Raw genomic sequence first — 144,179 nt, 5'->3', positions numbered from 1 at the left:
AAAGAGAAGAAGAGGATGACCAGCAGCAAGGTGGAGGGACGCAGTTACAGGGGCAATTTGTGGCGCCCCTAGAAGGGCGCATATAACACCGTTGCTGCGCGAGCTGCACTGGGTACCAGTTTGCTTCCGGGTCCAATTCAAGGTGTTGGTTATCGCCTTTAAAGCCCTACATGGCATGGGGCCAGGCTACCTGAGGGACCGCCTCTTCCCCGTTACATCTACCCGCCCCACCCGATCTGGCAGAGAGGGCATGCTGAGGACCCCGTCGGTAAGAGAATTCCATCTGGCGGGGTCCAGCAGGCGGGCCTCCTCTGCAATGGCGCCCACCGTTTGGAACATCTTGCCCCCGGCGGTGAGGCTTGCCCCATCGCTCCTGGCCTTTCGGAGAGACTTGAAGAGCTGGCTCGGCCAGCTGGCCTGGGGCGGGGAGGAGAGGAGTCACGCCTGAGGTTGGCTACTGCCTTGAAGCACCCCTTCCATGTCAAGAGGGAATGAGACATAGCCATCTGGACTTTATTTTTATCTATATTATTAACAATTTGTAATTTTATAATGTATTTGATATATTTATTGTTTTATTGAGGATTTTGTTGTAAACTGCCCAGAGTCCCTCCAGTGGGAGGAGATGGGCGGTGACAAATCTGATAAATAAAATAAAATAAATAAAATAAAATGCAGGCACTATTGGAAAACCTGAAAAGACCAGGTTAGGGACAGATCGACATGGAGTAAATCTACTTATTTGGTCACTAAGAGTCAACTCCCACAATCAATTAATCAGTGCTCCCTCCAATTAAAAATAAAAGTTATACTGCAGAGTTGTTTTTTGGAGCTAGAATATGCAATTTCATGCAATTATATTTAAGACTCTTAGCATGGGTTGAATTTTGAAAAGGTGGAATTGGAATTTATTGCATACCAACAAAGCACAAGTTGTATTTAATTTCTCAAGTTGTGTTTGCAGCTGAAATGAGATACAGGTTTGGGCAGATTTAGAGAAAATAAGTAGTAAATGGAGCTTTTTATTAATTTATTTTTCCTCCTATCAGTTTTGTTTCATAATGGACTCTTCATCTCAATGGTATTCCTCTATGATGGGTTTCCAAAATGTCTTTCTTGGGGGGAAAAAAATCAAATCAAATCCAGTGCTGTAGGTGAGAAAGGGATTAATAGTTCTTTAGCAGAAAAGGTTAAGCAGTGACATTTTCTCCACAAGTATTTACCAAAAAATGTTTATATTGGGAGAGCTGGGCATGAAATTACAAATCTTCGTGTGTGTGTGTGTGTGTGTGTGTGTGTAATGCCTCCTGATTTTACAAACTGAAATGGAAGCAGACCAAAATGAACTCTATGATCTGAAAGGGGAGAAATAACCTGAATCCAACACTGACATACTTGCATGTCGTTGTTGTTTTCTGTTCAGTCGTGTCCAATTCAGAGACTCCCTGGAGAAGTCCCTGCAGTTTTCTTGGCAAGATTTTTCAGAAGTGGTTTGCCATTGCCTCCTTCCTAGGGCTTAGAGAGAGTGGCTGGCCCAAAGTCACCCGGCTGGCTTTGTGCCTAATGTGGGACTAGAACTCAATGGTCTTCTGGTTTCTATCCTGCTGCCTTCAACACTACACCAAACTGGTTCTCTACTTGCATGTACTGTATACAAATTAAAGAAAGCACTTAGTTTTCTGGGATTGTGTGCTTTGATTTAAATATACCCAGGCTTCGATGGGCTATTTAAGAGCCCATATATTCACTGTTTTCTCTCATCTTCCATTGATTTGTCTTGTTTACACAAATATTTCACTCACCTTATCACTGAGTAGCAAGCCCTGTAGTACAAGGGCTTCATAAACCAACTCTTCAGTCTGAGAACAGAAATAGCTGTAGTAGTTTATGGACAGGGCTGCAGAAGGGGATGTGAAGAAATCTATGAAGTGCATGGCTGACATTTGAAGCAAGGAATTGGATGCTATTTTGTTAACCTTTAGAGCAGCATATTGCATACATGGTGACAGTGTTCCCAGATTTAATGGGATAGCATTCAGGCATTAGAGAGCTCCAATTCTGCTTTTTCAATCCAGCAAATGAATTCCCCTCTAAAATATGGCTATATATTCTCCAAAGATTGACATTTATTTCATTTGGATAACCAGGCGTTTAGACACTACAGGGCATGGACATTTGTCTATATTGTCAATTCAAATGTGTTAAACGGGTGATAGAACCAAACGGTGTTGGAGATTCATCAACTTCTTAAGATGATGGCATGTTGTCCTGGGATAAACATCCAATTAAATTTAACAGATTCCCAGTAGTGTTTTGTAGTTGCTGTTGTCATACAGGGGTAGTGAACCATTTTTTTTTTTTTCAAGTTTCACCTTCTGTCCAAAGAATGTTAAAATGGGTATTACCAATACGGCGGTAATGTTAATGATATGCAAATAGCATTTGCAAAGATCCTAATGAGGAGCTTGTACTAATTGCATTTTGGCTGGAAAGCACTGACGTGGTTCCAACAAGTATATCAAAAAGGAGAAAGTTTTCAGGGGGGAAAAATTGCTGCATTGGCACATGCAGTTGAGCTGGGTTAAGAGGAAATATGGAAAGTTTCTTGAACCAGACCTCTGTTTCTCAATCAGTACTCTGGATACTGCAGCCCATTAGCTTAGAGATCCTGCAGCATTAAATGGGACTTAATAGCTAGTCCGCGTTTCCCCGAACTTCATACCCACTGTGAAGAGAGGTCTTTGCAGGTAATGATCAAGAGAAAGAGGACTAAGTTCTTAAGGTACCTGCCAAGTCTGCACTGCAAATCCTATTCTTCCAGTTCTGTTTTACAAAGTTTTCCTGGGGTCACACTCAAAAATGGACCACAGCCATGAAGTCACAGCAAAGGAACCTTGGGGGACATCCCAGCTTTCTCTTGAGCAGCCTCTCCATAGACATCCACTAACTACCTTCCTCTTCATCTCTGCTTAAGCTGAGTTGCTACTCTACAGTGACTTTGATTCTGAAGGATGTAACAGCAGGAAATTCACGGAAGAGAAATCTGAAGGTTGCCCAGACTCTACCTCTTAAAAACATTGCACCTGACTCCTATACCTCTTTAAAAGCCTGAAAAAAGTAATAGGGGCTGACCGAGCACTTCTGGAAAATGAGGCAAAAGCTGTAAATCTAGCAAAAACAGCAGCCCCTTTATCTGAACCCCCATTGATTAGGGGGCTCTGTAACTTTCTAGAATAATGTTTCAGGGGAGAGGAATGCATAACTTTCTATATATAAACTTACTCCCTTTATTCCCTACTCCCAGTGTCTGTAGGATCCGTACTAGCATGGTTTTGTTTTATCTCTTTCGCAGATCACACAAGCTGACTGCATATTATGCCTTCTCATGAGAATGTCCTTCTGTTCTAACCTTATTTTTAAGAAGACACTGTGCTGAAATATTCCTCTCCTTTGAGAAAACAAAACAAAAACAACTCCAAACCAGAAGAAATTTCTTTTCCAGGAGAGTGGTTGAACAAAGGCAGAAAGACTTTCAGTATAGCATTCATTGAATAGATTGGATGAGGACAGGCTTTTGATGGGCAGGAGCCACACTACTGTTCCAGGTGAAGACTACTGTGAATGGAACCAAGATGCATCATGCAGGTCAACGGTGCCTGGATATTTTGTGATTTAGTTTTTAGGATTTCTTGCATGTTTTTAAACTATTATAATTTTGTTCTTGGCGTCTTTCCTCCCTAAAAATTGTGGAAACAATACTGTCAATTTATGGGGAACCAACAGGTTCCAATCTGGGATGGTCAATTAAATTTCAATTCAATTTATTACGCTTGTAGACCATAATAAATTTGGGATATAGTCAGAGGCACCCCAGCAGGTGGGATGGAGTTAGACTGATTTTGGCAGCCTAGAACATTCATTTTAACAATCAAACATGGTTTGATTGATTTTAACATTGATTTTTTATTTTATTTTAACATTCATTTCTCTTTGTGTGCTCAGAACTGTATTAAGAAATATCTAAAAATGACTCCTTGGTGCCCAAAATATCTTCACATTTCAAAAGAAAATTGGACAGAGGATTTAATTCAACTTGGAAATTGTTTTGGATTTTAATCCCATATATATGCTTGTATCACATACAAAAGTGGGATTTCTTTTAATATTCTAACTTTCACTGATCTGTGAAATAAGGATAGATTGTTTACTCTTCAGACAGAAATTACTCTAATTGTTTATTTTGTTCTGTAATTTATGCTGTGCTGATCATTGCCACAGATATTTACATATTACTTGGATTTTAACAATGACCTGAAGCTTTTAAAATAATATATAGTTAGGTAAAACTAATTAACAAAATATTGAAAATTCTTCTTTAACAAATTTAGTCCTGTTTATGATGCTTGGAAAGTGACTTGATAAAATTCATTTTATGCTTTTTCTTTTGTAAAATTCAGTTTGCATTTGATTTTTCTTTTCTTGACTCTTTTCTTGTTTTTTTTTTCTTTTTTCCTTCCCTTCTCAAAAATGTTTAAAGAAATGCAAAAAGAAAAAAAAATGAAACTGCGGTCCTATGCTTCCCTTAATGACTAGAACATCAAGTCCTTTTGAATAAGTTGTGGCTTATTTCACTCTAAACAAGACTGGATTACAACTAAATACAGAATCTTATAAATCCAAGGCAGTGGAGTTTTGTGTAATTTTATGGCATAGTTTTTACTGATTTAGGAAATAATCTATAATACTCTGGTTGTGTTAAGCTACAGATTCAATGAGGTGCATCATGTATGGTTAGAACACAAAGGTCTATGATGAGTGATGGGACACCTGTGATTGATGGATATTTGTTTATTACACTATCTGGTTTCATGGGCTTGCTTTAGTCTTATCATGGATGTTTTAATTGGCTTCTCTTGTCCATTTTTTTATGGCCTCAGTTACCATAAACCACCATGAGTCTTGTTGATTGTGGTAGATTTAATTTAGATCAACAATTACAAATAAAATTAATGACATTTCCATTTTATTAAATGTTAGAAAACATCTGACCTGATCTGCTGACTAATGGCTATCCATAAATTTTCTGCTTTTTAAAATTATCGTATTTCATTGACTCCATCCATCACAATACTAAATGTTACTACCCATAAATAAAACTAGCTCTCATTTCCAATCCCCATTATTAGTTTCTTTTCATACTGAAACAAATTTAAGATCTTTTCTGCTTTTTTGTCTCTCAATTGATCTTTACCTGTGTAGGAATAATACTAGGTATTGAAAAGCTGCTCTCTGTACTTAAAGGGGAAGCTACTGCTATGAAAAGTTGGCTTAGCAACTGAAGAAATTCTGGTTTACACTATGTGACTAATGAATTTCACCTGTTTGTCTTTGTATGTAATTATGTTCCAAGCAACATTAGTAAACATGAAGTGTTTCAATGATTCTTTCTGGTCCTAAAATGTAGTATGATTAAAAAAGTGAAATGAATGTCCATGTTTGATGGATGGTATCTTAACCTGTGTGATCCATTGATTCATTTCTATAAGAATGTAAATACAGACTTAGCATGCTTGTTGTTAACTTTAAGAGGAAAAAAACATGAACTTCTCATTTGTGTTTTAGGAAAAAAATAGTAAAAATAGCTATTGTTAAACAAAATAAGTATTAATTACCTTCACCAATCCTATGAGAGAAACAGAAGCATGACAATATTATGCTAGTGAGTTATCCCTTAAATTTTGATTTAAAAAACTGGGAAAAAGTGTGAGTTTCAGATGTCTGTTCCAATGCTTTGATTTAAAAGTTAACAGTAATCAATTTCAGCTAAATAACAGTTTGATACAATCAATGTGTTGTGAATTTGTCTTCTCTAGTTCAGTATATTATACAAATTTATAATTTTAAGATAAAGATTTGTAACTATCAATTTTGGGGCACCATTTTGGCACTTTTGGGTCACTTTATCAATTTTGGGGCACCATCTATTGGTCCAGTCCCCCCTATCCTGGAAAGAAAAATGAAACATTAACATTAAAAAAAAAACTCAACCCAAATAGATTAATTCTCCCAAAATTTCAGAGATTTTGTTCTGAACACTTTTGTCTTTAAACCACTGAATAGCATGAGATACAATGGTTTCATAAACTGTTTTAATTATGCTGCTATTTTAAGACACAACAGGTATGCTGATGTTTTCAGATTCTGCAGGGCTGAACCCCCCTCCACCACAACATAAAACTTTCAAAAAGTTGTAAGGGTGTCAGTCAAAATTCTCCTACTTTATTTGTGTAGTTGATTTTCTTTTTTGTTTTAGATACATAGTTGTTTATTCTTTGGTAAAGACCAACTGGTAAAAATCAGCATGATGATTAGTATGTGAAAAAGTTATGATGCTCTTCGATTATGTTGGAATCTTTCCATTTATATACTTTTGCTGGCAATCTTTAAAGCAGCCTTTCTCAACTTTTTTGACCCTGGAGGAACCCTTGAAATATTTTTCAGGCCTCAGGAAACCCCTGCACATTCAGGCTCAGATATAGGCCAGAAGTTACAAAAGTATTATATCTGTTCCGTGGGTAAGGTAAAGGTAAAGGTTTCCCTTGACATTAAGTCCAGCCGTGTCTGACTCTAGGGGGCGGTGCTCATCTCCGTTTCAAAGCTGAAGAGCCGGCGTTTGTCCGTAGACACTTCCGTGGTCATGTGGCCGGCATGACTACACGGAACACCGTTACCTGCCTGCCGAAGCGGTACCTATTAATCGACTCACATTGGCATGTTTTCGAACTGCTAGGTTGGCAGGAGGTTTCACGGGTAGGCCTCTATATATGCATTAACAGTGTTCTTAAACTAAAAATAAAGAATGAAACTTACCTCTTGAATGTGAAGTGGCCCAAACTTGAAATATTTTTTTAAATAAATCGTGATCTCCCAAGGAACCCCTAGGGACCTCTCGCAGAACCCTGGGGTTCCACGGAACCCTGTTTGAGAAACCCTGTTCTAGACTGTCTTCAAAGTTAGTCTCACATAGAATTAGTTATGCTGGTCTATGAACCCTGGTTGAGACACCCTGCTTTAAAGCATCATTTCATGAACAACAAATATTATCCTGACATTGGAGGGAATGTTTGCATATAAAGTCTCATTAACCTGAACACTGCTAGGTCCTTAGAACTAGAGTAAGAATACCAACTTGGTGACCTGTTCATCCTTATTGTGTGTCCCTTCTTTAGTCTTTATTTATATTTATTGCCCAAAGGTGCTTTGATGATACTGACTAATAACAGATCATTAGGCCAGGCTGACCTTTCAAAGCCCCAAATCATTACTTTGGGCAGTTTAGCCTGATGTCAACAGATGAGACTGTGTTTGGAACTGGTTGGTATATATCAGTTTGCAGAGACATTGTGAAAACAGTTGTGAAAGCTGCAGTCCTGGACTCATTCCGCTGAAAACAGTTTTTGATGAAAGGAGACCTGTGTTTTCTAGTTGAGCTGGAAAATGGAATGACGACGACAACAAAAGTCTCTCTAGATTGTGAATGTGTGAAATCACATCAGTATTTCTGATGCCTTTTTCTCTTTTCTTATTTCAGTTGTGTTTCTGCTTGAACATTCCAGTTTAATTGCATAAAAGCACTTTTCCTGTTACCTGTTTATCCAGCATATTATTCACTACTACAAGAATGTACCACATGTTACTATAAAAACCCTAACCCAGGATTTGTGGTGGGGAGGGGTGTATACAAACATCCATTCATCTTAGAAAGAAGCTTAGAAAGAAGTTGTTTAACTAATTTGATGCAGATGGGACCTAACCTTATGGTATATTATGGTGACATACTCTGTAAGATGAACTCAATTCTTACCATACATCCTTCTAATAGAAGGAGGAACTGCATTACTATGACTTATGTCTTCAGATGACATGTGGGCTGAGTCACAGACTGAAAGGGGAAGTGACTTATCCCTGCTGTTTTATCAGATCATGTGTTGGGTTTCAGATATTGACACTCTGAATTCATTTGCTTGACTTTATGAGCAACTCAACTGCAGTGTCCCAAGGTATTGGCTGAGTAGCATCTATGGCTAGTCATACAACCCTAGCATTTCAATGCACGCACACACACAAACATGAACATAACATATCTCTCCATCTGTGTATGTGTTATGTACGTGTCTTGTCTGTCTGTCTCAGGCTGACAAGATGCAACTACAGTTTATACAACTAATAAAGCTATCATATCTTGGCTGCAAATATACAGAAGACCATTAGATGGCAGTACAGAGATACAGAAAATCTTAATTCTTTACTACCATCTAGTGGTCTTTAAGGTGTTGCAGTTTGGATATGGTAACCCTATTACTTAATACCCTAGGAAATGATGAAAGATACTGAAATTATGTGGTCTGACTAAGCACCAACTGATGCAACTAGCTGGAAGATGATAAAATATGTGTAATTTGCTGCTGCAGACAAAATTGGATCCTACTAGAATTAAAGACTTGTGGTGCTGGCAGGCTTAATATTCTGCAAAATGCATATGTTAATATATATTCCATTCCAAAAACATACAGTGACAATTGTTATACGCGTTGGATAAGTTTATCACTCCAGTCTAATAGATCTGATATATAATGGAGAAATCTACAAATCTAAGCATTGGGGTGGGCAAGAAAAAACATAACTGTATGGCAATGATTATTTTCTTTTCAGTGGTTTGTTACCTTGTTGTTTTATATACATGAGACTTAAGGGTGATGTCTTACGGTGCGTGGAAGCGTATCCTAAGAGCCTTTGCAGATATTCTAGTCAACTGTCTGTGACTGGAAGAAAACTACCAACCCTGGTGCAGATATTCCAACAATGGTGTCTGTCTTTTGAGAGCCAATTCTTTTTGATAATGAAATCCTTGGGGTGTGATAGAGATAAGGTGGGACCCCACTGGAAGAGGCTAAGTCTCTGAAGGATCCTTAGTACCTTCTGAGATATAATTGTTCTTTGTCACAGGAGTATTGTGAAAGCTTTGTGTTTCCATGAAAAGACATTCCTAAGACTGGCCACTTAAAATGACATAAAATGACAAGGCCTAACATTTGTCACTGACTATGCCATCTGGAACTGCTGAGAGGACTAGAGATTCCCCACTCTTGACATAAAATACTGATCTGACAGGACATAGCAAGACTAATCAAATAAACACATCTAAGTAATGGAAACTCTGAGTGTATTTATAATGGAAAAAGCTGGTTGTTTTGAGTTTGGGATAATACCATCTTATCTGGAACATTCTATCAAAGAATCTTCTTTCTAAGTTAGTGATGTTCTGGCAGAATAAAACTTGGAAAGCCTTGGATGTCCATCTGAAACAAAACTCAAAATGTCTTAATCCTACTGCCACGGGGGGAAAATGGAAGTTGAAACAAACTTTTCCTTTCTTGTTCTTTTGTAGGTTAGGACACACATACACACACCCATCCATCCATCCATGGCTATCTTCCACCCAACTTTTATTTTAAAAAATAAAAGTCTCTCCTCTCCTCTCCTCTCCTCTCTTTCCCATAGGAAACATGGAAGCAGTAATTTAGGCAGATTTCTTTCTTCCTCTTTTTTTTGCCTGGGTTGCCTACACAAATATCACAGAAGCTCTGCCAAAAGCAATTACAGCATGATTCACTTCAGCACCAGCCTATGAACAACCACAGCAACAAATGGTCTTCTTTTGGTTATTGGCCTGGAGCTTTTTTCTTTTCCTGATGCGTAAGTACAGGACATACTTTCGCAATTGGCCAACTACCAGGAACACTCAACAAACAAACAAATGCAACAGTCTTTGCATTTTACAACTTAAACTAGGAAAACCTCAACAGGTTATTAGCAACACCTATGGACACACGCATTAACATTTGCCAAATGCAGGTGTGAACAAGAGTTGTGCTTAATATCTAGGGGAAAATGGGGGCTGCAGAGTGTATGGAGCCATTTCACACCTGGGAGGGGGCTTGACTTTTTTAGCAGACATTATGATTTTACCCATGTTATGTTTATTTTAGGACTTATGGTACTATTTTCAAGCACTTCCCACTTGAAAACATCAGGACACTATGGCATTGATTTAAGCAATCATGGCTGCAGCTACAAAGGGATTTGAAGGCTGCAGTCTGGGACCACAGGTTGCCCACTTCTGGCCTAATGGCTACCTGCCAAATAAAATACAATGCAGAGTACAAAGAAAACACAATTCACTACATTTATTTTTTCTATAGCAAAGGTTTTGTTTTGCTTTGCTTTGTTTGTTTTGTTTTAAGCAGTAAGCATATCTGCTAGACAAGCAGACAATTGGTAGCAGTCTTCAACTACTTATGTTTCAGACTGATGGTGCAAAACCATCTGTGAACAGTGCTGGAACAGTCAATCCAATCCAGTTGAGTTGGTGAATGAATCCAGGTAGCATCTGCCTTTAAGCATACACTTAAAAACACCCTCTCCTCATTTAGTGACCACATTCCATTCCAAAGACTTGGTCATTAAGTAAAATGGTCACTAAGTGAACACGTGACAGAGAGAGAGAGAGAAAGCGACACTGTGACAGTCACTGGTTACTGCCATCTCACTCAGGTAAAGTTATCTCATACAGTGTCCTGTGCCTGACTGTTTTTTCCCCCTTTTTTTCCCCTTCACAGCATGGAGAGATTGCCTAAACAAGCTATCTTGACCTGAGCTGCTTTTCTCTGCAGTGCAGCGTCTCCCTAAAAAGTGCTAACCACAAGTTAACAAGCTCAGCTTTATGACCTTAATTAGTTGATTAGAACCCTCCAGCTGGCTGGCAGTGCTGCCTGAAACCCACCAGACCTTAATCAGTTTCACACTGAAGGCTTTTGTTGTCAGGTGCAGGAAATTTGGTCGTAAATTGTCGGTCTCACAGGGGTAAACCAGATAGAAATCACAACCAGATGAACTAATTCTACTTTATCGTAAAGCTGCATTCCCAGAATCTTGCAAGTAGGAAAGTACAATTCTCTCCCCGTGCCCTCTTCTTTACAGCCCAAGAAACAAAGGAGGGTCCCTTCTTAGCTTCTTTCCCCATCCACTGTCCAGCTGGGGGCTATGCTGTCTCTTATCTGACCATTCCCTTGGCAGTGTCTCTTCTCTCTGTCTCCCAAGGTCTTTCCCACAGACCATTACATAAATGAGTGCATTGGTTGGAAAATCAATGTTTAAATTACCATTTATAACTGTTGTATTTGCAAATGGTTGCTAACAGAGGTAGTCACTAACTGAGGGGTGGTTGTAAGTGTGCCTTCTGCCATACCCTCATCCTATTCTCCCCTCATGGAATCTTGGCCAATAGCAAGAGGGTACGGAAATACTCCCTACTGTTTCGTTAGCTACTCTGATTTTTTTTTTTAACCACCAAGCCAATTACAACTTAAGAAACAAGCTAAACACAGAACTCAAGACTCATGGACCACTCAAGGCAATATTGCTCAAAATATTCCATTTCATCTCAACTTTTTTTGGTGGGGGGAGGGGGGAGAAGCTCAGCACACAGATGTTTTCTTCCAAGGTTAAAACACTCAGAACAGCCATTTCAACTTCGAAATATTTCAGGTATGGAACATTTTGCACATCCCCAGTGGATAACCTATAAGAGACATTTAAAACAACAACAACAACAACAACAATGTTTTAGCTTGTGTATATACTTACCTGAAGGCAGATACCACTTAACTCAATAAGGCTATCTGCTGAGTAGGAATCCATCACCTTACCCTTTTGGCTATTTTGCAATCCATGTAGATCTGGATGGAAAGCAGTAACCACATAATATAATTGCAAGAGGCAATCATGATCATGGTTTAACCCCTGATTTTCTGAATATTGCTTGTGAATCTCGGAAAGGAATATTTGATTTGTAAACTGGACTGACCAGATTTGCACATCTTGAACAAATCCATAGATGATGAAGATGATGATGATGATATAAAAACCTGATCTGTGGTACAGTTTTTTACTCCAAAAACAAACAAACACAGACCACCAAAGTGCATATAAAATTTATCTTACAATGAGTTCTTCTTTTATTCATGCTTTAAAAAAATATTCTAAATATGTGTGTTTTAGGGTAAAATGTTATATAGAGAGAATCAGAATTTATTATGGCCCTAGACCAGTACAAACAGAGTGCTTAGTGAATATATGTAAATCTTTCTTAATAGAAATAAATGAAAGAAAAATTACGACAAAGTTAAAATACATTTATAGAACAACCTAGCTAACATCTATGATTGAGGTCTAGGGTGCAGTCTTATTTAATTAAGTAATTAAGTAATTAATTAAACAATCAATTTAGTAGGGAAAAGAGTTAATAAGATTTTTTTTCCCCCCTCAGGTTTTTGTTAATCATGGAAATGGAATACAGTAGCTAAGGATGATAAAACTGGAAACAGACTTATTGGTGAATAATGTAATATAGAATATACATTCACAATTTTGGAAATGATTTTTTTCAGGAGAAAAATGAGTAAAAATAGTTTTATGAAAAAAGCTATGACAAAAATATGCTTGTTGATGAGAGGTGGTAAATAACCATTGCCATTTAAAATCTCTGTAATTTGTAAATCTCTAGAGAAATTAAATATAGCTGTGAAAAATAGATAAGTACATTTAATAACCTATCTTCTGGTCTTAGTACACTACTTACTTTTTTTAACACTACATTACCAAAAAATTTTAAAGAAAACTTTTGTGGAGTGATTTTATTTGTAATAGCAATTTACTGATTTCACCAACAAATTGGGAAATGCAAGTGAAGAATTAGAGAATTGTTCAGGGAATCCAAACAAATCCATGTAAAGTTAGGAACTTTCTAGAGTTGTGGTGACGGTGACAATATGCTCTGCATTTTGCTAAATGTTCAGCATGTATATAGAGAGAGGAAGATGACCTTGAAAGGGATAGGCCCAATCCATTAACAAAGCCACAAGAGGAGAAACATAACTTAAGTCCAAAACAAGAAGAAGATATGCACAAGTGACTTAGGCAGATGCTTTAATTCACATGAGGAAATGGGGTGGGTGCTACAGCAAAGCACAGTCAGACTTGCAAGGTTCTGTTTACAGCCAATATTAATAAAAGTAGTTTTAGCCTTTGTGAGGAGTTGATTTCTTGGTTTGGCCTACACAGATGCCATGTTTTATATTTTATATTTTATGGCACATTCACAGGCTCCTACAGACTAACTGAAGGAAGTCCAAAGATGACACTAGAAAATGTTCTCACTGAGGTTCTTGGTCTTCACAGTTTGTCGGTGACACTTATAAAGTAAGACTCTGTTCTTATAGCTGTCCATATCTTATGAAATCATCTGAAATGAAGTTCCCAGGAGATGTTATTCCTGTGAACACTGATGTGCTGGCATCATGAATCAGCACATCCAAGAAAGACCTTCAACAATGTATTAAGTCATGCTGTGGTGAGTATCACCTTGTTACACAATAAGTAACTGTTGCTGAATCTGTATACCTATTGAAAAAGCATTTGGAACAGAGGAGCAGAATTCTGAAGCAATCTGTGAGCATTTATTAAACGAACCAATGCAAAAAACCCTAGATGCTGGCTGTCACATTTAAAGTTGAAGATGGATGAAGTCCTGGGATGTATCACTGGGTTCTCCACATCCCATAAGATTGAGTGGGGATGTCCCTTCTCTTAGGGACTGTCATCCACAAGGACAAAGATTTGAACCTTCCCTGTTCCAGCCTTTCTTCTTTGGAGTAGTTTTCTTCCAGAGATAAGAAAGAACATTAGTATGGCTTGCGTAAGAGGGGAGCTACCTCCCTGACCTCCTGAGTTGTGTATGGATGTTTATGGTTCTTTGATGGCCATAGTCTTCTCTAAAATTTTCATTGTTAGCTTGCTATTTTACTACTTAAATCTTCTTACTGTAAAAAGGGAACTGCTCACAGTCCCTCTGGATTGGAGTAACTTATAAGCCTTGATCAATAGATGATAGATAAATAGATAGAACATTTCTTCTTGTACTTTTCTTACTATTTTGGGATGAAACAGTGCTAGACAGACAAGATATATGTATTCTGAAAGTCAGTAATATTGCTACTATAATTTGATCATGGCATCTTAATAGTTGTAACATGTTTACAAGGCAGAGAGTACAATTAAAATGGAAATCACATGAGCAAACTAGTTTCCAGAAATGATTTGTTTCCCATTCTTCAGTGTTTCAAACAATAAATGACTATTTCAAGGGGTTTCTTACAGCTTAATTGAACAGGGTGTACTTTATATTTATGGGGACCTAAATGACCAATCTATTTTTTACCTGCATCTCAGAAGGTGGCAGCACAAAGCTGACCTTGTCAGGATTCTGAAGCTATGCAAGTTCAGGCATGGTTAGGATTTGTATGGGAAACTGGTAGGTTGTCCCTGGGCTGTAGGCTTGACTGAGAATCTGGAAAACATATTGGAAGATGGAAATGCCCAACCATTTCTATACTCTTGCTAAGAAAATTGCTTGGGGGTGTCCAGGTCATCAGTGGTACTTAAACTTATCTTGACTAAGGCTTAACACCTTAATTTTATCTCTGCATTGTAAAATTGGCCATAAACTTAATATTCTACAATAAATATATTTATTTATTGATTTGAATGTTACGATATTTTCAAATTGGTGTAAGCCACTTTGGAGTAGGGTTCAGGTGAGAGTGTAATCCTCCAGGAAAAAGAAAAGGGGAAGAGGAAGAAGAAGAAGAACAATTTATATTTTATGTCCTTTCTGTGGTTTTTCAGTTGAGTAGTGAGACTTAAATTGGTTTTTGAAGAAATGGCAACTCCCATTGCACCACACAACTCTGGAACAGATGAATCCTATTTACACTGTCTTATTTATTTTATTTGTTTATTTACACTCCAAGACCAGGTCACAGAATTTAAAAACAGAGCACACCATTCATACATGCATAAGTAACAGTGCATACATACTGTATATAAAAGGAAGAAATCCTATAATGTTAACAATTCACTGAGGGCATCGAACGCTTATCTCTAGTCAACTAGACAAGTACCCTGGTCTTGTACTACTATGAGAAGAGAGGAAGATATCACAAAAGTGTACCCACTTTCCTCCACAAAGACTCAGTAAAAGAATGGTCCAAATTCACAACTTATTTTTTCTAGATTGTGAAGGAGCAGTTGGTGTTCAGTCTTAGAATCCAATTATTTCTCCGATCTCAATTCAGTCACACTTAGAGATGTCTTCTAGAAATCAATGGGAACTTAAATTAATCATGGTTCATCTGTCTCACTGATTTCAGTGGGTCTTCTTTAAGCTTGAAAAATGTTACATCACTTTGATTCATTCTTAATAAAACCTGGATCCAGCTCTAGGATTTTTTTTTTAAATCTGCTTGTTCTTAAACCAGATAAATTCCAGATGTCAAACTATAAACTGAAGCCTAAAAAGAAAAAGCACGAAAGGTCAAATTGTTTACATAATACTTTAGTTCCCCTATATTAGTCACATTTCCAGCTAAGCTTTGTGTCAACATTTCATTTTGCATGAAGAGATAGCTAAAATTTGTTGGTTATGAAATCTAATATTTAAAATGCCTTCTTAATGATTAAATGCTCTCTACATAACAATCTACATCTTAAATGTCATAGGAATAATTGCTGATTCCATCTCAGAAGGTTTGAAGGGTTGTGTGCTTTTCAATCACTATAAAGCACAAAATCCACAAAGCAATGCCTTTATTAAGCCCAGTGAAATTAATAGTTGCAAACACTGGAGTTTCTTAGAACTCTTTATAAACTTAGTTTTTTTTAAAAAAAAGAAGTTCGGGGGGGGGGGACTAGTTGATATTTGAGCCAAGACTGTACAAATGTACTTTCTTAGACAGATATGAAAATTGGCTGTTATCATGATCTAGCTGTATATCTATCTCCTTAGAGCCCCACAAAGTTTTCTGGGAGGACGCATCAAGTAAATGATTACAGGTCCCCCATTACCGTAAATATAAATTCCAGCTGTTAAAGTCCATCATGTAGACTATTCCCAGATCTTCCAATGCTCTGATTTGATGTAAACCCTGAACCAAATGTAGAATAGGGAAATATGCTTGTGGGTTTTTAACATTCACTTCAAAAGGTATACAAGTGTCTGATATGTCCTGTCGCTGACTTAAAATTCCACTAAAGATGGCCTCTGCTGTATTGTTTTTTGCTGTACACCAAAAAAAGTTGGCCCAGGAGTTAATGCTATACAATATATATGATACAATACGATACAAAAAATATAAATAAAATAGGGAGGGGATGTAAAAGGTAAAATCTTGTTTAAATCAAGTTAGACGCCCAGTGACTTCATGGACACATCCATGTATGTTTCTTTGTCACAATGCAGAGGTGATTTCCCTTTACTTTCTTCTGGGGTGTCCTTCCCTCTCCCATTTCCCTTGGATTTCCTGCTGTCCCCATTAAAGTTCTAATTAGGGCTGGCCTTGCTTCTCCCTGTGAGATCAGGCAAGGTTGGCTAAATATTTCCACCTACTTGGCATAAATGTAAAACTTTCTTGAATTGAGTCTTGGGGATGGTGACATGTCCATGGTGGGTTTTGGGGTGGCAATGTGGAAGTGGTCTGCCAGTGCCTTCTTTGGAGATATACAGGAACAGCAGTAGATTTGCAACTTTTGTTGTTCACTTTCTGAACTAAAAGTGCCACTCATTCATGAACCCCACTCATTCATACCTCTGCGTATGTATCTAACTCAAAGCCAGCTAGAAGGTAGAAAAAATTGAGGTTGGTAGCCAGAGTGCATAGTATTGTATACTTGGTGATGTCTCCAAAGTGTTGCAATTCTCATCCATATTTGTACCTTCCAACATGGCCCAACTTTGACTTGTCCATCAAAGTTGGGCCAGCTTCACCTTGGTACTTCTTCACATCTTCTTTCTGCCAAAGTGCCATTGCCTCATCGAGTTCCCATGGAGATCCAGTTTATTGTGAGAACAGTATCTCTTGTATCTTACTAGATCTTCAGAGTTATCACTCCTCACTTGCTGATTAAATTGAAATGTTTCTGAGCAAAACTTTCTGTACTTTTGGCCTGCTTTAAATGGGTATCACATTCTCCATCTTTTATGTACGTATCCATTCCCCCCAAAAAGTGGTGTAAAGCTGCCAATTATCACTATAGCATGATTTTATATAATGTGTAGCTTTATGTATTAGTGACATTATATTAGTATTAATATATTGATAGTTCATTAAATACTCTGCTCTTATACATAATTAAAATGTTCTGACATATCATTTCCCATCCCATCTGTTCCTTCCTTCCTTTCAAAACATATTCCAATCTTTCATTATGTTTAAATACAATAATTTTTTCAAGTGTACTAGATCTTTTAGCTTAGTCCTCTTCTGTTCTTTATTTATCCCTTCTGCAGATTGTTCACTGCTTATTGCTAGCTTTTCCTGAATAATTATTCAGAACTGGGAATAAATCCAACCAAAGTACTCCCTGGGCTAACACACAGTGCATTCTGAGGGGCTACATTCTAAGCTGAAAATCTGGTCAAACAGCTAATAGGGCATTGCCCTATGAATGAGAGTTCAGGTCCATTTAAGGTGCTGATTATGATATAAACCCTTTTTGATTGGCTTTGATTCCTGTTTGATCTACTGCCACACCTGGTCAAGATAATTTTGAGAGTCTTGCTCCACAAAGCATTCCAGATAGAGGCAACCATGGGGAGATTCAAAAAAGTCAAGATGTTGGCCACAGCCACATGTAAAAAAGGATGGGACTTCGACTGTGTGGTCATGGCTGATATCTAGACATTTTGATCTCCCTGGAGATGTCTCTGATTCCAAACTTTTTTATCAGTCAACCAGCAGAATAGATGGTCTGATAGTTTCATGATACATTCACCTTTCTCTATCTGATTTGGCTGAATATTCTTCCTTCCATTAATATCTTCCCAAACAATGAAAACCCAGCTTTTCTGTTGAATTTTGCTGTGTTGTTGTCATTGTTATTATATAGGGAAGACCTGCTGTGCTCCTAAAAAAACGTGATTTCCATGAGAAGACAGCTTAGCTCCACCATCATTTCTTTTGAACGCCATAATTTATTTTGAACTTTGCTGTGCTGCCACTACATAATTGCTGTTACTCAGGAGGTCCTCAGGCTTATTACCATATTACCGTGCCCATATATTTGCTAAATCAGTGGGATTCATGCCTGAATGCAGGTTTACTTCTATGTCAAGGGAACATTCATTTACATCATTTACAGTCTATGTTCCCTTACCACCATTTTTCTGAAAGCAGCCTCTAATATGTTTTGTGTGTTTGACAAACATTTGGATTCATGTAAACAAATACATATAAACATCATGGATTGTGGAAAGGAGAGATGCTAATAATTTATTTTATTTTATTTTATTTTATTATTTTATTATATTTTATTTTAGTGTGAGGAATAAAGGGATTTTGTTAACATATTGGAGGGCAAGACTTTCAGATGGGCACAAAGGACAGTCAGTTACTGGACAATGGAGAAGCCAATAAATACAATGAATAGTTGGAATAAATGCAGAATAGTTGACATACTCTGCAATCTCTAAACTTACAAAAATGTTCTCACACCTATGATTATAAGAGTCTTAATTTACATATAGGGCTGTAAAAACTAAAATTAGTTAAGTTCTGTAAAGGTATGGACAACTTGGAAGTATTTTGAATTCATTTCAACCTGCTTGGACAATCAGTGGTTTGGTGGTATGGAAAACCCCCATGTTTCTGACTCTATCTACTTCCTGGATGACATTTCAGATGGGGCTTCTTCAGAATGGCTCCATGTTTGTAGAAGCTCTTTTCTGAGAAGTCCTCCTGAGTGAAGGTTCTTCAGAGTTATGGAATTGTTTCTAATGTTTTGGCTTAACCTCTAACTGCACTAATTGTTTAAAAGCCTTTTCACTATAATTTGAGTAAAACCAATGGGATCAAATTATACCTTATGTTAATCATAATCCTGTGGATTTTGCTTGCTGTAAATTTTCAAAAGCAGCCCTTGAAATCCATGAATGTGGCCCAAGAGCTCTTCAATTAGTTGCCATCAAATAAATAAGTTTTAATGTGATGTCACATATCTGTATTCATTTCTTTCTTCTAGCTCCACTCGCTTTTTAAAATATGGAGGTCATCATTCTGTCCAAAAGCTAAGGATGGCCATTAGCCTTCAACACAAACAAACTGTTCTAGATTAAATGATACTTTTTAAAAAAAAAATCTTGCACAGGGTGAATTAATAAATGAAACATTTCAAAGGAGGAGTAACCCACCCCACCTTATGGATCAGGATGGAAAGTTTCGGCAGGGGGAGGGAATGACAGCTCCTGTGTTAGTAGAAAAAGTAGCAGATGCAAAGCAGATGGGCAGGAGGGAGTTACACGAGGAAGCAGAAAGACGGAGCAATTGGGGACATGGAAAGAAGAAGTGGAGAAGGAAAGACAACATCTGGAGAGGTGAAAAATTGCAGTGAGAGAAGCAGCAATGGGTGAGCCTGGGGGAAGAGAAAATTGAAGGGTGGGAGCAATGGGGTGTCATGGGCCACACCCATCCCATTCATTCCAGATGTCTTTCTGTCTTTCTGTCTTTCTGTCTGTCTTTTTCTTTCTTTCTTTCTTTCTTTCTTTCTTTCTTTCTTTCTTTCTTTCTTTCTTTCTTTCTTTCTTTCTTTCTTTCTTTCTCTTGCTTGCTTGCTTGCTTGCTTGCTTGCTTGCTTGCTTGCTTGCTTGCATCCAGGCTCCCACAGGGTCAATTGCACACCATGTAATTCATATAATGTGCTGTTTGACTCTCTAGTTAAAGGTAAAGAATGCAGAAATGTTTTTAATCAGAGTCTCTTCAATCAAATCACATTAAGAAAATGAACAGAGCAATGACAAATCAGATCATTAAATTGATTGATTGATTAATTGATTAATTAATTAATGAAGACAGAGTTGTGCAAATGAAGTTCAAAGATTAACACAATGAGAAATGAGTACAGAAAAACAAGAGGAAATAGCTATTGCATTAGACTAACTGGAAAGCTCCTATAAAGGGTGGGTGTGGGGACTTGCAGTGAGAGGAGAACTGGAAAATGAAGCCATGGCAGAAAGCTGCAGAGGCCTCCCACTTGCCCCAGAGTTACCTAACACTATGGCCTTCACTGCATGCAACCTCAATCCAATCTAAGAAGTGGAGGATGAGATTTGTGACAACCAATACTGAAGCAAATAATGAAAACATGATCAGTATAGCCATTCCTTTTGTTCTTCTACCTAGCCCATGTGCATGAGACCTGGTGTACAGATTACAAGCTCTTTCTTGCTACCAAGAAAACTGATGTTCTAAGTCATGGGGTTTTCTGGATCCAGTGGGTCCTTCTTCCAGCCTTTGGGATCTGCTTGGGCAGACACAGAAAAGTGTATGATCTCATTATAAAACAAAACTAATTGATGACAAAGCTGTGGAATGTTCCCAATGAACTCCATCCTGGCCTACTCATGGACTAGTTCCTTCGTTTTGTTTTGCTTCCCACTCTTCATATGACAGCAACAGGGGCTTCCCAAAAAACTGCCTTAAGTGTCAAGCTGACATGGAAAGACTTTCCTATATTTATGTACAGGATGTAAAAACCATATAAACAAAGCTTTGGTGACGTGTATGGAAGTTGCACAAGCCTCGCACTGCCAGTTTCACCTTAAGTGAAATTTTGAGATGGATTTGGAAGTGTGCTCTCCAGATTCACATCAAACTCTTTTTCCTTCCCATAAATGTTTGGCTAAGAGAGGAACCTCAACGTTGGCCTCAAAATTTCACTTAAGGTGAAGTTGACAGGCAATGTTTGGAGATATGCAGAACATTTCAGAATTGGTTTTACTTCCCAGAAGAAGTTACAATGGTAAGATGACCTTGGAGTTATGCAGAAGAAGGGGGAAGGGGAGTGAGGAGGAGCAGGAGAAAAGTTAGACGAAGGCAGAAATTCCCTTCAAACTCCAATCAACTTAAACCTCAGTTCCAAGCAGATTGGCTCTGGTTAAATCCAGTGACTTTGAACAAAAAAGGAGTACCTATTTCCTCTGCATTCCAGGATCCACACTTTATTAGCTGGTGATACCATAATTAATTATTGGGGCTGTGCAATAATTTAGATTCAAAACCAAAAAGGTATTTTGGAGCCTCCAGAGGTACCCAAGAAGCGCTTTTCAGCAACTTCCTAAATTAGATGTGTCTTTTCCTAGAATCCTGGGGAAAGAGGCAGAGCCCCCACAATGCTTTGAAGCACCTTGTGAATCTGAAGAATCTGAATCATGAATTGCCTGCTTAATGAGAAGCCACATTAATGCACAGATAAAAGGCTTGTTCAGATGTTCGCTTGAATAACCAGGGCTTCCCTCCTCCTCAGCCTGTTTATGGAAATTCTTCTCTCAGTATGAGCAGCCAGGAAACATAATGAAAGCTGTTATGCATGCAGATATTAAAGGAGAAGGTAGACATTGCATTTTGAATTTCACAGGTGCTCTGCTTCTTTTTGAAGGTGTTCCATCCATCAGTATTCCATCAAATGTTGGATAAAAATGCATATTTCCCCTACATTTAGATTAAAGCTGGAAGCATATGTTGCTCTTACACCTCAAAACTCAGAAGGTAGCCTCCCCTCTTGAGAACTACCAGTTCTGTTGTGCCTCTAAAGTTGTGACTTATAGATTAAATAGGTCAGACACAAAGTTACTGGAAATTCCTACCCGCCATGCATTATTCTATGCTTACCTGCTGTCAGGTAAGTGTGCTGGAAACTAAATCCTGGATGACTCCTAGAACATCCCTACTTCTCCAATGAAGAAACCCGACTTCTTCACAGCAAGGTGAAGAATAACACCTCTAGCTTTTAAACCACAAAGGCTGTCTTTCCCAAATAGTCCAAAGCAATATAATATTTGAAACAATTTATATATAAAATAACTCCTGGCCAGCTGGGTGGCAAAGGATGATCTTAGCTGATCTCACAGACCTAAGTATAGGTAAAGGTAAAGGTTTCCCTTGACATGAAGTCCAGTCGTGTCCGACTCTAGGGTGTGGTGCTCATCTCCGTTTCAAAGCCAAGAGCCGGCGTTTGTCCATAGATACTTCCGTGATCATGTGGCCGGCATGACTACACGGAACGCTGTTACCTGCCCACCGAAGCGGTACCTATTAATCTATTCACATTGGCATGTTTTCGAACTGCTAGGTTGGCAGGAACTGGACCTAGCAACGGGAGCTCACCCCGTCATGCGGATTCGAACCGCCGACCTTCCGACCTTCTGACCTTCCGACCTTCCGATTGGTAGGCTCAGCAGCTCAGAGGTTTAACCCACAGCGCCACCGCGTCCCCTTGACCTAAGTATGGTCAGAACTAAATAATAGTTGCATCAGAGATAGTGATGAAACTGGGTTTATTTGTGCAGAAGTAGCATAATTTTATCTGTGCTTATTTTGTGGATAAATCTTGTTGCCCATCAGCTCCAAATGATGAACGTAGAGTTTTTCTACTAAGATTAGCTTTTATTGTTGGTTCTTCTCATAGTAGAACAGTATCTCAGGACTGGAAAAGTCATTTTTCTGTGGGTTCTTATTTATTCAGGGGACCAAATGTTTATATGCTATTAAAATTTTATTTAATACCATTGTATGAACAAAGAACATGGATAGGTTTCTGTTCAGAAATACAAAACTCCATATTTGTTTAGAGAACAATAGCCTTCCCTTTCCTCCCCTCCTTTTACAGTCAGTTCTATATTTCTTCTCCTTCCCAACTTGTCCTAGCTTTCTGTCCCATCTTCCTTATAAGAAATGGCTTTAGTAGTACTGAGGTAACCTACTATTTCATCATAAAAACTATCAGGAAATCCCAGGATTGTTGGCTAAACTGAGAAACCAGAAAAAATAACATCCTGGAAGAAACCACTGTGTTACCATTGCCAAAAAAAATGGACATGTCCCCAAAGTCACCAGCAGCTGAGCTTGACTCAAGAGAGACTTTACCTTTTTTTCATATGGATTCCATGTGTGTAAAATTACAGACATATGGTTTGAAGCCTGAATTCAGCCAGTGTGGGGTAGGGAATAAAATGACTACGTAAAGATGTGAAGGCATAAATTGTTTCTCTTCTAGGCAATACTGGTAGATCACAAGTTAGAATATACATTCATCAGAATTTACTAGATTGAAATGAAGAAAAAAACTCTTATACAAAGGATAACAATCTATTATTACATACATAAATGGCAAATTCAGCATGGCTGCGAAACAAGGGTGTCCACTGGATGTGCGTGTGTTCAGAAAGACCTAGATGGTGGCCACAACTGTATGACTGAATCACTGCCCCCTTTAATGTGTGTCACACGCTAAAAGGGGCAGAACTTCAAATGCATAGTTGTGACTGCCATCTTGACTCTTTAGAACACCTCTGAAACTATGGTGTGCTCCCTCAGAAATTCTGTTCAGCTCTTTCCTCATTCAGGAAAGGAGTCAAAATTAAGCAAGCTGTATGAGCATGAGTGATAATGAAGTTACTTGTTTGCATTGCATATTTTAAATATTAGCTTCCTTGAATGCACTGTGGGTGAAGAGACATGGTACAAACCGAAACCCTAAAATAGAAACATGATAAAATCTGGACATGGAAAATGACTGTCTCTCAAATCTTGGCACAGTTTCCTAGCTGAAGTTGCTTCTTTAATGTAGTTTTGAAAAATAGGGAGTGAGGAGAAGCAAAACATGTTTTCTATATAATGGTAAAAAGGTGCCTTGAGTTATCATTCTGATAGAGACCCAATGAATTAGAAATTTGGGGTGGTTTAATAGCTAGGCTTTGTGTCTGGTGCACAGCATTCTTTCCTAACACTTAGATTCAACTTATGCTGGAGTTTGGTATGGTAAAATCAGTGGAAAAACCCTTCCTTCCTTCCTTCCTTCCTTCCTTCCTTCCAGAGGTGTCTGCAGGATGTGGTAAAAAAAAAAAGTCAAAATGGTGGCCATAAAGGTGCAGTTGATGCGCTTTCTGTTTGATATGTGTGTCAAAAGTGCCCCTTGAAGAAAGCATATTATGATAGCTCCTTCTTGAAGTGATGTCCATCTTGTCTCTGGAGTTTTCTACACATGTGTAAGAGAAGAGGATTTTCTTTTCTGCATGGCGCAAGTAACTGCTTCTCTTCTCCATCCCTTGCAGTCCAATGAGAAAATGGAGGGAATGAAGAGAACGAAAGAACTCTCATGCTCAACAGCTAAATCATGATTTGCAAATACAGAGGAGATTTGGTATAGCTGATTATGTAGAATGATTTATGGATATCTGCGAAAAACTGGTGGTTTTCCTGAACCCCAATCCTTCCAGATAGTACTAACCCTCTGTAACATTCTGGTATTCTTTACAAGAAAATGGATCTTCTCAGAGGCTATTTCTGAAATAGTCTGGATTTGGATAAAGTGATGCTACTTAGCTAAGCAACTCCATTCTCTTAATTTCATTGCCTTCACAGAAATCACCTTTTACTTACACATAGGATGAGTTCTCCCTTTCATTTCTTTTTGTGTCTTATGGCAATTCAGTTTAGCATATTGAAACAAGAATTGGGTCACCTACCTCTTTGAACATAGCAATGGCACAAGCATGTCCTGGCAACATCTTTTTTTCAGCCATGCTAAGTTGGGCCGCAACTAGGGTCTGTGTCACCCGGGGCAAACATGGATTCCATGCCCATTTTGGCACCCCCCAGAGCTCATTTTGGTGCCCCCTCCAGCGCAGCACCTGGGGCACATGCCCCGCTTGCCCCCCCCCCCAGTTGTGGCCCTGCTCCCACGCCCCGTTAACTTAACAGCATCAAAGGTATGTATGTATCAACATAGGTAACGCTTGTCAGGCTTTGCAACCTGTTAAGTTCGGTGACCAGTAGTGGGTGGGATCCAGTGGCATCTGAGGGGAGGGGGTGTCCACATCATAACACTCTTTCAGCCACCTTGCTGACTTTGACACACACACACACAGCCCAGACTCTGTTGAGATCAAAGAAGGCTGCTCAGCTGTTTCAAGCTGTGGGAGCAGGCCCATCTGGTCCAATTATCAACCTTGCCTACCACTAATCTGCTCTTAATTTCCTAAAGAGCTGGCCATAACAATGCTGAGCCAGTGATTTGGACATGAGCAGTAAGCAGTGCCTTTTAGCCCAGGGTTGTGCTCCTCTGGCAATACAACTCTAGCTTTCTGCCTTAAGCACATGCCAGCCTGTACAGTATAGCACAACATGAGACATCAATATTGCCATTTTACATCCTCTTTGAACAGTGGAGGGAATTATCAGCCTATACATCTAAATGCAATAAGGACAGACTGTTCAACCAGCAGGACTGTAAATGACTTTTACATGCTTAGTGCAAAGCTGAAATAGCAGAATTGTGGGGTGAAACTGGGGGAGGGAGTATCTAAGCAGTTTTCTTGGCAATTGTATCAAAGTGTTTTGTTACTGCCTTCTTCCAAGATATTCTTTTGACTTCCCAGATGGACTCTGGTATTTCCTAAAAGTCTTCCATCCACATACAGCAAAGCATTGATTTACCAGACCTGAATGCACCAAACTTTGCATGCAATGGAATTTCCCTGGCAATTTGGGTCATTTGCATTAATTAATATACTGTGTGTAATGCCATCATCATGCAAATGATACAAAATGCTGCAAATGAAGTAATTTGCATCATTTTTGTAATGGCGTTATTCCAGAAATGACATAAATTGGCAATAAAATGATATACAATTGCATTTAATGGACATTTGTGAATTAAGGATACCTATGCCTGCTATTAGTCAATGAAGTTTCATTGCCTAAGACCACTTTCTCACTCAGACAAGTTGGATCAGGTGCTGTGGTCTGCTAAGACTCAAGAAAAGGTAGGGAATGAATGAATGAATGAATGAATGAATGAATGAATGAATATGTCATTAGCCTTCCATGTGAGTAGCATATGTGGTCAATACAAAAACAAGAGCTGGGATGGTAAACACAGAGATTTAACATTAATATTGGTAATTAAAGTAAAGGAACAGCTCAGGAAAGAAGTTTTAACCCTTTACCTAAAAACAGCATGAGCCGAAATTATTTTAAATGTCAACGGAAAAAAAGTTACTAACACTAAAGAATTGTCTTCTATTAGAATGTGGACAATGGCTCTGAAAACAATCAGCCTTATGAAATGTTCCTCCCAAAATACACAACCTTTCCATACATACTTTTAAATTGATCCCTGCTTTTGCCAGTGCTTATTTTATTTGGTTATTTTATTGGAAAATAGAAGAGTTTGATTGAATGACACCTGCTGTTAATTTCCACAATGAGCCAGGCCAACTTTCATTTTGTCATTAAGCTTTTTATCCCAATGAACTTACTGAAAGTTTTGTCCTTTTTTTCTTTCCTTCTCATTAAAAAAAAAACTCTTTAAAAACTAGTCCAAGTAAAGAACAGCTGTTTACCATATGGATTAAATATAAAAATTGGCTTCATCACACCCATTTGATTTAAATGTACAAGTCTGTACTGGCAATGCCTCAGTCAACTTTGTGAAAGCAGCATGTAGAAGTGTTTATTTTTGTCATTTCTATTCCTTCTAATTCCTTTAGTGTGGGACAATTAAAAATGGAGAGTTTAGGTACGTTAATGTTCTTTATGGGTGCAAATGGATATGAACAATACAGAATGCCAAGGCCTTCATAACTGGGTGAATAACCCAAATAACTAGGTTATTCACCCAGTTTTTAGAAGTGGTACAATTCTACATATACAGAATGATGCACAAATCTGGGAAATTAGCTATTTCTTAAAATGTTACTACACTCTGTTATGTTGTATCACATTGTACCCATCAGTTGCATAAAGTAATGTTGGCCATGGACATAAAGAAGGATAACAATGTGTTCAGGCTATCTGGGGACAAACAAGTCCTAATGTATCTGCCTGCCAACAGCCATCTCCTGTTTACTGTGTCATAATGAACCAGAAAGAAACCAGAATACCTGGTTTGTAGGTCAGTATAAACAAAGAATGGTGGAGTCAGCTGGCAAAGCCAGTACAAACAGTTAAAGAAGTGTTGCCCCAGTGCATTGCTCATTCAATAGTAATCCAGAATTGTAAAGCATTCTGACTTACTATTCAATGTCAAAAGTAATTATTTTTCTTCCTCCACAGTCTTCTAGTAAGTAGTGCATTTTCTGGAGGCCCATGTGAAGATGTTAATGTGCTAGGTATAAGTGTGTTAGGCAGGGGATAAAGATTTTTTTTATAAAACAATAGAGAGCATCATTAAAAAGAACAACCCCACTTCTTAGCCACTTTCTACTGTTAACTATTCAAATACTTCACCCCAATAACTTAATAATACATAATAAGTTAACATATAATAATTTCAGTTAATTTTTTCCACTTCTCCCAGGTTGGAGTTGGTTTATTTTCCTCTCACCTTACTGCAAATGGCTGTGGGAAACATTCAGCTCAAGTTATTGGAGCTTTTATGCCCGCTCTATCCACCGCAAAATCTCCACTGCTGAATGGGGAAGAGGTGTCCATGCATCAGAGCAGCTGTGGATAGAGAAGCACCAGCCACAGTGAACTGGAACATTGTCTTGTGGATTCTAACTCATGATAGATGTCAGCAGATGTTGGAATAGGACCATAGCAACAGGCAACTAGTACTTTGAGTCAGAAATCAGCTTTTTTTTTTGTTTTCCTGGCAGAAGATGGGAGCCTAGAAGTCTTCCAGATTGATGACTCTTTTAACTAAAGATTTAGCTGTATATATTTATAGCAAACTTGGCTGCAGTACTAATACTAGAGCATAACTAGCTTTAGGACTGGTTTCCTGGTTGTGACTATAAAGCAAGTCTGGACTTGTCCAGCTGTTGTAAGTTCAGTACTTTGAATGAAAGGAAAAAAAAAAAACAAGGATACAATCTACAAGCAAACTTGCCCTTTAGAAATGCAGGCATGTTAGTCCATTGAGATGCAACTTGAGGATTACTTTTACAGTTTAACATATATTTCACATTTCCATGAGAAAATACGACCTGGTTAGGCTGATCTGTACCCATCACATATTTTCTAGGACCATTCACATTTAAATTTTCTATCTGTTTGCATAATAGACTGAGCATTTCATTGTTCTAATGTGACCCTGACTTTGCCAACTATGGATAATAATGTTCAGTTCTGGGTCCACCAGAAGGTGGAGATGGAGCAATTTTCAACACTGAGTAAAAGCAACTCTGGATTATAGATGTCACCAGGATATCCAGAAGCAAAGCAGAGTCCATAAGTCAACTCATACTACAAAACTAATGCTTTAGATAGCATTGCATCTTGAAAACATTTTCCCTTTTTCTCTGTTGATGCTTACTATCTTCTCTGGATTGAATTCTAATTTATTCAACCTCATCTAGGGAAATATCTATCATTAGTTCAGGAACATTGTTTATTTAGTCTGACTGGATGAAAAATAGAGTTGTGTATCATTCACAATTTAATGGTGCTGTGACTTAGAATACTTTCTCCCAATGGATTCAAATGGATATTAAATACTTGAGACAAAACTACACTCCAATAGCAACAAATAAAATTATGGCAGTACTATCTTTTGGGGCCTACCTTTTTGGTAAAGAATGGGGTCTTTGCAAAGTAAGGCCATCTGAGAGGTGGTCCCAAAAGAAAATATGACTGGTTTTATGAAAAGCTGCTGACAGGTTCATGGGAACAATAAGATCACATTCTTATGACTGTTGGGGTATCAAATTTGGCCTGCAAATATCTTGAAAACCTGTAGACAGCAACAAGGAGACATAGAAAACCCTTTACTACCGTCTAGTGGTTCTCTGGATTTTTACAGCCTAGATCTGGTAATAATAAATTATTACTACTACTACTACTACTAATAATAGATTGGGTAGTTCTACATGACTCTGTTGACACGGGTCATCTAAAAGGGCAATTAAAGAAGTTTCTTCACCAAACCTGATCTGAAATCACAGAAAAGTTGATATAGACAATTATGTCATCTTTTTGTTTTAATCTCGGCAAATGGCAGCCTTCCCTGAGCTCAGAGGCTAAATGGGGATGAACCTGGTCATTATTTCAATAGGAAATCCCAAGGCTGTAGGCTACACTGGGGAATTAAAAAATATACATATCCCACAAGAAAGCAGTGGCAAACCACTTCCATATCATTGCCAAGAAAGCTGCATGTTAAATATATCCATGAAGTCACCAGAAGTTGAACTTGACTTAACTTTTCAAATTATTTTAATATAACATTATGGATGCTTCCATGTCTGGCCATTTCAAAAACCACCCTGCATTTCACCTCTTTGTTCTGCAATTTTCCCTCCCATTTTTCTTCCTCTAAACTACAGCTGTGACATAAGTATATGAACTTCTCAGTGCTATAAAACTCATGTGATAAGGAAATTCTGGTCTTCGAGAGGCCATAAGATTCTCTGCTGATTGTGCTGCACAGGACTTACAAGTAGAGATCTCCCTACATTATTTACGACTGCTATCTAAGCAATTTTGTTTCTGTGTCTCCCAGTCCCCAACACAAACTTGCCTATTCTTAGTCCCCTCCTCCAATTTTTCCTCTCGACCTTCTCTCCCTCCACCCTTCTGACCCTATAAAAATTCTCTTCCAGGAATTCAGTCCATTATCTGAAGACATGGTCATTTTCCACAAAAGCTTGTGTGATAATAGCATCTTTAAGGACTTTAAGGTGCCATAAAAAGGTGGATTTTGTTGTATTTTACTGCAGCAGGCTAACATGGCTATCTCTTGGGAAAGTGTTTTCATCTATTTTCCCAAGCACACAGAAGTGTAAAATTAGGCATCAGTACCAACATTATTGAGGTGAATGAGCTCTAATAAAGATTTTGTAAAGGAAAGATCTAATAAACCCCTGCTGAAGGTGAGCAGCAAGTAATCCTCCTGCAGAAATGTATTCATCATCTGATTCAGACATGAAGGAAAAGTAAATTAGAACTTTTGACTGAATTTTCAAGCAGATCCTGATTTCAGCCAGATTAGCTAGAAAGCAATATAGAAGTCCACTGCTGTCAGCAGTTATTGGAGATAGATTATTTTAATCACATTGCCAAGCGATCTTCACCAGTTACTTTTTTGTCCATGGTAAAGATGACATTGAAGTCATATCCCCCCATATGTCTCTATCATATCTACAGAATAAAAAGCTAATTCAAAAACATGACTTCCAGAACAGATCTCCAGAAACAGATCTTCAGCACAATCAGCCTTATGGTTTTCAAGGCAGCCATAGATGCTGAGCATCATCAAATGAATGGGCTCACTGTTAATGCAGACATCCTCCAGGAACAGGCTCAAGATTATCTCAGACAGGGAATCCTGATCCAGAGTCAGGACATCTGCATTTTCTATTCTGACCAACTATAAAGTAAAACAAAACCATTAATTGTAATGGTTACCTGACCCTTTTTACTAGTGTAGTAAGATGACTATAAAAGTGTATAGTCTTGGTGTTCTGAACAATTCTTTTGAATTTTTATAAAAGCACCCCAGGATTTCATTTCAGAAATCCAATCTGATGGAAAATACACTGGTTTGGCAAAGGTACAATTTATATACAGCAGATCTGGGATATCATCCATGATACCCACGTTTCAAATCACAAATGGATGTTTCATAGCAGATCCTTCCTCAACCTGGTGCTCTCCAGATGTGCAGGCCTTCAACTCCCATAATTTCCCAGCATGGTTTCTATGCTAGATATTATGGAAACTGGAATCCAACATGTCTGGAAGAAAGCATATTGGAAAGTTAACCTAGGGAACAACTAAAACTCTTATGATTGTAAGATACAAAGAGGAACTGCTACCATATCTAACTTTTCTCAGATAATTGAGCAAGACTGTGTGGCAGTTGCTTTGATGGACCTGTCCAGCCAGAGTCCAAAACCAAGTGGATCTGAATTATTCTATCTGTCAGATTCTTGCTAATATTCTTCCCAGGGGCCCAATATGTTTTAGTAACCTATCTTTCCCTAGCTGGGAACAGGTTGCCTTGAAAAGAGCCACTGGCTAGATACTTACAGATATGAGAAGAGTGGAAAAATAGATATATGTTGTTGCCATGGAATAATGCCTAATGCAGGCTCTTATATGTGCTAAGTCAGATTCACTCATTTTCTTTCTCTTACAGCACCTCAGAAAACCAGGGAGCCCCCTGGGGTTCACCAACAGGGAAAGGCCACAAAGGAGTAATCTGGTCCAAGACCCCTGTTACCCACCCATTCCAGGCAGAGACTAGATCAGTGTTCCTCAACCTTGGGAACTTTAAGATGTGTGGACTTCAATTCCCAGAATTCCCCAGCCAGGTTTGCTATTCCCAGTAATACAGGATCACCTGAGGCTTGCATAAATTGGTGAATGCATTTTTACTGCTCCATGTCCAGAGGTCTTATTGTGCAGGAAAAGCACTACCAGATCCTGCTTCTCCAGCACATCTAGAGGTAAGAAGAGAGGAAAAATATTTAGGAGAACCACAAAGCAATCTGAGATTTTTTTTTCCACCTTAATCCAGGCTGTGATGAACAAACAAAGCATAGTCTACTTTTTGACAGTGGTCTGTGGGTGAGACAACTAGCTACGGATTAAATAGAATTGACTGAAATTATGCTGAGGCATCATGGATTCTTTTGATCTTGAGCCAAGAGTATGGCCCTATGGATTACAGATTCGAAATATGGAACTATGGGCATCTAGAAACGCACAAAAAGGATGTTTTCTTCAAGCAGAACCTGGAAGAGCTAGAAATGACTGAATCAATAGCTAAGAAGGGATCACTTTGATATGTTAAAGCCTGAACTCTCACAGACTTTAGCTGGTACAGAGGTTTTATTAAGCTACTTTTGACAACCTCTTCTGATGTAGGGTACTCTCTGTGAAATTATTTTTTGACATTGTTTTGCATGTTAAAGTAATCCGGTTCTATTACGCACAAGTGGCAAAACCAGACCAAAATTAAGCAATATTAAGGGGAGGCCTAATGCTTTGAAATATATAAGCAATAACAATTACTTTGTGACCAACTAATTGAGAGCGCTGGAGTCTGTATGAAGATTGTTGGAGAGTTAAGTGAGAAGAACTTTTCTAACTATGAAATAATCAAACCATGGGTGTCGACTGCACATTCCATAACAAACATCATGTGTAGTTTGATGCTTTGTTCCAGAGTCACCCAGGGGGTAAGCAAAATCAAGATGGTAACTACAACCACGCAATCAAAGCCCCACCCCTTTCTGATATGCATGGCAACAAATAAAAAGAGAGTACCTCTGCTTTGAACTCCTTTAAAAACTTAAAATTTATTGGAACATTGTGATCATGTTCCAAACATCCCCTTTTCCTGTCATCTGATTCACTCCTCTGCATGGCCAACATATGAGACAAGATGGACATTTCTTACATTTGTCCTAGCCAGTGCAAAGGAAGCTATCGGTTCTACCCCACTTCCCCCTTTCCCCACTGGAATTATAATATAAACAAGAACAAGAAACTCCAATGGGGTTGCAGTTGGAATAAGCTTCACGTGGCCAAGTTTGAGGGCTCCTACTCCCCCAGCTCTGCCTATTTCCCAACCCACCATATGGCTGCAAAAACAACATTACAGCTGCTGTTATTAGAGATGACCCATTACAGCAAGGCCTCTGTAGGATGTTTTTTAGACTTTAAAATAGGCATGGACTAGTTAACCTTCCCAGATAGCAGTTCATACAACACAATGAACAGGTGGAGTTATTTTAGCCTCCCAAAACACTAAGTCTGTTTGGGCCTCAATTTAATCTCTGCAGGATTAATTGGCTGTGTCAGCCCCATGTTCCTGTTTTCATGACACACTAACCCACCCCTATTATGCTGTTAAATGTATGCCAACAAGACTTCTTTGCACCATATTCAAGTTGATTGAGTGTTGTTCTTGGTCAAGAAAATCAGTATAGCTTTTTATACATAAAGGCTGTCAAAAATACTTTAAATGTGTACTGTAGACCCATCAATTAGTTCTCATTCTGCTTTGGGTTCAATGCACTTCCCACAAATGTTTACAATGTCGTCAATGCACATCGCCTGAAAAGCTCCCCATAAAATTTACAATATTGGTCACTGGCCTGCTTCTGTTAGTTATTATCAACTTATGGATCAATCTGGAGCCACTTTTCTGCACCCTTGCTTCCTCTGGGATGACAGATCCGTCCTCTTTGGAAACACGTTGTAGCTTAATTGCAGGTCATCCACAATTTAGTTTAATCCTGGGGATCAAAACCCAGATGTATTTGTGCTGAAGGTAGCTTTGAGCAAGCTCAACTTGGAGCATGGGTCAAATTCTAGAGAGAAGAGGTCCTTGATTCTTTGGAGCAGGTGAGGACATAATAAGCAAAAGAGAGATTGTGAATGTACAGGACTCATTATCAGAAGATGTCTTCCTGATGATTAGCAAAAAGCAAGAGAGAGAGAGAGAGAGAGAGAAGATGGATGCTAAGTCTATGTAGTACTTCCAGTTTACTTGGAGGCATCGGGCTGGCTACTGTTAGAAATAGTATGCTTGGCTAAATGGTCCCTTAGCCTACTCCATGTGTACTCTTTTTATTGTATTTCTCCTTCCTGGCAGACCAAGTGGCACAGGAATATATAAGTGGTCCTCATGACACAGACTTGGAGAGATATGTATCCCTTTGCATTCTGATGCACTTTATGCAGTAGGATTATACTGACATATCAAAATATGTACTTTTTTGAACTTTGTTAGGCAGTTTATAGACAGAGCGAGAGAGATCATAGAGATAGAGATGAGATAGAGATAGAGAGATATATGAACTTAATGTAGCAAGTCTGCATTAAGGAAAGGTATATTCATGTTATATACTAGGACTTGTATATGCAAAACTGCATTGCATTAGGAGAAATTACAATAAAAAAGAGTATGCCAAGAAATGTGGATAGAAACATATAGCTATTGGGAGAACAAACACAAAAACATATTTTGCATGATGGCATTTTATAGAAAAACCACAAAGAATTCAACTTCGGGCTAAAATACGAGAAAGAGAAATGGAAGAAACCCAACTTGAACTGTTTTCCATCACTGATAATATATCGGGTTGGCTGCCAGCTTCTTTAATTGTAATGTGGAATTTATCTGTCTGCATTTATTATATTTTCATTCTGTGTTGTCAAGGATCTCTCAGAAGCTCCCACCAATTAACTCTCACAATAACTCTGGTACATTTGGCTGAGAAAATAATTACTACAAGATTTATATGAAGAACACTAACTCTCATGTAAAGGTGCCATTTAGCTATGTTGAGCCTTTTTTTCAAGGTTCCAACTCTAGTCTTGTGTCCCTCATTAAGGACTTTGTCAACTTCTATTTATTTAATTGCCAAGCACAGTTAAATGAGACAATTACATTACAGTTAATGTTTATTTAATTGCAAACCTTGTATGTACAGCACTCTGGGGAAAATTTCTCATTGATTCTAATAAAATGAGTGCATCGTAGGGAAAAAGGTTCTTACGTTTGAATTAAAAACTGGGGGGCAGGTATCCTTTCACATCAGTGATTGGTAGCAGGTAGAATGATGGAAAGTTTTTATGGCAACTTAAAGATCAATATATGTGGGCTCAGCTTAAACTGTAATGTGTTGTATTAAGCACTAGGATACTTTTTTTCTTCTGCAGTCCTGGAATGACACTTCATATGAACACAGCATCTGGAAAAAAGGTACCGTGTCTTAAACTCAGTTGGAATATGAAAGAACAAGACTGTGTGTTTCCCTAATAGAAGGCAACCAGAGTTTAAGATGATCACCTCCCCACCCCACCCCATGGAACATTTGGACAGAATAACCCTCTCATTTTAAAGATCCATTTGGAAAAGATGAATAGTCTTCCTTTTAGATAAACACACTAACCAACATCTTCTTAATTCAATCTGACAAACCTTGAATGTATTTTTTCCATTACTACATTTCAAATGTTTGTTCTAGGTATGGCTGGGAAGCAAGGCCTGGTTGAGTTTCCAAGTCCAATTTTTTTGAAGACCTTCAAATTAGGAACTTTTAGTGGACCCTTGAACCTGGAAGAGATGGGGTGCAGAGATTCCTTCCCCCCCCCTTTCTTTCCCTTGGTGTTTTATGTCAAGTGAGAATGGGTTGCTCAATCTTATCACAATTTGTAGATGATTTAGACCAGTGTTTCTCAACCTTGGTGACTTTAAGATGTGTGGACTTCAACTCCCATGCTGGCTGGGGAATTCTGGGAGTTAAAGTCCATACATCTTAAAGTTGCCAAGGTTGAGAAACATTGGTTTAGGCAGTGGGGGACAAAGCAGAAGGGTAATGAGAAGCATGAATCAACAGCAAAAGTATTAGGCAAAAATCATCCAGTAGAACTGTTTTGATGGCAACATTTAACTGCACACAGTGGACTGCCTTCTATTTTGTGAGCTAAGATAATGATTATGTGCCATCACATTGGTGTTGACTCTTAGCAACTGCATAGATTTTCTCAGGATGCTTTGTCTCCAACCTGACCACTTAGGTCTACCAACTGTGCTCTATGGCCTCTGTAATCAACTTCATTTACCTTGCTGCTGATGATCCACTTTTTATCTTTCCTTCCCTCTTTCCTAGCATTATGGACTTCTCAAGAGAGAATGTGTCCAAAATATGATAATTTAAACCTGGTCATTTCTGCTTTGGGTGGCAGCTTTCGACTGATCTGTTTGATAATCCATTTGCTGGTTTCCTGTTCAGAAGTGTGGATATTTTTTCTATCCTGCTTCCTCAGAGTCTAACTTGCTTCCATAAAGTGCCCCAGGGGAAACCACTGCCTACACAATTCTGATCCTTGATATGGTCATAAGACTAATCAGTTAATAATCTTTGTAGGTGTAGACACATCAAGGCATATGAATATCTTTTCCAAGGCTTTCACTGATATTCTACCAAGTCTAGTCTGGGGCATATTTCTTGACTACTGGTGACCTAAGATAGTGGTTGGATAATGCTAAGGACCCTCTGCAATAGAAAAATTCCATCATTCCTACCAGCGAAAGCTCCCCTTTTTTGTGCCATTGAAGTTAGAAACTGTCTCACTTTCACTGTCTACATGTTAGCCATTCTGGACTTTCTTGGCTAAAGAGCAGGGGAAAATGTTTAAAATAAATAGAATTGAAAATCATGTGAGATCTGCCCTGATTGTATAAACACAATCTGTCTTCAACCAAACTGGACCCAAGATTTTTCCCATTACTGACTCTAGCCACCTTCCCAGAATTTAGAATTTCTAAAAAAAATATTTATTCTTGCACTCAGAGAAGAAGAAAATGTTCACCAAAAAATTAACTACATGAGTTATATTTTTCATTTCAGAGGCTGATTAAATTTTCATTAGGTAGTGATGGAAAATTTCAGCAAGACCAATCAGAGAAAACATTTGGATCCATCAGTGTCTTTCAATGAATGAATCCTTCTGTAAAATTACAGTGCCTTGTTTTTCACCAAGACTTGCCAACCATAATAAACTGGAACATTTTTGCACCCACAAGGCATCCTTAGTTATTCAACCTGCATAGAAGTAAAGAAAGCAATGGAATATGGTAAGACAAAATGCTTCAAAACATTTAGGATGGTCTTGTTCTTTTGAATCAGAAAAGCTCAAACTTCCCATGTTCATGGCAGAAAGGTTTGGTTAACTCTGGATCTATATCAGTTACATATAATTAGAAATAGGAGTCCAATTTTAGAGTAAAAGTGTAGATGAAATGTCTCTTTCTTAAACCTAAGGTACCTTCTTCTGCCAAAATTTCACATGGGAAGAGGAGTCATTTGAGGTGAAAGCAATTGTAAGATTGAATCTTCTCACACACTTCTTTTATTTTGAAACTTGGAATTCTGATCTCCATTCTGTGTAGTGTCTACATGATATTATATTGAACTGTGGACAGGCTGCCTGCAAGCCTAAATTCTATGTAAGTATTAGAAGATCTGAGGGTGGCGGGGAGGGGACCTCACCTGGTTATGTATGAATGCATAATTGAATACCCAGATTTTTTTTTTTGAGATCTTATATTGAATAGTCTGGAATGTATAATTTTGTTTCTATCTCCAAAAGTAAATTGTTAATGTGATTAAGAATATGGGCTTAAACAAAGATCTATGTCATCAATTTTAAAGCACAGCTTTTTATGTGATTTAATTTTCTTTACCTCTGAAAACTGTACACTATATCATAGTTCAACAGGGAGAAAAAGGGATGTCTGCAGGGAGGGGGAGATCAAAAAGTCAAGATGATGGTTGCAACCATGTGATCAAAGCTCTGCCCCTTTTTAAATGGGTGAGCAGTTAGGCAGGGATGCTCCTGCACAACAGGGATGTTGGTAAAGCAGTAACAAACTCAATCGCTCCCTAGAGCTTCCTCTGAAACATAAGTTTATACCATTCATTACCTCTTTCTCATGAAGCTCCCCATCCTGTGCACAAGCAGTTGTCTTCTCCCCATTATCTGGACTTTTTGAGGGGTTTTCAGTATTACTTACATGGAACTGGAGATTTCTCAAGATTTTAACTTCTGAAAACTCTTTGTTAAGTTTCTAGGAAAGTTCTATGATGCTAGCCTTGTTTCCTAGACCTTGCTTCTCCTTTGGATCCCAGTTCTAGTCTTTTCTGCTATCCAGCATTCTTTGTTCTAGCATCCTGGGCTGCATTTCTCTTGTCTTCCCAACCACCAAGATTCTTCTGCCTTTCCAGAAAAAAAAGAGTCTCCAATTCATCTGCACCACTTGTCCTCCAATGGCATGTCAGCTTCTTTAGCTTGTATGCAAAGGTTACAGTTCAGTAGCTTCACTGTGTCCAGTATTCAGTGTGGTGTCTTACCTCTCTCTGTATTTCAGTATAACACAGATGCAACACTTCAACACAGCATTTCATCTTACTGCAATTTTCATAAATGCTATACTTGAGATAGCCTTGTTAACTTGTTCCAACACACACATCTGACCTTTGATCATCTCTGACTCCTGGACATATCACAGAGAGACGGGGATACAACATGCAGTGTAAGTGCTTCAGATAGGAGACAGAGAAAGCAAAAAGTTCATGGGAAACAACAGACTTATATTAGGTATCAGAACATACTAATTTCTTCCTCTTTGCTGTATTGCCAGTATGTAAGTAATCCAAATATCAGTGAAGGAACTTCTCTGCTCCACATGCAAGGGTCCTGTTGAATTGCATATTTTTAGGTTAATTTTTACAGATACTCCATTTATTTCTTCAATTCATAACTTGTTGCCTGCTTCAAAAAATGCAGGATGGCTTGGTTCTATCCATAATCTTACCTCCAGGTTCCCTTCCAACTCTGTGATTCTGTAATAGGACTGTGTTCCAAGTCTGGCCGATTTGTAAAGCTCACCAGTTGCTGAAATTTCATCCAGTCTCAAGTGACAGGGAAATTAAGTCCCTCATTCAAGAATGACCAAGTCATACACAGACACTGATAATTTCCTGTCTGTAAAATCACAGTTACTAGCATATATAAAGGGTCATCAAAATACCTCATCCTATATCATCTAAGCTTACACATTCACACTGAATGAGCAAATTATAATGATTAAACCTGGAACATCACAAAATGTACTTGTATGCTAAAAATGCTTCATCATTAGCACCTTTAAATATAGTCACAATTCACTGAAAGGTTTTGTGTTGGGTAGGTGGGTAAACATAATATTGAACAGAAATACCAAGCTTCTCACAGCTTTCCAGAGTGCCTGAAAGTTACTCAAAACCATACTTAGACAAGTTCAGGTTAGTAGCATTAGGTCTAAGAGGTCACCAACTTGATTAATGAGCACTGTCAAAGAGGCTATTAGAGAAAGCTCACTTCCTTCAGAAAATGGAAGTCTTGCCTAAATAAAGAGAACAAAAATGAACACTAACTTGCATAAAAGTGCGCAGATGACAAGCCCCCTCTGCCTAGATTTTGAGGAACATGTTGTTAATAACATTAAGACCACCAATAAAATGCTATTTAAATTCATCATAGCAGGAACGTAGTTTAAATGAGCATGAGGGGGAATAAGGAGGGGGGATGAACGGCGTCATGTAAACACGTGATGAAGTCATCAGGAAACATCATGACTTGTGCATTGCATCCTATGTCATTACATTGTTAGATAAGCACGCAGTTTGTACAACAAGGTGATGATGTACATGTCACATTGAAACCATTGTGGTTTGTTTTGGATGGGGGCTCATAGTTAAGATTGATGTCTAGGAAATTAAGAGAGTGCAAATAAATGGCAGAGATTGTAGAGGCTGAAGGAATGCTCTACAGAAGATGAAAGGCAGAGACCGATGTCTCACCTGACATTTTCAGGACTGCTGTCTGGGCAAACAGTGCTGAGAATCGATAAAGTTCTACTTTTTATTGCCAAGAGGAAAATAAGCCAACTATAACATACAGCATACATTTCAGGGCTTTTGAAGAATTCTTATGTGAACTTGCTTAGCTAACAAAAATACGTATGTGTACGCACAATTGTCTTTTCCATCAGCAGCCTTTAAAAAAAGAGAATTGTGAAAATAAAGGCCAATGAGCTGATTGTGTCCTAACAGCCAGGAACCACGTTGAGACAAGGAACAGGTCTCTAGTGTTTTATTGCTGCTACATAACAGGAAAATCCTAACAAACTGAAGAAGCGTGGGAAAAACCCAGCCATATAAACCCCAAAGGCTAAGGCGGGCCCGATCTGTGTCTCTTGGAATGGCTACCCAATTCCTCAGTGCTACGCATGCACTTAACAGCCTGGATGGGAGCCCCCTGCTCACCATCCTTACTCATGACAGATTGTCTCCTTTGGATAAATGAGTACAAAGCATTATTTGAGACAGAGACAGACTGAGGAGAGAACATGTTCTTGAAGAAGGAACATCTCCAGAACAGACAGTTCAGCTACAATTCTAAAATGCTTTTGGAGATTGGCATGGCTCGAAAATACTACCAAAGAAATAAATAAAAATGTATAGCTAAAGGATCTGGTAGTTGGACTTCCAACAGAAATTCGAAGTGCCTGATCAGAGTCTTTTAAGAAAGCTAAACATTCATCGGAAATTCCCTACAATATGGTAACTATTCACAGAAGAGGAAGCAAACGTATGAATAAACGTTACAATGGAGGAATAGAAATAATTGGGTTCCCAAGGATTTATTTTGAAATTAATGCTTTTTAGCATTAAAAAGAATTCAATAAATTGAAAGTAAAGGTAATTTGTGGGACAACCACCTCTGATGACGACACAAAATTTTGAATGACATTAACGCAAGGAAATTTGTTTATTTATTTATGAGACATATACGGCCACCCATCTCACATACTATAAACCTGGGTGGCCCACAGCATAACAATAAAAAATAAAAGGAAAACAATAATACTAATAATTAAACCATTCCTCATGGCACCCCAAAAATAACACTTGTCCATACATTTGCTATCCTCCAGCGTCACCCTAGCCCAACACTTGGGGGAACATCTAGCTCTTCAGGGCCTTCTCCAATGACACATAATAACCAAATGATCTCTTAAATTGTCATTGCCGCAGGAAATAAAAATGGCAGGTGGGAATTCCCATGGGCAGTAAAATGCATGCTTCAAAAAGCATATTATTAAGCAATGCAGACTGGCATATACTGTGAAAACAATCCTACTACCACATAATTTGAGAATCTGAACTGTAAGTAACTCACCAAGAATGGAGGGACTGGACTGAATAATTCAGTAAAAATGACAAAACTACTTCAAAAAGAGATTATACCATGGAGAAGGGCAATCAGACATTGAGAAAAGCTTGTATTTGGAACCTTGGGGATAAGCGGAAAAAAAAAGGAGAAACATATGCACACAAAATTGTATGTGTGTGAAGAAAATAAACAGTGGAAGACTTCAAGATACCTTCACATAATACCTAATGGAATTAACTGCCACAAGACCTTTTAATCCAGCCTCCACCATGAAAGCTTGCTGGTGGCTTTGGGGACAGTCACTCTCACAAACCACAGGATTGTTGGTTTGAGGAAAAAATCAAGAGTTTGGAGTCGTGCGTACACTGAAGGGATGGCAGGCTATAAATCGAATACATCAATAGATACATTAATAAGACCTTGGGATGATCGTGAACATACAGTAGATGGCTTTCAGAAGCTGGGAGAGCAACTCCAGGTATCACAACAGAACTTCATTCCTCTTCAATGTAATGTCAGTCAATGCCTAAATGGAATTAAATTAATTAAAAAATGTCCAATATTCCTGGTTTAACAGCTCCTCCTGTGTCAGGGGTACCTTTGGAATATTGAGAGCATGTGATGAGCATGTTCACACGACAGAGACGTCTTTATTCCCCAAATGGCTTCCAAAGGGTGTGCATAGCTGATCAGCAGACATCTATTCTCCAGAAGTTAAATTAGCAAGCCAGGATAGTCCCAGCTGAAATCTTTGTGGCCCCCAAACTGCCCTGCAACTAAACTTGGCACTTTGTACTGTGGCTTGCCAACTTAAAGAATTCTTGAAAATGTCATGGAAAACAGGGAGATGTTGAACATCAAAGAAATGCTTAACCTTTAAGATTTAACCTGGTGGGATAATTTAGTTTATGCCAACAATGACCACATGATTTCCAAAATATATAAAATGTTATTACAAATAAGAATGGCAAATGTACAAATTAAACAATGTATGGGAGAGAAATCTTGGACATCACATAGACTATGATGTTTGGGAAAGAATGTGGACCAAAGGGCTGAAATTTACTTTAAATTATAATTTAAAATAAAATTTTTACAAAATGATGTACATGTGGTACATTACTCCATACAAAATATCCAAATGTTTCAGAATATTTCAAATGTCTGCTGGAAGTGTGAAAAAGAAACAGGAACATTTTATCATATGTGGTGGACTTGTAAGAAGGCGAAAAAAATTTGGACATCTATACACAATATAATTTGTAAAATGTTGACTAAAGAAATTAATAGAACACCGGAATTCTATTTATTGGGCATCATGGACAAGGATTTGGAACATGAACATGGAAAACTTTTACGATATTTGATCACCGCAGCTAGAATTACATATGCATCAAAGTGGAAGGAAGAACTGACCCCCTCAATGGAAGAATGGACATTTAAATCCCTGGATCTGGCATAGATGGCAAAATTTACGGACCAGCTAAATGATAAAACTGTGGAAGATTTTCAAAATGACTGGACACCCTTCTTCAACTATGTAGAATTGACCAAAAATTAACGTAAATGTGTAAAACATATGAATATAATACAAGATGTAAATATTATGTATTTGACTTATATAATCTCAATAGAACTGTAGAATTATTGTAAGCAAATTAGTGAATTGTGAAAAGAAATTATTTGGTTAAGGTATAAAATTGTATTACTTAGGGAGTTGGAAATCCATTTCCTTTCTTTTAAACCTCTTCTTCTCTTTCTTCTTTCTCCTTTCCTTTTTTCTTTCTCTTGTTTTTGCATTTTATGTTTATTGCTGATTCATCATTTGATGTTTGTATTATTTGTGTAAATAATTTAATAAAGACTATTTTTTTTTAAAAAGGAAATGCTTAACCTTTGCCTCCCTTTTTTTAGGGACCCTGCTTTGACTGACAGTCGAGGTTGAGATGCTGAATTGTATCAATAATTCTCTGGAGACTGCTGGTTTGGCTGGATGTCTTTTGGGGAAAAAAAACACATGATTTTAAATTTAGAATTAAGCATTTAAATCAACTCTCCAAGTGAGTTACTTTTTTTCACTAGTTAATAGGCCCTTTATCATATATCTGGTCTACTTCAGATATGTTCTGTGTTGCCTATACAGTACTTCTCAAGATGATTAGCTTTCCTTTTTTAATAAGGATTTTCAGATATGTAAAAAACTTGCATTTTTTTTTAAGACATTAACAAAGACTCCTGTGAAGTTTACCAAAGACACAGAAACTGCCAGCTGCTGATGTTTATTTTGATGGATTAGTTTGCTTTTCAAATTCTGTACTGCCAATGGTGCAATAACAAAAAGGCTGATATTAAGGAAATAAGTGATCCAACATAAAGGCATCCGCATTTGTCTTCTTGTTTTTAACTTCCTTGCCAGCTACAGTGTGGGGTGGAACTAGAAAGAAATCTGAGACTGTTCTAAATGAAAACAATGAACATTATCCATTCTAGCCAATTCTACTATTACAGTACAAGTTTCACTTCCATTTAATTTTCTGTTTTGGCTCACAGTTTGTGCATGGGAGGATGTTCTTCTCTGAGGCTGCTTGCAACACAGATTGAAGAAGAGCAGTGAAAGAAAAAAATAGATGACTTATTGAAGGAAGACAAATTGATGCAGGCTTTCCCACCATCTCATCCCCACTGGGTCTTGGAGGAAAATGTACCAAAGGAAAGAGATTAACAAAAAGGTCACAGGTAAAGTCAGCCAGCTAGAGGCAGTGGCACTGAGGAAAGGTGGTTAGGAGCAGCCACATTTTTCACATTAGGTTGTAATTTAAAAGAGATTTTTTACAAAATGATGTACCATTGGTATATGACACCAGAAAAAAACTTTCTAGAATGTATAAAGGCACTTCAGATTTATGTTGGAAATGTGGAAAACATGAAGGGTTGTTTTATCAGGCTTGGTGGACTTGTAAAAAAGCTAGGAAGTTTTGGGTTCAAATACACACAGTGACACAAAGAATTTTAAAAAATTAATATTCAACTGAAAGCAGAACTTTTCCTGCTGGGACTAATGGACAGACAACTTGAAAGACTTATGGACAGTTGTTTTTGTACTGGTAACTGCAGCGAGGTTATTATATGGACAAAGATGGAAAGATTCTGAAATACCCACAATGGAGGAAGGGTTGGTGAAGGTGACAGGATTTGCAGAGATGGCAGAATTGACTTGTTTGATTAGGGGAAAGACAATCATTTCATTTGTTGGTGACTGGAAACCCTTTATGGAATTTTTTTCTGAAAATAGAAAAAAAAACAACTTGTGATTTATGGGTTTGATGATAACAAAGGGTAGAATATGGAAAGAAGGAAGCCACGATGTAACCTCAGAGAGAGAGGGTAAAATATAAATGCATTTATAACTGCTGTAAAGAAGATCAGAAACCCTTCCTTCCTTCCTTCCTTCCTTCGTTCCTTCCTTCTTTTCTTTTTTCTTTTCTTTCTTTTTTCTTTAAATTTGTATTGTTCTTACTTTGTAAAAAAAAAAACTTCTTTAATAAAAATCAATTAAAAGGAGCAACCACCCTCAGAATATTTCCTGCCAAGATAAAAAGTCAGATGTTATACAGGGATGAGGTTTGTGTGTGGGATGAGAAGATCCCTGCCCAGTTGGGACAAAGCTAGTAGAACAGTTTCCTAAAGAAGATTCAGGGCCTCCTTTTAGGGCACTCTTTCTGCCTGTCTGAGGATGGAAGTAGAGCTAATTTTCAGTAAGAATTCATCTTACACCATTTATTTTATTAGACAATTTGTTTGGCCGCTCATCTCATCACAATGGCTCTGGATGGTATAGAGCAAGTTCAAACCAAACCACAATAAAATAATCCACCTCTCATCCACATCACCATGGTTCTGGGTCAGAAACAATCACACACACAGAGCAGTAAACCTCACCAACCAGCAGAACTTCTTAACTTTTCAGCCCCAGTGCCTGTGAGAGCAACCAGGTTTTAAGGGCCTTATGGAAGGCTGAGAGTGGGGGCCTTGCGAATCTCCAGGTGGCCAGGATGCTGCTCCAGAGGGCAAATGCTGCAGAAGAGAAGCCATGATTCCGGAATCCAGGAAGTTGATGTTACACAATTGAGGAGATCTGGAGCGTGCCCTCCCTATTAGATCTGGTGGTGTGAGCAGAAGCCATCAGAGACAGGCGGTCCTGAAAATAGCCTACCACTGTTAAGGTGCTACAAGAAATTAGAGGTCTTTACTTAGTTTATATTTGTATCACGTGGGTAGAACCAATGCAGCAAATTCCGGTTTCCTGTCCTACATCTATATTCCATGTTTTATTTAGAGGATCTTAGTTCCTGGAACAGTGAAAACATCAGAGGGAAACTTTGCAGATGGGATGCTTGTAGAGATGCTAAGGTATAATCTTCAAAGTCTTCATCTTGGTACCACCTTATAAGAAACAAAGAAGCCTGTCCCAAAATCTGGTCAATATCACTAATGTTTCCTTAAGGAAAGTTTCTATATTTCTTTGTTTTCAGACCATGCCTTTCAAGTACCCCAACGGAGATTTTGTAAACATCCAATGGAACAGTACCTCTGGCCCTGTAGTGCCAGCCAAGCAGAAGACATTCATTATGTCCTCTCCTGCCCTATCTATGATGAAATCAAGGGAAAACATTTTTTTAAAAAATAAAGTTTATTTATTTTACTACAAGCTTGAAAAAAAAGTAACCAAATTACACAAAAAAAACCCGAAGTACAAGAACAAACTATAAATAAAAATAAACAAAGTTCAAACAATAACAAATGAAATGAGAGGAAAAAAAGAGAACATTATAAACAGTATTACCTAAACAGTATATGAAGATTTCAAATTTAAAAGAACAGAAGACTCAGTGATTGTAAAATAGCATAAAATCTGTGCCAAGGGGAAGATACCACATCATTTTTTGATTTGTAGACAAGATCATCTTTTTAAAAATTGATAAATTGCACATAAGTTATACAGTACATACCTGGAAGGGGAGATATCTTTTATGACATTGCATAAAAGAAGAATTAAATACAACGAAGAAAAAAAACAGCAAGCAGGTGGAACTAGTGCTGCAAATAAAATTATGGACTGGCAGCACCAGCCAACATTAGTGGATCTCAGAAAACTAAGAAGGATTGGATCTGGTTAGTAACTGGATGGGAGACCTCAAGGAAATCTAAGTTTATAGGTTAGCCTGGGAAGTTGGAAAAAAAAAATCTGAGAAGATGATGTTGCCAAGATAATTAGACATATACGCAGCAGAAGACAAGGTTGACTCAAGGGAAACTTAATATTTTTAGGTAGAATTCAGGTGTGGGCTTTGGAGTAAGCAGTTAATCTTTACAGATGGTGAAGAAATACATTTGAGGGTTTGGGTTATCATTTACTCATAACAATTATTTAGCTGCTGATTTTCAGAAGAACAATTATTTGAAAGTGGCTGATAATCAGTACAAACTGCCGTCAATAAAAATGAATAGATATTTATACATTACTCTAGCTTTCTGTCCCTTCCTAATGTATGTACTGTAATGCAGACAAGACTCCTGGCACTAGGACAATCAAACCCCCAGCAGCCATATTTGAACGATATGCTAAGCTTGGTTATTCATAAGCTTTTCCTTGGGTGGCATTTCATAAATTGTGTGAATCAAAGAACTGGGTTAATTCTGTACTGAGAGTGAGCCAGTTGTGCGAATGGTTGCTATTCATTTGGTTGATGTGGAGTCTACCTGAGGCTGCAGAACTTTGGACCAACAGACCTGGGTGAGTCTCATATTCTCTCTTCCCTACAAAGAAATAGCAAAGAGACCTCTGTTAGGAAATACCCCTTCCAGCACCTTTATTAGAACTTATCCAGGTATGGCAAGGGATCTTCTTGTGATATCTGGACTTTTGATCCAACTGGGTACCAAGTAAACCTCAAATCTTCAACATCAACCAACTTTCTCAATAGAGGGGAGAGCATGATAGAAGAAATGCCACATCAACCCCTTCGGGCTAACGTGCTAGCTTTCTACAAGCAGGGAGTTCTTTAAAAAAAAAAAAAACAACACAAGAATCCTCCAAAGCTGTGATCCCGGATCGGTGAAGCTGATGCAAAACCGGAGATCCCGGCCGTCCCCGGGCAGGCGCGACTTCTCCACGTCGCCTGGACGGCTCGGACGCGGGTCCCCCCTGCGCCAGCCCCCTGTGGAAACGTGGGTTCTCGCCGGCCGGCTGGCTGTGCTGCGTTGGTCCCTGTGCCCCTCGGTTCTCCCTCCCCGCCTGGGCTGGTTCGGAGGAAAGGCGGGGAGAGAGCGGCGGCGGGGGTTGGGGGGGGGGGACGCGCTGTTGAAGCGCTTTCTTACCGTAAGAGGGAGTTGGGACCCAGCGCTTTCCAGTTAATCACACACCAAAAACTGGGCTCCTCGCAATAAATAGCAGCTCGCCGCTCTCGGGCTTCTCTGTTGCCGTCTCCTCCACCTTGGGGTCCTGTGGATAGCGCCCCCCAACAGGGAAGAGGTCCCCCTCCCCTCCACAACAAGCCAGGTAGCCAGTTCCCCGCCCCCCACCCACACATGTGGACCCACCAGCTTTTACCTCTCGGACTCGTCCTGCACTCCGTTCTGGCCATCCCTTTGGCAGGTTAGTTTGCTCTTCGCCGGGGCGCCGCTCTCGCGGTCCGACGGTCGCGGATCTCGGCCCGCCGAGGTAAAGCCTGCGGGGGTTGGTCGTGGAGACGTGCACACGCGTGTACGCGGGGAGGGAGGGGAAGTCTGAGGGTTCGCGGGCTTCTAGAGGAAAATGCGAGAGGTGCGTCGGGCGGAGAGCAATCATCTGTCCGACCAGTCTGGGTTGGGTGATGAGGTTGTTCTCTGACCCTTTGCGGTCGTGGGGACGCGCAGGCACATGTATGTGGGGGGCACGTGTATGTGGGGGGTTGTGCGCGCGCGGGCATTTAGAAGAAACCGTGTCAGGGTTTGTGGTTGGGCGAGGTCGGGGTCCAACAAGTGCGCTGGGGTCCTCTGGTGGGGTTGCTGACCGCCGAACTTTTGTGGAATAATCGAGGGAGCCGGAGACAGGAGAAGCGAGGAGAAGAAATCTGGCGGCGCAGGGGTTAAGTGTGTGGTGGGACGCCTCTTAAAGCGACCGGTTTAAAGCGAGTCCCTCTAAAGCGGCGGCGGCGGCGGCTGGAGGAAGCAGCTGAACCGGACCCAAGAAGCGGATCTGGGCCAGCAGACCTCCTCCGAGTGCCCAGACCAAACTTTGACCCGTTGGGATAGCAAAGAAGGGCGCAGTGTGCTCTTCCCGCGCTACGGAGAGGCTGGATGGCTGGGAAAAGATCCAGCCGGAGTGTGTTTTGTCTCTCCTGCAGAGTTCGAGTGTCTCTGTGTGTGTACAAAAAGAAATACGCGTGTGTTCTATAATGCGCGCCTGGGTATACACATGTGCGTGCCTCTGTGTATGTGTGTGCAGCCCGCAAGTAATTTGAAAAAGGCGCACGGCTCTAACGCCGCCGTTGGTCTTCCCTTCGGCTACCCGCCATACACGTGCAAACGCAAGCGAGTTCCTTCAGCTGTTTGACGAACCGCTTCTGCCTGCGCTGGGGTATATATATCTCCGCGTTCGCTCTGGGGCGTGATTGATTCGGCCGTTCGAGAAGGAAGCGAAGGATTCCCTTGCTTGTTCTGACCCCGTCCGTAGGGATCTGTCCGCTGGCTCAGGCTGAATTACTCCGTGTTAAGCGGAGCTTAGGACAGTGACCCTTCTAACTTTACGGGTCCAACTTCCAGCGGTTGGCAGGAACGGGCCGGCGCGTCCTTGTGCGCGCCCGGCGCTGTCTATTTTTGGAGCCAATTAATTGACATTTCATCTTTGGGCCAATCACATTCTTCAGGAAAGTAGGAAGAAGCAATACGAAGCCGGGAGCGATGTGCAAACGATCGATAGATTTTCTGGGGGTCTTCAGGGGAACTGTAACTGTGTGCCTTTTCAAAAAAGTTTGATTCTTTGTCTCTCTTTTTTTCACTGGGCTGAGTTAAGACAAGACATGACCAGAAGCACAGGGAAAGGTCTGCCGATAGGAGTTTGAAAAGCAAAAAAACAGGAAGCCTGTAAGGGACGCATAAATGCTGTTGATGAAATCTTGCTGTTGCAGCTAGACTAGGAAGGCATTTTTTTGCGGGGTGGGACTCCTGGTCAAAAGCAGTAGCAACATGTCCATGTGGAGTAGCCATCAGGAGTTGGCTTTGTCTCAAGAGAGACTTTACTCCAACTGGATGGAAACATCTCACCAACCTTGATCAATCTCAATAAGCAAAACAAGGTTGGATCTAGTTAGCTGGGGATACTTGCAGGGGATGGTCAAAAAATGTCACGGTGGTGTGACCGAAACTCTGCCTGGTTCTCACATGTAAAAACCAGGTGGAGCTTCATTGTACCATTGTGGCTTCCATCTTGACTTTTTTGACCATACCTTGTGATCAATCCTGCACTTGGGAGTTAGATGGGAGACTGCTGGATGGGAGATCCCAGGCTTGTGGTCTTGACTGGGAAGCTGAACAACTTCCCAGAAGGCAAAAGAAACCACTTCCATATTGTTGACCCAAAGGGTACATGGCTGCATCCATGAAAGTACCAGGAGCTGTGGTTGACTCTACTTTTACCCTTGAAACCATTATATAAAATATAATTTATGCACTGTGAAAACTGTGCTGCTATTTTTATGCGGTTTCAATAATCTTCTCCATCAAACTCTATATTCTTTCAAAATATTAGTGGATGCTTGTCCATGTAGCCCTGAACTCTTGTGGCATGGATATGGATATATGAGGTTAGTGATGGGGTTTCCTCTATTTTCATTCTGTCCTGTTTTCTTCCAAATAACTTCACCAGCTAAGCCATGCCCTTAATAACATTATCTAAAAGAAATGAAAGTCTCAATATTTTCTTTTGGATCACTTGGATGTTATTTCAGTCTTAGTTCCTCATTTCTTTAACATGTCGGTGGAGATAATAACGTTTAACAATAAGTAGAGGTGTGTACAGTATAAGCCCACTCTTACACCTAACTGATTTTCTTATTTTTATATTATGGATGATAAGACCTTACCAAAAAATTTCAGAGGTGCATTATTCACATCAGTTAGAACTGAGTCAATAAGTACTTTAAGGACTGGGAGTAGAAGAATGTTACTAGTTCATTTAGAAGCTTCCCGCTGCTGGGGGATGATTCTATTTGGTATTGGCTTTGTAAAAAGCAGTAATTTCATATTTCCAAAGTGGTTTTGATTTACTACAGCTGAAAGCAAGATTTGTATGTAGGGGTGGGGTTGGGGGGGGGGAACTGAACCAAATGAATGCTCACCATTTTCCTTAAGTCTTAATTAGTGGTTTCCCAAACTCCTTTTAATATGGTAAACTAAATGAAGTAGGGCTGTCAGATCTGGGTTGCAAAACCCTGAAAGTTTCCAAGGTGGCAGCAGGCAGTTTTCTATATCTCTTCATTGCCATTGTGTGGACATCTGGATTTTTGCAGCCCAAATCTGGTATCCTCAGGTTGTTAGAATATATATGCAAATTGGCCTCAATATTTTTCCTTTTTTTTTCCTTTTGCAATCTGTTCTCTCTATATTTTTCCATATGGCAAAAATCTGCAGCTTAGGAGAAATTTTTGTGATTGCCTACGGTATTGGAACACTTCCCTATTTCTAACTAAATATCTCTGATCAGTTAAATAATAAGGGTCAAACTTCCTGCCTTCTAATATACTGGATTAACACTATAGCCTTATTTGAACTTTCTGAGGTAAATTAGGGTTAGAAAACAATTTAGCCAAGGCCATCTTGGAAATTAAACATCTGACCAGGAATCTGAACCTAAAGGCATTCAAAAGGGTGTAAAAAAGTGCTACAGTTTAGTGTGCTCATGAAAACTTTCAGCAGGTACAAAGAACAACATGACATGTTTGCTTTCAAAAGCCTGACTTTTGGAATTGTTGGGAGAAATTTATTTCTGTGCAAGAGTCAAAGGACAGATTGTATGGCCACAATCTTACACACATTTATCTGGGAATAAGTCTTTTTGAACTCAGAAGTACTTATTTCCTGGGGGCATAGGACTGCACTCAAAAATAAACTTTTGTATCAGTTTAACCATCAAAGCAAAAAATCCTGAGAACTGCTGATGATGCTAACTCTAACTCTAACCCTGCTAGGAACTCTGTATGGAATTACAGTTCATAATAACCCTGGATAGAAGTAATTAGTCTTAAGTCTTTAGTTTTCTAATCCTTAGTTTTGTTTTTTCTACTACAACTTTTTTTTTTAGTGAAAGAACAGAGATCCAAGCAGTCATTCCACATATAAAGTGCTTAAATTATTCTAAGTGCCAACCTCACAACCTTAAGCAGCTCAGTTTTTCTTTTGGGTCATACCTGAGTAGTGAAAGAGTGAGCTTGCTAGCTCACTTTTGCTAAGTTGCTGGCATTGATGCTGATGAAAATAGTTTGCACTCTGCAGCTGTTTACCTTTGTCCTCCTTAATAGATTGCACAGTGGAAAGGGAAAAAGGAAAGGTGTAAGAATCAATGGGAGGACACAGGGAAAACAAGGTCATCTGATCTTTCCTCCATAAATATGACAAAGTTGATGGCCCCAGAAAGGTCAGAGGAAAATACTCTTATATGCATTACCTGAGTTTCCTGTAACATGCTGAGATCAAATCCCTTTTTTGCGGCATTTCCTTGTTATTCTTTCCAATCCAACGGAATGCTGGAAATAAATTATGGAAAGAGACTCAGGACTCTCTCTGCCTCTCGCCAACTTAACCATTTTCCAAATGCTGAACAGAATGGAACCAAAATTGGTGTCAGGGGAAAAGGTGGCAAAAGAAAGATTGAGCAAAAATGGGCTGGATCTGGCCACAGGCTGCAGGGAAGAACATTCAGAAAAGAAATGCCCTCATATGTCCCTATGGGTTGTGGCTGGAAACGCTGCCAGCTTCTCCATGCTAAGCCCCCTCCCTCCCCCTTCCTGGTCATGTGACCCACTGGAGAGTTTTATTAAGGGGTAGGAAAGCATAACAGAAGCCAGATCCCATTATGATTCATGGACAAGGACAATCTGAATTTGGTGAATGCCGAAGAACCTAATCAAATGTTCCTAATTTTTGTAAGTCCCTCTCTCTTGCAGCACTGCTCATGTGACCACGTGTATTTTTTTTTTAGATTTTTTTATCCTGCCTTTATTATTTTTTGTAAATATTTGTTGCCCTACTGTGACTTATCTCAGTTTTAGATTACTGATTACTCAGTTTTAGATTACTGATACGCTGTCAGCAGTGAAAATGATATTTTCAATACTCCACCTCACTAATGGAGCCCATCTCATATGCTTAATCAAGAGCAGCTAGTTATCCTCTACTGCAAAGCATAATGACCAATTAATTCACTTTCACACAACCTCTTTGCTCTTTTCCTGTTCTTTGGGAGCAAAGAAACATGAGCGTCCTAGGGTTGCAGGGGTCAATATTTGTACATCACATAAAAATGCACTGACATTATTATTATTTTAAAGAAAGCTTCTTAGTGGGGGAAGCATATCTCCTTCTATAGCACAATCCAAAGCAGGAATAGACACTCAAAGCCTTCAATATAAAAAAATAAAAATAGAAGGGAAGGGAAGAGATTTCTCATGGATCTTTTTGTACCCAGATAGACTGCAGTTACTCGTGGCAAAAAAGCAAGATGAAGGCTTACTTCATAAAGTTGGCATGTTTTCACTATTCACCATTAAGATCAACCAAAGTTCAGAGTCTGGATGACATTCAGCTGTGGTTGCAACGCATGAACAGCAGACCTTCTGTTAACCCTTGTGCAGGCCTAGCAGCTATGAACTGCAGTTTCTTTAATAAAGTCTAGTTTACCATAACGTGTGAACCAGGTATATGTTTAACTTGAAACTGGTGAAAGATCTGTATTACTTTCTTCTGATTTTCCTGGAATTAGATGAAGAAGTTAGGGAGAAAAGACCTTCATTCTCCCAATCCATAGCTTGACGTCTGAATGTGGCCAATCATGTCTGCAGGGTGACAGATTTTAAAGACAGGGGAATGTAAATTTTATGTTCATCTGTGTGCGTGTGTGTGTGCACGGGCGCGTGCATTTCTCAGATTTCCACCAATTTAAGGGAGAGAACCAGTTAGATTTGTTGTTGTTAAGGGCTGAAACCGTTCTGAGATACAGTAGCATATGAAGTATATGACCAGAAAGCTACAGTAGTTGCATGTACTGTAAATATGCATACTAGGAAAGATGAAAAATATACTTGGTTATTCCTGATCTTGCAGAGAGGAAGGATTGTACTGATTCATCCCCTTTCCTCCATTCTCTCCTCCCCTGGGGCTTAATTTGGTATGCATGATTGTGGGTGGTACTGTTTGAATAAGGTAGTTGGGGAAACTGTTCCGGTGAGCTAACGTTTTTATTAAGTCCTTCTGTGGTGGTAATAGAAAATGGAACTCATCTTGTATATTTAGATGCCCCCCCCCTTTTTTTTAAATCTTGCCAGCCTTCATTTTTCCATGCAAAAAGAAAATAAAAAAATCTTCACTCAACAAAGATGAGTGGGTGATGGGAAGGGGAGTGGGAAAAAGCATCTGGGAAGAATTCATCTTTTCAGATTCTGAAAGACTGAATTAACCCTTGGTCCTTTTTGCAGGAGTACTGTAGAATCACTTGAGCACAATGGGAAAGGGTGTTTGCAGTTTCTTGTCAACTCGGAATGCCTTGGCTGCTTAGTCCCTTTCATCAGGGATGTCTGTAGGGTATGGGCAAAAAAGTCAAGATGGCAGCCATGATGGTGTAATCGAAGTTCCTCCCATTGTTGTATCAGCAGGGTTTTTCCTGCAGTGTCACAGCCACTATATTGACTTTTTTGCCCATGCTCTGCAAACACCCCTTCGCCAAGGTGTCCAGGTTAGGTTCAGATGGAGATATGGCCTTGGACAGCAGAGGAGTCAACTGCCAGAAATCTTTCTTTATTAGGACTGCCTTTCCCCATTAGAAACCCCCACTTATGAAAAGATAAAAGCACACTGAGGGATTGCAGCTATTCATGCTGCGGCAAGCGTTTTTCTTTTTTAGCAATTGTTTTAATTTCATGGGTCTGGAACAATACGCCTGGCATGTGTTATCTGGAAGTTTGAGATGCTACAAAGTAATACAATCATAACAAACTTTTCTGCCAAGATCTGATTATCCCTCTGCACAGATAACTCTTTCCAGGAAGGAGAAAAGGATCTGGCTTTTAATGCAGGCACATCCAGCTGCAGAACTCGATATCATGCATCAGTGCCTTCTTTGCTGGCAATCTTGAAGAAAAATGTAAAGCAAGCATTTGCTGGGTGAGAAAGCAGACTTGAGCTAAAAATCTATTTCCAGGGTGCATCTAGCAGCATGAATCTGGTCAGAGACACATCACCAAAAATGCAGGGTTGCTCAACTGCTAAAAGCAGGGTTTTATTATGGTTTTTTTTTAAAAAGTCAGCCTGATAAACTGACAAAATAAGATTTTTTCCCCAATTGCATTCTATAAATACTAGGCAATATCTGTTTCCTGGATGTAAAAAGGTAACATTTTTTAAAGTGCAAACGCTTGGACAGACTTCATGCATCTCCCGCATTTTCACCCTGGTGTTTTCATGACTGTTTCCAGGAAAACAAACTTAGCTGGGATTCAGGTTTGGTAGCTGTGGGGCTGCATTTAAATTTATGTTATAAATCTATGCTGTAGCTGTGCTGGGACTGAATGATTCATTTTACTTCAGGTCATTGGATTTTGAATTATCCATCTGGTAGCCGCCTGAAGATCGGCTGGGTCAACATGGATCAGTCTTCTCGTTTGACAAAGAATGATCCAAAGCACCAACTGACATTCTTTTCTTAATTAAAAAAAGAAAGTACTTTTGATGAAGGTTCATTAACTGATGGCTATTGGCTAGGCAGTAACTGTCCCGGTAGATAAATATCTATTGGAATTCCAGCCACTAATGTGAAAGACGCAATCTTTTGCTCTGGTATGCCTTCAGTTTTACTTAATTTCAAGAAAAATCTGGAAGCTGTGTACAATTACCACTTCTATATTTCTGTTATAGTTGCTCATAGGTTGAGGAATTTGGGAGAGCTTGCATCTCCTCTGCTGTACTCCTCAGTCTCCTCAGGATGCTGGTTTCACTTACCTGAACTCAGCCATAAAACTTTTAAGCTGATCCTGACACCATCCATTATGATGTAATACAAGGTTGAAAAAACTAATGGAACCCCCTCGATAGTGAAGCCAATTCAGCAGCCTGCTAGGACCACTGAAATGGAGCAGAGCTTAACACAGCTTAGAAGCTGGACAGAAAAAGAAAATTATCTTATATAGCTTCAATGAGCATGCCAGAGAAACACAGGTTATTGCTCTTACACATTCAGCCCTCCCAACCATAAAGAATCACACGCTTAGACACATTAGGTTAAGAAGTAAAAAGAAGCTTACTGACTTTATTTGTTGTTGCTTCTGCTACATCCATCAGTGGAAAAGATGAAGTTCCTTTGTTCTTCTTTTCTTTCTAATTACACAGTTTGGCCTAAACTCTCAGCCCTACAGCTGCCAAGAGTTGTGTGAAAGAAAGGGGCAGAATCCCTCATCAAGGCCCAAGCAGATGGCCCTGCTGAAGAGAGCAGCATCCATGCTGCCTCCCCCTGGGTGGAGAAGAGGAAGAGAGAGAGAGAGGGAAAGAGGAAGTGGGAGTGGCAACAAACAGCTTCCTCTGAGTTGCATTGTGGAGCAACTTACATGGTGGATTTGCCAATACTTCCAACAGATAGCAGTTCTAAGAGGTCAAATGACCGGAAGGGAGGAGCTTAAGAATGGAGCAGTCAGCAGCATTCTGAGTCACTACCAACTTACATCTTGCATAGGGATTCATTGAAGAAACTTTTGGTTTTTTTCATGCCTTGCAAAAATATGACAAGGAAGGATGGGAACGAGTGGATAACATCATAATTCTGTGCATGTTTATTCAGAAGTTTATCTCTTGAGCCCTGATATATCTCAGAAACATTGACACAGGATTGTGCACTTAGTGATATAAATAGTAATTTCCTGACATACTAAAATATGGGGCATATGGATGCCTAGATCCTCCCAGACCTATGTGGTGCCCCAAATGCCCCTCTGAAAGCAATACATAGTCCATTTTAACATGAGAAAAGGAAAATAAATACATTCATAAGGGACAGAAAAGTCCTGTTAAATACATCATCTTAATTTAAGTTAAATGTAAAATAAACTCTCCTATATAAATATATGGGTACATTCATGTAGGTTTCAGGTAATGAACTAGAAAAGTTGTCATTGTTTTCTTTTAGGATATATTTGACTTCCCAGAGTAACCTACCATTCTGGGTCTTCTATACAAACACTAAGTCTCAGCCTGCTTAGCTTTTTTGAGATCAGCTGAGGTCAGCCTTGTACTGAAAATTAAATTTAACTTAAATCAAGCTTGGCTTCTGCTCCATCCACACCAATGTCTATATTTCCCCTCTGCCCACTTTCTAGAGTGTACATTTTCAAAGATAAAGAACAGCACTTAGACCAAAAATGCTTCTGGATCTTTGCTGCATTTGGCCAAAAGAGGTCTGTGGGCTCCTGGAAGTACAGATTGTTTCACTAAACAGGTCTGCTTAGCAGACTTATTTTCATAATTTTCACTGTTTCGTGAAATATATTTGCTGCTAAGGGAGGAAGAGATGGAAGTTAAGGGTAGTACAATCACTTATTTTTAATTATGATTATGTGCCATCAAGTCAATGCTGACTCTTAACAACCACACAGATAGACCTTTTCTAGAGTGATCTGTCCCCAACCTGGCCCTTCAGGACTTCCAATGATGCACCCATCACCACTATAATTGAGTCCCTCCACCTTGCTGCTGGTTGTCCTCTTTCCTTCCACGTTTACCAGCATTATAGACTTCTCAGGTAAACTAGAACTTCACATAACGTGTCCAAAATATCATAATTTGAGCCTGCCATTTGTGCTTTGAGTGAGAACTCTGGATTGATTTGTTCTTTGATCCATTTGTTCATCTTCTTGGCTGTCCAGGGTATTCTCAGGAGTCGTCTCCAACACCAACGTTCAAAAGCATCCATACTCTTTTTCTCCTGGTTCTTCAAAGACCAACTTTCACTTTTGTAGGGTTCACTTGTTTTTACAAGGTTTTAAGGCCCTTGCTGTGTGCCATTCTTTTTTTTTAAAAAAAAAAATCTTTTCATGAAAATAATTAATGCACAGGAAATGGGTATTTTGCTAAGCAAAGTACCAGCCTTCAGTAACATCCTGATTTCCAAGAATATCTCTGAGCCCTTAAAGCTTTCTCATAAAATTAAAATAATGACACTGTTTGGAAGGGTAGCTCTTGTGAGATGGGTGGCCATATAAAATATAAGCAAGTAAGTAAGTAAATATACAAATAAATATCCATCTCCCTGGAAAAAAGATTAACAGAAGCAGTTCTTGATAGGGAGAATCCTAGATGGTGAGACTGTGTTTTGTGATTTGTTCCACCTACTGTGACAACTGCTATGTGAGTGATCATGATGTGCTTTCCAAATTTCATACCCAAATTGGTGCACAAATCTTGAGGGGCTTAGGTATAGATGGTAAAGATTAAAGCAATGGGCTAGAAACCAGGAGACCGAGTGTTCTAGTCCTGCCTTAGGCACAAAAGCTGGCTGGGTGACCTTGGGCCAGTCCCTCTCTCTCAGCCCAAGAGCCAATCAGGCGTGGTAGGAGAGTTCTAATCCCGCCTTAGGCATGAAGGCCGGCTGGGTGACCCTGGGCCAGTCGCTCTCTCTCAGCCCAACTCACCTCTCAGAGTTGCTGTTGTGGGGAAAAGAGGAGGAGGGGGGAGAATTAGGTATTAGTTGTTTTAAAAAATCATAAAGGCAGAATAGAAAATAAAATAAAAAATTAATTAATTAATTAATTAAATTTTGATGGTTCCTCTGGAAATTTCTAGCAACATCCACTGCTGTGTTGGATAATGACTGCACTGGAATTTTTCAGGCCTGGAGTCTTGGCTCAGCCTTTTCCATTGCCCTGAGTGCTTTGAAAGGAGGCTAGTAAAGGTAAAGGTTTCCCTTGACGTAAAGTCCAGTCGTGTCCGACTCTAGGGGGCGGTGCTCATCTCCGTTTCTAAGCCGTTAGAGCCGGCGTTGTCCATAGGACACTTCCGGGTCATGTGGCCAGCATGACTCATGGAATGCCGTTACCTTCCGCCGAAGCGGTACCTATTGATCTACTCACATTTGCATGTTTTCGAACTGCTAGGTGAGCAGGAGCTGGGACGAGCAACGGGAGCTCACCCCGCCGCGCGGTTTCGAACCGCCAACCTTCCGATCGACAGCTCAGCGGTTTAACCTGCAGCGCCACCGCGTCCCTATTGAAAGGAGGCTAATGCAGGGTTATTATGGGAAATAATATGGTGGCACCAATAGTACAGTAGTGTCTATAGTTAAACCAAGCCAACCCAGGCACTTTCCAACCATGGAACCCCAGGCCCAGTGCCGAATCTGAAACCTGTTGCAACTTCTGGTATACTATGGAAGGTTCCTTGTGAGCCCTGAGTTGTGATTTAGTGTTACCTTTCAGCTTCTGCGGATATAATGCTTCCTTGGTATAGTCAGACACAATAGGCAATGATATGAGCAATTCAATGGCTTGTTGCTTTATTAAAAAAAATCCTTCTAGGAAACTTCTGTTGAAATCTGATTACTTCTGACACACACTTGGCTTATTACTGGTGCAACCTCTTTAGAGGAAGGAAGGAACGATTGCAAAAGGAGAATCAAGGGTATGTTTTATGAGCAGCAATGTGACTTTTTTTTTTTGGCACAGAGCTCTTTTTAAGTTGCTTCTAGATTAACATCTTATGTAGCTTCTTTGCTTCGATGAAATCAGCTTGATCTTCCAAAGATCCTAATGCAAACCAGATAATAGAAGTAAGAAACCGCTCCATTTGGGTGCCTGTGCCTGCTTTTCCCCATTTGTAATTGTTGCTAGTTCTTGGTTGTGTTTATTTCTTACACTAGCATGAATTCCACCCTTGAGAACCTAGGAGTGGAGTTTTGTCCTTGCAATAATCCTGCAAAAATAAATTAGGCTGTGAGGGGTCTTGGCCACCCAGTGAGTTTAATATCACAACTAAGGAAAGATGTGAATCTGGAGTTTCCATATGCAAATCTCTGCCCTCCCTGGTTATTTAATTTTTAAAAATACTTGTGTGTACAAGGCCTTTAGGAATCCTTTTCTAGTCTGGAATTTGGTGTTTGAACCGAGCTTCAGAAGGATGCCATATTCAAGGAAAAACTATTCATTTACAAATTCAGAAATTCAGGTAGACAAGAAGAGATATGAAATGGGAACATAGAGTTTTTCCATGCTGTCATACTGAAGTGATCTCCACCCATCCTTCAATCAGTGGGCATGACATTTGCTGTCTCCATTAGAATTAGGAAAAAAAGGCTAACACTAGTGCAGCTAAGGGATCATCCTCAAGGCCACATCCTCTGGGCTTTGAAGTGGCAGGAAATTATGGCAGCATACTTATCTCATTGCTAAATCCTGTTGCTCAGTAATGTGGCCAAGAAGTGATGCTGTCTTTATATAGTTGTGATGTAGGACAATTTAAGGAAAGGAATCGGTAGGAGCCGCTGGCCTTGTTTGCCCTCCCATCAAAAGACATTAGCTGGCAGGAAAACACCCACCAATTGCTTTCCTGAATGACTGGGAAGGAGGTGAGTTTTGATGGAGATTAGAGCTGTGAGTTTAGCCAGGTGTCAAACCTTGCTCTGCTTTTATGCAAGTGTTTTATGTGGTTGTGCTCAAAGGGTTTTAATGCTGTTTTAGAATAGTGTGGTGTCAGAATAGTGCTGCTCCAGAGGAGCGTTAAACCTGTGTTGAAAAGGCTTGATAGCCAATGCTTTCTGAACCCACCCACACAATCCTAACCTTATATTTTTGCTCATGTCATTTTCTAATATCTACCGACAGATCAAAAGGGGGTGCCATTTGCTCTGTGGGGGTGAGGATCAAATCTGTACTGCAGATCCTCAGAATAATACAGTACTTTGCTAAAGTCCCAGTAATTTCAGTTATCCAGACTCTTCTTCGAAAAAAATCTTTGTCCCCCAAATGGAGAAATCACTCACTACAGATGACCACAGTTGTAACCCTAGGAAAAGAAATAAATTTAATTGCAACAAAACCAATTACCACCAGCTGAAAATGGTACACTGTACCACTGGACTTTTAACCATTTTTAAAGGATATATCTTTGTCATGTTGCTTCCATTTCATCCCCAGTCCACTGTGTAGCCAGGGTAGATTCAAATTTAGCGATTCCAGTTTAGAAGTGGTGTGTTCCCTCTTCTCCTGACAGAAGTATGACCATACAAACAATCTTCTGAATGATGCTGGCCATCAGGTGCTCCAGTGAAGAAGAAGTGTTTTCCCTTCATTTAAGTTTTAACACTGTCATCCAGAAAAGTGCTTAGTCAGGAATAAAACCTTTGGAATTCCATCAAGATTGAGCTTCATGAGTCCTGAGCTCAGTGAAGGTTCTGCATCAGTTTGAATAAAGGCCTTCCGTGGCTGCTCCTTCACATTTCTGAGCTAGCTCTCTGGGCCAAATGTAGCCCAAGTCAAGATGGGTATGGAGGACAGTGCAGAATGACCAAGGCACCTTCAAGTGGCCAGTAAGAGCTGGGTAGATGACACCAGCTGTCTGTATCATCACTAGCATAATTCAGGGGATACACCTGTCTCAGGAGAAGAAGGGAATGTTGAGGTTTTCCTACTACTAGATTAAGACTGCTATTGTGCCTAATCATTTTGGCCGGGTTAAAAGGTTGTATTAGATTGTCTCCTCTCACGTGCTTCATGCAAAATAGCATGGGGGGAGGAAACCTGCCTGGACTTGTTCTCACTTCCTCTTTTCTCTCTGCCGGCAATGTAGGCAAGCAAGGCTTGCTCCAAAGGGAGCTAAGCCTTTAAATGTTTTGCTTTTGTTTTTGCTTTCTGTAAATAAATTATTTTTATAGAAATGCTTGGTGTGTGACTTTTTTGACCTCTCCTGGGCTAAAGGCTTTCCCAGCATCTGCCAACAGGTTATGTGCCCACTAAACAATGCAGTAAAACCCAGAGAGAAAAGAGAGATCAACTCCACACCTCATGCACAATTTCAAGGCAGGTAGCAAAGACCTGTGAAGATTTTCTTTGGAGCCACCTGGAGATTTTCCAGCAACTGCCGGTCTGCAGGACAAAGAAGCTAGCTGAGGTGACTTGCAAAAGAAGGAAGAAGCCATGGCTACCTCCCAGCCCTCAGCGATGCCTCTGGAGCGCCTATCAGAGACCAACTATTTGAATTGGGCCCTGAAGATGGAGATGTATCTTCGCAGAGAGAATCTTTGGCTGCCAATTGGTGAGCAAACCCCCCAAAATCCCAGTGCTGAATGGCTGAGACAGGATGAGCGGGCTAGAGCCACCATTATCTTGGGAGTTGAGGACAATCAGCTAGTCCACGTGCGAGGCATGCAGTCTGCAAAGCAACTTTGGGACGCTTTGAGAGACTTACATGTAAAGGCAACAGCAGGGAGTAAAGTTACTCTGACGAAAAAGCTGTACAGAGCCTACCTTGCAGAAGGAGATAGCCTTCCTGAGCACCTGCATTATATTCAGCAGCTGTTTGTTGAGTTACAGGAGAGAGGAATGGAATTTACACCTCTCACAAAATCCTATATCCTCCTGTCCTCACTAAATGCAACGTGGGACACGCTGATTTGTACCCTGGAGGCTATGCCTGAAGCAGACCTCACCCCATTGTATGTTACACAGCGCTTACTCGCTGAATGGGAGAAGAGAGAGGAAAGATTCCCCCCCATCTCTTCTGGAAAGCTGCAATACCAGAAAATGAGGGAAAAGAAGGGAAAGGAACCTGAGGCCACAGCGCTAGCAAGCCAGCGATGCTTCACTTGTGGTTCAGCTGGACATTTGCAGAAAGACTGTGCCTTGAGACCCAAGAGTAGAAAGACAGAGAAGAAGAACACAAGGGCAACACAGAAGAAGGCTCTTCAGACAACCCAGATTGCACAGGTTGCTGAGAAGGGTAATTCTGATGTATGGGTGTTAGATTCTGGGGCCAGTTGTCATTTATGTAATTGTAAAAGCTCTTTTGTGTCACTGTCTAAAACTGAAAGACAAAGTGTATCTTTGGCTGATGGGTCTGTGACCAAAATTATGGGACAAGGTGACTTGTATTTATCTTGCTTGGGAGAAACTGTAAAAGGTGTGCTGTATGTGCCAAATTTACAATCAAACCTTTTATCTGTGGCACAATTGGCTGCAACAGGGTATATCATAACATTTAAGAAAAATGGTTGTGAGATATGAAAAAATGGGAAATTGTGTGCTACTGGTATGTTAAAAGACTCCTTGTACATTGTGCAAAATGCAAGGAAGCCAAGCTGCAAGGCTGCAGTTGGCAACACGCCATATCATGACCAATGTGTACACCTGATGCACAGGAGATTTGGTCATGCTAATTTCAAGTATATAGCACAAATGCCACAGCTGTGTGCTGACCTAAAGATAAAACCCTGTGATAAATACTTAGATTGTGTAGTTTGCAAAGAATGCAAAACACTAAAAGCTCCTGTGAGTAAGCACAGTGACAGAGTTACAACTAGACCTTTGGAAACTGTACACTCTGACATTATTGGTCCTTTTGCTCCAAGTCTTGGACAAGCAAGGTATGCAATGACCAACATTGATGATTTCTCAAGATACACATTTATCTACATCTTAAAACATAAAGATGAGGCATTTGAGAAATTTAAAAGTTTTGTGACATGGGCAAATGGAAAATTCCCTAGGCCTGTATCTGCACTCCAATGTGATAGAGGAGGAGAATACCTTTCTCACAAATTCAGAAGGTTCCTAGTGGAAAAGGGGATAGAACAAATTCTTTCTAACCCGTACACCCCTCAGCAAAATGGTGTTGCTGAAAGAAAGGGCAGAACCTTGCAAAATGCGATGGAATGCATGTTAAAAGATTCACGATTATGTTTTAAGTTCTGGGGAGAGGCAATATCGACTGCCACTTATGTTCAGAACAGGTTGTATAACTCTGTGATTCAGGACACTCCATTCCATTTGTTTTATGGTGTGAAACCAAAGGTAAGCCATCTTAGAGTGTTTGGTAGCACTGCATGGGTTCACATTCCAAAACAGCAGAGAAGGAAAGGAGGCCCCACAACAAAGAAAGTCATCTTTGTTGGCTATGAACAAAGCCAGAGGAGCTACAGGTTCATAATGGGAGAGAAATTAATAATTAGCAAAAGCACTTCTTTTGCTGAACAAAACTGGGGGAGATTAAATTCTAGCTCTCCAGTTGAACTGAGCACCACAAGAGAACAGCAAGGACTTGCTGATGGTGATCTTTTGCCTGATGAGGACATTAAACCAGAAAAGCAAACTGAAGATCTGTCTGATGAGACAGATGCTTCTCAGGAAAGTGATAGGAGTCAAAATTTAAGCCCTGTATTACCTCGCAGATCTCAGAGGAGTAATAAAGGCGTTCCTCCATCACGTTTTCAGGCTGAAACAGTAAAGGCTTTTCACATACTCACAGAACCAGAGTCTTTAGAACAAGTGAATGCTTTACCACCTGAGATTGCACAAAATTGGCATTCTGCCATGCAACAGGAATTAGCATCCTTGAAAGAAAATAAAACATGGAAACTGGTAAATCTACCTCCCAATGAACGCTGTCTGGGTTGTAGGTGGGTTTTCAAACTGAAAAGGGATGCTGATGGCAAAATCCAAAAATATAAAGCAAGGTTGGTTGCAAAAGGGTGCACTCAAAGGAAAGATTTAGACTTTGACAAGACTTTTGCACCAGTTACTAAAGGTGAATCAATTAGATTACTGTTAAAAGTTGCTGCACTCAAGGGAATGTCAGTTAACCACTATGACATTCAAACTGCATTTCTCTATGGTGATTTAGACCACAGATTATACATGCAGCAACCCCCTGGCTATGAAAAAGGGGAGAATCTAGTCTGTGAACTGCAGAAGTCAATCTATGGGTTAAAACAAGCTGCTAGATCCTGGAACCAAAAAGTAGATGAAAAACTGCAGAATGTTGGTTTTGAAAAAGGAAAAGCAGATCCCTGTGTATATATGAAGAAGGACAAACAAGGGTGTATGTATCTGTGCATTTATGTTGATGATTTACTGCTGTTCACATCAACAGAAAAACAAAGGCTTGATTTTGAAGCCTGCATGAAAAGCCATTTCATATTAAAAAGCCTTGGAGTTGTGACCAATTACCTAGGTTTGGAAAAACACAGGAAGAAGGATGGTAGCTTTCTGTTAAACCAAAGGGGAGATAATGGTAAAGTAATGTGAATGGAAAGACATATAAAGTCAGAGAAGATTGGTATGCATCTTAATCTGTAGTGTAAAAAGGGGAGTGTTGAGGTTTTCCTACTACTAGATTAAGACTGCTATTGTGCCTAATCATTTTGGCCGGGTTAAAAGGTTGTATTAGATTGTCTCCTCTCACATGCTTCATGCAAAATAGCATGGGGGGAGGAAACCTGCCCGGACTTGTTCTCACTTCTTCTTTTCTCTTTGCCGGCAATGTAGCCGAGCAAGGCTTGCTCCAAAGGGAGCTAAGTCCTTTAAATGTTTTGCTTTTGTTTTTGCTTTCTGTAAATAAATTATTTTTATAGAAATGCTTGGTGTGTGACTTTTTTGACCTCTCCTGGGCTAAAGGCTTTCCCAGCATCTGCCAACAGGGAAAACACTACTTATAAACTGGAACACCTGTTCATTCAGGAGATTGTTTGTATGGTCATACTTCTGTCAGGAAAAGAGGGAACAGACTACTTCTAAACTGGAATAGCTAACTTTGAATCTATCCTGGCTACACAGTGGACTGGGGATGAAATGAAGGCAACATGATAAGGATATGTCCTTTAAAAATGGTGAGTGAGTATAAGACTGCAGTTTGGACTGCAGTTAGCAGATTGTAAAGACAAACTCTTCAGAGGATTTATGCCTGTCTCATGGGTGAGGGACAAGTTGGATGGGGATACAGCAGGAAAACGAATTCACAGGGTGTGTTTTTAATATCAGTGCTACTTCCAACATCATACACATTAGTCCCAAGCACCCAGAATCATTCTCCCTATATCTTTACCCATATTATTTTCACTCTAGAAACAGTGGTTGTCCATTTCAGAGGAAAAGTCAAAAGTTCTTTTATCTGTTATTTTCTACTGGATTTTTCAAAGAAAGAGTGGAATTAGAGAAGATTTTGTTGGAATAGCAGTGTACAGGGAAAGGAATTGTACTTTTTCTTCTACTGTGGTCCAGTTGAAAAAATTTCCACCCATGGATACTAAGCCAACATGAATCAGCACTGATTTGATTTCAGCTGGGGTTCTGAGATTGAAAGAAGACATGATTTGATTTGAGTTTACTGTTTGAAATTCAAAGGTAATCTGATTTGATCTGATCTGCTTTGAGATTCAGTTTGAAGGAAAAACTGCTCCCTAGGCTGTGAAGGGAAAACATCAAAACTCCTGGTACTGCTTAATTTTTGGCAGAAGTGGATGAAAGTAATAGGAATCCTTTAGAGGACATTAATGGTGCTAGGTTTCAGCTCAATATCTTCAAGAGTTTCACTGCTAGAATTGTTTCCCTGTACCTCTTTTAAAGCAGAAATAGCACAGTGACCTCCTAATTGTTTCACAAAGATCTTATGGACAGAGAACCTTTATTGAAGGATTCTATTCTAACTTAAAATATATATTTTCCAAAACCATTCAACAAGTAAGCTGTTAATTTTATACTTTTTCTGGGATGCTAGGTTAACGTGACACTGAGGAATGCTCTGAGATGTCTTTGTGTGATGCTGAGTTTCTCATCCCTGGTTATTCTGGGGTGCCAGGGAAGTGAGCTAAGCTGGTTAGCAAGCTTGGGAATGCCAGGCTGGGAAGGCAAACTAGTAGTGTTTGGCATCTTTTGAACAAGTCTCACCTATGACCTCCTCTACGATACTTACTTAATAAGGACCATAGAAACAGGTTGACATGGGGAGATACAGTGCGTCAGAAACAGTCAGGCTGCAGGGAAAGCAGCTGGTATGAAAACCATGCCATTTTTATCTTGCCATGCTCTATTCTTAAAACTTTTGGTCCAGGGCCCAGAAGTGTTAGCCTGGCATCCATTGACTCATTAATAAGGGACTTTCCTCAGGCATCCAGAAGATTTGGCTCAAGAGTATGTATTGGACTGGACCAGCCTCCTTGAATCTATCTGCAGAATGCTGAGAGCTGGGTTCAACACATGGTTGGTTGGCAGGACCAGCATGGAAAGACACTCTATTAGCACAAGAAGCGGAGAGCTGAAAAAGTGAAGCAAGACCAAAGCAAAGTTAGCTTTGCCACCCTCAGATTGGCAGAGAATTCAGTGGAGAGCCAGAGAGGTGCAGTGGTGAAGGTGTTGGACTAGGAATGGGAAAACCCAGCTTCAAGTCCATTCTTAGCTACAGCAGCTAACTTTGGGTCAGATACTCAGTCTCTCAGCCCAACCTATCTCTCAGGGTATTGTTGTGGGGAAGAATTGGAGGAGGGTATGATGTAGTTGCTTGAGCTCCTGAAGGAATAGTGGATTATTCATCACACAAATAGAGAATAAAAATATCAACAAATTAAAACTCATTGGCAGCAATGTGCATCAAGATCAACCATATCACTCAAATCCCTTCTTCCTTTACTTACTTATGGAAGTAAAATTGCAGCAGGGTGTGTTTTATTATTTTTTACTATAGTTTCGGTTTAGGGTTAGGCACTGTTTATGGTAACAATCCCAGAGGAATCAGGGAAGGCATGAAATCTGCAGAGCCCTTTGCATGCATGAGAAGCCCTCTGAGGCCACTTGATTTGATTTGCTGAAGGAAAGTGGGTTTCTCCTTTGATTTCTGAATCACCTCTGATGTGGATGATTTGACGGAAGCTTTCCACAGTCTTAATAGTTGCTGACATCCCTACTGGTATTGGCTCCATTGGTGCCAGTGGAACTTTCCTCCAGGTATGAACTGCATGGGGGCAGGGTCATTTTGGTCAGGACCATGAATTAATACTTAACTCCCTTCCATGATATGTCAGAAACTTGAAGAGCAACCTTAATCCTTCCCTAAAAAACTACATAGTTTCAATTCATACATTCACTCTGAGGTTTGTCTTGCCCTAATTTAGCACCATAGCCACGTGTTCTCAGGGGGGCTTCCTATATGCACACACCTGGAACAGGTTAGAGACCTCAGGCCTAGAACATCCATGGAGGCTTTGAATTGCATGTTGAACAAACTACCAAGCTTGAGCATTGTCTATAAAAATGGGCAGTTAGTCAAAGACTAAAGCAATCTCCTCTACTTTCCTTTCCCAATCACGTCCAGCTCCCTTTTGTCTGACATTCCTCCTACACAGAGTTCCAGCCTGTACCAGAGACTTAATTTTCAGTTTTTTCTTTGCAATTTAAATACAGTTATTAAAGGGAAACTCTTGGGCTTTTAATAAGCTTTTCTCCCCCTCCCCAGAAAAGCTACAAACTGCAGCCTAAAACCATATTGCCTGTCCCCTGTTGCTAGTGAGAACAAAACACTACTGAGTGATGTTGTTAATAATATATGTCTGTTCCTTATCAAGTCCCCTTTCTTTGGATGATGAATGCATGGATTTGTTTGTGGGTTCCTTTCACAGAAAGCAAAGGGAAAAGAAATGCCCTTCATGATTACAAGAAAACAGCTGATACTTCATTACTAAGGATAGACAAGACACTGAAAGTGAAAACTAAGCAGCTAAATACTACAGAACAGTGTGCCAAGAGATGCAGCAGAAGCAAAGGACTTTTATTCATTTGCAAGTAAGGAATATTATACGTTTTGTCTCTAAAGGTTCTGCTTTTTAGGAGAATATTTGAGCAAAACCAGGCAAAGGCAGGCTGATGGACCCAATGCTAGAGGTTTGTATGACTTGGACTTTGTTTGGATGTTCCTTCCGGGAAGTATGATACAAATCTATCTTTTTTTCCTGAATGCAGACCAGAAGGTGAGTGAAGATAACTTCTAAAGAGGCCCATTGCTCTTAAATCCTTTGGATTGTTTATGATCGTTGTGGTCTTCATATCACTTTGAACTTAATTAGAAAACAGAGAAATGGAGAAATGGTCCAAGGCCCTGAACTCAGAATTCAGAGTTACCATGAAAGAAGTATTTTCAAGCCCTTGACCAGATCATCTTCATCTTTGTGCATTTTGTCTTTTCTTAGGCAGTTTTTGTAACATAGGAAGTATTGTGATACCTGCCTGTTTTTTGGTTGGCCTATAGCAGTAGATAACCTAGATCCCCCCATGGAACCAGATAGTTTTTTTTTTTTTTTTCCAATCTGTCTAGGGTCCAAATTACTCCTGGCTTGCTTGGCCTGAGGCATCCAACCCAATTAGAAGGAAAGGGGGAATTGATTTTAAAAATATGGAAGTGAGCCTGTGTGTGGGCACACATATCCACAGACTGGAAAGATTTAAGAATTGGGATTTCAAGATCCTAGAGCAATGCTTGTTTCCTTGCATTTAGGTTTATAGAGATTGGATTTTCATGCATCCAGTGGTTACAAACAAAAACAAAGCCTATAGCTGTTTTGAAAATTTCCAGTGGAAACGGCAAACATACACTGCTTATAGTACTGACTCCATGAGGGGGCGGATAAAAAAGCTTGAGATTCTCAAACTTCCTTGAGTATGACAGATTCTGGGCCAGAACTAGAAGTTGTTTGTGATGCAACTGATACTTAATCTGGTTGAGACTAAGTGAAGAATAATAAGAGTCCACCAGTTATTGGTAACATTTTCTCCTCCCACACAGTTTACTCTTGTGCAGAAGTTTGTTTTTTAAAGAAAAACTATTTGTCTTCCATATAATCATTTCTGAAATCAGAGTCAAAACTCCTGATGATAGATCATTGTGACCTCCACTGCTCATAAATTAAGTTCTCGGCAGCACAATCCTTCCTACTGGGTCCAGCTGGAGTGAAGCCCTCAACAAAATGCTTGTTTACATTCTTCAAGTTGTGTTTTCTCCGTCAATTAGGTACAACCTCATTTAATTCAAAGAAAGTACACTTCTGACCGCTATCATCAACTGAGCAAAGCTATGATGGATCTGAAGCTTGTTCAAAGCTTGTTGGTGCATTCTGACCTTTCCAGATATTTTGAACAGAACAAAATCTTGCTTCTCTGGTGCCTGAAAGTTATTTGGTCACCATTATTTCTTAGCCACTTCCAAATTTGAAGGAAGGTATGGGATGAAATACGGTAGTTGCCCAAAAGTTCATTTATAAGGAAAATAGTTTTCAAAAATACAAAGATTCAAAACTTTTCATCTGTATTTCAAAAGGCAGCCAAAAGCACTAAAAAGTCATCCTGTTGCTCTAGCATATAAAGTAATGGGCCTGGTCAACAAGGGACCTTTTGGGAAACAAGCTTGTTTCTCAGAAGAAGAAAAAGGTACAATTGCATGTGACTCCTGGTGACTACATGGGCAGAACGATGAAGTTATCTTAGTAACAGTATGGACATGGTTGGCCACTGCCTTCTTCAGTGCCTACCATCCTGGCATTTCTTGGAACTAACCAGAACCAACCATGCTTTGCTTCCTTCCATGCACCAAAAGGTCAGCCTGGTACAGCCATATGCTGATAATTTCTTCAATACTACCTCTCCATGACTGATTTCAGGCAGTGAATTTGTCCTGAGTAACTTTTTCAACTTAGAATGATGAAAATTATCATGGAGAAGTGTCACCAGGGAAGGCATCCACATTGTCTCTCTTCTAAAACAATCTCACACTAGATACTAGAAAGGTATCTGCCTTTTAATTTCAAGAACTATTGTGATCTTTTTCGGAATCAGAAGTCACTCTTTTTCATCACTGAGATATTGGAAAGTCCACAAACTTTTGCAGCACAATCCTATAAAAGATAAACTCTCCTTTGAGTTGTACTTGACTCATGGTGAATTCATGTAGATATTCATATGGTTTACTTCACAACAATAGAGCCAGTTTGGTCTAGTGGTTAAGGTGCTGGGCTAGAAACCAGGAGTCTGTGAGTTCTAGTCCCACCTTAGGCACGAAAGCCGGCTGGGTGACCTTGGGCCGGTCCCTCTCTCTCAGCCCAACTCACATCACAGGGTTGTTGTTCTTGGGAAAATAGATGGAGGAAGGAGTATTAGGTATGGTCACCACCTTGAGTTATTTATAAAAATAATAAAGGTGGGATAAACAAAAACAAAAAAACAAAAAAATATGGAGCCATTGCCTTTGGGGCAGATTTTTCTTTTTATCTCTCAGTCCAGCCAACATCCATAATATTCCCTGGTGGTCTCTGAGATCAGATAAAGTTGGTGAAGAGCTGTACTGAGAACATAAACCTGAATCTCTTCACTATGCTCTTTGATGGCCACATAAGTGGACATTGGCTTATGTCTCTGATTCTTAGTGAGCTCATTAGTAACTATACTTCATATTAATAATATTAGTAATATCAATGGTTTCATTTAATAATTTTAACAATGTCTGCCTTTTGAAAGCAACTCTGTAATTATTGCTAGCAATATAATTTGTAAATTGTTTCCAAAACTCAGAGATCTTCTTTTTTTTTGTTTTAATATTGGTAAGGGTAGTAACCTAAACTCACAAATATTTTTAATTTAGAATTCCCTGTGTAGTGAGTGCTATTCATACAAGTTTGGCTAAATTAAAAATAGTTGGAGAAAAACATTGAGGAAAATCTTCAGATCATGATACTATTGGGCCTCATGTCAATATTCATGAATGTATATATGAATGTATATCCAACAAAGCAACATATACATCTGGTGACATCAATTTTTTTTCTCCATATGACGTTCATAATTAAAACTGCCCTACCTTTATCTGTACCAAAATAGTATCTCACTGAACACCCTAATCCTCTTGAGTCTGAAAGAAGGGCAACAAATTCATAAAGGTCCAGTAAACTGAAGAAAAAAAAAAGTAAGAATGTGGTTTTATCTGAAGTTACATTAATTCTGTCCTGTCTCTGAGATTTTCTCCCATGTAATTATGGTGATAATGAAAACCATATATCCCAGTAGAACTTGACTGTTCAATTTATTTTATTTTCTGTCCAGGGCTTTCGCATTTGACAAAACAACCAAACGCTGCCATTGGTTATCTTTTACTAGCCTAGAAAATGGAGTCAGGAAGAAAGCAGACAATGCATTCATTCTCTATGAAAAGAAAGGTAAGTGGCCAATTTGGGTTAGCCATGCTGCAGAGTTAAGACAATTATTTGTTGGATGGGGGTTTCAGTGAGTCCTGTGATCATGCAGACCAAGCGGGACTAGGTCATAGGTGTGGGTTAGGAGAGGATGAGGGTTTTCTGTGTTCCCACTGAAGCTTATTTCTGGCTTACACCACTGTTTTAATATGTGTTCTTTCCTGCCTCAAAATGGTGGGAAATAGAAATTGGGTGGAACGCTTGGAGGGCCCCTGACAAAAAATGGGCTCACCCTTTGCTGTTGCAATTGTAATTTTGCAGTTTCCCCCAAAAAATGTTGCCTAAAATCTCCATGCTCCTCTAAGAAAATAAACTTGCTGGATGAAGTGCAAGCTAAAGGAAGATAGATGAAGCTAAACAGAGCATTGCTCTTTGGCCCCAGTCAATGTTCCATGAGTGAATATAGATAAAGCCAGTGATCTGGATTAGATCCTCTTTTTGTTGTTATTTATTCGGAAAAAAATCAGAACCATCCTTTGAACTGCTTAGATACTCCCCTCTATTCACCCTTGCTAACAATACATGGATAGGAAGACTTTTTTCTTTTGGTCTGCACACTTCAGTAAAAGTGTGACACAGTTCTCCAGTAGGATATATATGTACAAAAAGGGACATTCAGAAATGTATACTATAAAGGAATGTTGTATGAATGCAAATGCATTTTTATGGGTTTTGAAAAAATGTGTTTTAATAAAAGTGGAAATTGAATGGAACAGACTTGTGAAGCTATCTGTCACCGGCTAGGTTTCTATACCCTGCTCTTTGCAAATTGGTTACCTTCTCCTTTGCTCTGTTTTCTTGATTCTTCTCCAACAGATTATGTTAGAAATTGCATCATTGGCAAAGGGTCAACATATAAGGGAAATATATCAGTCACAAAAAGTGGGATCGAGTGCCAAGCCTGGAATTCTACAATACCTCACGAGCACAGGTAAGATTGGTAGGATCAGCCCTACCTTTTCCATCAATAGTTATTCTCTGAATATCTAAATACATGGAATATGATCATGGGTATCTGCAGGGGGTGGGTGAAAAAGTTCAAGATGGTCATCACTTTGTGGCAGCCACCTTCTTGCTTTTTTTGACTCCTCTATGGACACATATGATAGAATCTATGTTTCTATTATAATGAATAATAGTATAATAGAAACATTCTTGCATTGATGAGCTGACCAACACATGTTACATGGTACAAAAATAGGAACACTATTCCATGAGAAAAAGGGTTAGTCAATCAGTATTAGATCAGCTTTTACACTAGGAAAACAGTTTTATCATTTTTCTTTTCAAGAACGTACAGTGACAAAAAATACGGGAAATTATTCCAAGGAATCTGGAAGAACCGATGAGCCTTATTGGTCCTAAAGCGGATATCTGCAAGTTCATGTTTGTTTTAATTTGCATTTAACTTTTTAGATCTCTAGTTAGAACAATTGGAGCTAATTATTGGAGCTAATTATTTAAAGTGGAGATAATCATTTAAAGTAGCCCTCAGAAAGTACAACAAAGTCTAATGAATCAGGTGGCATCCAAATTCTTGCAATAAATAATATAAAGATGTAAAGTTAGCATGCTGGGAAATATTTGGAAATAGTCCTACCATCATGCTTTACACCTTTATTTTTTAAAAAAGAATAGTGTGCAGCCCTTGCTCATGTTGCGTGCAGATTGTCTTGAGTAAATTACTACAATTTGGCTTATGCAAAAATGCTATATTGATAGCAAGCCATTATTTTATTGCTTGTTATTATCCTTCCACTTAAAAGTAATTGATGGAGAAGAACTCAGCTAAATAATATGTTTTTTTTTTATCATTTTTAATTTTCTCAATATATAAGGCAAAGAGAAAAGCCAGATGCTTACAGGCTGGATAATTGATTTAAAGCTTTTTTTTAAAAAAAGAAACTCATTCTTTTAGAATTTGCTATCAGTCTCTATCACTCTCTTCTTTTTAAATTCATACTAGTTAGATAAAGGGAAAAGGACAAGGACAAAGAGTTACCCATCTGTGACTCTGCAACAGAGGTTAGCTTTGTGGAAATTGGGAGGTCCCCAAGAGGACCTTATTCTCTAGTAATTTTTTCTTTAAGCCAACATCCTGCAGTATTGTGAAATATCATGAGGATTTATGGCAGAAGTCCCACATCTCTTGAGATGTTGATATTTTCTAAGACTTCAGCTTTAGCAGGGCAGATAAAACCGCTGCTCCCTGTTCTGTTTGACTTGTTTTGGAGCAGGCAGAGTTACAGAGGTGCAGTGATGAGGGTAAGACCCTACTTGTCTGCTTAATGTTCTCACATTGTTCGCAGACCCTTTCATGATCCAGTCCAGTTGCTCAGGTTGCAACAGCAGCAATGGGAACATTGCCTCTCTCTGAAATTCTGCTGGTGCAGTGGCACATTGGGAAGTTTTCCATGCCACTGGTAAGCATGAACTGAGTTCTGATCCCAGCAGGACTTGAGAAAGCTTGTAGCATATATTGGCTTCCAATTCCCCTAACTGCTGAAATTTTATCTCCTCAAATTCCTTGTTTTGGTTGCTCCTGTAGATAAGTTTATTAGAATCTTTCTGGGCAAGGCTGAAGGACAATGACAAATTTTGGGTTATCCGGGCTGTTTGCTGCTATCTTGAAACAAGGGCTTATCTTTCCCAGCCTAGGAGTTTTTGCGGAGAGGTAGAGAAGGAAATTCCCCTAATACTGTACCCGACAAGAGCAGACTACAGTTAAACCTGACATGTAATTATCTATCAAAAGAACTTCCCTGAAGTTTCCTTTGGTTTAGGAATTATAAAATAATTGCACAAAGCTATGATGGACTGCACTGCACAGCCAAGTATGCCATCCAGGATGGTGTTTTAAAACATGCATCTGAGAAAAGTAGTGAATTTTCAGATAAGCTGACTATGGAAATCTTAGAGTTGCATGTTGTGTGATGGAATGTTGTCTGGTAGAGGAAACATCAATTACTTTTTAGGCCTGCATCCATTAAGGGAAGAAACTCATTGTAAAAGCATAAATGTATCACATTTGTAGACCATCCAGGGTTAAAGATTCTGCTAAGCTGACTGAGGTTGCATGTTATTTTGGGGTGAAACTGCCTTACCCCTATTGCATAGCGATAGGACTTCTTAACCAACTTCATTGGATATGTTCTTCTAAATAGTATCAATCTGATAATATAAAGTAATAGTTATGATACCTTCTGCCTGTCAACCACGTATAAAGTACCCTGATGCCTCTACTTTGCAACCTCAGGGGAGGTACTATTTAAATTGGTCTCTGTGTGTAGTTCTAGAAATACATGTAAGCAAAAATTACCTATTAAATCCTAGATACAGTATTTTGCCTACTGTTTTGCTCTAGAAGTATAGTATGGTTTCTAAATTTAAATTTCTAAATGTTATACATGAGTATGAATTTGTGTATGTGTATACTTGGGGTGTGTGGGATGTGATGGCGCTGCGGGTTAAACCGCTGAGCCACTGAGCTTGCCGATCGGAAGGTTGGTGGTTCAAATCCACGTGATGGGGTGAGCTCCTGTTGCTAGTCCCAGCTCCTGCCAACCTGGGAGTTCGAAAACATGCAAATGTGAGTAGATTAATAGGTACCACTTCAGCGGGCAGGTAATGGTGTTCTGTTTAGTCATGCCGGTCACATGACCACGGAAGTGTCCACGGACAAACGCCAGCTCTTCGGCTTTGAAACGGAGATGAGCACCGCCCCCTAGAGTCGGACACAACTGGACTTCATGTCAAGGGAAACCTTTACTTTATACTTGGGGGAGGGGAGAGAGAGATTAAAGGTGTGCACAAATTTCAAGACCAAGACCTTCCAACCTTAAGACATCCTGTTTTGACTTCACTGGTAGAAATAGGAAGTCACTCATATTAATTGATTGATTGACTGATTGCTCAAATTTAGCCACCACCCATCTCCCCCAAAAGAGGGACTCTGGGCGGTTTACAGTAAAAATCATATAGTGAGATAGATGGCACATACATTTGATCAATCCATCCATCAGTTAATCAATTCTGACCTTACTGAACAAGAATAGACCTTTCCAGATGGAATGTTTTGGTTTGGAATGTCTCAATCTGGAAATGTTCTTCCCATCCACACCCATGTATATGTGGGACAAGGAGGTCCATAGTCAGATCGTTCATTCATAAAGATGGAAAGGTTCACAACACAATGTGCATGCTCTTATACTGTAATGATTATCATTTTAAAACTAGCTTTTTACCTTCGAGCTATCGAGGTAAAGATCTTCAAGGAAACTACTGCCGGAACCCACGAGGAGAAGAAGGTGGCCCTTGGTGTTTTACAAGTAATCCCGAAATACGTCATGAAGTCTGTGAGATCCCCCTCTGCTCGGAAGGTAATGCTCAGGATATTGGCTATTGTTTGACCTCAGTTTGGTGTGAAAACTGGGAACTATTCAAACATCACCAAATGTTGGATATCACAAATATTATGTTAGCAGTTACTAATCCCATTCTGCTTTTGGTTTCAGATGCACATCTCTACAACTCTGTTTCACTTTGTAATTTTTAATTAGGTTATATAGCTGAGTAGTAAGTTTATTGTTATGTCACGCAACCTGGTGCTCAATCTCTTGCTTCTCCCATCTTTTCTGTAAGTAAAGGAGGGATGAGTACTCGCAAAAAACATGTTGATATTATAGCAGTGCTATTTTGGAACAGTGGGACTGATATTCAAAATTAGGAGTTCTTTTCTAAAATTGTCTTAATTTGATTTAATGTCTTTACGTATAGAAAAAAAAACACCCTTCCCGATCCCTCCCTTTCCCTTGTAACTGGAAACCATATTATGGGGGCTATTTTGATGCATCTTAAAACTTCACTACTGTTTCAAGAATATTTGATCATTTTTACCATCTTATGGAGAATTCAGGCTTAATTCTGGTGATCGCTACTGGGGCATTGTGCTTTAAGCTTCCACAGTAGATCTTTTAACTTCACCCAGTTATCACAGAAGCTACATAAAGCCTGACTTAATTACTGTTATATCTGAATGGATATAACATGCACCATACCAGCGTCTTCCTTACTGTTGTGTTGACACAACAGTGATTGGATGATTCTAGAAGAAGTAACAAGGGTGGAAAAGACCCTAAAATGAAGTTAATTACTTCCTTCAAATTTGTTTTGTGGATTCCCTTCAATAGTCTAATTTGAATTCTTCAAATTAAAATTGTGACCTTCTTCAAGTTAAAATTGAGTGATAACTCTAGTCTTGATTCCATAGAAATACCTAGGAATCTATGCATTATGACTGACTGTTTCTAGTTGTTGAAATGAAATATTGTACTGTAACCATCCCAGTGAGATTGCTGTATTTTTTGCATTTCAGTTGAGTGCATGACATGCAATGGAGAAGGCTACAGAGGCCCAATGGATCATACTGAAACAGGCAAGGAATGTCAACGTTGGGACCTTCAAAGACCACACAGACATCCTTTTCGCCCAGAGAAGTAAAAACGCCAGTTCTTTTGCATTTCTATAAATCTGTGAAACAGAGTGGCATTTGAGTTTTACACTGATAGCACCTATGGACTGTAGGAAATTAAAGCATTAGAGTATCTCATGAGCATCTGGGCAAGTTCGTCTTTATCATTTATTTAGCTAAACAAAGCTGTATAGATTGATACCATTCCTACACTACTTACACCCCATCTTTCAAATGAATTCTTCCCAGAGAAGAAGGAAAAAAGAAAATACTATATATATATACATATATATATATATATATATATATAGAGAGAGAGAGAGAGAGAGAGAGAGAGAGAGTAAACATGAACTGTGAAAGCTGCCAAAATATCATCAGCAGAATCTACCAAGGACACTTACTAGGCATGAATGAAGGTATGTGGAAAATCCCCTGTTAGAAAACTATGGGCCAAATGAACACTGATTGATAAATCCAGTAACTGGGGACCAATGAAAAAGTTATTCAGGTTAGTTGTATGTTTAATGATGGGGCATCTGAGGAAAGCACTTGGTACTTGGGCTTACAGTCCCAAGTCAAGTTTGAAACTTACCTTTCAACTAGACTGAGAAATGGACTTTCACCATGATAACAAATAAAAAGAGGAATTGAACCAGAAATATTATTTTGTAAAGGTCTCTGAAAAGTGTGTTGGGGAGGTGACTGGTAGAGTCCTCATAATCCCCACATACATTTCCATCCATCAAAGACAAGCCAACGCTAATTATTTTATTAACCGATTGATAATCTCATCGCATAAAGTCCATGAAATCTACCGCATGCTGAATCTTGTATGATACCATTTCTCTTAGTGAATTTGCAGCAGTAATCAAGCTCCCTCTTAAAGAAGTTCACAGTTAATATTAACTGTACACCAGAAAGAAATCTCTTTTAAGTTGGCACTCATGAAGTGTCTAATTAAAGGCATGAAGACAAATTATTATTTAGATAGCTGGATTTTAATAAAATAAAGGGAAAGAGAACATTCACAGACAGGTTCAGGAAGAAGAGCTTAAAAATAACTTGAAAGAAGCACTTTATCAGAGATACTGAAATAATTCTCATTATTTATGACCTCAGCCTTTTCACACAAATCTCTATAGAAATACTTCAACTTTCATCTTGTCAAGGGTTGGGATTTCTGCTTATGAAAGTTACAATACGTTCTTGCCAAGTTGTCGAATCAGTATTTATTTATTTATTTGTTCCTTCCCCACCTCCTTCAAAAGCAGAATCAGTATTGATGAATGGCTAAGTGCAGTGTTCTACTGTACATGCCATGAAAATGAATGCCAAAATGAGAGTTAGAGATAGCATGAGAAGACTATAGATTGATAAGGCCATTGGCAATTTCAAACACAGGGGACCATTATATAGTCAGTGCTGGCCCATGGGACTAGAGATAAAGGAATTTGTATCTGACTTTGCACTCTTTGGCAGATAGTTTTTGTGGGCTTGGATTCATCATTCATTCATTTTGTTTTCCAACTGCATTGTGACTTACTTGGAAAACTCTGGCAGTTATGACTTTACAAGGTTGGTAACGTCCTACAGCAAATTTTAAAAGGGTTGCTATGGCTCTTGCATATTTTGCTTCCTTTCCCAACTGGTTTTATTCTTGAACCAGACAGATACTGTTATTTAGATGTGGGCATAAATCTAGCCATGTTCTTCCTCTAATACCCTATGCAACATCATTCTAAGATTATATGGGGTTTCACTGATTGCTTCTTGTAGATTAGACATTATATTCCGTGGTAATATCACCCATGTCTTACCTTTGATGCAAATAACCATGGAGTTGGTTCGGCGGGTGATAGATCAAGTGGCTTATGTTGGTTTTATCAGGATCCTTCCAGGTGAAATTCTGGGTGAAATTCATGCATTTATTATTGAGGATCTGTGGGTCTTTCTCAAAGAACAGATTTTCTCATCTGTGAACTGCGGTATTTTATTTCCAAGAAAGGTTTCATTTTAATGCATATTAAGGCTGGTATAACAGCTAATTCTGTTTGTCTAAATGTACTAAATATAGGTGCCATGTAGAAACATGACTGATTTTTTCCTTACTTCCCATTAAACTTAGGGCAAGATCATTGTTTTCATAACCTGCCTTCATTCAGACTAGGAAAAACTTTTGCCAAAATTCTCATGGATGCTGTGTTCTCTTTCTCAAAAGAGTGGTGTTCTTACACATATTTAGCTATGAGGTAACAAAGCAAGGTGTACAAATGACCCATCTTTCCTTATACAACCATCTCTCATTGCTTCCCACATTACCATTAAATCCATGACATTGGGGAGCCTGGAAAATGTGCAATTAAAAAACCACAGCTCCTGTAAGGACTTCCTTGGCCAGCTCCAACAACAAAGTCAGGTCAAAAACACTGTCAAGAGAAATTTTAGATAAATTCTCAAGCTCCCCCTGAATAAAGTAGAAAAACAGAACCCTTTTTTTCCCCAGAGGAAAGAAACTTTCAGACATTGGCAAGGCATAACCAATGAAATAATTCATGACAAGCTACAAGCATTCTTTGATTGTTGAACTGAAACTGGGATATGTCTAACAACATGCTTCAGAGGGCAATTTTTTCCTTTCTTACATACTGTGAAAATGAATAAATGAGTTTGGACAGGTCACCAGCAAGCAAGATCCAGTGTGGTGTAGTGGTTAAGGTGTTGGATTGGGATTTGGGAAATCCAGGTTCTAGCCTACCCCCAACAATGAAAACTCAGCAAGTGATTTGGGGATAGTCCCTCTCTCACAGACTGACCCACCATAAAGGGTTATTATTGTGAGGAAAAATTGGAGGAGGTTTTACCACTCCTGATTGTCTCTTGGCAGTTCATCTCTGAAAATGCATTTTCTGGATAAACATTTTTTTAAAAAATGTTCTGAATCCTAATAATTCATGCAGATTGTAGAACATTTATTTTAAATTCTTGTATTGGTGGATTATAACTTGGGCTGACCTCAGCAGTGTACATTTTACATTTCATTCCCCAAAGGAGTGTCAGTTATGCTTGGGTGACTATCCTATTGCAGTGACTACCTGGATAGCAGCTTTAGTAATATAAGAAGGAGGAGTCCTTAGATTAATTACTCTGTCTGGAATCTAGGAATCATGGGAACCAAAGAAGAGCATTAAATCTATTCAATTTTATATATATATATATATATATATATATATATATATATATATATAATCAATTTATATTTTTATAAATGTAATAATTTTTTTTAAAAAAATCTATTCAACTTTAACACAAATGTAAGTTGAAAGAAGAGGATGGGGAAGCATAAAAATAGAAGGTTAAAACAACTGTTTATCTTGTGTTTTGCATACACTGAAGATGAATGCATTTCACAAAGACCTCAACCATCTTCATTGGTAGCAGGACCCTGAAAATATATGTACTTGGTGGTTGAGTCCATAGACATCTGATGGAAGCCATGATGATGTCACACATAATGTAACAGATGCAAATTACATAATGTGATGATGTCATAACATGCATGATATCATTTGCCCCTTGATTTTCCTATGATGCCCATGGTTGAATCCTACTGAGATCAGTGAGGATCACGGTTCTGCATAAGTACAGGATTAAAAATTTGAATATCTTAATTAGGTAGGTATAACAGTCACTAAGGAAAGGAATAATTGAGACATATAGATAGTTGTTTCTGACCATGTTGGTTCTCATGTAAGGAATTATTTAAGTTTGGAAATTAGCATGAGTCAATATTTCCTTAAATGATAAATGAAGAGTAGGGAATATGACAAGAAACACAGAATGATGGTCAACCTTGAGATCTGTCATCACATAGAGAGATTAGGCCACAGACTGAAATGTCAGTAAAATATATGTATGAAAATATGAAAAGGTGGCTATGTCCAGCCCATTATATATTTTAGGACCAGCTTTCTATAAATATAAGTTGGCAATCAAATTTAATGCTGGGCATTGCTTGTATTTCACAGTAATCTTTACTCTGCATAGATGTTTCCGTCTGGCATGTTTACTTGGAAGGAAGTTACCTTGGGACTGACTTTTCCAAGTAAAAATGTGCAGGATATAGCTGATGGGCTATAATCCTGATTTGGAACAGATTTAATAAAAGCCTGCATTATTGAAAGTTAGACTGTTTTAAATTGATATTTTTCTATGGGTCAGCAACATTGAGCAACCCTGGAGCACAGCTGCTTTGGTTGCTTAAAAGTTCTGGGACAAAAGTATTGTGTCAGAGGAGGTCCTGATCATGTCTTCCTAGCCTGGTTACAAGGGATGAAACATGCTGAGTCTCACCTCTAAGGGAGCAGTATTCTACAGTGTTCAAACAAGTTTTAGGAAGAGATTTTTTTTAGACCCTTGAGGATAAAAGAATCTTCTTCGGTAGGCAACTGTAAATCAAGTTTTGATCCTCCTGTGAGGACCACATCTGTGGAAGTTCCCAAAGGCCTCTAGGTCAAAGGTAGTTGTTATGTGCCTTCCTTTAAAACCAATTTAACCTTCACCTGCCAGCAGACCATAAGTAATAAATGTAAAACAAACAAACAATTAGTTCTAAATGAATAATGAAATGCTATTCATACAAGAAGCTCTCTGTTGTCTTGTAACTCCACCACCTCTTGATTTTCTTCATGAATAACTAGGAAAAGGGTATTGAAGTAATTATAAGCAGGGGGAAAAAAAACCTGACAAGATAAAGGAGGGCAAAGGGAAATTTAATTTCTTCTTGACTTTTCCCTCACAGTGCTGGAAATGAGGGCATGGCCTCTAAATACGCTGGCTTCTAAAAATAGAATGGAGTTTGTTGAAAATAGCTTTTAGTTTGAACCCAGGGCTGTTGAACTAAAGAATCCATTTGCTTAATGAGTCTACCATGCCAGGAAATGTTTACATTGTCCACACTTAATTGGGCCATCCAGAGGAAGCAAATTAAGGCTATTGTGTCAGACTGGACACTAATGGGGGGAAATTACCCAATTAGCAGATTGACCCTGTTGGATGTTCTACATCATATCAAAATGGGTTTTTGTCAAGATATTGTTTCTGCTGAGGGCTCTCTTGATGGCTATATTCTTCCTATCTCTGTAGGCATTCAGTAGCTTATGCATTTGGACTTTTCTTTAGGCTGGAGGTCACTGGGAATGTATCTTGCATAGCTTGGCTTCTCTTGGCAGCTGACTCAGTTAATGTGCATGTTGGTGTGGCTTGCAGATACCCTGACAAAGGCTTTGATGATAACTACTGCCGCAATCCAGATGGTAAACCGAGGCCATGGTGTTACACTCTTGACCCAAACACCCCCTGGGAGTTTTGCTCAATTAAAACATGTGGTGAGTTTAACATTGGATGCTTTCTTGAAACATCTTTTTCTCTTCCACAGCCTAGATTTCAATAATCTCATTGTAATCATGATTGTGCTGTATTGCACGATAACCCAGGTTTATTTTATAAAGTCTTGTCTCCTATTATTGTCAGTATTTTCACACTTGACACTTATGATACATACATAAAGTAGTCCATACCCAATTCTTGGGGAATCTCTGTCGCCAGCTCCTTCCATGTGGTCGCAAAGCTATCCAGTCCCACCACCAATGCTCATATATTTAGCATCTTCAGGATAAAGAGTAGATAGGCTTAGCCTTTCTGAGAACAGGAACCCCAAAACACAAGGCTGGTGCTTCATGGAAATCTGCCTGTGAAGAGCTTTGACCTTTCCTTTGCAGATAAGATGGGCTGTTGGGCCATGCCAAGCACTGCTCTACTTCCCAAGAAGCACATGAAGATCCCTTTGCCCATATTATATGGGAAAGGGAATTCTGTCTCTCATTATTTAAGAGTCATGGCTCACTGCTCTTCAAATTCCATCTGCTTGCTTTTGATCTGGAACATACTCCAGACTGCACTTCCAATACACTTCAGGCACCAGACAGTCTTTAAAAGCTTTCCCTAAAGCCCTCTGTTGTAGGAGGGGTTTATAACAAAGGTTGAATTGTTTCCAATCTTCTGAAAAATAAAAAAAAATCCTCATGGTTCTCAGGTATTCTGACATTCTTGAAAAAGAGAAAACTAGTATGCTAGACCACTGATTCAGCTGTAAGTGAATATAATGGCTTTGCATCTGTCTAGCAAATGCTGAATTTTCCCATGCAGTCTATGCAATGCATATGAGTCAGTCTATCAACATGTTATTGAAGTAGCAAAAATCTGAGACACAATTGTTACATGCCTTGTCTAACAGGTGTTATTTTTATGTTAGCTGTTAACATGTAAACCAAAGTTGGAAGGCTTCTCTTGAGAATACCAACATCTGGTGCATTTATGGATGTCTGGATATTATGCACCTCAGTGTTTAACTTATAAATGAAACTGATGAAACTAAGAGACTTTTTTTTAACACAATACATATGAAAGATTTTGAGCGTGTGTTTCCCTACTGTGATCCTGAAATTCTATGCATTTTTTTAATGTTATTTCCTTATACTTTATGTCTACAATAATGAACAACCTGCATTGTAAATAAATCTTTTCGTATGATATGCTATTGGGCTTATGAAGAATGTGTTAATATTCAGTATTTTAGCAATGAATTCTAAAGATAGTTATTATTATGTTTTTATAGACTTTTATATTTTCTTACATTTTCTTATTTTATTAGCTGCCAAGAGTCCTGTGACTGAGGTGGCATACAAATTAGATAGCTAGATAGATAGACAGACGGACAGACAGACCGATGCTATTGCAATCAGAACTCATTCATGAATTCTTTAGTCAAATAGATGGAAGTCTTCTGTCTGTCTATCAGCTGTGAAGTTGGAGATGAAAGTCTGTCTGTCTGTCTATCAGCTCCAAATGTGAAGTTGGAGAGGAACAACAGTTGCTATTCCATTTTTTTCTGTGACTTTCATATCCAGAATAGAAAAAATGAGTTCATGTGATTGGAATTGTCCAATTCCTGTTCATTTTACTTCACTTACCCCTAGAGTTTCTGTTCAGGTCCATTGTAGGAGAAAAGCCACTTTAGTCTATGGTTGCAAAACATCAGGATTCTGGTAGCACCTTTTCCGACTAACAAGCTTTATTAAAAGGCAGAATCTGTCATAAGCTGCAGCTCACTTTGTCAGATGCATAGAATGGCTAGACTGGTGTAGAATTTAAATTGGAGTATGGGACGCGGTGGCGCTGCGGGTTAAACCGCTGAGCTGCCGATCGGAAGGTCGGCGGTTCGAAACCGCGCGGCGGGGTGAGCTCCCGTTGCTAGTCCCAGCTCCTGCACACCAAGCAGTTCGAAAACATGCAAATGTGAGTAGATTAATTGGTACCGCTTCGGCGGGAAGGTAACGGCGTTCCGTGCAGTCATGCTGGCCACATGACCCGGAAGTGTCTATGACAACGCCGGCTCCAAGGCTTTGAAACGGAGATGAGCACCGCCCCCTAGAGTCGGACTCGACTGGACTTTACGTCAAGGGAAACCTTTACCTTTACCTTTATGGGGGGAAAATGAGGGGAAGGGAGCAAGAGGTTGCTGCACTTGCATATATCAGAAGGTTTCAGGCCATCTCAGAAGGTCTCAACAAATCCAATGGGCTTTTAGCACATTACAGTTGGTAACTGATAAGGTAGTAGTGATCTGTCTCAGATGTAACCTGCATAAACACCTTTTCTTCCCTTCCTTTCCCCCCATCACAACCCAATTGAAATCCTGTACCAGTCTAGCCACTCTATGCATCTGGTGCAGCTCACGGAAACTTATGCTTTTCAATAAAACAAGTTAGAAAAGGTGCCACCAGACTCTTGATTTTTTTATTCTAGTCCATGTTATTTCTGCTTTAACAATATCCAAGTTTTCTTAGTTGATACTGTGGATGTTCCATGTTACCATCCTAAGGGTTTTCAATAAGCTTCAAACATTTCTTCTAGCCACATCAGACTGCCTAGACTTAGAGCTCTTTGCTCTTCCTCAGTGGCCATATTTTGTCAGCTTGACATTTGTTCTTATATAGCTTCTTTCTATGAGTTTTCTTGGCATATGTGAAGAAGTAGCTTGCCATTGCTTTCTTCTTCCAGTGCCTCAACCAATAGAGTTGCTGCAACCTTGTCTGTGGCTGCCTAGTCATAAGTCCTTCTAATGAATTTCATCTTGGGTCTATGGCAGTACTGATTGTACCTCTGCCTGCTGCTGGGGAGATGGACTTTTAAGGCAGCCCATACTCACATGTCACCAAAGCATCTTTAGATTTCTGTGGTATGTTGTAGAACTGCTTCTTTCCAGAGTTCATCCCATCCTGCTTACATTTCTGCTTATGGTCTGCTTCTTCTTCAGGTATATCCTAATTATATTGCAGCTAACCTGCATATCTGCAGGTTGTCCCACTATCTGCCACCCATGGACACATCCCAGTTCCTCAATCTAATCTGAGGAATGGGTTTGTCTGTAGGGAGGTGTGTGTGTGTGTGTATTCTATTTATGGCTTGGCACCAACTTATCTACAGGAATGCATCTTCTTTGGAGAAGCAACTGGTTGTCCCCATTTTCAGGAGGTTATGGGGGGCAGGAACAAAGCCTGGAAATGCTGTGGTTTTGTTTTTGTTTTTGTTTTTGTTTTTGTTTTTGTTTTTGCTTTTGTTTTTGTTTTTGTTTTGTGATGGGCCCAGCCTGCTCTCTGGAATGGCCTCCCAATGGAGGTTAGTTTGTCTTTAACATTATCTACCCTCTAGAAAAAAGATGAAAACAGATCTTTTCCAGAGGATGTGACACCAGGTGTTATATTGTTTGGGGGTTTCAATATATTTATTTTATATATTCTTTTGGTATTGTTATGCTTTGATTAATAAATAAATGTTCATTACCTGCTCAGAAGTCCCCAGATGTTGAGTTAGGTGTTCAGTCTCAAAACAGATGTTGAGTCTTTGTTTTTGTCAAACTTTAGCAAGAACAACTTAAGATTGTTAGGATATGGCACTTGCTAAATCACATGGACGCTTGCAGAATTGAACCTTGGTTCTAAGTCTTGCTAGTTATTATTAAAATGATTCAGAGAAGGTTTTAAATTGAGAAAATGAACCCTCCAGATAACCAACAGAGACATGGAATATGTTAGAAATCCAGCAGCAGAAACAGTTAAAAAAGAGCAGGGAGTTTCAGTAGAAGGAAGCAGAGTAAATCATCCAGGACTGTTAACTGAAATGTCATCAGGAAGCAAATGTGATAGACAGGAACATCCACCAGGGGAGTCAAAAAAGTCAAAATGGAGTCCTGTCCCATACATGAGAAAAAGGGTAGGGCTATAATTGCAGGCTTTCTGAAGAAATTTTGGGATACTTTACATCTCTGTGCAAAGTTCAGTTTTGGATTCTGTTAAATAATAAGCAGTTGATTAATGAAAGAAGTTGCTTAAAAATCAAAACTTATATGCAAACTTTCCATCAGTGTGGCAGCATTAACAATAATCTATGAGTGAAAGATAAGAGGGGAAAAAAAGAAGAGATGTATACAACTCCAGAAGACGGATCTGACCTTAAAGTATGTCGATCTTGTAAACTCTTGAGAATCTAGGTGGAATTATTTTTATCCTTCCTGTTCCAGAATGAGTTGGGAATTGAAAAGCTTTAGGTACGCATGCCATTCTTTACCATTAACTCTCCTTAGGAAATTAGGCTGAACAATCTTGGCAGGAAATTATGCAAAAACCACTGTGATAAAGCATTTATATGCATTTGGGGAAACATAAACTTGAGCCTCAGGAAAGCATCAATATACTGCAAAGTGTCTTGATACATGTGAACGAAGCTGATGCAGTTCCTTAAAATAGCAACAGGAATATGTAATACTTCCCTGCAGCAAGATTTGGTTTTTCCTGATTTTGTTTTTCAGTTGATGGCTACTCCTTCTATATCACCACATAAACACTCATGTAACTAATTGAAAAAAAAAAATGTCAGGGTGTGCGTGTGGGTGTGCAAGTTCCACCATTTTTGTCAGAATCACACACAAGTTCCACTCATTTCATACCAGTGTGCAATGTGATTACAATAAGTAGCTGTAAAGTAATGTTAGATTGCAGATTCCTCCCATCAACAACCTGAGAATCCAACTTTGTACCAGGTTTTCTATACTTTTCTTACATTCAACTACTACATTGTTCTTATATATTATTAAGATTGTTCTGATATTGGGTTCCATAAACATTTTTAATGATCAGTGATGTTTCAGTGGTGAAAAACAGCAGCTAATGCCTTCCTTCATGAATGCCTCACTTTCTAACTCCCATTTTCAAGGATCCTGTCATAAATGCTCTCCAAGACTAACTGCAGCTTGCAGAGATAGCTGCAAAAAGATCTCGAGACCCAGAAATTGGCTGCTTCTCCAAAGATACTGCTCTACAGAGAATTTTTATATCAGATCCTAGAGAAGCATGGCCATTCTTCCATGTGCATAAATATTAGCTTAATCACTCTTTTGGAATATTAATTTAGAGGATTTCTTTTACTAGTTATCTCCATATGACACATCCAGGTGCTGCCATTACCAAAACAGGAATTCAGGACTTTAATTTTTCATGCCAATATATTTCTTTGGACTCAAGGGAGGGAGATAGGCTTAATATGTTTATTTTGTTTTGGACTGAGGTTATGGCAACAAATGTTGCTCCTGAAGAATTCTTTTGCACTGACCAGCAGGCTTCAAGTGCAAATGCTGATCGGTGCTTCCAGTTAAACATTTGGTCCTGGTTATTCTCATTCGTGTTTGTGTGTGTGTGTGTATGTGTGTGTATAAGCGTATGGCATAGCGGTTCGGTGTTCATGCTGCTTTTTCTCGCTGGGAAATCCTTGTGAGGTCCAGCAGCCAGATGTGCAGTCTATTTAGCTATGACAAGTCACGTTGCCTGGGGTGCACCACGAGGAGGTTGGTCTACATTGCACCAAGTTGGTGCATAGATTGTCATAGATGTGAAGCACCCATGTAATTCCAGTAACTTCCTACATTCTGAGGTGGGAGTCATTCATACCAAAAAACACAGACATGATCCTCATAGGAAGTTTAAACAGGGAGTTGAGAACTGGTTTGCTGAGATGCCACATCTCTTTTTTCCTACTTCTGTCCTGTATTCTTTCTGTTCTATGGTGGTGCACAAGGAAGCCTTAAATTATACCAGCCACATCTCATTCACTTAGTTGTCCCTGCCTTTCTGGCTGGGTGGGAGGAAGCTGCTGCTAGTGAAAAGGGAGGGATCCTCACTTGCCTGCCACTTTTAAGTTTCCTCCTAGAGGATTTTTTCACCTAACCCAGCTGAAAATGAGGAGGAGAGCACTGTAGAGGAGACAAGGCCATTATTGCTCAGGGCCTCTTTTGAGAGAGTGGCACCTTCCAGATTGAAGACAACGTGATGTTTTTTCCACCATTGAAGAGAACTATTTATTTATTTATTGGCAGAATTGAAATAAATTGGGTGGCATTGTTGCCTCTTCTGAGGGTATATGTCCTGTCCAGTTTCAGATGACTAGTGTCAAGGGTCTTATGTTGTTCAGCAACAACCAAATTGAATATTGGTATTCTGGTTATTAAAAAATGCTGCCAGAGAAGGGGCCAAAGCAAAATGACAAAGATAAATAGATAGATAGATAGATAGATAGATAGATAGATAGATAGTTCAATTTCAGTCCAGTCTTAGAACTGAACCTATGTGATTAATTATCCATGTTATCCCTAAAGAGCTGAAGCATTTCAGCAGACAATTTTCAACTTAGTTTGATTCATTCATCAATATAGGGTATTGAAATTCTAGGACAGTTTAGTACGGCAGTATTCATTAGGTACAGAGCCTTTAAAAAAAAAAAAAGGATTAGACTAGGGTAGCTAATGTATAGCCCAAGGGATGCAAGTATCCCTGATCTAATTTTTGTGTCTCCTAAGATACTGTCACCAAAATTCAACAGGAAATGATCAAGTCTGACCAGCATGATGCTTTAAAAGAACATGAAATAAGGCTCAAAATAGTTTGATTAAGCCTTCAGTAGATTCAACTGACCTAATTTGAGTAAACACAAAGGACTAAATCTAAACCCAACTTCCTCCCTCCAAAAGAGATTTAGATTAAACTAAATTTGACCCTACTCCTTATGGAGATGTCATCACATCACTATCATTCCTCTTTGCTTAGTCTTCTAAGTCCCCATAATGTTTTTTTTTTAATATGTCCCCAAGCTGCAAAAACACCACCTGTCTCTCTATTAGACAAATGAATCTAGCTTATGTCCATTGTTTATGAGTTATTGTTGGGGAAAGAAAAACTTTAGATCAACATTTGGAAACCTCAAGCCCTCCAAATATATTCAGATGTAAATGCCTATGATTCCCATATTTCCCAAACTTTCTAAAAATTATGGGAGTTAAAATCCTAAATTCCTGGAAGACACAAATTTGGAGGAGGACATTGACCTATATTTTGATTGGCTCCAACAAGATAACTCTTTCTGTTTTTAAGGACTGTCTTCTTCTCTAGGAGATCTCAAATTTATCTCATCAGATTTGCAAGAATGAGGGAAGGTTTTAAAAGGCCTTCTCCTTATACCCAGCTGGCTGTCAGAAAGAAACAACCATTGTCCTGTCTTTTTTTTTTTAGCTCAGAATGTGGTGCACAACTCTGCAGCTGTAACTGAAACAACTCAGTGCATACAAGGACAAGGAGAAGGCTACCGTGGTACTGTGAACACCATCTGGAGTGGGATTCAGTGTCAGCCCTGGAACTCTCAGGTGCCTCACCAACATAACTTCACGCAGGAGAACTTTAAGTGCAAGTGAGTTGCCCATATAAGTAACACAGGTTGAATAAGACTGATTGACCACAATATTGTGGTCAATCATTAAGGTTTCTAATCCAAAGACAGAAGTTAGTGCTATTATGTCTTTTGGAATTCTTTGTCATCTCAGTCCTTCAACCATCTGACACGTAATTTGTGCTGTGGGAAATAAACTCTCTCTTTCTAGGTATTATATCCATTTTGGAAATGATTCGTAGTTGTTTCTCGGGTAGTGTTCTAATTTTATAGATTTGCGAGCAGTCCAATTTGCACTCTTTATGGGTCATTTGGGGTGGGGCAACAATATTGGCAGAAATATGTTATGTTCTTTGTATCCATTGGTGGCAAGCTCCTTGAGCAGATGACTTCTCATAGTATGTCTTGTAAATTGGAATATGGTGGTTATCCATACGTGAACGTATTTGGGCTTCGGACCTATATTCTCACAGTTGACTATAGTTGGGAGAGCTATTTGGCACAGGAGCTATGTGAAGAAACATGGTCTGTCTGATCTTGGACACTAGCACTTTCCTTCTTCTCCATCTTTCTATATTTTGGGAGAAGCTGCAGGTTTGCCTTCCCCCATCACTGGAAGCTTAGTTGTTCTGAAGGAATCTCCATTCTGTCAGAACTATTCACCTGTAGATAAACCGGTTGAAATGGTGCAAGCCCCACCATCAATTCTTCCCCTCCTAATTAGGATTGCTGCTGCTATAGAAGCTCTGGTTGTGTGGAACCATGATCTCCTGCAGCTGTTCATTCTTCACCATTTAAATTGATTGGCTGTTTCTTGTGAAAGGCTTCACTCTCCAGTCTTCAGCATGACATGACAGTGGCCAGAGTCTTGCTTGAGGGTAAGTGGGGCTTAATGCGTTATGGCTTTGTGAAAGTATGCTTGTCTGCAATGTGGGCAGGCACTTTTATTTTTGAGTGCTTTAGTCTTATCAAAAATTCCAATTGTTCACCTAGAAATGCTCCATTTTATATTGAGTTTTACAAAAATAATGGAAAAGATGTGGATTCACTACGGGACCTCTTGTATGAATTCTTTCCTCAGCCCAATCTGTTGTTGTCCCATTTTTTTTAAAAAAAAACTTCTTAGGATCTGGTTCTGTATAGGAAAGAAAAGGGTTAAGGTTGGGGAGTGAATGAACACAGAAAGACAAGTGTGAATGAAGGCACTCATCCCTTCATCCTTTGTGAGCCAGAATTAGAAATATGACATCGTTGTAGCTCCAGATTGGAAATGACAGAGAAGTTCTAGTATTTTTAATTCAAATTTCATGTAATCTGGGAAATGTAGCCAAGAGCTCTAAGCAGGAAGTTATTGTGCTTCTGTTTCTTTTCCAGGATGTACAATGTAACACATTGTGCCATTTGTCTACATCCAAGATGCAGATCTTAGGATATGATTGTCACAATCCAGGTTCTGTTCAAATCTTCTTGTTTTTCCATGGAACATTATGTCCAGGCACTTTTCAGCTACTCCATTTGCAGACCTGGTCACCAATTTTCAGCCAGGCTGAATACAATGGAATTAGTGGTACCAATGCAATAAAAGATGCTATCCTGGATGCTAGGGACATTAATGGATTTTAGGCCTCCCAGAATGCTTTATCAAGGAGAAAGATGTTACTGAGAGCTGGGAATCTCTGTCCATCCTTTGAAATGCAATATTCATCAGCATTTGGAAGGTTAAACACTGCATCTGAAGATGGGCATGGAAACAATTTGCACATCTTGAATTTTGGTGACAAAGAAAGGGAGACAAAGACTTTTTAGTTGGAATTAATTGTAACTGGTATGGAGCCTCTCAAACAAAAATTTTTGGGAACCTGTTGGAAGATCTGCTGCCTGTTTGTAGAGCTCTGTAAGTTTCTAAATAAAAAGAAAGCTACAAATATGGTGTTAAGTCTCCAGTGTGTACTCACTCAAAAAAAAACTAAGCATTTGATTAATAGCTTTCCTTGTTTGTTTTAATTGCTGGTATAGCGATGTACAATTTTTTGTGGGCCTTTTTTGTTTTTGGCACCCTCAATATATTCATTTTAGTTAATTATTTTTATTCATTACAAGTTATTCTCAGCTAAGTGTTGCAACTTTTGTTTCTACCCTTATATATAAGAAGACTAGAGAACTGGTCACAGATAATCTTGTTCCACTGACTTTGTGGCACCTCTGTATTGCCATTGATCCCTGAAAAAATAGCTTGAAGAAAATTTGCAATCATCTTCACTTCTGCCACCTCAGAAATGCTAAGAGCAGGAAGAAGAAAAAAGTGCCCCATCCTGCACCACTGTAGGTCCTACAACAACAATAAAAACTGCTTCATTCCATGCTAAAGGGAAGTAGGAAAAATTACTTGTACCTTCATATATACATTGTTATTTCACATTGCATTTATCTGTATGGCTGACAGCCAAAAAATTCAGCAATTTGTATGGGGAGAGCTGAAAAAACCATCAAACTACCTTTCCCCTTTCAAGACCTTCTCAGCTTGGCTGCAGCCCAGGAACCAGAAAATTGAGTGAAGCAAGAATTTCTGTAAATGGGGAAATGGCCACCCACAAGCTCCATAGAAGTGCAGCATCTCAAAGAATCAACAATAAATCAGCTCATTTGTTGAAAAGAGAGTATATTATGGAACTACAGGTGCATGGAGACAATCGTAGACAGCACAACTATGTTTAGAAGTCTTTTTAAAATTGCTTTTTGTTTGAAATTTTATGCATACAAGAGAATAAAGACAGAAAAATAAATATTCATCAATGGTCTGATTATCAACAAGAAATGGCTGGGCTGCAAGGCTGCTTACATGCACTCAACTATTGTATAGCTTATTCTGGTTGTTGTGGCATCAGTCACAATGCTGCTGAGCTTGGTATGGATAACAGTGTTACAATGCCCTATAACTTGGATCCTTTGACACAACTGCTGTGACATGACACTGGAAAAAAACCTGAACCGTATACATTTTTCCATAAGATGGGAATGAAAGTATGGCATACATTTTCTTTCCAGGTTTTGCTGCATGCATACATTCCATGGGTTCCACCCTGGACCTTTAAAATAGGATGCTTTTTATGGTGATGCTAGTATGTTGTTAATCAAGTATAGCATGGGGATCACATCACACACTCTCCATTTTATAATATGAGATGCTCTAGATTCATGCTTGTGGCATTTATTCATCAGTCTCAATTTTGGCTGAAATAATTTAGAGAGTGTTCTCATGCCCAAAAACTCTTGGGAGGATTCCCCATTGCATCACTGCAGGAGCCAGTCCTGTGTTTATGTTCTGTTGTTCCCATGTATCTCTGGCTGGTACCTGTTGTCTCCCTCCTACTGATAACTTCTTGCACTGCACCAGTGTTAGTGGTAATGGAGCAATATCTTCATGAAGTGCATAAAGATGGACTAATGAAGAAACTCAGCATGAACTTGCATTGTGCACCTTTGTGGTGTTCTTTGCCAACATTTGTTTGAAAAATAGGTAGGTTGTTTTGTGGGATGCTATAATTACAGTAGGTGCTGTAAACTGTCTTTATTTTCCATGAATTGGTTCTCTTTCCAAGTTCCATTTCACTGTTATAAAATTCACCTAAAACTGAAACTCCTACCCACTCGTATGTGGGAAAAAGTCCCACTGAGTATGAATAGTCTTCCTTGTGAAGTAAATCATTGTTGTGGAAGTGTTTTGTCTCCCTCACTTGCCTTGGTAAGAGAGGAATGGCATAGATTTCAAAGCAGAAAGCTACGTGTGTAAGATGATTGATGTCACAGAAAAATGATGCTGCAGGAACAAATGGAAATGGATAGCTTTGAGAATGTTGCTAGTGGTTAGGCTGACCATACGTCCTGTTTTGAACAGGACAGTCCCGTTTTTTTAACATTTCCAGACCATCCTGTTGTTTTAATATAAATGTCCATTTTGTCCCATTTTCTTAAAAACCTTACTTAAAATTTTGAAAGTTCCCGCGAACCTGTCAGAATGCAGTCTGACTTTAAGTGGAAGGAGGGGGAGCTCAGCAGAAATGATGGGAAAAAAGCCGCAGAGCTCATCCTGGTGGGAAACCTAAAAAGAAAAAAAAAACAGGATCAGCTGATAGGCGGTGATCAAAGGGCGAGCTGATTGGCTCCTGCCTTGAAATGGTGGGAAGAAAAGAACGTAAAAGCACAGCCAGAGGAGGAACGCCTTGTCAGGGACAACTGTTCACTAGACTCTCCAGCCCAGCCATGCCTCTCACAAAGGAAGGTATCCGAAGATTCCCAGCCCTAGAAAACCAGAGAAGTCCCTGCCTGCCGATCCAGCCCGTCGCCCAGCCCTGCCCCGTTTTGCCATCCCAATGTCCTGTTTTTGTCTCAAGGAAATATGGTCAGCCTCCTAGTGGTAGAATAGGTAGTATACGTCACTCTAACCAACCCCATGCCCAACAGCTCCAATCTTATCCTGTGAGCATGTTGTAGTCCTCTACTTCTTAAAGTCAATTAGTTGAGAAAGGTTTCCTAGAAATTAAGCTACAAACTGTCTCCAAAGAAACATTTTCCCTTCAAGGGAGAAGGAACCCAGTTTGCTGAACCACAGATGGGCAGTTTTGCTTCATCTATCTAAAGACTTCCTCACACTGAGTTTTATTCCTGGTGTCTCCAGGTTGCTTCCTTGGCAACAATAGGGGAATTGTTTCCTATTGAAACCTACAACCCTGGAAAAATTGTATCCCATTTAAGTATTAAACCTATTCAACCTTGCTTAGCTCTTCAAGATCAGCCCATATTGGCTAGGTGCTGTCATTTAGCAAGACTTTCATTTGTGTACTTATATTTTATTAGGACAAAACCTAGGAGGGCACAATCCTGCATTCATGTATCATACCATATTTCATTTAATGTAGTCATAAGGTCATCATTTTGGCATTGCATTATCCATTTGCCTACTTGCAATTAAAGCCTGATAAAGTTGTGTCTATCATGTCTATTGTTGGGAAAGCAAACAGCACTCTGCTTTCTAGAGCATATGGTTTAAACTTAACATCAAAAACTGCCTTGGTGCTATTGTTGGGTACTTGTTGAAGAATTAACATTCAAAACAGGACAAGTCAATAAGAACATTGATAGAACCATTGTATTTACTATAAACTTTTGTTCTACCGCTCTGGAAGTCTGCTCAGCTGGTTTTGTGAATGAATCCTGAAGGTAGTTTGTGCAACTTTTCAAAATTTAGAATTGTTAAGCATGATTATTAGAAGTACCCAGCACAGGTGGCAACACTTAGTCGACCTTGACTGATCCTAAGAAAGTGAAGCATGGTCAGACCTGGTTAACACTTGAATGAAGGACCACCAGGAAACTTCAGAGTGATAAGTAAGATTGGGAATTTAAAAAAGAAAGAAAGAAAACTGGACGAAGGCAATAGAAAACCACTTCTGTACCTGTTGCCAAGAAAACAGCATAGTCAGCAGGAGTTAAGATTGGTTTAAGGAAGTAAGTCCCACCAAAGGGTGAAGAATTTCTTAGAAACATCTACTTAGAGTCCAGATTTTAGATTGATGACTGCATGCAAGAATAAAATAAGGAGTTAGAGACCTGTGTTCAGATCACAGAATTTGATCCTTTTCTCTGCAGTCCCATAGATGCCTGCTCAGTAAATTCTGTGGTTTTCTGTAGACCTTATTTTCAGATTAAGTGTGTAAAGGAACCAGAGTATTATTGTCTTATTGCAGAGTCTTATTGCAGTCTTCTGGGCTTTTACTCTGAACACTGTCCTACTTCAATCAATCGTGGAGGATTGGAGTGAGTGATTTTCAAGAGTTCAGCCAAATGTGTGTAATGCTTTGCCTGAAAGAAGAGCATGTACAAATCTGACAGTGTTTCTCCTCCTCATAGCAGTTAGCCAAATTTCATAAATTGTACTTATTAGAATGGTTTAGCCTCTATAAATCCTTTCTTCAGAAACCCTTTGAAACCCTGCAAGAAGGAAGGTAGAACCTAGTCCTGTAGCCTTTCTCAGACAATTCACTCTCTTGGAATTCCATAGAACCTCTGAAATATGATTTTGGACTGTATCTTAACAAAAAATAGTATAACTTGACAATCTCACTGTCAATTTCTGTGTCCTTTTGATGATGCAGGGTTTCCCTAGTTGCATTTTAAAAAAAGTCTTAGCCGTTGAAACTAAGAAAATTCAAGCTCAAGTATTCAGTGTATAAAGTGCTGAAAATTGAGGGGACTTAGGACTTCCAGTTCTGTTACCTTATACAATTTCTTTGAAAATGCATATAGGGAAATGTAATGTTGGAAACAGACTCAGACTGGGGCATATTTCCTTTATAGGCAGTTATCAACCATTGTCCTAGATGGTGACAAAACAGTCGTTTGAAATGGAAAGCTCTGCTGAACTCTGTGGGGGAACAGAGAGGAATATTTGCATTTTCCAGAGGTTGATACTTTAATATAAGCAGAGAGTTTGTTTTAAAGAAATTCCCCAGAGATTAGACACTCAGCTGAAATGATTACACGTGTATAAGGTTTCTGGAGGCATTTCTTCTGCACACAGGTTCCAGTTTCCTAATTAAATCCGTGATAAAACTGGGGGGGAGAGGGGGGCGGCACTGATTATATAGCACGGAGATCCATCCAGAAGAATAGGTAGGAACTTATTGTGTTAGGGTAAACCTGAAACAGGAGTTAATAATCAGTTTCAGATGTTTTTGAGGTTTGCGTGGAAGGCTTTTCAATAGGTTAAAAAAAAATAGCATAATACACCAATTCTTAAGTTGCTGTTTCTCTAGCCTCTAGCCTCAGTTCATAGTGCTGGTTACCTTTAAAACATATACAGGACCGCACTGGGATGTATCAGGCAACGCCATGCAGAATAGGATTTGCTGGTCTGTCTGGATAGCTGGAGAGGGTACTTGTGAAGTTTGGGGGACAAAGTAACAAGTCATTTCTATGGTGGCCATCTCAGAGTATGGATGATCCCACCCATACCTGCATTTCACAAATAGGTTAAAATCATCTTACCTGAGCACCTTTTGGTCCTTAGTCGTTCACGGTGTCTTGCTATGTGACGTATTTCCCTTTTTTTATTTGGTTTCTCTATTATATCTTTCATCTTCATCCATTTGGATTGAGGTAGGATAGAGATCTTGGAAAGGAAGAGATAAAATGTCCTGTCCCAGTGCCTGTAGGCTGTAAGGGCCTGGATGGGGTGCAGTGGGCTTTGACTCATCCCAAGCAAGACTGAGTGGCTTTGGGTTTGTGGGACTCCTGGTACCAAGGTTTTTCCATCTTTCGTCCTGGATGGGGTGGGACTGCCCCAGACAGACCCGGTGCGCAAACTGGGGGTCCTTGTAGACTCATGGATCCTGCTGGAAGAGCAGGTGGCAGCTGTGGCTAGGAGGGCCTTTGCACACCTTCAGGTTGTGCGCCAGTTGCGTCCATTCCTGGAGTGAGATGCTCTGCTCACAGTCACTCATGCCTTCGTGACCTCCCATCTGGATTACTGCAATGCGCTCTACATGGGGCTGCCCTTGAAGAGCGTTTGGAAGCTTTGGCTGGTGCAGAATGTGGCTGCATGGGCAGTAAACAGAGTCAGATATTTGACACATGTAACCCCTCTGCTATGTGAGCTGCGTTGGTTGCCGGTGTGCTTCTGGGTGCAAGTCAAGGTGCTGGTTGTCACCTTTAAAGCCCTTCATGGCTTGGGACTGGGTGACCTAAGGGACTGTCTTCTCCCAGTTGTTTCTACCTGTCCAATTCAATCTAGTAGGTTGAGTATGCTGTGGGTCCTGTCAGCCAAGGAATGTCGGTTGGCGGGAACTAGAAGGCGTGCCTTCTCTTCTATAGCGCCTGCCCTCAGGAACATCCTCCCTCCAGAAATTAGGATGTCCCTGACCCTGTTGGCCTTTCATAAGGCTGTGAAGACCTGGTTATGTGCCTGGGTCTGGGGCCCCGAATGTGCAAATGGCCCATATCTTGGTTATATTAACATCCATGCACTGCTTATTTGATGGCCATGTATATTTATTCTGTAATTTAATTCTTTTAATTGAAAATGTTATACTTGTTTATAGTTTTGATTGTTGTAAGCTGCTCTGAGTCACTTGCTGAGAAGGGCGGCTATGGAAATCGAATCAATCAATAAATAAATCTCGGGCAGCACTGGTTTCACAGTTTCTGGATACGGACGTGTGGAATGGGAACATTTCTGTTGGTGATGCAGAAGCCTATATTGCTATGCATTCAAATAATTTTACTAGCTGTCTAGCATTTGGAATTTCCTGTTTTACAAAAATGTGTGTCCACACTTGCTATTGTTGTTTTAACACATTCATTTTTCTGCAGTACAGTTAGTGGCATAGTTATTAAGTAACTTTTCTTGCTTATGTGGGGGAAACCCAGCAGTTTGCCAGACATATGTTACCACATTTATCATCTTCATTCTTCTTCTTATTTTTTGCAGGGATTTGAGAGAGAACTATTGCCGAAACCCAGACGGAGCTGAGGTGCCCTGGTGTTTTACAACCAACCCAAACATTAGGATTGGGGATTGTTCCCAAATACCAAAATGCAATGCGTCCACTGAGCAAGGTAACACCCACTCCACAGATAAGAATACTTTAAAATAATATACTGAGAATTATTATAATCTCTCCCAAAGTGATCCTTGAGACTTGGAGTAGGATAGGGATCTTGCGATGTATGACGGCTGTAGGAAAAATGAATATAATGTTGTAGTTAAGCTGAAGCTTCCACAAAACCCTTTGTCATTATGACAATTAGTTGTTTCTTTGTAGTTACTTCATTACTGTTTTCCTGAACAGTATTTTATATAGACCTCATGCAGTCCAAACTCTATAGTACCCAAATCCTGGACTGTTCCCTCATATACACAAGCAATGGGCATATTTGCATACTTGAAATTTTAGGGTACTGTATCAACATATCATGTTATACTTAAAATACACATCCCCTTGACTCGATGTTCCTGATGGAGTGTGCCAATAGCATCTGGATGACCCATGCTAAGTAGGTTTGGGCTTGGGCTGTTTGGAAGGCTAGACTGGGAAGTCAAAAAAGACTTCAGTTTGGCTGCCAAGAAAACTACATGGCCATGAAGACTCTAAGAGTCAAGTGTGACTCAAAGCATGACTTTACATTTTTGTATTACGCTGAACTGCTTGTAATGATGATGTTGCATAATACATTCATCAGCATTGCAAAGCTGTCACATGTTATTTGATTAGTCATCCATCTTAAAACAGACCATAATGTGTTACGTTGTGATGATGGAAAGATTTTGTGCCCAGCACCTTGCTTAGCCATTGCCTGATCATGGGGATTAGCATTCACATGTCTTTTCCTACCTCTGCTTCTTAGCCTCTGTTTTATAGAATAAAATTCTATAGGGCAGGGTGTGCAAAAGATGCATGAACTGGTAAGACCCAGGAATATTTTGTACCTGACTGATGTGCTTCTGACTCCCAATAGCTTAATAATAGTAGGCAACAAAATGGCTTTTCTTTCTATTAAGCATTTTTCTCTTGGCTTCGGTGTTCCTCAACTTGCTGAATATGAACTGGTTGCCTTTAGCAAAGTCTGTGGTCTATACAGCTCTGCTGGATAATTTTAGAGATTGGTATTAGATGTAGAATGAGAGGGATAAATGCACACTTCTTCAGGGGGTTAGCAAATGGTTCAGTAGATACTGTAAATAGCTCTGGCTCATCAATAGGTGGCAACACTAACATGATCTGGGCTTAGCTGTTGTCAGAAAGCTACCAAGGTTGGACTTTCGTGGGAGACCTTCATGAACTCCTATGGCTGTAGGCTACCCTGGGAAATTTAGTGTGTGTGTATGTGGCTCTATATGTCTCTATATTTATATCTAAATATTATGGAAGGAGGAAATACAATCCATTTGACAAGCAAATTACATGGCCAACAGCAATTGAGTGGCACAGAGAGGGAGTGAGACTTTACCTGTAGACCATGGCTGACTGGGGAATTCTGGGAGTTGAAGTCCACCCATCTTAAAGTTGCCAAGGTTGAGAAACACTGCTATAGAGTCTTTACCTTTTGGCTATAGTTGATGACCGCATCTACCCAAACCTTGACTGATCTTGAAAAAGTTAAGCAGGATTGGACCTAGCTACTATTTGGATGGGAGACCACCCAAAAATCCCAGACTACAGTAGTAAATTTTAAAAAAAAGTGAAAGAAGGCATTGGTAAACTACTTCTAGACTAATGCCAATAAAGCTACATAGACCTGCCCATATAGCCACCAAGAGCCAAAGCTGACTCAAGGGATTCTTTACTTTTATCTAGCTGGTGGTCTCTGGGTTTTAGCAAATAAGCAAAGCCGCTCCTACAAACTTAAAAACCATCCATTTCTGCTGCAGCCTGCTGAGAACATCTGGATTTAAACTGCAGTGCTGAGATATCCTGGCAGCTTTCAGATACATTAATGCATTGGCTGACCTTGTTAAGTTCACAGTCAACAAATTACCATTTAAACTAAAACATCTCCCATACATCTGCAGTAGATGGCAAAAGCAAGTTACTTACTTACTCCTGGATTACTTATTTATACCTTGAGACATAGTTACTTAGTTTCAGACCTCTCTTGTATCTATATGGATTTTTATACATTTCTACATATTTCCTATTAAAGTACCCAATCGATCTGTGTTTATGTGTTATATTATCTTGTACAATGTACTCTATATTTTAAACATTTTTAAGCTTCAGTTAACCATGATGTAGAAAGAATTTCTTTACCTCAAATGGTAGTAATGATAATTCAATAGTTTCTCTTAACGACTTTGACATGATTTTTTTTTAAACAAAAACATACAGATTGTTATCGAGGAAATGGGACGAATTATATGGGCAATTTAGCCCAGACACGGTTTGGCTTGACTTGCTCTATGTGGGATAAAAACATTCAAGATTTAAGAAGGTACGTACAAAATTAATTAAAAGAAAAGTTATATTTTCTACCCTAGTCAGGGTGGAATATTGTAACATATCATTCAGATGGCTTCCAGGTTGCAGAGTCTCCAATATTAGCTTTGATTTATTTTCTTTCTTGTTAAGTGGATATATTCCTTTTATGGATGGGATGGTTGTTTCAAGAAAAAAGTGCAGGTTGCATGTCTAAGGAAAAGAGAATTAAGAATTACAATTAAATTCAGTAGTCAACACCAAATTCCCATTTGTGCTTCAGAGGTTTCACTGTTTTTGGAGTACCATCATGCAATCTTATGCAATTATCTAAAAGATTGTTAAAAAAAAAAAAAAAACAGCAACAGCAAATCACATGAGATTTCGGCTCTTTCACCCAGCTCTCAAGAATTCTTTCTCCAAAGCTTGAAACATTGTAGAGTTGTCTCCTAAAATCTTGTGAGATTTAACATACCTAACATCTAACTGAGGGCTTCTAGAGGTATTGTGAGAACCTTAGAATCCATGATGCTGCATTTCCTCTTTCATGTGGGATTTCATATGTGAATCTTTTTACCAAGGCTTTTTATCTTATCTGGCTCATTTATTACAGTAGCATTTCAGCACTTCTCCAAGGAAACTACAGCAGACTAGATGCCTATATCGTATTTTATCATTCTTCTATGATAGGCCAAGGTTAAGAGATGGTGACTGGTCCAAGTTTCTTTCAGAATTAAGCTTCATTTGAATCCTGGTCTCTCTGAATCAAGTGCAATAGTCTTCTACAGTGTGGTTGGGACAAAACTAATTATTGCTTGAAGCAATGATCAACAGTCTGCCAACCCTTACACAAATACACTTTTGAATACACAATGTTCTTTGGTGGCTTACATACTCCAGTTCACTTATGAACACTGATTCACAACTCATTCAGCCCACTCAGACCAAGGCATACTCACTTCTGAGACACATGTACATACATGCATTTTTTTTCCCACCGCAACATCTTGGCCTTGAATTTGAGAAATGGCTTCATGAATGGGGTCTCCCACACATTACTCCAAATCATTTACTGGTTCTTCTGCATGTTTATTTGGTAGACATACTGAAATTTAATGTGGCTTGTACTTGGAAAGGATTTCAATATTTATTTTTTCCATCTCAAAGAGCACGCAATGCCTTTTTAATGTGTGTGCATCTGCATTTCAACAGATTTTTTTAAAGTCATGGTTATATAACAAGTGGCATGTTTTGTCATTCATAATTTCTAATTGTGCTGTCCAATTTTCCTGTAACATTCTTCTAGCTTCTCTGGTTCTTGGGTTTACGAACAGCTTTCATCATTTTTTTATTATTATTTAACATTGTCCCAAATGCCAGCAAGGTTCAACTTATTCATTTCATTTAATAACTACATTATTAATTAGATAACATATATACTTCTGAAAAACTGGTGGCATTAGGATTGTGTCTTTTTTTCCTTCTAGGCATCTCCCTATATATAGAGACCCAGATATAAGCAAGCTGAAGAAAAATTACTGTCGCAATCCTGATGATGATGCTCATGGCCCTTGGTGTTATACTAGTAATCCTCAGGTCCCTTGGGACTATTGTCGTATATCTAGATGTATGTATCTGGGTCACTCCAAAATAGCTGGCATTGCCTAATGACAATACAAGGCATATACATGGGTGTCCATTGATGGAAGGAATTATTTATTGTGCTTGTCAGTGCCATCAAACAAGGGCTATGTCTTATGGCAACGGTGAAAATATATCAGTGGGGCATTTGCTTTATGACACCACGATGTGGGTGTGGTTATTCTGGCATCATTGCAGTTTGCAGTAGCACTTGACATATATACTATTGTTCTTCCAATGAAAAATGTTGTAGAGATGCTTTTTTTCCCCCCAGTTTTTAAAACCTTCACATTCTGAGATTCTCCAAGGAGGAGAACCAGTTTAGCAACTAATAATTTTCTTGGGTAATCTTCAGGATTGGCAATATGGAATGAAGGTTCCTGTTAAACTTGCTAATCTGAAAAGAAGAAATGAAAGCCAATAAGAACTTTCTGTGATCATTTAAGAGATTTCTATTAGTTGCAGTTACAGCATACAGGATCCAATGAAATACAACCTGGGCTAGATTTGCACAATGTGTGGTCACTTTTTAAGCCTTCTGTTGTGTTTTAGCCAGAGCTTTTTCCAAAAATAAGGAGAGGGAAATGGATACTTCAGTCCTGAGAGGGATGAAGGAGGAGAAGAAGGCTTGAAGGGGACTTTGGTATAATGGTTAGTTCACAGGCTGATATTCAGAAGATTGTTGGTAAGCAGACAGCTGCAAGGTTCTTCACTATCTGCCAACAGGTCTACTTCCTGGCCACTTCATAAGAAAGCTGTTAAGAAGAAATGGAATAATTGTTTGCCCTGAGATATTTCAGGGTATCAACTAATTCAATATGAGTAATAATTCAGTTGCTGTTACCATTGCCAGCTACCTCAAATTGAAAGTAACTCTTCCAAAGTAAGAATTGCACAGAGCTTTCATTAACAAGAATTATTAAGCTGAGAAGAATAGGGGTACAGGAATTGCAGCAACTGAATTTTTACTCATACAGAACTAATTTATCCCCTGAAATATCTTAGAGCAGAGACTTTCTCTGGTTCTTCTTAGTAGCTTTCTGCGGATTGGTGAGGTGGTGGACCTCTTGGGAGAATTTTGTAGCTATTTGCCCAACCGTTTCTGGAATAATTTATCAGCTTTTAATACAGATTTGTATAGGTGCAAGCGTGTGGCTTAGTTCTTCCTTATTACTCCCTTGGCATTAGGTCTATCCTGTTTTAACTCTTGTCAATTTCACTCCTCAAGGAAGTAGTTTTCTTTTAAAGAAATTAAAGAAAATGAACAGCAAGTAAATGAGTATGAACAGTTCCTTTGGTTTACTTTAAATAAGAAGAAAACGTTTTGTAACGTATTCCAAAAAGTGTTATATGCCCTGATGGAATAGAAATATGTATATTACTCACCATGATCATTTTCCAAATCTGCTTTGAATATTATTCAATAATTACACCAAAATATTCAGTAATTCTTGGGGGTTCATTTATGTACTTCTGGGATAATTTTGAGGCATTGTGAAATCCAGCAGAATATGTTTCTCTACAAATGATGGCAAAATTCAAAATGCAAATAAATATTGTACGAACCCCCCAAAATAAAAAAACAAAACAAAAACAAAAACAAACAAACCCCCCCCCCCCCCGCAGAGCAACTCAAACACTATCATTCCACTTCAGAAGTACAGAGTGAAAAAAATTGTTTCTTTAGTCTGAGCAAAATACCTTTCTGCACAGGAATATCACGGAATATCTCTCAAGGTGTGCATCTTAGAAAGTGTGGAAATAGATACAGACCCCACATTGATCAGTGTAAAAATGCAGTTCTGCTCTAGAAAATTTAAAATATTGACTGATCCTGTGGAGTGCGAAATTCTTGCAGAACTTTTAGCTAAAATTTTCAAAGGAAATGAGATGAAGAAATGACAATGAGGACAGATGGTTGCAAAATTGCCTGGGAATTTAAGAGTCTGATTTGAAAGTAGCAAGGGACTTCTGCAACAATCACAACAATGGCAGTGTCATTTGAAAGTAGTTTTGGCACTGATGAAACATTACACTAAAGCATTGTGAAGGGGATTTTTTTTTTCCTCCTGCCATGCAGATATTTCTTTACTCACAAGTCTACCATAATTGCTTTTTTGAACATCAATTTCCGGGGTATTTCAGGAAAAATGTCAGTCAGATAGAGGGACATTCCCTGGCTGCAATTTGAAACACACACAGAGAGTGTCACTTCTAAAAGGGTAATAAAAATCAGTGTTACGCTAACTACAATAATATGGTTCTTCCACTTGAAGGTAGTACATGAATTTGAATTGTATTTTTTGACAATATAAATCAGATTATTCTTTTTAGGAAACACATGAAAATATTTATGAAGGAAGGAATTCTTGAACGTATGTCACAGACAAGGCAGTAGAGAGATACTGTTTGCATGACATGAAACATTTCCTGCTGTTAAATGAAGTGCCTTTAATAAAGCTATTTATGACGTGATTAAATTTTATTGTCTGTTTAGGTGAAAATGATCCAGTTCCTATTATGAGCAGTTTAGACAGTAAGTAATCAGAAGCTTCCATGATGGGGCAGTCAAGGGGAGGTAAAAGATGACACAAATTATGACATCATCTCACAGATGACACAACTTATTTACTTGTGACTGATATCATGTCTCAAGTATGTAATTCCATCATGATGGGATGATGATGTCATGCTATTTTTTATGACTGGGCTTGGTTTTGGATGTGATCCTAAGTGGTGTTTGTGTAAGTCCAACAAATTAGAAAATATGGAACCCAGCGAATGAATGAGAGGATTCTAACCAAGGCTATCTCACTATTTTCCCAACTCTTTTTTCACTCATACTTAAAATTATATTTTAAGTATAAGCTTTGTGTTGTGGTTGGTTGTCCTTTTCTTATCCCAATAAGAACAGCATGGTGGTGGACACTGTTGATTTAGACAGTTTAATAGAGGAATCACTGGGGTGGTTAAAGGCGTACAGAGTATTTGGGGAAATGCTTTGGTCATTTTTTTTAAAATAAAAAAAAAAACTATTTCTATAAATGGCTGAATATGGTGAGTTTTCATTTGGGGATATTATGTAACCTGATCAATTATAAATATTTCAGTTGCCATCATTCCTTGTGCTTCTACTAAGCAGCTAAGAGTCGTTAATGGAATCCCTACCCAACCAGACAAAGGATGGATGGTTAGTCTGAAAGACAGGTAAGAACCGAGGTATAGTTCTCTTCCCTGTGCTGATTCCTACCATTGCAATAAAATCAAATTACAAATTCCTACATCAGATGATTTTTGAGAGCCAGGAATTCTAGTTATGGATTGCATAGCCGTTAAAGTTCTTTACATTCTTTCTGCAAGAAGCCAATTATCCACTCTTGATTAAGCACCTCACTACACTTCGGATGCTTCTTGAGTGAAAGGATTGGCCAGCTATAAGCTGTTGCCCAGGGGATGTCCAAATGTGTTAACAACACATTCTTCGAGGTGGCCTCTGCCCTTTGTGACTGTGGAGACATGCAGACAACAACACATATGTACACTTGTCCTCTGTGCCCTGAACAGTGCACATTTGAGGACCTCATGACAGCACGACAGAACGCAATTAATGTTGCCAGTTTCTGGGCAAGATCTGTTTAACTTTTATATATTTTAACTTTTATATTGTAAATTTTAAATTCCATGTTTTACAGTATGCCTTATTTTAATTGTGATGCCCCTGACCCAAATAAATAAATAAATAAATAAATAAAATCCACTCTTGATGAGCAACTATTCAAGGGTTGCTTCTCAGGTCTCTGTGTGGACCATTCCAATCATTTCTCAACTACAGCCTTAGGTACTGAATAGCTCTTTCCGTTATTCCAAATCAGCAATACCATCTTAAATTTCAGAGTCATTAAAATTGCCCACTTGGTTAACATCAGATAACCAATCCATGGTTTAAGTTCTTCCAGCCATGTCTGAGCAAAGCCTGCTTCTTTCAATGGCTAAAGCAAAATGTAATACGTACAAATAGTATGATAGATGTGAAGTAGATGTGAAGTGTTTATTAGCCGTTGGGACCCCAAGTAATTCTTCCATGTGTTGGTTTCTCCAGCAGAGGGAGACATTTCTGTGGAGGCTCACTGGTGAAAGAAGATTGGGTCCTGACAGCAAAACAGTGTTTTCTCTCTCGGTATCTATTTCACTTTTTACAAGAGCTTGTAATAGGATCCTGCCTTTCACCATTTGCACTTGGGTAGAAATGCTGAATTTCTGAGATCACAAAAAGGCAGCGGGAGAAAAATGTTAAAATATCCCAATAATGTATCTAACTCTGGAAGATTCAGAGCATTTGAATATAGAGCCAGAAAGTTATTTAAGTTTGTGAATTTTCCTGGAAATGTTCTACATTTCTAGAGGAGTCCATATCTCCTTTTCCTTGGTGAGCCAATACATGACCTAGGAATTGGGCATATTTGTATTCAATAATGGCAGGGTTAAAACTGTTTGTACTAGTGTTGTTATTTCAGTGAGTGTTCAAAGTAAAATCCCAAGGGTTTAGCACATGTTTTCACAGTGTGAACATTGAAATAGTTCCAGTTTCCACTTTTTGAGACGGAAATATGGCAATAACCTCATGGTTTCAGTGATTTATTTTGTTTGGGGAGTGGGGACTGACCCCTACTTTATCTATCTTTGTTTGAATTGAGCAATGGTTATCTAAATATATTATTACAAAGCAAATAAGCAGAGGAAGCAGTCCATGGAGGGGATAATATCTAATCTACCTTCCATCCTGGTTTATTTTTTTATTGACCCATCATCCAATTGCCAATGAAATTTGCTTTCTTTAGGCATAATCTCAAAGACTATCAGGCTTGGCTTGGAATACATAATGTGGAAAGAGCTCATGAAGAGAAGCATAAACAAGTTCTGAATATTTCCCAATTGGTCTATGGCCCTGAAGGATCAGATCTGGTATTGCTAAAACTTTCCAGGTTGGTTGCAGTTATGCTAATATTTTATAGGCTATTCTCTCTTTGCTACTTCCACTGGAGTTAACGGAAGTGTAGAACCATGCTGTTGGTGGGAGCTGGAGGCTTTAAGTCATATGCAATCATCAGGGGTGTTCACCAGGGGTGTCAAAAAAGTCAAATTGTCAGTCATAACTACATAATTGAAGACCTGCCCCTTTGACTTTAGGAACGCTCCTCCACAGATGCCCTGGACATCATAAAGTAATAATGTCCATAGAAGGGATGTAACTGTATTTGGGTCTAATAATTTTCCCTTTGGATTTTTGCTGCAAAGGTTAAAAAAAAAAAGTGCTATCTTCTTCATCTGATTTGAAAAGATACCTTAAATTTACCTATCTATCCTATGAGAATTTCTATCTCTAAAAAAATAAGGTTTTCTTTTTTTCTTTTTTAGGCCAGCAGTAAGCAACAATGCTGTAGCTATTATCCGTCTGCCCATTTCGGGTTGCACCATCCCAGATGGTACCACTTGCAGTGTTTATGGATGGGGACACACAGGAAGTAAGTAATTCAGTTTTTGAATAGGCACATCAGATCCTAGTTTGTATGAGTGTATGTGTGGAGGCATCTATGGGATGGGGGGAGAGTCAAGATGGAGGCTGTACCTGTGCAATCAAAGCCCGCCCCTTTTTTACATATATAATTCAAGCAGCACATATAAAAACGGGTGGGACTTTGTACTGTTGCAGCTGCCATCTTAATCTTTTTTGCCCCCCACCCAGCACAGGACTGCAACTACGGGGGCAAGCTGGACATGTGCCCTGGGCGCTGCACTGGAGGGACGCCAAAATGAGGACTGGGTGTGTGTGTGCCAAAATGGGCTCAGAATCCATGTTTGCCTTGGGTGACACAGACCATAGTTGCAGGCCTGACCCTGCAGATGCTCCTCTACATGTTTGTGTGTGCATTATATGTGCGTAAAAGAAATGCTAGACAGGCTTGTTGTTAATGGCTTGGATGTACAGTAGTTACACTTGATAAAAAGGAAATTAGAAGGTAAATTAGGAAGCTTTTATTTGGGAGACAAATCCAAGGAATTTTGAGAGGCAAAAAAGGATGTTCTGAAGATGATATAAATTACCTTGGGAAATTCCCCCCTCCCCTTGTTAATCTTCCAACGACCTAAGAGACGGCTTTATACATGGACTTCACCAGATGGACAACACCGAAATCAGATTGACTACATCCTTTGCAGCCACAGGTGGCAGACATCTTTACAGTCGGTAAAAACAAGACCTGGAGCTGACTGTAGTTCCGATCACAAACTTCTTATTGCACAATTTAGGATCAGACTAAAGAGATTAGGGAAGACCCACAGATCAGCTAGATATGAGCTCACTAATATTCCTAAGGAATATGCAGTGGAGGTGAAGAATCGATTTAAGGGACTAGATTTAGTAGATAGGGTCCCAGAAGAACTATGGACAGAAGTTTGCAACATTGTTCAGGAGGCGGCAACAAAATACATCCCAAAGAAAGAGAAAACGAAGAAGGCAAAATGGCTGTCTGCTGAGACACTAGAAGTAGCCCAAGAAAGAAGGAAAGCAAAAGGCAACAGTGATAGGGGGAGATATGCCCAATTAAATGCAAAATTCCAGAGGTTAGCCAGAAGAGATAAGGAATTATTTTTAAACAAGCAATGTGCGGAAGTGGAAGAAAACAATAGAATAGGAAGGAAAAGAGACCTCTTCCAGAAAATTAGAAACATCGGAGGTAAATTCCAGGCCAAAATGAGTATGATCAAAAACAAAGATGGCAAGGACCTAACAGAAGAAGAAGAGATCAAGGAAAGGTGGCAAGAATATACAGAAGACCTGTATAGGAAGGATAACAATATCGGGGATAGCTTTGATGGTGTGGTCAGTGAGCTAGAGCCAGACATCCTGAAGAGTGAGGTTGAATGGGCCTTAAGAAGCATCGCTAATAACAAGGCAGCAGGAGACGATGGCATCCCAGCTGAACTGTTCAAAATCTTGCAAGATGATGCTGTCAGGGTAATGCATGCTATATGCCAGCAAATTTGGAAAACACAAGAATGGCCATCAGACTGGAAAAAATCAACTTATATCCCCATACCAAAAAAGGGAAACACTAAAGAATGTTCAAACTATTGAACAGTGGCACTCATTTCACATGCCAGTAAGGTAATGCTCAAGATCCTGCAAGGTAGACTTCAGCAATTCATGGAGCGAGAATTGCTAGATGTACAAGCTGGGTTTAGAAAAGGCAGAGGAACTAGGGACCAAATTGCCAATATCCGCTGGATAATGGAAAAAGCCAGGGAGTTTCAGAAAAACATCTATTTCTGTTTTATTGACTATTCTAAAGCCTTTGACTGTGTGGACCATAACAAATTGTGGCAAGTTCTTAGTGGTATGGGGATACCAAGTCATCTTGTCTGCCTCCTGAAGAATCTGTATAACGACCAAGTAGCAACAGTAAGAACAGACCACGGAACAACGGACTGGTTTAAGATTGGGAAAGGAGTACGGCAGGGCTGTATACTCTCACCTTACCTATTCAACTTGTACGCAGAACACATCATGCGACATGCTGGGCTTGAGGAATCCAAGGCTGGAGTTAAAATCTCTGGAAGAAACATTAACAATCTCAGATATGCAGATGATACCACTTTGATGGCTGAAAGCAAAGAGGAACTGAGGAGCCTTATGATGAAGGTGAAAGAAGAAAGTGCAAAAGCTGGCTTGCAGCTAAACCTCAAAAAAACCAAGATTATGGCAACCAGCTTGATTGATAACTGGCAAATAGAGGGAGAAAATGTAGAAGCAGTGAAAGACTTTGTATTTCTAGGTGTGAAGATTACTTCAGATGCTGACTGCAGTCAGGAAATCAGAAGATGCTTAATTCTTGGGAGAAGAGCAATGACAAATCTCGATAAAAAAGTTAAGAGCAGAGACATCACACTGACAACAAAGGCCCGCATAGTTAAAGCAATGGTGTTCCCCGTAGTAACATATGGCTATGAGAGCTGGACCATAAGGAAGGCTGAGAGAAGGAAGATCGATGGTTTTGAACTGTGGTGTTGGAGGAAAATTCTGAGAGTGCCTTGGACTGCAAGAAGTTCAAACCAGTCGATACTCCAGGAAATAAAGCCAGACTGCTCACTTGAGGGAATGATATTAAAGGCAAAACCGAAATACTTTGGCCACATAATGAGAAGACAGGACACCCTGGAGAAGATGCTGATGCTAGGGAGAGTGGAAGGCAAAAGGAAGAGGGGCCGACCAAGGGCAAAATGGATGGATGATATTCTAGAGGTGACGGACTCGTCCCTGGGGGAGCTGGGGGTGTTGACGACTGACAGGAAGCTCTGGCGTGGGCTGGTCCATGAAGTCACCAAGAGTCGGAAGCGACCAAACAAATAAACAACATTGTTAATCTGTAAAAGAAAACCACAAGCACACAGATACATATGGTTTTTAAAATCTGATTTATACGGTACCTTACATTTTCCCATCATTCTTTAATAAAAGGCAGTAACGGTGTCAGACAGGCTTTGCTTAACAGGATTTTTCCTGGCAGAGTAAGTTGACCAACTTTTGTGACTTCTTGTTTTGGTGCCCAAAGTATTTGATGCTATCAAAAGATGGGTGCCATTCCTGCTGTCCTGGCCTTCTCAAATAATTTCTTCATCCTGAGTATTGAATTCAGTGGCACTATTTTTTCAAAAATCTGGTCTTTGTTTAAGGAACTATTCAAAAGGCTGAGAAGTAAATAATCTTTTCTGGAGACCACAATTATGGAGCAACAGATGTTTTTGGATTTAAGCAATTGTTCATATAAATTTTCAAAGTGCTGGTAATAAGCTGATCTGAGCACGATATGCTTGCTAGCATCACGTAGCAATTGTCTGGATTTTTCTCTCCCTGAACACCAATGTTAAAGAAATCCATTGTCTTTCCCTTTTCTTTTTCTGGCTTTCTTGAAGTCCCATGGATTTTTTTTCCCTATGAAAGAACCGCAACAATCTTAGTAATTCCCGTTCCAGCTCTATTTTTCCAGTGCATAGAAGATCCTTTCACTCACTATGTCTCAGGGGAGAGAAACATGTTGAAGCTCAGGGCCCAACCCTAAGATATTCCATGGGTGATTACTTCAAGATGTGGGGTAATGATAAAAAGTGATGGGGCCATTCCACGTGTAGGCACAGCTAGGGATTTCACATCCCCCCTTCCCTAGTTTGAGATGGACTTCTTCCTTCTTCCTCCTCCTTCCTTCCTCCTTCCTTCTTCTTCCTGGAATTTTTTTTTACAAGGCCTGCAAAGTTTACCATCATCAATTTTCAGCTGTTGTGGCCAGAACACATTGGACATTCAAGAACCAATGTAGGGCCCTTCATTTGTCCTTACCTACCCTGCACTTTCAGTGCACCTAATGCTGGAGACAGAGGAATAGAGACAGACATATAATATACATGGCACATTCATAGCATAATTTACCAGGGACCCTGTTAAAACATATTATATTACAGTGCACTGTGAACATCATTAAATTGTATTTTATGATTTCAACTAATTAAAGCCAGCAGGAAAAGCATTACTGGTTACATTTTTGTACAGTGCGCAGTCCAGAAAAAAAAATATTCTCTACATGTTTAGCCAGAATTGTCACTAGTTTTTCATTGCAGGTGTAATGATTGCCCTAGCCCCAAATACTCAGACTCACAAGAGGATGCTAAATGAAATCTGATTTATTAGAGTACTAAAGACAAATACAGAGAAAGCTGAGAATGAGCAAAAGCGCGCCAAATACAAACTTAAACCCTTGCTTCAAACGTATCCCGCCTCCCTCGTAACAGCCCCGCCCGGCACAGGTGCCAGCAATCGTCAGAGTTGCTAGCCTGGGAAAGTAACCTTGAGCGCAGTAGATAACACAAATACATTCCAAAGCAAAGCCAAAATATAATCGTTCCCATCCTCCCTAGACAAATGAAACACGCATCCAATTAATGACATGCGAAACGTTACGATGCATCAAATACATTGAAACGGCGCACATGACATACCGCCCTCCTAAAATACCCCTAGGGACCTGGTTTCGAGGGATAAGCGGAGTGGAAACGGGCCACCAGAACCGGGGAAGCCACATCTGGTGCAGCGACCCACTCAGGATGAGGGAAATGCTTCCAACGAACTAAATATTGCAAAGTATTGCGAAGGCGTCTAGAGTCCAAAATTTCTTTAACTTCAAAGTGTTGCTGACCATCAATCATGATGGGGGTGGGAGGTGGAGGTTGCCGATGCCAGCGATCAGAAGGAATAGTCGGTTTGAGTAAGCTGCAATGAAAAACAGGGTGTAAGCGTTTAAGGTTATGAGGCAAGTCAAGTTTAAAAGTCACAGGGTTAATTTGAGCGACAATTGGGAAAGGACCCACAAATTTAGGCGCCAGTTTCTTTGAAGGTTGTGCAGACTTGATAAACTTGGTAGAAAGGTATACCGAGTCCCCAACTTGGAACGCAGGTTGTGGGGCTCGCTTCCGATCAGCATACAGTTTATAATCTGCCTGTGCATCAGCCAATGCCTTTTGAATCATTGGCCAAGAGTCAGCCAGTTGTGTTGACCAATCATCTGTAGTGACTGCACCTGCAGGAGGTTGTGGGAGATCAGTGATAGGTACAAAGTCTTTACCCTGAGCCACCCGAAACGGGGTTTGCCCAGTGCTTTGATGCACAGCATTGTTGTAAGCCACTTCAGCAAATGGTAGGAGGTCTACCCAATTGTCCTGCTGATAATTCACAAAAGCGCGAAGGTACTGCTCTAGAGTAGAGTTAACCGCCTCAGTGGCCCCGTCCGTCTGAGGATGCCAAGCCGTGGACAGGGCTTGCTTCGTGCCTAACAGCTTGAGAAACGCCCGCCAAAACTGCGAGGTAAATTGTGTACCTCTGTCCGAAATCAAGCGGGAGGGACATCCGTGTAGCCTGTACACGTGTACAAGGAATAGGCGGGCCAATTGACGCGCTGACGGAATGGACACGCAAGGGATAAAGTGAGCTTGTTTGGAGAAATAATCCTTGACCACCCAAATGACCGTTTTGCGTTGGCTGGGTGGTAGCTCTACAATAAAATCCATGGAGATTTCTTCCCAAGGGGAAGAGGGGGCTGCTACCGGCTGCAGCAGCCCTTGGGGCTTGCCCACCTTGCGCTTGGACATTGCACAGACAGTGCAGGAAGCAATGTAGTCTTTGACATCTTTACGTAATGTGGGCCACCAGAATTGCCTCCGAACGAGGTGCAAGGTTTTTACAAACCCGAAGTGACCTGCGAGTTTGTCATCGTGTGAACGTGTTAACACATCTTTTCGGAGGTTTTCAGGAACGTAGAGGCGGTCGGATTTCCAAGCGAAGCCTCTGTCAAAAGTAACATTGTGTTTATTCGCAAGCAACCAAGTATCCGTTTTTAGTTCTTTTAAAAACTTTTGTTGCAACTGGGAGGGAATTGACAAAGTGCTTGGCTGAGCAGCGCTTGTGGTGGGCGGTTGCTGCGCGCGCGTTTGGCTTCGCGTCACAGCCTGCATGCCCAATTGGGGCACCGACCATAGGGTGCTTACCACATCTGGCACCGCCCCAGAGTCTTGAGGTTGCCTTGACAAGGCATCAGCCAAGAAGTTCTTTTTCCCTGGAATAAATTTGAACTGAAAATTGAATCGATTGAAGAATTGAGCCCAACGAACCTGTTTAGGGCTCAGTTTTCGAGGGGTACTAAGTGCCTCCAAGTTTTTATGATCAGTCCATACCTCAAAGGGATGATTTGCCCCTTCCAACAGATGCCGCCAAGCTTCTAATGCAGCTTTTACTGCAAATGCCTCCTTTTCCCAAACATGCCAACGCCTCTCAGTCTCAGAGAACTTGCGGGATAGATAGGCACAGGGCTTGAGGCATCCTGCCTCGTCTTTTTGCATCAACAATGCGCCAATAGAATAATCGGAGGCATCTGCCTGTACAACAAAAGGCTTTGAGGGATCAGGGTGTTGTAAAATGGGCTCTTTGACGAAAGCTGCTTTCAGCCGCTCAAACGCCGTTTGACAAGCAGGCGTCCACCTCAACAGCGCTCCGGGATTCTTGACTCTCCTAGTATCTCCCACCCCTTTTGTTCGAAGCAGGTCCGTTAGGGGCAAGGCAATCTCAGCGAACCCCCTTATGAATAATCTGTAGTAGTTGCTGAACCCCAGGAAACTTTGAAGTTGCCTGCGGGTACGGGGACTCTCCCAGTCCATGATAGCCTGCACCTTGGCAGGGTCCATTTCTATACCTTTATCAGAAATCCTATACCCCAAGTAGTCAATTTGGGTCTGATGAAAGGCACATTTCGATAGCTTTGCATACAATTCAGCAGATCTGAGTTTACACAAGACTTTTTTTACCAGAGCTACATGCTCTTTCATGGTTTCCGTATAAATCAACACATCATCCAAATACACCAGTACACCTTTAAACAGATGTTCATGCAAAACTTCATTGATTAATTGCATAAATACCCCAGGGGCCCCAGCCAACCCAAACGGCAACACCTTATACTGGAAGGCTCCCAACGGGCAATTGAATGCAGTTTTCCACTCATCACCCTCCTTGATTCGTACACGATAGTAGGCTTCTCTTAAATCCAGTTTAGAGAAGATCTTGCCTTTGGCCAGATGTGACAACATGTCCTTTATCAATGGCAAGGGATATTTGTTGGAAATTGAGACGGCATTTAATCCGCGGAAATCCGTACAAAGTCTCAATGTCCCATCCTTTTTTGGGCGAAAAAGAACCGGCGCCCCCACGGGTGAATTCGCCGGCTCAATGAATCCGCGCGCCAAATTTTTGTCCACAAATTCCCTCAACAGAGTCAGTTCCTTTTGCGTCATGGAATAAATTTTTGGTTTAGGCAATTGAGTGTTGGGCAGCAGTTCTATGGCACAGTCCGTCTTTCGATGGGGGGGCAACTGGTCAGCTTCCTTTTCACCGAATACATCAGCAAACATCCTGTACTCGGCCGGCAAGCCTTCCAGAGGAGAGGCCGGGTAAGGCGGAGTCGCAGCTGCCGCAACCCCCACCATCTCCTCTGGGGCACCCTTCCCCTCTGCCGCTTGATAAAAGCCATCCCTAAATGTGATGGTCCGGTAAACCCAGTTTATTTGGGGGTTTTGCTGCACCAACCATGGTACCCCCAACACCACCAATGGCCCCCCTACGGGAGCCACGACAAAAGACAACCCTTCCTGGTGACTGCCCAGTTGCAAGGCTACCCGCCCTGTAAAATGGGTGACCGGTTTGCCCCCTGCTATGGACCCATCCAATTGAGTAAATGCGATGGGTCTTTGTAGAGGGAAAGTGGGGAGCTCCAAAGCTGCCACCACGTCAGGGTGCATCAGACACCGGGAACACCCCGAATCAATCATGGCCCATACTTCCACCGTCTTGACTTGGGAACCCAATTTCAATTTCACCATGAGTATGCGGTAAGTGCCACTCACCGATGGAGGCTCGCGCCCGTCCTCTACCACCTGCCCAGCGGCGCCCTTTAGAGCAGGTGGCTGGCGTTTCCCGCCGGCTGCGGGATTTCGGTCTTCCCTTCAATTTCGTAGAACATCACATCGTCTCCCTCGGTCTCAGCCACCGCAGCTTTCTGTTTCCTCGGCAACGCAGGGGACTTCGCCGGCGGTTTTCCGGGCCGTTCCTCTACCTTTGCCTTCGGGCATGCTGCCACTCGATGCCCCTCCTTACCACATCTCAGACACAAGCCTTTTGCGTACCGCTTCTCCCGCTCCTCGTCCCAGGGTCGTTGTCCCGGTTTCCCCCCGGTGGTCGATGGGCGGCTGGGCTTCACCTCCCGCCCCGACTTGGCGGTCTTCCGCTGGGCAAAGATCTCTTGGGCATGTTCAGCCCTTCCTGCCAGCAGGATCCACTCATACAGCGTGTATGGGTCGTCCCTCCCCAGGGACCAGCGCAGCACCTCTGTATTCAAGCCATCTTTGAAGAGCTCGATAATGGTTGCTTGGGACCAGTCATCCACCTTCCCAGCTAGCGCTTTAAACTCCAAAGCATAATCGGCCACTGATCGGGACCCCTGCTTGAGTTCCTTCAGGGCTCGCTTTGCTCTCTCCTTTGCTAAGGGGTCCTCGAAGTGTTGCTTCAATGCCCAGAGGAACTCCTCGAGATTTTCCAGTTCAGGCGCTTCCGACTGGCACATCTGGACATACCAGTCTGCCGCCCTCCCCTTCAGTTTGGTGGCAATGGTGATGATTCTTGCCTTCTCCGATTGGAAAACCGCCCCCCATTCCTCCATATAGGCTTTCGCATTCGTCAGGAAGAACGAGAGTTTGGTCGGGTCCCCATCAAACTTGACAGGGAAGTCTCGCATGCCGCCTCCCGCCGGGCTGCGCCCCACCACCAGGGCTGCTGCGGCTGGTGCTTCCCTGACTCGGGGCGGCACGGGGCCCCGGGGCGATCGCCCGGGCGATGCTGCGATTTCCATCTGGACCGACTGGTCCCCTTCACGCCTCCGCACCACCCGTCGCCGTTCCGGGGTCAGCCCCTGGGAAGAAGGGGTTGAATGCCTCTGGCTTGATTCTTCCCGGACCTCTCGCATCGAGGTTACATCCAAGCTCAGCTGTTTCAGGATAGCCTCCAACGAATCCATTTTCGACTCCAGCACTCGGATCCGATCCGGAGTGGGTGAGCCCTCCGTTGGCTGCACCTGCACCACGTTGGGGAATAAGGGGTATCTCTGCCTCCAGGATGGGCCCCCCGCTGCTGTGGCATCTCCTCGGGTCTCATCCCAGGTGAGCAGCTCGCCCGGAGAATTCACGGTGGTCTCCGGGGCCGTTTTCAGCCCCCCGGCTTCGCTCTCCGACCCGGAGCTCGCCTCCTCTCTGATGGCGGACAGCTCCCCACCTTGGGACGGTCGGCCGGACGGCCTCACGGTCGAGTCCGGTTCCCCTTCCTCCATCATCACGATGTCGGGTTCGGTCATCGCGGGCTCTCTCCCTCACAGGTTAGACACTTGTCTTTCCTGGACAGGGGCCAGCGGAGTTAGGAACTGAGATTCTCAGCTTTATGTAATGATTGCCCTAGCCCCAAATACTCAGACTCACAAGAGGATGCTAAATGAAATCTGATTTATTAGAGTACTAAAGACAAATACAGAGAAAGCTGAGAATGAGCAAAAGCGCGCCAAATACAAACTTAAACCCTTGCTTCAAACGTATCCCGCCTCCCTCGTAACAGCCCCGCCCGGCACAGGTGCCAGCAATCGTCAGAGTTGCTAGCCTGGGAAAGTAACCTTGAGCGCAGTAGATAACACAAATACATTCCAAAGCAAAGCCAAAATATAATCGTTCCCATCCTCCCTAGACAAATGAAACACGCATCCAATTAATGACATGCGAAACGTTACGATGCATCAAATACATTGAAACGGCGCACATGACAGCAGGTTAATGAGCTTGATTTTCTGGGACTGGATAAAATTGTCTCAGTGAAATTGTGTATATGGGGATAGGATTTATAGGCATGGTTTTAGACAGGCTCCAAATAAAATATAACTTAAATCTACTCCCTTTTTCAAAATGTGCAGTGAAATATAGAAGAAGAAGAAATCTTTACTTTGGTCAAAGACTAATATATAATAAACCTCAAACCGCATTAAACAGATTATAAAATTCCCTGCTCACCCCTCTGGGTGGTATGTGTCTTCCTCAGTCTTGGGTCCTCTACCAGAGGTCTGGGAGTTTGAGGGTTCTGCGCAGTATCTTAGCTGTCCCTAGCACTGCACTCTTCTGGACAGAGAGCTCGGATGTTGCTCCTGGGATCTATTGGAGCCACTCTCCCAGATACACACACATACACACACACACACACACACACACAGTATATATGAAAAAAAAAGATGAGAGCTCCTTGCAAGCACCAAGTCAAGTCTGATCCTTTTGGGGGACACCACTTTTGCGACATTTTCTTGGCAGACTATAGAGTGGGGTGATTTGCCATTGCCTTCCCCAGTTGTCACCTTCCCCAGCAAGCTGGGCACTCATTTTACCAACCTCGGAAGGATGGAAGGCTGAGTTGACCTGAGCCGGCGACCTGAGAATCCAGCTTCTGCTGGGATCAAACCTGGGTCATGGGAAGAGTTTCGGTTGCAATACTGCCGCCTACCACTCTGCACCACACGAGGCTTCATATATGTGTGTGTGTGCACGTGTGTGTGTATATTATGTTTGTATACATGTATATGTATAGTATATATACACACATATAAATATAAATATGTAACAAATTGTAAAATTAACAAGGCATATCAGTCAACTGGCTACACATTTTGCATATGATGTAGCAGAACTTAGCTATGTTTAGAGTAATGAATAGTAACAAGTGTAAGTAAAATTGATTAGAAGTACTGGGAAATTTGCTTAAATGTGAAGTTATCAACCCTGACCATGTGCCAGCATAAAATAGGGAACATGATCAAGCATGTTTAACAGTTTTGATAAACCCTTTGCTGCATGGCAAAACCTTAGCCCAAATGGATACTTTTGCATCTCCCTTCTATGAATGCAGTAGGAAGGGCATTGAGCTGAGCCAAGGAAAATGCCCTTGTATATTTAAGGATTCTAATCTGGCCTAGGTATCTAGCAGGTCTAAGAAGGGAGAATTAGCTGGTCAGGAATATATCCTTGGGAAGAGATGGCGGGTCTAATGGAATATCAATGTTCTTAATCCGCTGCCTCAATATTACTATTGCCTGCCTGTACCTGAATGTTCCAATCTGGGTTAATGAAAATCCAAGGGGCTCCATTTTTTTCATCTATTGCTTTGGGCCAAAGCAGTCAATAAGGAGGTTGGACCTACAACAGTAAAGTATGTTTTGGTCCAATGTGTTAAAATGTTGTGTTGGTCTCAGTCCTCATTGTGAAAAGTATATTTGAGACACTGCAGTAGACTTGAAATACATTCCTAAGAAATTTGCTCTGAATGATATGGCCTAACTGGGCACCAAATAACAGCAATGCTCTAACTTTAGCTGAGTACACTTAGAGTGCAGCTGGGATGCATAAATCCCCTTTATTAAAATTTTAAAATTACTGCCATGCTGCTGCAGCTTTGACATTTTCTACGATATATTCTCTACATAGTCTACTTGAAGGTGTAGCATGGAAACCTATGCATAGGTATTTAAATGATTAATCTGCTCAACAGGATGATTATTTAAAGTCATTTAGAGCATTTTGCAAAGATGACCACCTCAGTCTTGTTGTAGTTGATTTCCTGAGTTCCAGCAACAGAATAACTAGCCAATGCTTGCAGTGTCCTTCTTAGGCCAGTCAGACTCTGGGAAGGTAACATTTTGTCATCCAAATTATAATGATTGAAATATGTTTCTCTGCTAGTTTTGGTGGATCTCATTGGTATAGTGTCCTCAGGAGCTACATCTAACTTTTATGGTGGTTTTATTATAGAATAGTAGTAACCTTCTTCTATAGAAGAATTGGATTTAGAAATCAGATCAAAAGCTTCTCTGAAATCTATGAAAGCTGCATAGCTTTCTCTTCAGATCACATCAGACTTTTGCAAAGAAATATATCTATTGTTATTGAACTAACTCTTGGTTTAATTGGTCCAGTGTAAATGACCATTCATGAGTGGGAGTAGGGTGTGTTTAGGGGAAAGTATGTCTTTTGGAGATGTTGACCGTTGCGGAGAAAATCTTTCTATGTGGTCACTAAGAGTTGACACCAACTCGATGGCCCATAATCAATCAATGACAATGTTTCTCGACCTTGGCGGCTTGAAGATGTGTGGACTTCAACTCCTAGAATTCTGAGAGCTGAAGTCCACACATCTTCAAGTTGCCAAGGTTGAGAAACACTGATCAATGAGATGGATTAAAGAATAGTTATATCTCTTCAAAATTACAGCACGGATCTTTGATGGGCGACTTCAAGAAGCAAATATGATCATTATGGGGAATGAGCGCTGCAATCAGGATTTTGGAGGAAACATAGTCCTGAAAGAATCAGAAATGTGTGCACGAGCTGAGAGCATCGGCAGTGGAACCTGTGAGGTACTTCTTGACGGATATCCATTCATCCAGCACGCCATTTAATCCTCAAAACATTGAGAGACTGAGGATTCCAGTTCACACAGTAGCCAATTGGGGCTTTTAACCTGGCTGCCCTCAGTTCTCATCCAGTTCCTCTAATCACTATCCCATATGGAATTCTCTGTATTTATAACGGTGTTAAAATTCTCTAGAATAACTTCTTTTATGTTTAAATAAGTAGAATTTATTTTTCATGTCAAGTCACCATTTTTTTTTTTAATCGTACGGCATAGCAGTTTGGTGTTCATGCTGCTTTTTTCTTGCTGGGAAATCCTTGTGCGGTCCAGCAGCCAGATGTGTAGACTATTTAGCAGCGACAAGTCATGTTGCCCGGGGCGCACCACAAGGAGGCTAGTCTACATTGCACTGAGTTGGGCTGAGAGAGAGGGACTGGCCCAAGGTCACCCAGCCGGCTTTCATGCCTAAGGCGGGACTAGAACTCACAGACTCCTGGTTTCTAGCCCAGCACCTTAACCACTAGACCAGACTAGCTCTCAGGTCACCAATGAAGTCATTAATTTAGCAAGTTGTGCATCTTCTAGTGAAGCAAAAGAGATTTGGGCTAATATTTGCACTCTGAACCTATAAGAGGTCTCTTTGAAGAGATAATCTATTGCCACTGATTTGTTGTTCAGTTTAGTCTATCAAGGTTCATTTGCTGTCAAATATTCTCATGCTACTGTAAAAGAGAGGGATGCGGTGGCACTGTGGGTTAAACCGCTGAGCTGCTGAGCTTGCCAATCAGAAGGTCGGTGGTTCGAATCCACATGACAGGATAAGCTCCCGTTGCTAGTCCCAGCTCCTGCCAACCTAGCAGTTCGAAAACATGCAAATGTGAGTTGATTAATAGGTACCGCTTTGGCGGGCAGGTAATGGCATACAGTGGGTGGGTCCTTCCTTGTTTTATAAGGCATGTCTGGGGTACTTTTATTCTCTCACTCTCTCTTCCATAAAGATGTGTATGTGATTGATTTTCTATTTTTCTCTTTCTAGAGGGATTATGGTGGTCCACTGGTCTGCGAACAGAATAGAATTAAAATAGTAGTGGGAGTGATCATCCCTGGGCGAGGTTGTGCTGTTCCCAAACGGCCTGGGATTTTTGTCAAGGTGGCCTTCTACTCCAGATGGATACATAAGATCTTAATGACATACAGATCTTAGCTGAAGATCCCAGCCAAGAAAGAAAATGCCAGTTCTAGGAACATTTGTGGAAAGTGGGAAATTGCATCGTAGTAGAGAAATCCTTGATTTTTAAAAAATGTCATCCATCAAATATTTACTTGATAATAGTCAAGTTTAACAGATATTTATGGCTTTTCCTCTCCCATTCTGCCTCTGGCTGCATCATGTGAAGTGAACAGTGGGGTAAGCAAATGTGGTGACTTATTTCCTGAAGATACTTGAATGGGAAAGCAAAATTGCTAATACGATGGCTGGAAAAATATACATTCTCTACCCTTAGTCCAGTTTTTTCTAGGCTGCTGGTTAGGATAGCTTGTTAATGAGACATAAGCACCCTTTGGAATTTGCAGTATTCTTCCTTACCTACACACAGCTCTGAATTCTTCTTTAAGACAGCATTAAATGTGTGCATAAGCCAAGGACAATTTCGTCTCAAATCGTTTAATTATATTTTGATTCCCTTATCAATGGCTTTTTGGATTTATAACCCAGTTTAGCAATTAATTTATGAAGTACATTCTATGATGGTGGTGAAAGTCACCCCAATTTCTTTATGGGACATATTTCCAACTGAGAGAATGGTTTTTTTTCTAGAGGAGTTCATAAGTGGATACCAACATGCATTATGGTTGGGTGGTGATCCAACAATGGGCACCACTAGCTCTCTATGTCCAAGGTCATTTTTTTTACTTTGAAAGCAATCTCCTTTTAAAAGGCTCTATTTGCCATTACATCAAGACCCTCTATTTGAGTTGAAGGATCACCATTGGGAGGTGGCGGGGAAATGGCAAACATCTTGCTAGGCATACCTAAAGGAATTCTTTGGGGACCAAGCATATTGTTTTGTTTAAGCCAGGTCTTGCTCTTCTTTTGGTACCTACAAATTTCACTCTGTCCCATTTCTTTTAAGTTCAGCTATTACTTCTCCTCTAGAATGTAAACTTTCTAAACACCTTTGCCTTCCAAATGGTTCCCCCACTATCTCTGGCCTTTGGCTGCAATAAAGATTAGTTCATTCATTCGTCCATTCCTCCGCTCCTGCATATTTGCCAGTCTTCTACATGAGGTTCTAAATATAAGTATACCTACTGTAGATCTAGGATTTGGGAGTGGAGAAAAAGCAGGGCACGGTAGACAGTTTCCTGAACTGCTGATCATCCCATTACATAATATTAAATATGGAAATTTCAGTTATGCCATAAAAATGGCAAGTTCACCCATACCTCTTATCTGCTGTCCCTATAAAACTCCAGCAGATTGAGAATGCTTGCCTAACTCCTTATGGTCCCAACACACATTTAAAGCCATCATGGAGTAGGTAATTTCAATCTAGTAAAATGAAATGAAATGAAATGAAATGAAATGAAATACCTGGACCTTTTTTAATGAAAACACAGAATCTGGTGAGAGCTGCTAGATTTCTTTTACTTCCTCCTGGTTTGATGTTTGTTGATTTGTCTTTGGGCAAGGAACATAATTAGATCAAAGTTTATTTTTTATCCGGAATTACCATTCTCTCAACATGCAAGATTCTGATTTTATAAAATAGGAGTACGTCTTACCCTAATCCACAGTAAATCCCCTTTAAATGATGCAGCCATATACTATAAGAACCTTTGCACTTTACAGCTTTAGTTTTTCAAGATAAAAGGTTTAAATGTGAGGATTCTCATCAAAAGAACTGTCAGATATTGGACTGTATTTCTCAAAAATGATAAAAGCATCCATTTTGTAGTTTGAAAGAGCTATGATGTGTCTTCTTCAGTATGTTTACTTCTATTTGCAATCACATTCTGAAAGACTGTTTTCAGATTTTTGAAGCACAGATGTTTATAGTACAGAAGGAAATGAGTGTTCCACCAAGTGTGTATTGAAAGAGAGTCATTGCTAACCTTAGTTCTCTAGTGCATGTATCTGTATAATACATGGATTTTCAAACATGTCCTTCTTGCATTCACATTTTAAATACATTCTTAGTATACACTTCTACATGTAATGGTCGAAGCATTCCATATTTTCCAGCACAGTCATTCATACTACACTAGTTCCTAATATATGGATGTTCTATTATATCAGCTTCCTAATATCAGAACTAAGGGACGCGGTGGCGCTGCAGGTTAAACCGCTGAGCTGCTGAGCTTGCCGATCGGAAGGTTGGCAGTTTGAATCCGCGTGACGGGGTGAGCTCCCGTTGCTAGTCCCAGCTTCTGTCAACCTGGCAGTTTGAAAACATGCAAATGTGAGTAGATTAATAGGTACCGCTTCGGCGGGCAGGTAACCGCGTTCCGTGTAGTCATGCTGGCCACATGACCGCGGAAGTGTCTTCGGACAAACGCCGGCTCTTCGGCTTTGAAACGGAGATGAGCACCGCCCCCTAAAGTCAGACACGACTGGACTTAACGTCAAGGGAAACCTTTACCTACCTTTACCTTAATATCAGAACTAGCAGACAAAAATCAACTAATGAACTGAATAAGTCTTTTGCATATTTCTGCTGGCCTTTTTTTTTTAAAGCACTTGTAATTAATTATTGTGGCATATTTAGAACTTTATGAAGACAGTGAACTAAAATACCTCAAAGGCAAAATGGGGTAGGAGTTATGAAATTAATGTTTCTAATACTCAGTGTGAACTTACATTTTTTTTTAGCTCTGAACTGGGGTAATCCAATGCAAGATCTGTACCCCAAGAATCTTGGTTTTAGCCAGTTTTTAGCCTGGGTAAATTAATGTCACTTTTCCAAATTGTAAGCTGTTTTGCGAATGTTTTCCCTCTCTGCTTCTCTATCCTTCTTCAATTGTATATATTTGTATTATGGACTTGAAAAGAATATTCATGATGCTATAAATGTAATTCATTTTGCATTTTTTTTCCCAAGGTCGATGTACTGTTTGTAATATGTGCAGGCATTTTGTATTATGTATGCAGGCATTCTGTTCAATGTAATAAAAATTATTCTAAAATATTGTAAGCTTCTGCTGGGCAGAAGACAATATGAATTTATATATAAAATATGTATAGGGGTATTATTACATGATGTGTAAGGCTTCTTAAAGTATTTGCTATGAGCTGAGTCTCATTAGAATGAGTTGTATAGAGTGCATAATTCCAGACTGACCACTTCTGAAATTCCTGGCCATCAGACCATCTTCTGGAATTCATTTTCACAGGGTTTTTTTTCCCCCTGTCCTGCTCATCTTCCAGTATACTGTCATGTGGGCAATGTAATATGTGTTCTTGAGATTGCAGGGATTGTGTGTATGTGTGTGTGTGTACAAACACACACACACACACAGAGAGACATAAATATGGTGGCAGATTAATCTGTGATGCATAGATTATTGTGAACTTTCTCAGTTCAGGCAACTGAGGCCCAGAAGTATTCAAAACCACCTAAAGTTGGAATCCAGAGTATACATTATTCCAATTTCTTCCTGTGTGTTGCAAACTTCATTGCTAACCTTGCAGGCTGTCATGTGTTCCTGGGTCATGCTAGAGAAGAATAAGAAGGAGAAGGAATGTTCTATAAGAGCTCTGTAAGAACTATCATGCCCGGTTTCTACAATTACAGATAGGGCTTCAAAGATCACCTTCGGTGTATTCCTAGCTTGGACTGTAGATTTCACCTGTATTTCCTTAAACAATTAACCCACAGCCACATAGTGAAGTCATTTGAGAAGCTGTTTTCCAGGAGGTTCAGCAGCTCTTTGAGAAAAATCAATCAAAATGCTTTTTAGTTTGGCTTGCAAAAATAGCATTATCATTCTTGGTTGCATTGTCTGTGGGCCACATTAGATGGGATAAAGAAGCCATGTCCTGCTACTTTTCTTTTACCCATCAGCAACTTCATGAGGTCTCTTTGAGGAGGTTTCTCCCTTCTGCCAAGCTGCTGTCCTGATGTTCCAAGGTTCATTCATTCATGAACTAGCACTGGGGGCAATAAGAAATGCCATCTCCTAGACCTGGATCTCCATGAAACTTTTGGTGGCCTGGACCATCTCTAGCTTTGTCCTAAGTCTTCCCATGTGGATGAGCAAGTATCAGATGATGTGAAAGCGGGCCTCTTTATTGTTCCTTACCCCTATGCTTTTGGCAGTGATTGTACTTGAAAGCAAAAGAAACAGAACAGGATATTTCATTTATTCATATCTATATTGGCTTTAGCACCCATAATTCGTTAGCATTATGATTAGAATCCATAATTAAAACACTTGGAACACCCATGTCTTTAATAAGATTTTTTTTTTTTTTTTGGTCATACCTGGATGACTGATGGAATATGTCCCTATGGAAAGGTCCATTTGTCTCTTTTCCCTGGTAGAGAAAACTTCAGCACCAATTATACAACAGTATTTCCAAACCTGGGCCTATTTGGGGGGCTATACAGGAGATTTTGTTCAAGGTTAAAACTATAATGCATTGTTTGAAATGCATTGACATGTCTTGAGGGTGGAACTTAACCTGCATAAATTGTTTAAGGTTTATTTTTTAAGAAAAGTCTTTTAATTTATTGTTTTTCCTAATTGTTACTACATACCTGATATTGGTAGTGCTTAGGCAGCAGAGGGGGAAAGTGTTTTTAAAAGACCGTACTGTCATTTGAAGCAAAAAATATCTGACTTCTATTAGCTTAGAAATTAGGGTAGGTTATTGTCAAGGAAGGGTTGGTTCATATATATTTTGCTGTATTAAAAAAAAATCCATCTTGATGGGAATATTATTCATGAATGTTGGTCCACTAGTTAAAGGAATCTCTTTAATCCTTGCAAATTCATTATTCAGAAAGTCACTCCATTTTTTTAGTGCTGTAAATAATAGCAGGTTGTTTTCCTTGATACTTTCCAATAGAAGTTGTTTTTAATGTGATACTTGGAAATGTATTAAAACCATGGCTCTGACTTTATAATAATTCTGTAAGTAAAGGCATCACTTAGCCATTAAAGTTGATATTTTTGTATCTTGATTATTATTAATAAAATATTTTATCAAAACATTGGGTATGTCCTTTATTTATCATTAGGGCGAGGATTTCTATGACATGTCATATTTTTTCTGGAACCTTTATTTGAATTGATAAGTAAGTTAAAACATGTTTTAGAGTAATCTGGTGAGAATTAGATGCTTTTTATTTTTCCTGGAAAGCCATATTTTGACTTTTTAAAGGTGTTATGTCATATTTCTGCTTAATTTTGTAAGAAACGTCATATTTTGGTTATATTTTGGTCGTTGGCAACCCTCCTGATAAGCCAGCAAGTTTGAGGCAGCAAAGAAAATGAGAATTTGCCTGTGTGTGTGTGTGTTTTTTTTTAATTCCTTATTTGCTCCCCAACTCAGGGAGGTATGTGTGTGTGAGAGAGAGAGAGAGAGAGAAATGGGAACAAAGGTTTCTCCCCTGACCAGGCCTGAAAAAAAAGGTGAGAATTTGCCTGTTTTGTTTTATTTTTCTTATTTGCTCCCCAACTCAGGGCTCTGTGTGTGTGTGTGTAAGAGAGAGAGAGAGCAACCTTTTTCAAATATGACTTCAACAGGCAGAGGCTTCTCACCTGACCAGGCCTGAAAAAAAGAGTGAGAATTTACCTTTTTTTCTTTTTCTTTTTCTCGTTTGCTCCCCAACTCAGGTGTGTATGTGTTTGAGGTGGTGGAGTCATGTGAGAGCTGCAATCTGATTTCAACATGCCTAAAAGTAGATGTTCAGCAAGTGTGAAATTACGGCGTCTTGCTCTAGAATTTGGGGAGTGGCTAAAGCTGGGGGTGAAGGAGTATGGCGGCAGGACGAGCGATGTGAGAGCTCGAGAATATTCTCATCTACAACGCAGGATGAAGGTGACTTTGCAGAGTCGGAGAGACAGGCAAAAGCTTCAACTTTCTTCTTGTCACTTTCACTTTCGCCGTAAAAGAGCAGCCGGGAAGCCAGGAAGCAAGAACTGTAGAGCCTGCGTGAGTAGCCTAGCTTTCTAGGCAGTTCTGCTGCCCCCTTCACTTCGATGAAAGGAACAGTAATCACTGACTAAATAAAGAAAAAAGAAGAAACTTCCTAAGTAGGGGAAAAAAAAAACTTTACGATTGGGGGGGGAAATCTTTATTATAAGTCCTTGCTGCGATAAGGGGAAAACTGATTTATTTAATTAATTCATCACGCCATATTGTAATATACTATAGCTTTATATAAATACTTAAGCGTATTTTGTACTGTATAAGTAGAAATAGATATTGTATATTGTAACATATAAACAAATGGTGTATTAGGATTAATAGTTAAGATAAGCTAAAAAATTAAGAAGGATATTTACAAAACAAAATGAATACAAGAAGACAGATTAGGAGAGGCTCAGAAGTGGGGGAAGGTGAATGGTTGAAAGCCAGGTCTGAAGACTTTACACAGAAAACAATTCAAAACATCACTCAAAATTTAACTCATTTATTGGAAGAGAAAATTGATGGCTTTGAGAAAAGATTAGACCATAAGTTAGAGACAATGGACAAAATAATAAAAGCAGATATTCAAGAAGTAAGAGAAAGAGTGGAGAAATTAGAATGGGAAAAGGACACTGAATTAGACCGTTTAACTATGTTAGAGTTAAAAGAAAAAGGATACTGTATTAGGCTTAGAGGAGTACCAGAAAAAAAAGAGCCAGAAATTAGAGAAATAGCGATTCAAATGCTTGCCAATTTAATTGACTGAGATGAAGAAAAATTAGAAGAAAATATAGAAAAAATATAGAGAGTTAACTCGAAATATGCAAAGGTTCCCGGGAAACCAAGAGATATAATAATTGAATTTGCAAGAAAGAGGACAAAAGAATTGATAATACAGGCCTCTTATGGTAAAAAAAATTAACATTGAAGGAGAGGAAATCATGATACTGAAGGACATACCACTGAAAATACTTAAAAAGAGAAGAGAATACTTTTTTCTTACTGATGTCTTACAAAGAAATAAAATTCCCTTCAGATGGGAAATTCTGGAGGGAGTTAGTGTTATGTTTAAACAACGAAGATACAAACTGAATACTATCTCAAAAGCGCAGGAATTTCTTAAAAAACATAAGAAAGATCTAGAAACAGATGCAGAGGGGAGTGACAGATTTAAAAGTAAAGAAAGTAAAGGAAAGTGTCTAGATTCTGAAGACCCCAGTGTAGAAGAATTAGCTTCTAGCTCTAAAGAGTTTACAATACTTCTCTCAAATCAATGAACTAAAATGCCTCTCCTGGAACATAAATGGAGTCAACTCCCCAGTTAAAAGGAAAAAAGTTTTTCATTATTTATATAAATTGAAACAAGATATTATATGTCTTCAGGAAACGCACATTGCTAAAAAAGATGATAAATATTTGATAAACAAGAAATTAGGAAATGATTTTATAGCAGCAAGTGAAAAAAAAAACAAATGGAATTGTAATATATGCAAAGTCTCATTTAAACTCTAAATTGATAAGTGCTGACAAAAATGGAAGATATATAATAATAGAAGTGGAACTGCCAAGCCTTAAAGTATTAGTGGTTGGAGTATATGCTCCGAATGATAATCAGAATTTTTTTTATCAAAATTTACTTAATGTACTTTCTGAACTACCCTATAATAATTGGATTATGATGGGAGATTGGAATGGGGTTACTTTACCTATCATTGATAGAAAGTCTGAACAACAAATTAAAAAAAAAATCAAGGAAAATTACCTCAGCCTTTTTTTGATATGACCGGAAATTTGGCTATTGTAGATGCCTGGAGACATAAAAATGGCTTGGCCAGAGATTATACCTTCTATTCAGATAGATTCAAATCGTTCTCCAGGATTGATATGATATGGCTATCTAAAAATCTGGCAAATAAAATCTCTGATGTAACAACCCTCCCCAGATCCTTCTCAGACCATAACCCGATTCAATTGAGCATAAAACTCCACCCAAAAATTATAGGTGGAGGTTAAATGAAACTTTGCTGAGAAATGAAGAATTTGTAGAAGATTGCAAAAAGAAGCTAAAGGAATTCTTTGAATGGAATCTAAATAAAGAAGTAAGTATTGGTACTGTGTGGGATACTAGTAAGGCCTATATGAGAGGGTTCTTTATGTATCAAAATAGGTGTTTGAAAAGGAAAGCACAACAAAAAACTCAAATAATTTTAGATCAAATTAAGTTAAAAGAAAAAGAGCTCCAATTAAAGCCATCTGATGAGGAAATAAATCGCCAAATAAAAATTTTGCAACAATTAAGAATACTTAAAACAGATGAAATTGAAAGGAAATTGAGATATATCAAACAAAGAAACTTTCAACATGCTAATAAAGTGGGTAAATGGTTGTCATATAAATTAAGAAAAGATAAGGAAAAAAAAACATTACCAAAATTTGAGAAAACAGGGAAGAATTAGTTGACAATGAAAAAATTAAGAAGGCATTTTATAACTTTTTTACAAATTTACATAAGAAACAAGAAATAACAATTGACAAAATTGAAAACTATTTACTAAAACACAATTTAAAGAAACTAACTAAAGATCAAAAAGCAACAATTAACAACCCCATTGCAACACAGGAAATTATAGATGCTATTAGAAAACTGAAAACAAGCAAAGCCCCAGGACCAGATGGTTTTTCTGCAGGATACTATAAATATTTCCAAGATCAAATACTACTACCATTTAAGGATTTATTGAATATGATTGTATCAGGAAATCCAATACCTCAATCTTGGTCTGAGGTGAATATTATATTAATTCTGAAAGAGAAACAGGATCCGACACTATGTAGAAATTATAGACCTATTTCGCTACTGAATAATGACTACAAAATATTTACATTAATTCCAACTGAAAGATTAAAAATTATATTACAAGAAATAATTGATCATGACCAAAGTGGATTCCTACCCCGAAGACACATAAAAGATAACATAAGGACTAATATAATAGACTATGCCCAAATTCATAATGAAAAACAGATTATGCTACTCTTTTTAGACGCAGAAAAAGCCTTTGACAATTTAAACTGGAATTTTATGCTTAAAACCTTGGAATTTATGGATTTTGGCAACACATTTATAAAGGCAGTCAAAGCAATCTATACATTCCAAAAAGCCAAAATTGTGATAAACAAAGATACAACACAAGAATACGTAATAGAAAAAGGTACCAGGCAGGGTTGTCCACTCTCCCCCTTACTATTCATATTGGTTTTGGAAGTCTTAACAAAGAATATTGGAAAGGAAAAACAGATTGAGGGAATAAAGGTAAAACAAGAAATATATAAATTAAGAGCGTTCGCAGATGATTTATTTATTACCCTACAAAATCCACTAACATCTCTTGACTACTTATTAAAAACACTACAAGAATATGGAGAATTAGCTGGTTTCAAAATAAATAAACAAAAAAATGAAAATGATAAACTTAAATAAGCCACAAAATATTCAGAATATATTAGAAAATAAATCAAGATTCTCTAGTGTTAAAAAAAGTCAGATATTTAGGGATAGAGATTACAGCTAAAACTAACGATCTATACCAAGACAACTATGCAAAAATATGGAAGGAAATTCAACAAGACTTAGGGAAGTGGGAAAAACTAAATTTATCACTTAGGGGACGAATCTCTGTAATCAAAATGAATATCTTGCCAAGGATGTTATTTTTATTTCAAAATATTCCAATATTATTAACTGACAAAACTTTTAAATTATGGCAAAAAGACCTCTCAAAGTTCATTTGGCAAAGAAAAAGACCAAGGATTAGACTCAAATTAATGCATGATGCTAAAGAATGAGGATGCTGGGGTCTTCTGGATTTTAAACTGTATTATGAAGCATGTGGATTACTTTGGGTAAAAGAGTGGAATACTTTACAAAATTATAGATTATTAAATCTAGAAGGCCACGACCTGAAATTTGGTTGGCATGGATTCCTATGGTATAACAAATTGAGAGTAAATAAAACATTTAACAATCATTGTATTAGAAAGTCCCTTCTTAGAATTTGGGAAAAATATAAATCTACTCTAACACCCATTCTACCATTATGGATTTCCCCACAAGAAGCGTATAGTAGGAGAGAAAAAATAGAAATTTGCAAATGGCTAAGATATTTGGACCTAATAAAATTTGAAGGGGCTATATATAAAATGAAAAGAAGAGATGAATTGGAAAATGAAGGACATCCATGCCAATGGTTTTTGTATTTTCAATTAAAGGAACAATTTTAAATTGATGCCCAAAGTTACAAATTCACAAAAGATTTAACCTGGTGGGATAATTTAGTTTATGCCTACAATGACCACATGATTTCCAAAATATATAAAATGTTATTACAAATAAGAATGGCAAATGCACAAATTAAACAATGCATGATTAAATGGGAGACAAATCTTGGACATCACATTGACTATGATGTTTGGGAAAGAATGTGGACCAAAGGGCTGAAATTTACTTTAAATTATAATTTAAAATAATTTTTTTACAAAATGTTGTACATGTGGTACATTACTCCGGACAAAATATCTAAAATGTTTCAGAATACTTCAAATGTCTGCTGGAAGTGTGAAAAAGAAACAGGAACATTTTATCATATGTGGTGGACTTGTAAGAAGGCAAAAAAATTTTGGACATCTATACACAATATAATTTGTAAAATGTTGACTAAAGAAATTAATAGAACACCGGAATTCTATTTATTGGGCATCATGGACAAGGATTTGGAACATGAACATGGAAAACTTTTACGATATTTGATCACCGCAGCTAGAATTACATATGCATCAAAGTGGAAGGAAGAACTGACCCCCTCAATGGAAGAATGGACATTTAAATCCCTGGATCTGGCGCAGATGGCAAAACTTACAGACCAGCTAAATGATAAAAGTGTGGAAGATTTTCAAAATGACTGGACCCCCTTCTTCAACTATGTAGAATCGACCAAAAATTAACGTAAATGTATAAAACGTATGAATATAATACAAGATTTAAATATTATGTATTTGATTTATATAATCTCAATAGAACTGTAGAATTATTGTAAACAAATTAGTGAATTGTGAAAATAAATTATTTGGTTAAGGTATAAAATTGTATTACTTAGGGAGTTGGAAATCCATTTCCTTTCTTTTAAACCTCTTCTTCTCTTTCTTCTTTCTCCTTTCCTTTTTTCTTTCTCTTGTTTTTGCATTTTATGTTTATTGCTGATTTGTCATTTGATGTTTGTATTATTTGTGTAAATAATTTAATAAAGACTATTTAACAAAAAAGAATTTGGGGAGTGGATTTTCGGTAGCAATGGTGATATTTTGTTTTGTAAATTGTGTGAAGTCAAGGTATTGGCCCAAAAGCATTTTAATATTCAACAACATTGTGACACCTTGAAACACAAGAGTCGTTTAGCAAGATTTACCTTCACTGAGAACGGGCAACATCTCCGTTTCAAGAGAGCTTCTTCTTCAACTGCAGGTTCATCAAATACCAAGTCAGAATTTTGTAAGGATCTCTGTACAATGATGGTTACTTCAAATATTCCCTTAAGGAAATTAGGTAGTGGTAGTCTCAGGAATTTTTTGGAGAAGTACACCAGTCACCCAATTCCAAATGAATCAACTGTAAGAAAAAGTTACATCTCTTCCTGCTATAAAGATGTGTTAGAAAGATAAGATCTGCTGTTGACAACAATACGATATGAGTTTCAATAAATGAAACAAGTGATGTAAATGGAAGATATGTAGCCAATGTTATTATTGGCACTCTGAAATGTGAGAAGCCTTGTGAAGTATTTCTTCTAACATGTGAAACTCTACAAAAAGTAAACAATTCCACTATTATTATGCTCTTTGACAATTCTGTGAAACCACACTGGCCAGATGGTATAAAAAGGGGAACTAGCCTCCTTGTAACAGATGCCACTCCATACATGACTAAAGCAGCCAAGGGACTTAAACTTCTTTATCCAAAAATGATCCATATCACATGCCTTGCACATGGTTTACACAGAGTGGCCAAGGAGATTTGAAGCAACTATCCTGATATAGATAAGATAATTTCAATTGGGAAAAAAATGTTCATTAAAGCTCCACTTTGAGTACAAAAGTTCAATGAAATTGCTCCTGCCTTGGTTCTCCCTCCCCAACCTGTCGTGACACATTGGGGGACTTGGCTGGATGTGGTTATGTATTATTTCATAAATTATGCTTCCTTGCAGCAGATAGTTAAAGAATTTGACTGTTGTGAATCTTCCTCCATCAAGTTTGTGCCAGATTCCTTTTCTGAAACTTGGCTAGAAACTTAGCAGATATAGGATCTAACTTCAGTGGATTATCAAGAGCAATCACCTGCCTTGAAACTGTAGGAATGGAACTTAGTGATGCACTGAATGATGTAAAACAAACTGAGAGTGACTTAAAGCAAGGAAAGGGGAAAGTGGCTAAAAAAAATAGTGATAAACTGCAAAGAGTGCTGCAATCTAATCTGGGTTATTCAACACTTTGCAAAATAAGTAACGTTCTAAATGGACTCGAAGCAAATTTGAAGACTTTGAGCCAGATTTTTTTCCAGATGGGTTTGTTTTTTTCAAATTTGTTCCTATAACATCTTGGGATGTTGGAGTTTCTCCAGATACAAGAACATACTGGTGGACAACAGAAGGAGTTTTGAGTTTGATAACCTCAAGATGCACGTGGTCATCCAATGCAATTCTGCTGTTAATGAAAACTAATCCGGGGATGACCATTTTACTCTCAAAATGTTCATTTGATTCCTTCAATACCAGCACTTCTGCACTGGAAGTGAAGAATAAACCTTTTAATTTGTGTCTGTCTGTGTGCGTAAGCACAGATTTTTAAAAATTGGGTGCTAATTTCATAAAAATGGTAAAATCCTATTTTTCTTTAAAAGTCATATTTTTGGTTTAATTGGTCATATTTAAACAGTTTTAAGTTTATAAATGCTTGCATATTTCTAACATTTTTAGACCATAGAAATCCTTGTCCTATTTATCATATAAAGGCCAGCATGTTGAGAAGGAATGACATGAGAACCTCAATAATGTATTAATATATTACCATTAATACATAATATATTAATTTATTTATGCCACTTCCTGTACAACAATAATTCCCAGTGATTTATTTATACAAAATGTAAAATACACAATAGCAATAAACTAAAAACTGTGTATGCATGTTTGGTGTGTATATGATATGTAAGTACTGTATGAGTGTATATGTATGGATGTGTATACAAAGAGTAAATATGTAAATATATTTACCATAAATATATAAACAGTAAAAAGCAGTGGGAAAGGAAAATGAAGGCAGAATGTTCATTCCACATTCGTTCAAAGCCCTTGGTGAGAGGGAAGTCTTGACTGGGTATGAAAACATATCAATAGGCACCTTACAGGTTTCAGAGCATGGGACATTCAAGGACATAGGATCCACCACAGAAAAGCTTGTCCATAAGTGACCAGACATATGGCAACCTATAGCTCTAGGAATATGCAGTAGGATTTCACCAAGGGCCTAAAAATAGACCATCTTCACTATTACAGACCTACAGTAGTCAATCAGGGAACCTAGCCCCAAGTGGTTCAGGGCCTCATAGGCTGCAGTGGCATAGCGTGTCTTAAAACAGATCCTGTTTAGGGGTAGTCCAAAGTTGCTTTGATCATGGATAAAGGCACGGCTATAATCATTCCAATGCATCAGGTGGCTGTGTGCAGAAAAGTTGAAGAAGAAGGAAAGAATTTGGTATTTTCATTGGGGGGAATTTACAAAAAAATAAATGAGCCCAGCTGCTTAATGAAGAAATCAAAATATTCATGATCAATAATGAAAAGGCAGGCCTATTTCTATTTTGGTTCAATCTTCTCTAATTAAAACAAATGTCCACCAGGACATTGTGAAGAACAAGATGGAGAGACAGAATTGAAGCTTCAAACTGAAGCATGGTCAAGAAATTCTCTCTCTCTCTCTCTCTCTCTCGTCCTTGAGTCAATCTTGACTCCTGGTGACTACATGGACAAGTCCATGCAGTTTTCTACACATATTCAGAAGTAATTTGCCATTACCTTTTCCTGAAAAAGAATGACAGGTCCAAAGACATCCAATTGGCTTGCACACCTAGGTCAGAACTAGAACTCAGGTTTCCTTGCTCCTAGTCCACCACCTTCACCCCAAGACCAAATTAGCTCTGGTTTATGGTTAAATCACCTTGACCAGGGTACTGAAAGGTCTAGCTGATGGTCTATATATTGTATTCGAGAAATTCTGGAAAAATGGTAGTACTTCAGAGAACTGGAGGAGAGCAGATATGGTCCTCATCTTCAAAGAAGAAACCTCAGACCAATATGACATTGATGACTAAAAAGATTCTAGAGGAAATTTACAGTAGAAGCAAGATTGAATGGGATAACTAATACCCTAGAAGTCATAATAAAATTCAAACAATTTTAATAAGTTAGGGAAATGGGCCAAAATGAAAGTAAGAGAATACAATGTAACCTGGACAAATTCAGTGTACTTTACTTAGGGAATTAAAACCAAATGAACAGGCATAAGATGGAGGCTATCTGGCTTGGTAATGGACTTGCGAAAAAGATGTAGAATAGTATTTGACTTCAGATTGAACATGGGCCAGCAGTGTTATTTTTCTGCTTAAACAAGAAATACAGTTTCAAGCTGCATTAACAGAGGTATAATTTCCAGATCAGAAGATGCAAACACTCCATTATATTCTGCTTTGGTCAGACAGATCAAATACTGTGTCCAGTTCAGGGCACTACATTTTAAGAAGGACTCAGACAAACTGGGACAGGATCAGAAAAGGCCAAGAAGGAGGTTAGGGGGTTAAAAACTAAGTCCTACCAAGAGAGATGGAAGGAACTGGGAATGTATAGCCTTGAGAGGGCAAGACTGAACGGGTGGGATGAGGATAGGATAGCAATCTCCAAATACCTAAAACGATGTTATGTAGAAGAAGGTCAAGACATTACATTTGTTCTCTCTCATACTAGAGTGCAGGACATGGAACAATTGATTGAAGTAGGGGTGTGCATTATTTGAATACAAAGCAGGAAAAGTGCTTTGTATCCAGTCTGGACATGCCTACTGTACCTATCAAGAGGCTGTGGGTTCAAACACCCATTTCAGATCTGAAGCATGTTTCCTGCTTCAGCTCCAAATAGCTGCACTTCCCTAGATCAAGGGTACAGGAAAGCAGATTCCACTTGAATATTGGTGAAGGGGGAAACTTCTTAACAGTAAAAGCAATTTGATTGTGGAGCACAGAGAGTTGGTGGACTTCCTCCACTGGAGATGTTCAAGCAGATAACCATCAGTCAAGAGTGTTTTATTAGGGCTCCTTCTACCTCTGCAATTCTACTTTTAACATAAAATGCCCGTTGAAAGCTGCACAGTGGACTTTCCAAGGCTTCTCCTAAATTCCAGTGTTGTATTTGAATTCCACTGAGATGAAAAATCAAGGTTTTGTGTTTTCATGTTATTAAGAGCACTGCCATATGAGGCATGCTGTTTTGACCCCCAGTCTAGAAGGCTGGTAACTTTCAACCTTTTGGTCATTCCAACTGACTCAAGACTCAAGGATGTCATAAATGTAGCCTCCATGACTCAGGAGGTCATCATTATCTTTAAAAAAATCAAAAATGAAATATTATATATATGTATGTATGTATGTATATGTATATGTATATGTATATATATGTATCTATATAAAAATAAAAATCAGGCACATAAAGCTGCACTTTTTAAAAACCTTCAGCCTAGAATCCTTTTTTCAGGTATGAACAGCCAGGCTCTTAGGCAACTCTATTAAATTGGATGGGGAAAATATTACAGGAGAGGAACAATTGTGGTACTCTAAGAAGGTGAATATGATAGTAGGTCATTTGGGAAAAACATGAAAAATCCTTTCATGTAGCTGTATGCTTTTACAGCGTGATAATCTACAGCACCATAGCTCTGTAACATTTGGATTTTTAAAATGTTGCTTTGAAGAACTTGCAGTGCATGCCTGCGTATATTCAGGAGCATTATACATATATTCTGCCTGTAAAATCATTTTCTGCTTCATGCTGAAAGTGTATTTTCCATGCCACTGGGGAAAGTCAGCCACTTAAGACTGGCCCACTTGCTTCAATGATACAACGCTGCAGAAGCAGGTTGAACAAATTTATCTGTCTCCAGTAAACCATTTAAGGGTAGAATTTCTTTTCAGAGTGCTGCCCTGTTTCATGCGGTGGAAACCTGTCTTCAGCTGGCTCACAGCCTGGTTTCTCATGTTTATTCCATAAGCACTTATGGTAACATGAGAGCCAGGTGGTAAGCTTTATAAGATCCATGTGCAGCCTTTGACCAAAGTTGTACACAGCCTCTTTGAGGCTTCCATGATGGCCATTTGCTGTAATGGAACTGCTTACCATCCAAGTTTCATTGGCTACACATTTCTCTTCTCTGCCAACACTTGCTTATTCAACATTGTTTGGCATCTTGTGTATCGGCTGTTCTGTCTCAGTGCCTTGATAGTGGCATAGTTTCCTTTGTTCAAAGTTTAAATCACCCCTTTTCCTTTTAAGGAAGATTCAGAATGTCCCATAAACTACTACCACAAAAGTATCTAATGAAGAAAGGAAGAAACCTGTCTTCTTTGCTACTCTATTCTTAACAGTAGCTGATACAAAACCCGTGAGCCTCTAGTTGATTATTTGTTTATTGATTAGTTATGGACAATATATGACTGGTATACACCTTCTTTATTTGAATTCTTAGTCTAGAGTAGGGTTTCTCAACCAGGGTTCTTTGGGGTTCTGTAGGGATCTCATTAGGGTTCCCTGGGAGATGATGATTTATTAAAAAAAAATTCAAATTTGGGCAACTTGACATTAAAGAGGTAAGTTTCATTCTTTATTTTAGTTTAAGAACACTGTTAATGCCTATATACAGGCCTCCACATGAAATGAATATAATAAGTTTGTAACTTGTGGCCTGTATTTGAGCCTGACAATGCAGGGTTTCCCCTAGGCCTGAATCATATTTCAAAGGTTACTCCAGGGTCAGAAGTTTGAGAAAAGTCTAGAGAGATAAAGATATTATCTTATGTCATGCCATCATACTAGAGTTTCCATGACTTCACCACTCCAGAGGGGACATTTTTTTTTCAGTATATACAGTATTTGCAGCAGAGTATGGAAAGGGCCTTGAAGATCATATGTGGCAGCTGTTAAGAAAACATCAGCTTGACCCAGGAAAACAGGAATATGTGAGAAAGAAACTCAAGATTGCCCACCCTGGCTTTCTTTGGATTATAAAAAGAAACACTATCAGGCTTTCAAAATTTTATTATTATAGCCTTTATCAATAAATAAGTCCTAATATTCCTTGTGATATTTGTTTCCTGACCTGACAATAGTACTGGGGGTTTATATATTATTTGACCACCAAGAGGCAAAGTACATTGGTACTGTATAAAACACAATGGCTTAAGAGTTCAATTCCTGGTAGAAGGGTTTGAACCATATAAGATCTAAGACTAACTGGAATAGCTGTTTTTACCTGATGAGTTTCAATAAGGACAACAGTGTTTGTATACTGATTACTCCTGATGATCGGTCAATTTACTGATTAGTGGTAGGATTAGAGTTAGACTTACAATTCTTCCTGGTGGCTTAAAACAGCAAAAGCATAGGAAAATCAACTACTTTTTAAATTCCACTGCATGCAGTTTTAGTTTTTTTATGATGGCCTACAACTCTAAAGCAAACATGGAAGTCAAGCCCTTTGGGAAAAAAAGTGATGCTTACTGAAAAGTCAATGTGCATAGAATTATTCTGCACATCTGAAAACCTTATACACTTGGGATCAGCTTCATTAACTTTATTCTGAGTGAACATATACAGTATTAGCATTTTTTAAAAGATTTTCTTCTCAGAATAGTGCATGAGCTAGTTTAGATTGTATCAATCTGCATATAACACATAAATGGTGGCCTAATGAGCACTGATCATTTGCAATGCCCCTTTGGGAGGAAGTGATTATGAGTGGGAAGATGAGAGCATCTCATTGTGGTACACAATGTCCCAGATCGCTCTAGTAAATTGTTGAGGTGATTAGAAGAGGGAAGTAGTAGCTGCCAGGTTTTATAGTTCAGGCATCTGCCAGCCATCCTAGAGAGCCTCCTGTGATATGAAAATTTCTGGTAGTGAAAGTCTTGTATGATACTGACACCAAAATCAATGAGAGAAGCAGCAGAGACAATTCCATTTGAAATGAAAGCGAAGATCAGACAGATTAGGGTTGGGGTTGGGAAAGTGAAAGGGAAGGTCCTGTAGAGAAGAGCTGCGGGAGTGTAGAAAAAAAAGGACCATGAGAATGTGGTGGAAACAAGGAGCTAAGAAAGGAGAGACAAGGGAGGTTTATTTATTTATTTACAGCCAAAAGACCCACATACAGAGATGGAGAAAGATCTGGTCTGGGAGCTGGGAAGGATAATTCTTTGGGATGAAAAGGAAGGTGCCAAATGAGAGGTGGCATTGTGATGCAACTGAGAAATGGGAATGAAGACCTCTGATGGCATGGAAGGGCAGTGAAAAAATGGGTGTATGCATGTGCAATGGACATTTGTGAGAAGGTAAAAAGGGGTAGAAAGAGAGATAGAAAACAGAGATGTTTGGAAGTGGTTGAGAGGATTTTATTTAATTCGGTTTAAAATAATTAGATGAAGGGTACTAGATGAAGGGTGCATGTTATTCAAGCTTTTTTCTGTTTTACCATTTAGAGCAGTGTTTCTCAATCTCATCAACTTCAAGATGTGTGGACTTCAACTCCCAGAGTTCCCCAGCCAGCATACTGGCTGGGAAATTCTGGGAGTTGAAGTCCACACATCTTGAAGTTGATGAGATTGAGAAACACTGCTTTAGAATAAAGTCTAAGGCAGGAGATGAGGAACTTTTTCTGGGTAGTAGCCACACTTTGACCTTCTGTCCTGCCTGAAGATCACAGAAAGTGTAACTGGAAAACCTGTAACATAATCTGAGAGGGCGGGGTAGTTAATTTTGGATCCTTTTGTTTGGTGGGAGTTTAACGACTGAAATTGGTGCCTTCGGCCACAAAGAAGCTCAAAGGATCACCTTTGATCCTTTACTCCTTCCCTATTGAGAAAAACCCACACAAGTGTTGGTGGAATTAAGGGACCTTTAAAGGAGAATCATATGTTTCTCCTAGGGGTGTAACTTACAGCACCCATTTTGCTTGGAATATGCAAAATAGGTGTTGAAATTTGGCCCCACCCTTCTGGGGATGCTCATTTTTTATTCTGAGTACATACATGCATATAATTAAATAGATACTTTGCCTTTCAGCTGATATAAGCTCTTAAAGTAGCTTACAACAATAAAACAAAATACACAAATAAAACCCAACAATTGGCTTAATACCGGACATTAAAACTCAGTAGTGTATATACAGATATACCCCAGGACTGGGGCAAGTCTTTCACCAAAGGCTACACAAATTTAGCAGTCCTGGGATAAGGAGATAAGCACTTATAAAGACTATCAGACCATTTTATCAAAGTAAAGATAAGGATGCTTTCAGTTTGAACTTAACACCTACTGACTTCACCCATGCCTTCTTGACCCTGTTAAAGAAGTGGTTTGACATTGCCTTCTTATTTTTTCCCCTTTTCTTCTCAGAAAATGGGTTAAAACTTAAATTAGGAATAAGTGGACAATTTTCAAACTGGAGAATATTCCAAGAAGAGGTCCCCAGGGACAGCTGTTGGAACCAGTTCTTTTTCATTTGTTTATAAATGAATTGGAATTAGGAATGAGCAATTGCATGGCCAGATTTGCTGATGTGAGTGATCTATTCAGAGTAGTAAAACATTTTCTAGCTGTCCAGAGTTGCAACTGTGAGCTGGGCAGCCATATAATTTGAATAATAAAAAAAACAAATAAACAAATATTTAAAACAGATTGTGAGGAACAGCCAAACACTGTTGTAAAGGAGGCCAATTCTATGCTAGGAATAATTAGAAAATAAAACAGGCAATATATAATCTTATTATGTAAGTCTTTTTGGTGAGATGTTCTGTTAACTACATTTCAGGAGGGAGGGAGGTAGGACAAACTAAAATTCAGCCAAAATGATTAAGAAGCTAGAAAGCTAGAACAACTTCCCTATAAAGGAAGAGTATGATATTTTGGGCTTTTAGGTTAAAACTTAGGTTGACAGAGATATGCAGGTAGTCCTCGGTTAACAACTGCCTTGTTCAGTGACTGTTCGAACTTGCGAAGGTGCTGAAAAAGTTGATTTATGACTGCTCATGGATCACATTACTGTTGCAGCTTCCCATGGTTACATGATCCCCATATGCAACTTTCACAGCTGGTTTCTGACAAATAAAGTCAATGGGGAAGCTCGCAATAAGTCGCAAGTTGAGGTCACATGATGTCATGCTTAATGACTGTGGGTCATTCACTTAATGACCACAGTAGAACTGATGTTGTAAGTTGGTTGTGGTCATGTGATGTTTCATTGAATGCCCCCATCGCATAGCAATGGAGTTGCCAGTCCCAATTGTGGTTGGTAAGTGAGGATGACCTGCATGTGAATATGGAGTTTTTTCTGTTACACTCAGAGAATTCCAAGCCACCCATTAAAACTAATTGTGAGGAGATTCAGAACAGACACAAGAAATCTTCACACAACACACCATTAGGATGTTTCTAAAAACTATGCATGTTTAGGGGGGACAGAATGTTTATGGTAGAAATTCTCAATTGCCTTTGGAAAGCTTCATAATTCTTTGAGAAAAAGTATGTTTTCCTTTGGAAAAAAAAAAGGAAACCATTAGGCCAGTTCACATAAAGCAGTATGCATGACTGCTACCTACATGGTCTTTAATTTTTGGTAAATTGTAGCTGGAGTCGTTTATTGGCATTCATGCAAAGAAAGCAAAGCTTAGGCACATATAATATACACCTGTCTCTCTCTCCCTCTGTGTGTGTGTGTGTGTGTGTGTGTGTTGCAGGGAGGTTATATGTGATTACATAAGGCAGTAATGAGTATTCCAGGACCTTAAACTCGTTTGGCATTCTGTTTCAGTTCAAAGACACCAAGGACTCAAGTGTGTCTTTTATCAAAATGTTCTTCAAGTCTCATGGCACTAATTCAGTGTTAAACACAAGTCTCTGTACTGGCTCAGGACTGTTTTGGAATAAATAGCAATCTCCCTGAAAGAAGGTTTTGCTATTAAAATATGCTCTGGGAAAGGAAAGTCTCCAGCTAGGGAAATGGTGTTCAAGATAATGGCAGAACTTCAGAGTTGATGGTAGGAAATGTCTTTAATCAATTTATTCATGATCAATACTGCCTATATGCCTACCTTCTTTTACCCTAACTCTCATTTACTAAATTATGGATCAGTTAGAATTATAGGATCAGATTAAGTATCATATTGGCAATTATGCTGATCATAGCTAAGATTAACAAGGCTTCTGGCCCAACTGGATTAGGTGGGTTGCTCTCAATCTAAAAACAAAAACCAAACAACAGGGTTAAGTTTAAGAGAGCTCATAATAGGCCTTGAAAGTGATATTTTTTTTGTGGGATACTTCTGAACTTCCTTGTCTTACTTGCCTTACCCTCTAGATTTAAATTAGTACATCTTTTTGTCACTGGATTTAAGTAACCATCTGATTAACTGTATGCTGTTTGCCCGCCATCCCATTAAGGCTGTTCATACATTTCTAATAAAAGCAAACTTTGTAAGCTGAAGCTTTGCTGCTTCAAGACTTGCTTCAGAAAATGTACCCCACTGGACCTGTAAAACTCAGCTTTTTAATACTCCAGAGGAGCTGTTTACTATTACATGTAATCTTCTCTCTTTTGAAGCAGGCAAACTGGCATCTAATCTAATCTAAACTTTAATATTCTGGGCTAAACCTTGAGAGCAAATTGCCTTTGTAGTGTTTGGAGCTGTTTCTCTTTTTCTCCACCATTCCCATGTCCACAGGAACAACTTAAACCCAAAACAGCTGTTGGCAGCGGGGAGGATAGAAACAACAATATAGGTTTGTGTAAGATGCTCCGTGGTGTCTGGAATATGATTTAATGAGGCCTAAGACAGCTTTCAAACCCAGCTACATAGACTAAAAAATATTATATCAAATAAAAGCTGCCTGAGAATGCTTTTCTCTGACTCCTGCATACATGTAAATCCTAGTTTATAGCTTTGGCTGGGCTCACAAGGCCAGCATTGATAAAACCATCAACTCTATTGGGCTTATCATTATAAAAATCTAATTGTGTAACAGAAGCTCTGTTACTTCTTTATGATGGCAAGGATATTACCAAAGTCCTTGTGGAACAATGTTACCTGTTCTTTCTTCTGTTCCTCTTGCCAACACAAAATGAGATTATGAAGACATACTTTATGGCTCTAGAAAAGCTTCATTCACTAACTGCAAGAGGAGGGGTACTGTAACAAACTTCATTAGAATCAAGAGAGATGAAGCTATTTATGACTCACCCTCTACTTTTTATTACCACTGTGCCATTTCCAAA

The 144,179-nt window shown here is 39.3% G+C and overlaps 1 protein-coding gene across 1 annotated transcript; it reads left to right on the top strand.

Moving 5' to 3' along the window:
* Positions 1–67,760: 67,760 nt before the first annotated feature.
* Positions 67,761–123,714, top strand: HGF (hepatocyte growth factor). The gene is made up of 17 exons (XM_063309362.1): positions 67,761–67,960; positions 71,264–71,376; positions 72,229–72,343; positions 75,649–75,791; positions 76,787–76,907; positions 82,148–82,266; positions 89,557–89,731; positions 98,196–98,323; positions 100,594–100,696; positions 102,168–102,307; positions 104,819–104,857; positions 105,432–105,528; positions 106,421–106,498; positions 107,160–107,303; positions 107,737–107,843; positions 120,259–120,404; positions 121,437–123,714. Exons 1-17 carry the CDS (start codon positions 67,761–67,763, stop codon positions 121,602–121,604), a joined length of 2,136 nt encoding a protein of 711 aa, XP_063165432.1. The 3' UTR covers positions 121,605–123,714.
* The last annotated feature ends 20,465 nt before the right edge of the window (positions 123,715–144,179 follow it).

The sequence above is a fragment of the Candoia aspera genome, chromosome 7, assembly GCF_035149785.1.
Source record: "Candoia aspera isolate rCanAsp1 chromosome 7, rCanAsp1.hap2, whole genome shotgun sequence".
Classification (NCBI taxonomy): Eukaryota; Metazoa; Chordata; class Lepidosauria; order Squamata; family Boidae; genus Candoia; species Candoia aspera.
This window is presented reverse-complemented; position numbering and strand designations above follow the sequence as displayed.

What these genes read in the sequence shown, in the direction of transcription:
- HGF (XM_063309362.1), top strand. Translation starts at nt 67,761, where the DNA reads ATGAATGCATGGATTTGTTTGTGGGTTCCTTTCACAGAAAGCAAAGGG. An exon ending in CAGGAGAACTTTAAGTGCAA is followed by an intron (nt 89,732 to 98,195) that starts GTGAGTTGCCCA and finishes TATTTTTTGCAG; the next exon opens with GGATTTGAGAGAGAACTATT. An exon ending in AACATTCAAGATTTAAGAAG is followed by an intron (nt 100,697 to 102,167) that starts GTACGTACAAAA and finishes TTTTCCTTCTAG; the next exon opens with GCATCTCCCTATATATAGAG.